At 57.0% G+C, this 123,235-nt stretch overlaps 5 protein-coding genes across 9 annotated transcripts; 3 read left to right on the top strand and 2 right to left on the bottom strand.

Moving 5' to 3' along the window:
* Positions 1 to 4,552: 4,552 nt before the first annotated feature.
* Positions 4,553 to 10,035, bottom strand: C19H20orf204 (chromosome 19 C20orf204 homolog). Its single transcript, XM_068416370.1, has 5 exons — positions 9,962 to 10,035; positions 6,842 to 6,976; positions 6,554 to 6,616; positions 6,296 to 6,448; positions 4,553 to 5,452 (listed from the first exon to the last, which is right to left on the bottom strand). Exons 1-5 carry the CDS (start codon positions 9,962 to 9,964, stop codon positions 5,273 to 5,275), a joined length of 534 nt encoding a protein of 177 aa, XP_068272471.1. The 5' UTR covers positions 9,965 to 10,035; the 3' UTR covers positions 4,553 to 5,272.
* Positions 10,036 to 11,755: 1,720 nt separating this feature from the next.
* On the bottom strand, positions 11,756 to 36,388 carry PRPF6 (pre-mRNA processing factor 6). The gene is made up of 21 exons (XM_068416249.1): positions 36,234 to 36,388; positions 35,162 to 35,330; positions 34,270 to 34,388; positions 33,580 to 33,658; positions 32,743 to 32,919; positions 31,785 to 31,940; positions 31,282 to 31,376; positions 30,401 to 30,557; positions 30,042 to 30,204; positions 26,992 to 27,110; positions 26,136 to 26,354; positions 24,412 to 24,534; positions 23,455 to 23,576; positions 22,229 to 22,367; positions 21,128 to 21,247; positions 19,737 to 19,913; positions 19,055 to 19,188; positions 18,472 to 18,563; positions 15,955 to 16,069; positions 13,834 to 13,960; positions 11,756 to 13,074 (listed from the first exon to the last, which is right to left on the bottom strand). The coding sequence occupies exons 1-21, from the start codon at positions 36,302 to 36,304 to the stop codon at positions 12,922 to 12,924; spliced, it is 2,826 nt and encodes a 941-aa protein (XP_068272350.1). The 5' UTR covers positions 36,305 to 36,388; the 3' UTR covers positions 11,756 to 12,921.
* Positions 36,389 to 46,093: 9,705 nt separating this feature from the next.
* SAMD10 (sterile alpha motif domain containing 10) lies at positions 46,094 to 54,019 on the top strand. The gene is made up of 5 exons (XM_068416390.1): positions 46,094 to 46,163; positions 48,227 to 48,411; positions 51,201 to 51,369; positions 52,740 to 52,880; positions 53,955 to 54,019. Exons 1-5 carry the CDS (start codon positions 46,094 to 46,096, stop codon positions 54,017 to 54,019), a joined length of 630 nt encoding a protein of 209 aa, XP_068272491.1.
* An 8,612-nt stretch (positions 54,020 to 62,631) lies between these two features.
* On the top strand, positions 62,632 to 91,094 carry ZNF512B (zinc finger protein 512B). Of its 3 annotated transcripts, XM_068416401.1 has the most exons (17): positions 62,632 to 62,677; positions 66,878 to 67,000; positions 70,297 to 70,376; positions 71,153 to 71,281; positions 71,594 to 71,766; positions 71,931 to 72,184; positions 72,960 to 73,031; positions 74,108 to 74,242; positions 75,589 to 75,713; positions 78,218 to 78,310; positions 78,494 to 78,592; positions 78,999 to 79,286; positions 79,910 to 80,101; positions 86,415 to 86,516; positions 87,510 to 87,572; positions 89,568 to 89,666; positions 89,989 to 91,094. In XM_068416401.1, exons 2-17 carry the CDS (start codon positions 66,880 to 66,882, stop codon positions 90,280 to 90,282), a joined length of 2,319 nt encoding a protein of 772 aa, XP_068272502.1. In that variant the 5' UTR covers positions 62,632 to 62,677; positions 66,878 to 66,879; the 3' UTR covers positions 90,283 to 91,094. The 3 variants fall into 3 exon arrangements, with proteins under 3 accessions (XP_068272502.1, XP_068272503.1, XP_068272504.1); XM_068416402.1 differs by lacking the exon at positions 78,494 to 78,592; XM_068416403.1 differs by lacking the exons at positions 62,632 to 62,677; positions 66,878 to 67,000 and having other exon boundaries at positions 71,974 to 72,184.
* Positions 91,095 to 95,257: 4,163 nt separating this feature from the next.
* UCKL1 (uridine-cytidine kinase 1 like 1) lies at positions 95,258 to 116,048 on the top strand. 3 transcript variants are annotated; one of them, XM_068416406.1, is made up of 15 exons: positions 95,258 to 95,323; positions 102,602 to 102,795; positions 103,358 to 103,464; positions 103,665 to 103,835; positions 104,075 to 104,146; positions 104,936 to 105,125; positions 105,769 to 105,830; positions 110,311 to 110,330; positions 112,621 to 112,719; positions 113,103 to 113,196; positions 113,523 to 113,585; positions 113,932 to 114,054; positions 114,462 to 114,569; positions 114,937 to 115,093; positions 115,673 to 116,048. In XM_068416406.1, the coding sequence occupies exons 1-15, from the start codon at positions 95,274 to 95,276 to the stop codon at positions 115,747 to 115,749; spliced, it is 1,587 nt and encodes a 528-aa protein (XP_068272507.1). In that variant the 5' UTR covers positions 95,258 to 95,273; the 3' UTR covers positions 115,750 to 116,048. The 3 variants fall into 3 exon arrangements, with proteins under 3 accessions (XP_068272507.1, XP_068272506.1, XP_068272505.1); XM_068416405.1 differs by lacking the exons at positions 95,258 to 95,323; positions 110,311 to 110,330 and adding exons at positions 98,871 to 99,273; positions 107,020 to 107,036; XM_068416404.1 differs by lacking the exon at positions 95,258 to 95,323 and adding an exon at positions 98,872 to 99,273.
* Positions 116,049 to 123,235: the final 7,187 nt, after the last annotated feature.

Genomic DNA, 123,235 nt, shown 5'->3' with positions numbered 1-123,235 from the left:
ATCACCCGCGGTGCCCACCCCGACCCCAGGGAGGTGAGATGAGCTGAGCCACCCCAAGTGAGATATTTTACAGGGATTTGCCAACCTGCGCTGGGCAATCTCCTCTCTGGGACACACTGCAACGGGAGGTGCCAGTTTTATACCACTGTCGCAGCAAGCAGCGATGAGGACGCAGCCTGAGCACAGCGAGGACCCTTGGAGAGAGTCGGGATGCAGGAGGGATCTTTCCCGAAGCTGGGGCCGGCGTCCCAGGGTGCTGGGGGACCCCGAGGAGAAGCAGCAGCCCCGTCCCATCCCGCCCCGGGCAGCGAGCTGCTTCCACTCGGCGGAGGACAAAGCCTGCGGTCCGTGGCTGGGGCCGCATCCTGCCCAGGGAGCACAGGCTGTGATTCACATCCCCCTCCTGAGTCACTGCTGCTGCGACACGACGCTGGCCACGCTCAGGGCTCCTGAGGGGGTCGAGGCAACCAAACCCCCCCCCAGCTCCGGCCGCAGGAGCGGGGGGCTCTCAGCGCGGTTGGGGGTCCCCAGCCCCGAGCGGGAGGGAGCGGGGCTGGATCCCCTCCGCCCGGCGTGGCCCCAGGCGGAGCCGGCACCAAGAGGGAGCGAGCGAGGCTGGGGAATTCGCCCTCCAATAATCACAAACAGGCTCGGGAGCCCAGGCGGGGTTTGGGTAATTGTTAGAATAAAATATCGCCGAGCTCTGACAAAGGAATCCTGCCCCGCAGCCCCGCGCGCCCGAACAATGGGCCCCGGCGCAGGGTGCCGCAGGCCGAGCAGCGGGGCCGGGGGCCGTGGTGGTGGGGGGCAGCGCGGTCCCCCCCGGTCCCCAACCGAGCCCCAGCGGCCCCCCGGCTTCTCAGTAGCCTGGCATGGACGTGCTCCGTGCCAGGAGCCATCGTGCACCCGCTTATGGCATGGAGGGGCAGCAGGGTCCGGGTGGGCGTCGAGAGTCACCGGAGCCAGCACCCGCCTGGGGAGCTGCGAATGTATGCACACACATGTTCACATGCACACACACACACCCATACACACACACACACATGTTCACATGCACACACACACGCATTTTCACATGCACACACCCATACACACACACATGTTCGCATGCACACACCCATGCACACACACATAACGTTCGGGGCCTTGGCAGTGCTGGGTTAACGGTTGGACTTGATCACCTTAAAGGTCCTTTCCAACCAAAACGATTCTATAATCACACACATGCACCCAGACACATATGCACACGCACAAAACCACATGCATGCATCCATGCTCACACACATATATGCACGTACACACACATAATCACGTGCATGCACCCAGATACACATGCCCATACGTGTACATGCATATACATGCATGCACACACACATAATCACACGCACACACGCATGCCCATACATGCACATGCATGCACACACACACATGCATGCACACACACATGCACACGCAGCCCCGAGGCTCCAACCCTCTCGCTGGCGGCAGCAGAGCGGCGCAGAGCAGCTCCCCAGCATCACCCAGCCCTTCCCAGCGAGGACGCAGCCCCCTGCGGCACCCAGCAGGGGAGCGGGCGATGGGAGAGCCCCCGGAGCTGGGCCTGGGCACACCCCGCCTCTCAGCTGGCATGTCCTGGCACGGGCACCCTGGCACGCCGTGCCACAATCTGGTCTGCAGATGCCTCCAAAACCAGCAATGGGACAAGGAATTGGGGGTGTCAGCACTATCCCACTGCCCGGTGGGGCTCAGGCACCCAGCACCCCAGCCAGGGGGGTGCCAGGACCCACCTGGGCTGTAGCACGGCTCGGTCCCCGTCCCCTGGGACCCGCCATCCTCCAGCCGGAGCCGGGCAGCGATGCCCCTGGGTGTGCCGCCGCGCGCCCGGCTCTCCCCGCTCCTCCAAAACCAACCGCTCTCCAAAGGAGGGAGCAGTAAAATATTCAGCAGAGCCCCGAGCGTTTATCACACCGTAAATCTGCGCTTTCAACAGCTTTACGATGCTGCAGGGAGATGGGAGAGAACAAAACGCTGCTCCGCTTCGTCAGACACAGCCTGCGTGTGCCAGTGCCCCCCAGTGCCAGGGCTGCCAGGGGACGGGCCCCCAGCCCCGCTTGCGGGGGGGATGAGGACAAAGCAGGGGGCTTTGGACCTCCGTGGACACCATCGATGGGGGCTGCTGGCACCCCAGGATGGTGCCAGCTCCGCTCGAGCCCAAAGGCAGCTGTATTTCGGTGGGACGGTGACGGTGCGAAGGGGTGAAACGTGCCGCTGGCATCAGCTCTGCGGAAACAGGGCAACCACCATCCCCTGGGCATGGTCCCCTTGGCATGCTGGGGTCTGCTGCTGCCTCCACGCTCAGCCTGCAGCACCATCCCACGCAGGACCACCAGTCCCATCCCCATCTCCTGCCGTGAGCGCAAACTGAGAGGTGGCACACAGGCCAGGGCATGGCGAGGGAGTGCCCCCTGACCCTGCGCATCCCCTCATGCTCTAACACACATGTAGCGTGCCCAAGCGTGCAGATGGCATCCCAGCCCCTGCCTTGCCCGTGGCCCGGGTGGGCTTGTGCAATGCGCGCGTACGCGCGCATTGCACAAGCCCACCCGGGCCACGGGCAAGGCAGGGGCTGGTGGGGGGGTCACAGCAGCAGTGGCAGCTGGAGCCACATCAGAGCATCCCCCCCTCCGTCCCCGAGAGCAGCCGGGAGCATGCGGCGCTGCCCTCGAAGGAAATGCGCTCACTCCCATGTGCTGCGCACTTGGGTTCGCTTTGCTGCTATTTTTATGTGACTTTTTTTTTTTTCAGGGCCCGTTTCCTTTTTCCGGCTGTTTTCGCTGCGATTCCACCAGCGCTTCGACCTTGCTTCCCCCTCCCCTTTTAGCCTCTTCCTTCACTCTTTCCTTCCTTTCCATGCACTCATTCCTTCCCCACCGCACCGGGGTCCCCAGCCCGGGGAGCTTATTGCTCTGGTTTTATCTGGGACGGTGCTGATGGAGAAGGGAGGAGGATTTTGCTCCAGCCTTGACGTAGAAAGAGGCAGTGAGTCACCCTGTCCCAAGCCACCGTGCCCGTGCATAAGCCGCCGGGACCCCCAGTCCCATCCCAGCATCAATAGGGCTATTTTGGGATGCTGGCAGGATGCTGGCGGGGGGGATTGTGGTTATATTTGGGGGTAGCGGTTGGGATGAGGAGGGGGAATAAGGAAATTTGAAGCCCAACCAGTTCAAACCCTCCCTGGAGGCTGCAGAAAGGGCAGGAGGAAAAGAAGGCAGAGTTTGAGCCTGGTCCCCTGCCAGGCACCCCGAGGAGGAGGAGGATGGAGTTGGGAGGAAGGAGTCCAGGGAGGAACGTGGCACCGGTGCAGCTGCGGGAGGTCTCTGGTATCGGGGTGTCCCCAGACGTGCCCCGGTGCCACGCAGATGGCATCTCCCAGGGCCCACGGGCCCGATCCTGCTGAACACCCAGGGGTCCTGGCGGGACCCCACCAGAGCAGCATCCCCAGCCTGCGCCGCCCCTGTTCCCACCCCCAAACCAGGGGCCCCATCAAACCAAGGGGCCCATCCTGCACCCTGCTAAACCCCAGGGGTCCTACTGTGCCCGGCAGGTCCTGGTGTGGCTGGGGGGGTCCCACTGTGCCTGGGGGGGTCCTGGTGTGCCCAAGGGTCCCGCTGTGCCCAGGAGGTCCTGGTGTGCCCAGAGGGTTCTGCTGTGCCCATGGGTCCCACTGTGCCTGGGGGGGGTCCTCTCCTACCCACCCCAGCAATGCAGTCCCCCCACTCTCCAGGCTCCTCTCCCACCCTCCAGAGGCAGGGGGTGGGCAGGGACCCCCGAGCCCCCCCTCCCCTCCCCGCACCCCTCACCCCACCCGGCTGCTTGAACCCCCACAGAAACCCCCGGGGGAAGGTGCCCCCAATCCCCTCCCGGGCGCATGGGGCTGGGGGGTCCCACTCGTGGGCAGCGCCCACTGCTCCCCCGCTGCCTGCAGCCCTGCCCGGACCGGGGGTGGGGACCGAGGGTCCGGTGGGGACGGGGATGGCGGCGTGGCCGTGGGGACACACGCACGCAGCCCGCTGCTGCCACCTCGTGTCCCCGCAGCCGCTCCCGACCCGCACAGCTCCCCCCGCGGGAGAGGGGATGGGGAAACTGAGGCACGGGCCCACGGCAGCCCCCTCCCACCCCACCCCGGCCGCTGCTCCGGCCCTGCCCGCGGCTCGGGGAGGGGAACGGCCTCACAGAGCAGCAGCTCCTGCAGCAGAGCCCCCACCTCCACCCCCATGCACCAGCACGGACGTGCAGGATGGGGCCCCGTGGGCAGAGAGAGGATGGCACGGTGCCCAGCGCCACGGCCAGACCCTGCTCCATGCCCGGACCATGTGCCATGGCCAGCCCCTGCGTCATGCCCAAGCCCTGCACCTTGCCTGGACTCTATGCCATGCTCAGACCCTGCACCATGCCAGCCCCATCCATGGCACAAGAGTCCCTGACTTACCCGATAAAGCACCAAAAGGGCTTCCAGGGAAGGAGAGGTTTTATTTCTGGCTTCCCAGAGACTGTTTGCCACCCACCAGGGGGGTGGGGACCCTCGCCAGGGTGCTGCCAGAGTGTGGTGACAAGGGCAGATGCTCCTCAGCTCACCGAACCCCACGTCCCACTGGGCTCGGCTCACTGGGGGGTGCCGGGGCACCCGCAGTGCTGAGCGGCCACATCCCTCCCTGGTGCTGCCCATCCCAGAGGCCGAGCCTTGGCCTCGAGCCTGGGGTTTATCTGCAGGCACCAGTCCTCACCAGGCTTCCCTGGGCACCCAGCGCTGCACCCCGGCTTCCCCACCCACCACGGGTGCCCGGCTGCTCCCTCTGTCCCAGCAGTGTGACAGGGACACGTGTCCCTCTCCGCAGCCTGGCCACCCACAGAGTGGTGTGGATGCACCCCGGTCCCACCTTGAGCAGAGCCCTCCGAGCCACGGCCCCGCGCGCCCTCCTCCTGCCCCGAAAGGCCACCGTTGTCCCCAGGAAAGCAGCAGGTGACGCTGGGCCAGGAGCAGCGCAGAAATCCAACGCCTCGCCTCCATTTCTCAGCTCTTCCTCTTCTTCTCGCCCACGTTTCGGGTGTCCCAGGTTCCTGCCGCAGCCATCCCCTGGCCAACCACCCTGCCAGCGGCGGGGGGCCGCTCCCCGGGTACCGCTTGAAACAGGAGAACAAAGTCAACGCGGGTTCAACGCAGCTCCACTGACTTCAGGGCTGAATTCATCCCAGGCGCACGCCGAGGGCGTCCCTACGAGTCCCGGGGGGCACGGCGGGGTGCGTGCAGGGCGTAGAGCTTCTCCCAGCAGGTCGCCAGCCTCTCCGCCTTCCTCCCGATCTCCCGCAGCTGCTTCCTCCTGCGCCCGGGTGCCCCGCGCCGGGGCTGTGCCGGGCTCTGCGGGCGACGCGCCGAGGGAGCAGAAACACCCACCTACCACCATGCAGGTGTTAGTCAGGAGGGCGAAAGCCACCGCCCGTGGGGTTTGTCTGGGCAAAGCTGCGGGCTGGGGTGGCCAAAGCGCCCGTGGCCACGGCGAGGACACACTCTCGGGTCCCCAGGGCTCCCAGAGTTGGCCGTACCCCCCAGGCCCGCAGCACTCACCCCACGGCACATCCACGTGCAGGGCAGCAGGTCAGGTTGGGTGTGCAGGCACCTTTCCAGAGCAGAGGCACCTGCAGCCCACGCCAGCAAACCCGGGGCAGGGTCAGCCCCAGCTGAATTCCCCGGGGATGGGGGGGAGCACGGCCCCAGCACCGCGCCAGAGCTGCACCAGGGCTTCCCCACTGGTTAATGAGCTGCTGGCGGCTGCTGTAGGGGATCCTCCCGGACGGCATTTCCCCAGCAGAGCCCCGGGGATGCTGGGGGAGCCCGGACCAGCCCTTTGGGGAGAAATCCCAGTTCCTGCCTATGAGCACCCAGGCGCAAGAGCAGGACTGGGTGCGTCCACCCATCGGGAGAGCATCCCACCGGGACAAGGCTCTGTGTTCCCATCAGCTGTGGCATCTCGGCACTGGTGGACAAACCCACTTGGGAGCTGGTGGTGAAACCCCACCAGCTTGTCCCACGCTGCCACAGCCAGACGTCCCTCCCTGGCCAGCTGAATGCTGCCAGCATCCCCCCGCCACAGCCCAGCACGGACCTTCATGCCCGGGATGCTGCCAGGAATCCTCACGGGCAGCCAAGAGAGCACACAACAGGGCAGGCTCTGCCCGCAGCCCGGATGCTGGGGAACTGGGAACCACTGGGGTGACTGGGAAGGGGCAGGGCTCCCACCTTACTGATTTTCCTGCAGTTCTCCCTGAGCACAAAGTCGGTGTTTCTGGCCACCTTCCACAGCGCCAGCTCCTCGGGGCCGCGCAGGGTGCCGGCTGCCACCTCCCGCAGGGACATGCTGATGTTGTGGATGGACAGCAGGATCTTCTGGTCCTGGAGAGGAGAGAAGCACGTGGCCCCGGGCAGGGAGGGGGCTCGCTGGCTCGGCCCAGGGCAATGCCCACATGATGCCCCAGTCCCAGGTGCCTCGGTGCTCACCTTGTCCGAACGACAAGCTGGGCCGGCCCTTCCGCTCCTGCCCTCCGACCCGCTCAGGCTTCTCTGGAGCAATAAAGCAAGGAGAAGATGAGGCACCCCGAAGCATCCGTGCCCCCCACACAGGGCAGGAATCCCCCATTTAAACACCACACTCTCTCCAGGAACACCGGCAAAGCGGCCAACCCCACGCTGAGCTTTCCAGGCTCATCCCTCCCCACCCGCATCCAGCTCAACATCATCCCCCAGAGTGGGGACCCAGGGCCCCGGGAAGACCCCACCCCGGCTCACCAGGTTCTGGATCTCGTGGAAGATGACGGCGCGGTACTGCCGGAGGATCTTGGCGATGCTGCACCTCTTGCCTCTGCTCAGCACGGCGACGAGCAGGAGGAGCAGAACAGTGCAGGAGAGCGCCCGGGGGAGAATCTGCGCAGGGGAGGGTTCGGCGTCAGCTGGGGACGAAGGGATGCTCCGGGCTCTGCCTTCAGCCCCTCACCGCAAGCCCCCATCAGACCTGTCCCCTGAAGACCCAGCACATGCAGGAGGGGGCTCATCTGTGTCCCTCCCAGAGGACATCCTCCCAGCCGAGCCATCTCCTCTTGGAGCAAAGCCCTTGAGAAACTGCTCCAGCTTCAGCGCAGCCCGGGCACACACTGAGCCCTCTCCGGTGCCAGCAGCCGGGTACTAAGCACAGAGGTGTGCCAGGGACCTTTTAGGTCTGTAGGGTCTGTCCCTAAGCCCTCTGCCCCAACAGGGTCCCCAGTACCTCCCCAGCTTGTGGCATTTCAAGGCCAGGCCCTCAACCACCCAAAATCAAGGGGAGCAGGCAGGGTCCTGCCCTGCTCTTTGGAGAGCACCTCCACATCTCGACACAGAGGGCTTCACACACCCTCGGGAGGATGTTCTCTGCACCCTGCAAACCACACAGCCCCCGTGGCCCAGAGGGGCTGCTGGGATTTTATTCAGCGTTTCTCCCAGCTCCCACACAGCCCCCACTTGCCCCCGGGCTCGGTGCCCTCGCACAAGAGCCAGACAGAAGCAGCACAAGAGCCTGCTCTCATCAGCGTGTCCTGGCTGCCTCCAAACCTTCCCGGCAGCCCCAAACCAGCCCCGGCAGAGCGGGGAAACCCAAGTGCTGACATCTGAGCTGGCGGGAGCACGGGGAGGGGACGGCTGGACCCTCCGAGGGATGAGTCCCTTTGAGTAAAAGCCAGCGCAACCTCAGGTGACCAGGACCGGGGATATTTGAGCAGTCCCACAGCAGCGGGGCGAGGGTGGAAAGCCTGAGACACACACAGCATCTGCCAGGAAAGGAGCCCGACAGCTCTCCACGGCTCCGCGTCGCTGAGAGGTGGCACAGCGCTGCAGCCCTGTCCTGGCATCAGGGCACTTCTATCATCTCCCATTGGCAGGAAAAGCCCCCAAAAAATCCCCCCCTCTCTGGGCGTCAGGTCTGGGCAGGCAGAAAGCAGCTCAGCTCCTTCCAAATATGCAACCACTGCGCCACGGCCAAAGAGCGCGAGGAGGAAGAGGAGGCAGCCCTGCCTGCTGCCGGCAGCTGCCTGCCCCGAGCCCCAGCTCGCATCCCAGCGGGTTCACTGCCATCCCGGCCACGGCTGCCTCTTGGGCTTGGCTTTTTGCTCAGAGAAGCCAGAAGGAAGAATTTCCCTTGCTGAAGTGGGAGCCCAGGCAGACGCCATCCCCATCCTGCCCTTCGGTGGGAACCTGGAGGGTTGGTTTGTACAACCTGCATCTGCTCCGTGCTCCCGGCTCCACAAAGGGCTGGTCCCGACTCCAAAAGAGCAAGGAAACCTTTTCCCACCCTCCTGCTCCTGCAGCTCAGCAGGAGTGACGGCAGCTTAACACAAGGCGAAACCCAACGTGCCACAATTCTGGGAACCCACGGCCACAGGTGTCACCTGGGAGCAGAAGCGCGTGCGAGGAGATGAGCAAATCCACGTGCAACCCGTACAAATCCCACGGGGCTCTTCAGCTGCCGTAACTGCCACGCGCCTTCCATGCAGGGAAGAGCCTCCCCGTGCTGCTGGCGTTGCTCTCTGCACACCCACAGAGATCTCGCCCCAGAGGTGCTTCAGCAGAGAGCCGAGGGTATAATCCCCAGGGACACCCAAGGAGAGCGCTGCTTCCATGAGGACACAGCGTCCAAAGTCTAAGGGTTGCTCTCAGGAAGCCTCCTCCGCCGGGAAGACAAGGCCGTGCGATTTCACCATTAAACTGGGAATGACTTCCCTGAAGTGGCTTATTAAACCTCTGGGACACAATTCCAGGAGAAAGCGCACCATTTACAGCATTTCCAGGCACTAAGCCTGGCACTGGACTCTCAGCCCTCAGGACGGGAGGAAGCGCAGCCTCCAGTTCAAAAAGCTCAGCGAGCAGCGGGCCGGGAGCTTGGAGGGTGCAGGAGGTGCTTCCCACACCCCCACAGAGAGCAGGGAAGCAGCGGTGCCAAGAGAGGGATGCGGGGGAGAGACCGAGCTGGCAAACCCCGGTCCTGGCCATTGCTTCCCACCCTTCAGGACAGAGGAAGGGAAGTTCAGCGGCTGATTTGGGGTTATTCCTTCTCCCCTTGCTCCCATTCCCACGGCAGGCAGGGCAGCTCCGGGGTGAGGCCGGTCCCTTCCCACGGGAGGGCTGGCAGGGAGCGCGGGCGCAGGACAGACCCAGCCTGCTCCACCTGAAGCTAATCTCTTCCTCGGCTCTAATCCTCCAGCAAATACGAGGAGATAAGGGAAATCACCATTATTGATAGAGCAGCTCCTGGTGGCACTCGCGCTAGCCCCAGCCACCCAGGGGCAATGCCTGCCGCCTGCCCGGGAGCCCCACTGGGGTCCCCAGGTCCATCCAGCCAGATGGACCCTGTCCCCAGCACCCTCCTGCCCAAAGGGATCCTGCCACCACCCGCAGCCCCAGCACCTGCCACAGCCCCGGGCAGGGACAGACCCTCCGTTCTCCCCCTTGGGGCCAGCCAGGTCCAAGCCCCGTCCCCAGCCAGGTCCAAGCCCCATCCCGGCCAGGTCCAAGCCCCATCGTGGCCACAGCAGCCTGGTCCCAGCTGGACTAGCCCCTCCCAGCCGGACCGCAGCCCCTTCCCCACCGCCTGCCAGCTCCATCCCACCGCGACCCTCCCAGCCGGCTCCAAGCCCCATCCTGACCCAGCCCAGCCCCGTTCCGACTGGTCCAAGCCCTTTCCCGGCCGGACCGGCCCCTCTCCCGCTGCGTCCAAGCCCCATCCCAGGAGAACCAGCCGCGTCCCGGCGGGTCCCGAGCCCCATCCCGGCTGCTGCGAGTCCCATCCCGGCGGGGGGCTCCGGTCTCCAGGGGGGTCCCGGGAAGCGCAGCCCCCGGGGCGGGGAAGGGGCCGGGAAGGGGCAGCGGCCCCGGCGCACTCACCATGGAGCCCCGCGGGAGCTGGGGGGCCGCCGGCGCGGACCCTGCGGCGGCTCCCGGGGAGCCCGGCCCGGCCCGGCCCCTTCGCCGCGTCCCGCTCCGCCGGGGCCCGCGGTTTGAACTTGGCTCCACGGTGGGAGGGGACGGGCCCGGCCGCGGCGGGGCGGGGGGGGAACAGGACACGGCGGCCACACCGCCGCCGGCCCAGCCCCGGCCCCCGGCATCGCCCCCCCGGGCACCGGCGGCTGCACCCGGGGGAGCGAGGGCGGCGGCGAGAGCGGGGGAGCCCTGGCTGCGGGGACGGGTCCTGCCTGCCAGGGATGGGTCCCGCTCCCCGTGAGCGGCCGTGGCGGGAGGGTCAGGGTCAGAAAGGCTCCCTCCGCCCCGAAGGACCCAAAGGGGCCCCCACAGACAGCACCCCCGGGTCTCACCCACGCAGAGATCCAAACCGACACACGTCCCGACCCCAGAGCAGGGCTGGGGCTGTATTTCGTGCTGCAAAGGTGTGCCAGAGGCCAGGCAGAGCACCCCCAGTTTCGATTTCTGTGAGCGTTTGTGATCGTTCCCACTCTGGATTCCCAGGCTGCTCTGCACGCACAACCCCACGCCGCATACAGCAGTGACTGTCCAGAGCAAGACCTCTAAAATACCCACGTGCACAGTGTCCTCATGCCCTTTTTCCCCGCTCTGAGTTTTGAACAGGCACATAACAACATCAGCATCCCACAAAACTCTGCCCTGAGGCAGTTGCAATCGCTTTTGTAGAGGATGCAACAGAAAAAAAATGAACCGACAGCAACAAGGCTCCGGTGAGGAGTGGAGCGCGTGTGTTTTAGTAAGAGATGAAAAGAAATGGTTGAATAATCCAGCTCTTCTCAGCTTGGCAAGAACGTTCCTCCATGCAAAGTGGGAACCACAGCACACCCAACAACATCCCGCTGAAGACAGGACCCATATAACTTGTTTAGTGAGCTCTATACATAGTTAAAATTTGTAGGTGCCATAATCCATTTAAAAACCACAAAGACATCTACAACCACCAAAAGGCTCTAAGACTGATGATCCTGTTCATCTTAAAAAAACAAACCCAAAAATAAGCAACATAACCCCCCCCAAGGCAGGGGGAAAGGGAAGCTGCAGACATAAAAAGCAGGTGGCAAAAGGAGTTTGGTGCTGCGAGGATGGGGGGACAGCACCCAGGGCAGGTTCTCTTGCCCAGAGCTTCCAGCACATCTCAGCACTGGGAAACCACATCTTTTCTCAGCACCCTCAAGGAGCAGTTTCTGACTTATTCTTGAAATCCTGGTCTAGCCATATCCCCTTCCCACACGTCCACCCTCCTCTTTTCACAACAGACTGGTGTCTCCGTTCTCCTCCCCAAATCCCCCCCTTCCCCTTTGCACAAGCCCATACACAGGAAGGATGCCGATGACGGCGTGACATCCCAGAGCAAGTCTCTCAACTCCCAATGCCTCTCACTCACCTTTGGGAAACTACAACTCCATGGGACATCCATTAACACCTTCCTTAACGAAAATGCAGCTTCACATACTTGCACCAGCTACATAAGAGAAAGCACAAGAGCTTCTGTTATGAACCCAAAGAAAAACAGGCTTTTGCTTCAGGACCAACCACTTTAAGACAGGCTCCTCATCCTTTTTTGGCACATCTTGGTGTAAGCACCGCTGGCAGACACATCCCCGGAGTGGTGGGAGCCTGATAAGTTCAAAGGTTTCTGCTATCAGACCCACTCTTCCCAGTCACAGTCAAAGGGCAAGACCACGTTCAAAGAGAACATGAGGAAACAAACCAACCAAGCTGGATTTTATACATATTGTCCAAACAAGTGATAAGGGCTTTTCTCTTCCAACTAAATACATTAGATAACGCTCACACACCAACCTAGGCACTTCTGCTATATCCTAACACATAAGACATTACAGCTTTTCATTCAATGATCACAAAGTCAGGTTTTTGGGGTCAAAATAATACAGATCACAAATGTAGAAGACAGCTTATAAAGGGTCCCAAACCAAAGCTTTTCCTCTCGTGAATCTGCTTTTTTTCCATCTGCACTTGAAGAGTCATCCCAAACACCCCAGGTGCCACTCTAAAAGCGCACAGTCTCTCAATGGCTCTAAAGAAAGGTTGTTCCTTCAAAAGGGCCTTCAGGGATTGCTGGATTTTGCCTTGCTACTTTAAAATACCCCTGTGCTTAATGAAATCAGACACCTAAAAGGACAAGGTTATACTATATACATTTAAAAAATTGAGGAAAAGGTCTCTAAAAATACGCTCTTGAATTTCACAAAGTGCTCCATCTGCTCAGGGTTTGAGGAACACTTTTGAGTTGTGCTGCAGCTTGCCAGCAGAGGAGACCAAGCTAAACCAGATTGTGGCAAAAAACTAAAGAAGAGGGGCCAGCCCAGCCCTTCCCCGGCTGCTGGCCTTGCCCCAGACCTCCACTTGTCTCCTCCGAGGACATTTCATGTATTCAACCAGCAACAAACCAGACCTGCTGACAAGGAACCAGCATCAGATGGGCCAAACACTACAGACACTGCACAGAGGGGGACAGGACAGGTCAGGAATACATGCTAGGGAAGAAAAGAGGAACTGCTGAAGGTCAGAATCCATACAAGCACTAATTAAAGCTTGTATTTACAGGGGGGGGTCAGGCATCAAAACAAAAATGCCAATGGAGCCTCACAAGACCGCTCATCTCTGCTACGTGACACCAGCGACAACGTTCAGACGTGCTGCGGAAGCTGCCGACCGCGTTGTGTGAGCCAAGAGCACTGGGATGAGAAGGGAGCTGCTTTTCTTTTTGGAAGGAAGATCTTTCACATGGCCACCGACCTCCTGTCCTCTGAAATCTGTGCCACCGTAAGGGGGAACGCACCAAAAGCGGGTAAGCAGGCGAGTCCTACAGAAGTGACTAACACAGCCAAAGCCAGCACACTCTAGAAGGTATTTTTAAGCTTGGCTGACACAAGCACAAGAATCTCTCCGATCTTTTTCTGCCAATTCTGTATGTCCTTGGAGACATCACACCAGAGCTCTCCGTGGCGAGGTTCGGCGTTCTCACAGCGCTTCCTCACCTCTTCTTGTTGTTCCTGTGAGGAAGAGAAACGACAGTTTGCAAGTCAAACATTTAAAAATCCCCTCCCTGATTCAAACACTCTTCCAAAGCCTACGGTGGGGCTTTTGGTTTGTTTTTTTAAAGGCAGTATGGAAGCCCAACTCAAAATTCAGAGGTAGCAACTCTCCTGCCTTGCTGAACAAAGTGGCCAAATTACAGCCAAGCAAGTTTTGGCTACACCAGAGCAACTGCAGCAGAAGCTTCCTTTGCGTTACCACCTGCATGAGACCTGTCAAGTGAGAGGTCTCTCTGAAGTCAGAAGATAAACACTCCCATCATTTCAGTAATATCAGGCAGTAAAAACTGCCCTAAGAGATTAGAACAGACTGTTCCTCTGGCTGTGTTCACGTGCAACCTGTACTTGACACTTGTGAAGAAATGGGACTGGTTATACAAACCCAGCAGCGCAATTAGAGGGAAATCTCCTACGAGAAAGCTTGACTTTACAGCAGAAAGATTGATTTCATCGATTTTTGCATGAACTAGCATGACTGTGGACAGCAAAGCAGCCTGAAAGACAGCTCAGCTAATGACAGAGCCTTTTAAAAACCACCACGCAGGCCTGTTCACGCTCATTCATGACCAGGCGTGATGGCTGTAGCCTCATCCGTGAGCCACACAGGCAGCAGCGTGCTCAGCCCAGCGCTGCAGCAGTCCCCGGGACCGGGTAACCAACCCCAGCCAGGGACTCCTGCTGCCTTCCCCTGCTCCCCAGTCCCAGGCACACACTCACCTCTGTGCCGTGCTGGAGCTCAAATTTGTAAAAGAAAGCCCAGGCATCTCCCAAGTCAGAGTCAATCTTCACCGTTCGGTGGAACCATTCTCGGGCCTTGGTTATTTTACGCTCGCTCCAGAACAGCCTGGTGAGGAAACCAGAAGTGAGTCAAAGAGCCTCTCTTCAGCGGAACCAGCGGAAAGGCTCGATGGATATTTCAGGTTTTTGCTCTCCCAAGAAGGAAACAACAGATTTTGTAGGCATCTGCTGTCCTTCCCTTGGGAAGGAAGACAGGAGAGGACTGAAAAGAACATCTGCCACTCTCCCCGCAGTGAAGCGGGTTAAGTTAGTCCCTGGAAGAGACAGACCCTCCGAGAAGGGAACCATTACTCTGAACTCAACCTTTGCTAACTCAGTTGCTTAATTTTCCTGTTCCAGAGTTGGTCTAGACAGAGACAGGATCACATGCCTACATCTCTCTCCCCTCCTCCAACTTCTTCATACTTTGAGTCAATTTTAGCATGTAACAGTTAACTTCTAAACCCTGAAAACTGTACGCACACTCCTGGAGCCGTGGCTGTGTGTGGTCACACCTTCACATCCACGAAGCGTGGTCTAGCGGAGCAGACCTACCTCGTCAGCTCCACTTCACGAGGAGAGGCGAGCACGTAAGCTCCAGGCTCAAATCCCAGCCTGGCACCCAGCCCTTCTGCTGCCCTTTCATAAAGGTGCTCCTGAATCCTGAAATTTCTCCCCAGTAATTAACCAGCTGAGTCAATAGTTTCTTGGTTTCACTCCTCTGCATTAAAGAGTTCATTTGAGCCAGGAAGGTCTTTATCAAATCTGACAGCCATCCCTCATAAAGAGCTTAGCCAGTCATAAAATTATACAGCTTATGTGATTGTTTTTAAGCCCTATAATACTCTTGATTGTTCCATGTTAAATAAACTGTGATTTAAAAGAGCATGAACAATGATAGCAGAGGCTCAACACCTGCAGGCAGTGGCCATTTTCAGCAACACGTTTAATAAAAGTTTTCCACAGATGTGTGACACTACAGTGTCACTGTACCTACATGCCAGTCGTGACGGGAGGTGGAAGCAGTTTATGTTGGGATTAGCCACTAAACTGTCTGAGGTTGCACCACAAGGGGCCTGGCAGCAGTTTCCATAAAGCAAAAGTTAACATTTTTCTCACTTGCTGCTGAAGCTGAACAAGTCAGCTATCGTGATCTGGCAGAACGCAGCGTTGCAGTCACTGGAGTGTATCCTGCAGTTTGCTTTGGCTTATAAAAAAGAGTTGTGAAAGAATTGGGCAACAGTTTGGGCAAAATGCTTCCTGCATTAACCCCTTCTGGTATTCACAGGGGAAGGAAAGTAAGTTTGTTCCAGTCACGACGGCCGTAGAGCCGTTCGCAGATCAGAAAGGATCTGGCGTGAGTCAATTCTAACAGTGGTTTCTCTTCACTGGAAGCCTCACAACTGGATCTAGATGAGAAGATAATCCCTAGTAGATTATCTTCCCATTTCAGAGAAGCAAACTACAGTATGACTCGTAGTCTGCATTCCAGGAAGGGCCACAACTGAAGAAAACTGACATAGCAGAAATTCAGGAGGGGAGAAGACTACAACAGCACAGAATCTAGCTCAGGATTATAAAAAAAATCTGACAGAATCTAGGACAAAGAAGAGATGAAGAATACACAGCCAGCCCCACAAAAATTGAAAAATAACTGGCAAAAATTATCCCTATGGTCACAAATACTTAAAACTTATCTTAAAAAAATTAATTAAGCCTAGTTCACCTGAAAGCACACTGAAATCCCCTTTCAAAGGACAGAAAGAGAGCAATTTTCAGAGTGCCAATACCCAGCACTGGAAAAGGACTCTGTGCTGTCCTCTGTGCCACAGCCCCAGGCCCAGCAGAACAGCCTGAGGGCAGGCTGACATCCCCTGCTTCTAATCAAGGGAGAGATCTGCACAGTTCCTAGGAGACAGCTTGAGAGCTGTGACTTGCTTTGGGGCTTATTAGAGCTGCGGCAGCCAGAATCACACGGTCGTGCTCGAGTGCAACGTTTCATCATGGATGCAGCCACACACAGAAACGGGTATTTTTACTACATGGAGCGCAGGAACTCACTTGGCCACAGCCAACAGGACATGTGGGTCATGTTCACACTTCTTGAGAGCATCCACACTCTTGGTCTTCCGTTGCGGTCGCGCTTCAAGGAAAATTGCCTCTGACCACAGGATTCCTTAAACAAGTCAAGTAGGAAGATTGTTTAGCGTTATTTCTGAGATTAACCCTCCCCACCCTGTCACCAGGCCAGCGCTCTAATGCAAGCAGCACTGCTGCCCCCACCCTGGTGGTTACCCGTGCCCCACCCTCACCCCAGATCACTCTTTCTGCACGGACACTTCATTCAGCACTCTGAATTTTTAGCTGTCACGTGCACCACGCCAGACCTTCCATTCTGAACGTCTCCGTACCATGACCCTGCTGCAGCTTCAGCGCTCCCTGCGCTGGTGTGCGCTAACCCAGAGCTCATGAGGAACAGGGGAGGGCAAATCAGCATTTCAAAAGCAAAAGATAACCACAGAATCAACCAGGTTGGAAGAGCCCTCTGGGATCATCGAGTCCAACCATTGCCCTGACACCACCATGGCAACTAGACCAGGGCACTAAGTGCCATGTCCAGTCTGTTCTTAAACACCTCCAGAGATGGTGACTCCACCACCTCCCTGGGCAGCCCCTTCCAATGGCTAATGACCCTTGCTGAGAAGAAATGCTTCCTAATGTCCAACCTGAACCTCCCCTGGCGAAGCTTGAGGCTGTGTCCTCTTGTCCTAGCGCTGGTTGCCTGGGAGAAGAGGCCGACTCCCACTGCGCTCCAACCTCCCTTCAGGTAGCTGTAGACTGCACTAAGGTCACCTCTGAGCCTCCTCTTCTCCACTTGTCCGAATGGGAAACTGCCAGGGCAGAAGGTGCCCCAGAAGGTGCAAACTACACCGTTTGGAAGCAGTTTCAAGGGTGCCAGAGAGCACCAGTCTTATTGATGCTGGCTCTCCACATGTGCGATGGACAGAGGAGGTTCAGCAAAGCCAGGTTTAATCCCTAAGCTCCTCTCACTGCCAAAAGCAAGAAAGGAAATACGCTCGGAGGAGCATGAAATCTTCAGTTTCTCCTGTCAGCCAGCCATACCTGCTGATCACTTCAAAGCAAAGCCTGAAAGCTCGTGTCTGCCAGGACTCTATCAAAGCGCTCTCGCTTCCCATAAACTGCAGCACAGGAAGACACACAAGCTCTGAAGACTGCAGTGGCAGACTGGAGCAGAACTCTCCTCTTCTTGCTCTTTATATATAGGGTCAAACCACTTTTTTCAGGCCTCTATTTTCTGGCCTGCTGAGGACACAAACACCATTATATCTCAGTTTTATTCTGTGCAGCCTGCCCACATCAGCCATAAGCAACCAGGAATCAATTTATCCATCGATGGATGCTTACATGACTGTAGGTGTCCCATGAGCTAATCCTGCAGGCTTTTATTCTGGTTTGTAGAGTTTTAAGATACAGTTAGAAGCGATTTTATTTGAACAAAAGCTGAGATCCTACTGCCCAATTTCCACAGCAACAGGCAGACTCTGTAAAAAGGCCTGTGGTGGCAAACACTCGTTAAGCATTAGGTCATTCTCAAAACAAAGTGGGACTTGGGTGGTATTGCTTTGTTGACCCACTCGCATGGTGAGCAGCTTGCAATGAGTTTATCATGTCATAAAAGTCACTTAATTCCCAATTATTTCACTGGGACTTAAGCTGCCAATTAAACACCTTTCAAAACCTAGCCTGAAGGCAAGCTAAAAAGGCTTGCCCTGCAGTAGACTACTACATTTTGTAGTTAGAAACATCTCTCCAAAGATGTCAACATATTGAAATAATTGTCTTCTTGCAATTCTGCCAAAAAATCAGAAGCATTATGCACTTTCTCCTCCCAGCCCAAGAGGCAAATGTTTCCACTGCTGGTTAGAACCAATTGACTTACATTATATGACCTATTAGCCTGTTCTTAAGTGAGTTAAAATAATCAAAAACCAGGACTAAACATTTATGGTACCTGATCCCCTAATCATGACTGCGACTGAAATTTCTTTTCAGCCCAAGTTATTAAGCACACAGTTAGCAGTGCAACCAGTGCAGGCAAAGCAACAACGGGACATCTCCTATGGCCAGCTGTACTCCAATGAGACAGGGAAAAACCCGTTCTTCTTCCACTGAACTTCCTAATTACAAACATTTGAGAGTCCTTCTTCAATTTTAAACCTTGGCAGACTTCTACCAGCTTCAGAGAAAAGCCACCCTTATCCAAGATGCTGTCCCAGGAAACCTGGGAACAAACTGTAGACCACAGACCCAAGAATATACTGGATACTGCAGCAAAATGGAAAGAACACCAACCCGTGACTTTGTGGTGAGAGACAGCACAAAGCAACTGGGATTATTCACAAACACCTTCAACATTTCGTTTGCAGAAGGATGACTGACACCTCTCCAAAACGTAGTATTTTGAGACCTGGCCAGACACGACATCTTGGAAAATGATGTGCCTTTATCAACTGGGCAAAACAACCGTGTTTAAGATAGAAATGAGATCCAGCTCACCTGAACTGGGGCACTCCTGCAAGGCCTTGGCCATCAGAGTATTTGCAATGTTCTTCAACCCAGCTCTGTACTCCAATCGCACAGACTCTAACCTGGTAAGGAAGAGACTCAGTGATGATATTCATGACAACATATGCACTGTGCAGAAGCAAAGAGCAAGTCACATAAAGGTCACTGGAAATTGCAAACATCTACCCAATTTCTGAGTACGTGTAGGTGACTGCCATCTTCCCATTCCTCTCCATCTAAAAATAAACATGACCTCTAGTCTATAATGGCCTAGATCAAAAATGATCTGAAAAAGGGACTACAACAGAAATGAAAGATCCCTGGGGTTTCATGCTCCGTGCACCACAACTATCAGTAAAGAAATAACTAGTCCCCAGCTCCTTAGAGCAGCTACCTACTAGCCAGGATCACCAAAGCATTTCTGGTATTCAGAAAACATTGTTAGTCCAGAAGAAGCTCTAAGATGGGCATGGGCATAAGTCCAGGCTCAAATGGCTGAGAAGGTGTAGAACAGCTGGCCTGAAGAACACATTGGCTTTGTAGCCCAAATTCAGTTCATCTCCACGCAACTCACCAGAGATCTGGATTCTTTGGATTCTTTAGGCGAGACTTTTCCAAGATGGCTCTTGCTCTAGTCAACTGCCCAACTTTCTCTTCCAGCCTGGACAGCAAAAGCCACAGGGGTATGGAATGGGGGCACTTCTTCAACTGTATGAAAAAAAAGTATGGTAATATGTAGATTTTAAAAAAAAAAATCTTATAACCCCTATAGAAAAGAACTTCCCTCCCTACGTCCCTCTGGAGAGTTTAGAAGAAGAGTGACATGGCTGAGGACTTTCAGAAGCATTCATACCCAAGGACACCAATTACCAGTGCTCTGTAGGCCACCTCCTTTTACTGTGTGTATCTAAGAGCTCCTTAGGAGGCTTTGCTTTTAAGAGTTCTGCTTTTAGTCTTTACAGGTCTTAGAGAATTCTTGTGCCATGACTTTTTTCCTACCAGTGAGGAGTCAAGCACACAGCAAACTCTCTCAAGCAAGAAAGTGGATTTTGCACATGGATACTGGGTAAGAGAAATTCTTGCTGCTTATTTTACGGTCCTATTTTTTTTTTTTTTGTTATTGTTTTAACCTATGACAGAGAGAACAGAAATCACCTCTTTGGTTAGTCTGGGACAGAGCCCTCTCCATTTTGATTCAAAGACAGACATCTCCACGCCAGAAGCACAAAGCAAACTTGCAATAACATCCATCTTACCCCTTGATTATAAGCCTCCCGTGCTTTCTCTACCAGCTCCTTTTGTTCCTCGATTTGTCCCTTCATCATCCACAGTTTGGGGAAGTCCTCGTAGTGCTTCAGGGCTTCCTCACAAAGCTCCTGGGCTGCAGCGATGTTCCCAAGCACCCATTCTAACTTCACAGACTTCATGAAGACCTGAGAACAAACCAGAGCTCTTTATCCCTATCAGCCATTGAAAACTTACTCTGTCAGTGCAGCGGGTTCCTGCTTGCATATGTTCATTAGAATGTTATTGATTAGCTACAGTTTAAAGTAAAAAAACCCTAAACACCAGGGTTAAATAATAGCAGGAATAGATAACAATGAGAAAGATAAATGTAAATATTCAAGGAGCTGGAACAGCATGATCAATCTATATCTCACCTATTAGCATAGGGTTGACATTTGTACAGTATCAGTACAAAGAGCACAGCTTTAAGAGCACAACCAATTAATAAATTTGAGCCTGCTTCATCAGCACAATCTGCTCTCCTTAGATCCAAGCTACCAAGACCATCTATTCTTAATTATGGCTTCAAGTTGCAGCTGTTGACCCACTAATTACAAATAGACACACACACTTTTCTGCCCCCAAACACCTTTCTTTTAGCTACACATCGAAGTTACAGCTGCAAGAAATACATTATAGACCAAAAGCTGTTTCCCTACTCTTTGATCCCTGTCCTCCTCATTCTCAAACTCCCCCCAGCAGGACTTTGCAAGAGAGGCATCAAGTCTGAGACCAGAGCTTCAGCCCCAGCTGGAGAGAAGCTCCCTGACTGACAAAGAGGACAGTGTTCTCTAGGATCTAGGATGAAGCACAAATCTAGGGGGCAGGGAGGGAGGCAGAGGGGAAAACAACCTCATTTTTCTTTTACTTGGACAAGTTAAAATGGTTCTGTATGAAGAGCTGAAAATCGACAAAGTTTATCATACCAGAAGTAACTCGAGAGATAAACACACGAGTGTAACTTTAAACAACAAACTCGACCAGCGCTGTCTGTAGCACAGCAAGCACAAGTCTTCTGTGAAAGTATTTTCTCTCTCTTTTCTCCAAGACATGCTTTTATGCAACATGAACATTATACAAACAGCTGTAAACTGGGAATTTCCTGACTTTTGCCATTTGTGTTAAAAAAGCTGAAACCCTTCACTTGATCCTAGCCTTTTTTTCCCGTCATGCCGTGATTTTGTGTCGCAATCCACTGAAGAAGCGCTGCAGCAAAGCGGCCACATGCCTGCGAGAGGCAATGGCAAGGAGCCATCTGGTCAATCACTGAGGCCGCAGAGCTGAAAGAACTCCTCCTTCCGCCTCAACTCCCCCGTGGCCAAGAAAGGTCTCAGCCTCTCCAGCCTTCACACATCCTTACCCTTGCAGTGGGGGCACTGCTGCGAGCTTTTGCCAGCAGCCTCCTTGCTCTTTCATACTCATTGTTTTCTGACTCGAGCTTCACGGCAGCCAGCCAGATCTCCTCGCTGTTGGGGTTGGCCTGCAAGAACATAAAATGACAGACAAATGCATACAGTGAATCAACAGCAGATTTAATCCTTCGTTTGATCCAGATTAAAATTGAAATCAGAGCTTTGTCAATCCACAGTAGGATTTTTTTTCAGTTCAAGCTCCTCCCAATCTTCTTTGACCTTTGAAGTTTATAGAAATTCTCCAAAACAGATGCACAACACAAAGATATATGCCAGTTGAGAAGCTGGATGCTTCTCAGTTGTTGAAAAGCATGAATGCTTGATCTGAACTTCCAGTTTAAATACTGAAAAGATCACAGGGTCTGTCACAATGAGACCCTCATTTTATTATCCCTGAGCAAAAAAAATGAAGCTTGAATTCCCAACTGAGGTCTGTGAAAACTCCTCCAATAAAAGTCATTTCAGTGGCAACCATGTCAAGAAGCCTTCAGGATGGTAACAAAAAGCACCAAGAACACATTTAGGAAGTAAATATCTTTTCCCTTCCATCTCAGGACCTGCCATTTGTTTCTGCTGTCACTCAGTTTTTAAGCCTCATTCCCTGTGTTAGAACCGTACCGCTCTGCCCATCTTTCAGCATCCAGCAGACAATTCCCTGCATTTTGCTATGGATTAATGGGTTTGGCCCAGGCCATAAGTAATGCAGTAACCTCATTAACTAGGACAGATCACTCCCCTTTTTACTGAGGAGATGGGTGACCCAAGAGAAGGGGATTCTGATCCATGACTGGGGTTGGTGGGAGCCACAGGAGTAAAATTAATGGTTTGCGAACTCAGAACCTGGTGTAGTACTACTAAAAGTAGTAATACACTCTTGCTTTCAGCTTGCTGCTATTTTACAGAACATTTTGCCACATAAACCAATCAAAGCACAGCAGAAGCCCCTGTCGTTTTGAAAGGCAGCAGGAACCAGGTGTTGGCAGAAAAAGCCTACTCTCTATTCTTTACCAGTCATACTTAACACCATCACACAAGTCTAACATACCCACCTGGAAAGCCAAGGCCAAAATGCTTCTGGCTGCTGGCACATCTCCCGCCAGCCACTTCGATTTGGCCCCCATGAGCCAGAGCACTTCTGCTTTGGGACAGTGAGCAACAGCTCTCTGCAAAAGAGCCTCCAAGGATTCTCTGAGACAAGAAAGAGCAAGTTACAATCACTCGAAACACTGCCAAAGGCGAGCTCTCACACACCGCTTCCACTATCACTCTGTGTTATAAATATTGTTGCAAAGTCCAACGTTGTAAACCTTGTTTCATAACAAGGAAAGGGTGGGGTCCTTTTTCACCAGGGTTCTGAAATCAGCACTCCACAAACGGCTCATTGTTCAGACACCTTTGTTTGATAGCCTCTGCGGAAAGACTCTGCACACAGACAGCTCATTTGTCTTGGAAAGAGCCATTTCTTCTTAACAAACCTTGGTAGAAGCTGAGACAGGAAGTTTTTCAGAATTATTAGATACAGCTGGCTTGATCTTATTGAATTTTTTTCTTCTCCTCTGGAAAATAGACTTTTCAGGTAGAACAAGGGGCTTAAAAGCCAGCCACCACTGGGAAACACAGGAGAACACACCAAAAGCAAAGACATACTCAGCATCTGCAGCCACTTCCACACTGTAGCCTTGTTGGCTTTAATAAGGATGATTCCATGTGTATAAGGGGTCTAGTGCACAGATTGCTTTATTCTAAACTTTGGGCAGAAAGTTTTAGATATGTAAAGTTATGAATAAACTTAAAAAAAGAGGCCTGAGCTGTGACAGTACAACACCAATCTTAATACAGCCTGTGATACACATCCACAGTATGTTTAACCAGAAAATGCCAGAGATGCTTGGACAACTTCAGTGATGAAGTAGTTTATCTATGAAAATTAAATTAAACACATGTATTTCTAGGTGATTTGTATTCCCACTTTTTTCTAGAAATGCCTTCTCGAAGATGACTGTCCCTACCTTGCCTATTCATAACTATTTTTACCAAGTAATCTCTACTGCTAAAGAACTTTTTATGACTCCATAAAAACCAAAGCTGTTCTGACCACAACCATAACAAAGAAGATCAGAGCTGTAAACAATGCCAGCGAGTTTCCACCAGCTTAACTAACCCTGCACGTGCAACACACCACTTCAGGGCTGATCTTGGAGCTCTCCTTCCTCCCCAGTCTACCACCCTGTAACAAGGATGAACCCCCCACCCAAGGATTATGCAGCACACGTACCTCGTCCCGTGGTTCTTTTCAAAGTACGCCGCTCGCAGCCACACGCTCTTCTTGCTCGGGAAAACTTGCAAGGCATAGGCATAGATTGCTCGGGCACACTCCAGAGCGTTATGAGCCACACACTAGGGAAAAACACGTCAGAACTAAGTCAGTTTAGGGTTGTGCTGAAAACAAGTGCAACAAGGAACGACACATAATTCAACACAGAACTCAGTAACTCAGTGTAATACATGGATTGGGGCATTACATAGAACAGTCACTATCAGCTTTTTAAAAGGAAGCAGGGAGGATATTTTCAAGCGTCCCTCTATCAGAGCACAAGAATCACTGGCCTTTCAGTGGGACTGACATACACAGGCCACCCTGAAACATTAGCAAGGCGTTGTAAAGGCTCTCATGTTTGCACATCAATTTTTTTTACAAGTAAAACCACAAGCGCCCCAGCATACGCTCCCCTACTGCCACAAGCCCAATTCAAGGCCAATGAAGTGGACATTTCTCATGCTGAAATATAATTTCGTTTTTAGTGCACAAACTACTCCCCTAAAGCAAAGAAAGCCTGGTAAAACTTTTAGCCACTCCCCTGTCCAGTCTTACTTAACTCTTGAGCTACAATGCTTATGCCTTGAAACTCAGCTCCCAGTTCCTTTAACCAGACCTCAATCTCTGTTGATGTCACATACAAAAATAAAACAAACAAACATCAAAACCAGCAAACAATCTATCACAATCACCAACTTTTTGCTTAGTCAGAATTCAAATCTGAAAAAAGCTCTACAATACAATAACCTTCCAAAAGGCAGACTGGCCAAGGGCAGGCAGATGTTGTGGGAATCACATCCACTTTCACTGGTAAAAAAAAGGTCATTTCCCAGCCTCCAGATCAAATTCCCCCAATTAAAATAAAAAACAAAACAAAAAAAATAACAAAACAAACAGCTTCACAGCTGGACATACACTGTCTGCATCTTCCATCCAGGTATGTTTCCGATCTTCTTCCTCAATCCCAATCCCAATCACAGCTCGCATGATTGCCTGGCACGTGGCCACACTTCCAGCTTTATCACATTCCTCAGCATCCTGGAAACAAGAGAAAAGCTCTGCTCATTTTGAGAAATCAGTACGTTAGACTCCGCAACAGCAACTCCTCACGTGCAAACACAGAGACACTGTGGGTCACTGCCACTTTAAAAACACCTTATTACTCAAACATATCTTGACACTAACTGGTGAGCCTACACCCACGGAGAAGGTGCTATAGTTGTACACAGAATCAATCAGAAGTTGGTTAGGAAACAAAGCCCAGCGACTGCGTCCACTGGAAAGGAATAAGTGTGACAATGTGTGACCTTTCCAGCCTGAAAAGTCTCCTCTGACAGCTCCCCTGACCGGCCCTGGGCCTGGCCAACAAAAAACTGCAAGAATTTGAGAGGGAAGAATTGTAACATCAAAGCTACTGACCTTCTTTCAGCTTTGGGTTCATTACTAAGTCTCAACAAGGGCTAAGCAATAACTAAATTTAAACGAATACACCCTCAACCACTGTTAAGCTAAAGGTGCAAAGGCTCTTACACCAGAGCATCTATGGAAAAGTGGGGCTTTCTGACATCTGAAGCTTTTGAAAAGCCAAGCGTGTCTTGCTTCAACTTGTTAAAAAGACCTCTGATCGGATAACAGGAACGGAACAGTTCTGTACTGAAAAGGAACTCAAGAAGGCAGTGATGCAGTGGCTGTGGTGGTGGTTTTTTTAAACAGAAGCCGAAATTAACCTTTGTTTTACTGCTGTAAAGATGTTAACAAGGATATCCATTTAATATTAAACACTTTGTTCATTATCAATACTTTTAAGCAGTGTGCCAAGAACATTTTGCTGCCTTGACCCACTGTAAGAGATTTTTGTAGTGAACTGGTTTAAAGACTTTGACTTAAACAAAGCACAGTCCATATTCAGGAGTTAAGAGGTTCTTTTAACCTCAACATCAAGCCATTTAGATGGCAATAGTCTCTGAAGTGTCCTACTAACTCAAGAAACTCAAGCACCACAACTGCCAAATGTGACCCAAAGACTGGAAACCCCGACAACATTTTGCTGCTTTTTTAGTACAGAACATCAAAACCACGACGACCTGGGATGAACCTGCACAGGGGTCATGGTCTGTAAACGCCACTGTACAACACGCTTCCACAAGTCAGCTGTGACTGCTTCACACAGCCTCAGGACTACAAGCCAGTAAAGGACTAACAGAATATTTCCTGCCTGCTGCATATGCAATATTTGTATTGACTTCTTACAACACTATCTGACAAAGACTTCTTTGGCAAACAGGTATCTTTTAAGCCAAAAGAGACACACGGAAAAAATACATAAATCCTTCACCAGGGGCTTAAAGCCTCTGTCCTACTTAACGCAGCAGCTGCTTCAACTTGAAGCTGGTTATCTTCCAAGACAGAAGTAAGCCAGACATTCCTTAGCTCAACACGCGCAATGTTACCCCGGAGTATCACCTAACTATGGCCCTGGCTCTCCTCAGCTTTTCAGTCTCACCTCTTGTATCTTTATGGGGATCTCCACTGATAAGCCTAGTGCAAAATTACTCTATCCTACAACATCTTGCATCAATAGTCTTCAAAACAGAACCCAAAGAGTTCATCTGGGTCTCTAACCGACACCAAGGAAATACCTGTATCCACTGCTCTCGGTTGATTTCCACCCCGTTAGCCCTAAGAGATGTGATGGCTCTGTCAATGATTTTCTCCACCATCTGCGTGTTTCCATTGGCTTCCTCCAGTTTGGCAGCAGTAATCCAGATGTGACGATCCGTTGGAATATTCTCACGGGCTTTGTTAAGGACTTTACGAGCATTCTCATATGTCTCCAGCCTTGCCAGCGCAAGCCACAGCTGCGGAGCAACAAAAGATGTATTTTAGATTAGAACAAGGAGATGACAACAACAGTGTCGGCCTTGAGATAAGCAACTTTATGCTCTTTGCTACCGGTTGGCAATTGTCCTCAGCACTGTAAGCAGGCTGCAGAATATCAATGCAGAAATAGTAGAAACAGAGTCTACTACTGTCCTTAAAGCTCAATCCTAATCATCTCAAGATATCATCTCTGTTTGCTGGGCTGCTGCACTCATATTTTCTGTTCACATCATCTTTTAAACACGCTGGTTCAGCGTTTCAGAAACGAGCTGCTTCGTTTTAGACTCCCCAGGCTACACGTACGCTTGTTTTCACAGTTGTCGAGGCACTAAACGCGAAGGAGAACGTGGCTAATTGGCTACAGCAGGCACAGCAGGCCACTGGCATAACTAACGTAACAATTACACAGGAAAATGAGGCATATAATGACCACCAGACAATTAACTCTGGAGAAAAAAAGCACAGTCCACTACTCAGCACATCCTTCACACTGTGGCATAAAGTGCGTGGTAGAAAACTCACACAGCCCTCACTCTGCCTTTGGTTTTCAAAGCTGTGCTGCCAGCCTGAAGTGGTGTGTAGGGGGTGGCTTTATTCTACTTTTTGAAAGCTTACTTCAACACTAGTTGGACAGCACTCCACAGCCCGACTCAGCATGATCCTGGCATCCTCAGGTTCTTCTAACTCCACAGCTGCCTTCCACAAACGCACCGAATTTGGAACGTGCTCAAGGGCTAGAGAGGCAAAACAGTTATGTCAGTCATGATAAAGTAGTTTACCAAAGAGAACTGTATTTTTTAAAGATTATATATTAAAGGCTTTGTCCTATCACAGATGAAATTTCCTGAAAGAGAGAAGGGAGAACTGTACTTATATTAGCTCTTGCTTCAACAATGAGAACTTAAAAATCAGAAAATAACAAACTTAATTTTAATTGGAAACAGGTTTTGGTGAGCCAAGGGCTTTTCCCCTGTACAAGCTGTAATTGCAACCCCTTGAGTAAAACACCTGGCTGGACACAGCCTCCAGTCTCAGCAAATGAGTGTATAGAGAATCTTCAAAATTGGGTAGCTGAATCATGCTGGGTCTCCCTTTATAAAAAAGGAGCATCTTCAATACTAACTAATAACACAGTCTTGTTCCTTAGATGTTGAAACTGTCCCTTCACAATTTAGTTTTCTCATAGGCATCTCCTGACAGGGTAATGGATCCCAGTTTAGCTTCCGAAAAAGCTACTGGCCTGCTAGGCAAAAATAAAACAGGAGGATGCACAAAAGCTTGAAGGTGTTGCTGACACTAATACCCTAAGAGCCACTGAATCCAAAGCATTTGGCTCCATCTAATTCAGAGTCTTTGAGGCTTCCTTAATCTTGTCCAAGAGTTAGCTACTGCTGGCAGAAAATGCCTTCTCTGCAGACTGTCCTACATGTCCTACAGAAACATTAAAGTCTAAACAACAACTCTTCTCAGCCTGTCTCTTCATAACCTCATATCTTAAAGATACATCAAGAAACTAAAGGGGTTTTTTTAGCCTTTTGTCACAACATACACCACAGATCACAAGTATTAGCTGCACTGCAGTAGCAGTTCACTGCTTCCATGGTGATTGTACACAAACGTGCTATAGTAACAGAGGACTGGGCATATCCTTCTTCAATAAAGCCAATAAAGCCAATAAAGTGGTCCAAGCATAATTGCAGGACCACAGAAAGGGGTGAGAACAGGCACCTTAACCTACTTTCAAACTAGCCAGGCTTCTAGGCAAGGCTGCTCCTTCAAGCATTCCTGCAGAGGCAGAGGCACACTGCTGAGCCCCAGCTTCAGAGCACATCCCAGCTCTACAGAAATACACAGAGCATTTACAAGGAGTGTGCACTGAGGATTCGGGCATTAACCATTTCTCCCTTGAGTCTGCAGCAGCAGGAGATTTTTCTAAAGAATTTAAGTGAATAATATCCGCCTGCAAGAGCTGAAAGCATCACTCAGCAGGACAGAACATGTTTTCATAGGTAGAGCGTTCCATTTTTACACCTCAAGCTGCATTTTAACACTCAGCTTGCTGGCTCTCCAATCAGAGAGAGGCTTTAAAAACTCCAGAGGTTCTGCTGGATAGCAGGAATGCACACAGCCAACGGACGAGAGAAACATTATGAAAGATCACACTTTGGGGACATTACCTGGCAGTCACTCTTTCTTATTTTAGCTGAAATAATGGGTTAAACTGCCACTTATCTTAAGGCTGTATACACAAACAGCTCCAAGCATCATATTACTGATACTCCCTAGGTAGCAGAGGAGCACTGTGAAGCTGGTAACAGGCAGAAACTGGAAAGAGAATGATAAATCATGTTCCATTCCACTAACAGCTTTGTATCAGAGATTAAGTAGGTGGTTCCAAAAACCGAAGCAAGATGTTTTCCTCTTTGCAAACACAGTGTTTAAAGCAAAACTCAGTACTTAACACGTAAGTCATTGCTTTCACACAAGATGCTCTCCTACCCAAGCTGGACCCAGAAATCTCTTTCTGCTCATGTAAAAGTGTTTTTCTGTTCAGCATCTATTATTGTTCTGGAGAAGGACACAGTGTCCCAGGAGCGACACTTCTCAGCATGCTGCACTGCTTACCAAATTAAAATAAAAAAACCCTACTGAATAGTTGATATCTGAACTCTTACAACTTCAAACCCAGGAACCTTTTAAGTGCCTTTCATCCATATGCAGTAAGAGGACATTTCACTGGAGACGTGCAATTTTACATGCAATCATAAGAGGTAGGAGGCAATTTACTTCCTTTGAGGCCAAGCCATTCAATACTGTAGACTGCTCCACAATGCTTTAGTAAATGTATTAAATCCAGACCCTTTTCCCTGTCTAAAAGTCAGGAGATACAATTGATACAATTCAATAGTCATGAAGGATCTAATCTCTACTGATACAGGCCCAGTAACTTAAAAAAATAAAAGAATTAGTACTATGAACTTGTGAGGAAGACTCAGGTTCAGGCCAACCCAACACACTGCTGTTCAAGAGATCGTTGCTTGGAAAAGACAGTAATTGCACAAGAGAGGAAAACCTCCACGTGCAATACAACAGAAGACAGAAGGTTTTAGGTAAGCACCACACAGAGAAGCTGTCTGCCAAGAACACAACTTGCTACACTAAAGCAAACCCCAAGGCCCAGCAGGCCCAATGACATGAGAAACTCGAGGCCTCTAAAGTTCCTCCACCAGAAATCACTGTGGTCAGGTTAGAGACAAGCTGGAACTCAAACACAAAGTCTGGTATTCTCTCCAAAACTTATCACAAGGTGACAGTTAAAACACGCTTTTCTGCTTAGAGCATCATTTTTTAATTGCTTTCACCTCCCTATCTAACGTTGATCACGCTGGAATTGGTTTTGGTAAGTGAAACATCATTTTGCAATTGCTCAGTAACAGCAGCGTTCCGCTGAAGCATGTTTTACAAATACTTCAACAACTCTACTCTTTGACCCAACAGCAGCAAGTTCCACCATTAAGGCACACGTTATTAACTCCTGTATTTCTATCAAGGATGCAAAAAAAACCCAAGCACTTGAACTTATGGACACATCTTGAACAACTTACAATGCACTACAAACAGAGGGAGGCTCAGACCCTGCTCCCTGACCCTGCAGCAGCTCTCACCTTTCCTAAGGACGCGTTTCTTTGCACGGATATCTGTCTCCAGCTCTGCTGCTCGTATATAGATTCGGACAGACTGGGGAAGGTGGCGGACAGCTTGGGCCACAACAGCCTTGGCTGTATCCCCAGGCTGAAGCCGAGCAGCTTCCAACCAAACATCTTCGCTCTGTCAGGAAAAAGAAACAATCAAAACAAGAATTTAAAATTAGAGCTTCTAGCTAAATATGGGTTCTTTTAATACTGCAGACAGTGAAGCTGTATCAGATACTGCCTGATACAAGCTTAACAGAGAGATGGTGCTGCTTGGAACCACCTTTTCCTACTGTCCTGCAAGGATCAGCAGGGACCAAAGCAATTCTGACCTTGGGGCACATCTCTGTTCCTTTCATGATGAGGTTTCGAGCCACTTGGAGTTTGCCAGTGACCTCCTCCAGTCGGGCTGATGCTATCCAGGCTGGTGGATGATGAGGATTGGTCTCTCGTACAGATTTCAGGAGCAAACGGGCTTTCTTGATATCACTAAAGGAGAAAAGACAGGCAGGAAGATTTTCAGCATGCCAGCAACAATTCTCCTGAATCAGGAAGTGCTTCACAGTCAGTTCTTCACAGCCACACTCAGATGCACAGTAACGGCGACCTCAAATGTTTCCATGCTGGTGACTCAAATTACACACTACCAAAACAAGCTTACAAATATAAACTAACACAGCAAGACCACAGTGAAAAACAGTTAAGTATTTAAGTCAGATTTTTAGGAATTACAGCTCAGCATTTGCAGTTGGAAGCTGATAAGCACAAGCATTGATTTAAGTCAGGTATTAGCATCAACATTTGTACATATTGCTTTGACTTAAATGGCAATTCTTTATGAAACAGGTGTCAAACTTCAGGTTAAACAGGTTTTCAGAGGTCATCAATCAAGCCTAAATTAGCAGCACACAGGTACAATTAACAAGGTTATTTCCTGGCTGGCAGGCAGCCACACACTGCTATCACTCTGGCATGTTAGTCCAGGGATAGAATATAAACAATCCCCACAACTGATGCATCCAGGTCAGATGCTAAATCAGTTGAAAGACTATACCAGACCTCATGTTAAAAGAATTCATCCTCAAAAACTCACCTGGCATCTTTTACAAATTAAATGTTAGCTCAAAGCCACCTGCTCAGACAGATTTCCATTTATATGCAGGATCACAGCCATAACTAAGAGGATAAACCAGTTAATCCTTCTTAAACTTACTTGATATCTCCTCCATGTGTGGGAATCATCGAATTCAAGTCTGTCAAATATCCTTTCGGGTCCACTACAGTCTGGCCACTCACAGAGTCCGACACCTGGGAAAGTCAAGTCCAAACGACCATTCACACAAGTCAACAACAATTTAACAGCAGTATTTTTTAGCATTTTGCCCTGCATCCCTACACAGGGTCCAAGAGAGGCTTCCCTTGGTAAAACTACCAGTGCTGTTTGTCTGAAGTCCATCTCTGGTATAACTGGGCAGTCTGCTCTACCGTAATGACCAAGACTACCAGGGACAAACTGTTATTTCTCAAGAAATTCTGTTAGTGTAGAGGACATGAGATTTAATGAGGAGTGCAAAATGATTTCTAGTCACAGCTGAGCTGTTTCTTCTCTCCAGCACCCAAGAGAATGAAAGACTTTTCTACAACCAGGTCCTAAATAGCAGCACAACACCAACCCTGGGTAAACCTGTGACAGATCCTCCCTTTCAGTATCCTTACCTGGCTTAGCCTCATATCCATCAAGGTGTTCCTGGCTTGGCCAATCTTCCTCATATCCAGTTCCCCTGTCCCAGGTGTCATCAAGCCTGGTGTCATTCCTCCTGGGTATGGAGTATTCAAGCCTCCAGGATATGGAGTATTCAATCCACCAAATTGCTAAAAACAAGAGCAAGAGAAATACATTCCTAAAAACTCTTCTGAGACCCATAGGTACTTCTGAAACAGCGGCTTCCCTGAACCACAAGACATTTCTCATACAGGTTTTGCAAATCTGTAGGTAATTACGCAAGTTTAGTCAAATCAGTGAAATATGTAACAAGAAAGTAAGTCAAAAATTTGAGCACAAGTGTCTAAACCTAGCACATTTAAACAAGACTAGCTGCAAAGTCATCCCACGGACATCTGGTGCCAATTCAGAGCCAGTCAGCTTCTCCTGTTACTATATGACCATAGCAGCCTGTGGCCACGTAGCAACAAGTTAAATTACTTAATTTTCAGTTGACAATAAGGCAAATAATTTTTAACACAATTGTTCCAGAGTTCAGCAAACCATTAGGTGAAACTGAACTTTATCTTCTGTTCCATTTTCACAAAATGTTGTTATAACAGAAACGGACGTTGGCTATGCTCACCAAAACTCAGTATCACCATTCTACAGCCAGAGGAAAGGAAAAGAAACACTTTATTCCATTTTTAAGACAAGAACCATGCTCTCCCTGCCTATCCTCAAGTTTTCTCTGGCAACGGGTGTGCACTGAAAGACTCCGGCAAGGACAGGAGTTTCGGCAAGGACAAGAGTTTAACTTCCAGCAACTCCTTTGCCAGACTCACAAACTACACCAGGTTTTTTGGTCAAGTATCTTTTTTTCCCCAACGCCACTAATAAATGCACAGTTTAACCTTGTCTCTAATTATAAAGCACAGATCACACCTTCATCAGGTTTGCTTTCGTACTCACCGTCTGGCGTGGGTCCACAGAAGTGTGATTCTCCCCTGACTGTAAGTGTTTTGCAAAGAAGCTATCGGGTACAGGAGTCAGCTTCTCATAACGAGGATTCCTCTGACGCTTGTTCCTGGCATCACCGACTTCTGGAATACTCAGCCACTCTTCTTCTGTGACCTCCGCGAGCTTCCGCTATTCAAACAGGAGTTGCCATCATTACTTGTAGAATTTTTTCCCTTTAACTGCTCTTACTCCTTAATAATTTGTTTTCTTTCAGATAATTGAAGACTTAAAAGGTCAAAGATCAGATTTTTTTCTAATCCAATGTACAAAAGAATCAGATGCATTTAATTAGAATTTGGTTTTAGTCCAGACTCAGATTTCAAATCAATTTTGTTATTAAAGTCAGTGCTACAAACATTCAGATTTATCTCAGTGCCTGCAGCATTGAGTGGTTTATTACTAATCATTAAACAGAAGCTTAAACGACACATTTTATTTAAAAGAAGATTCAGATCCTGCTCAACTAATATTTCAATGCCAACAAGTTATCAGTCCCTCAAAGACAGAAGTGTACATCAGTTCTTGAGGGTCCTAAAGTCACAATAAAGCACAAAACAAAAGCTTAGTATCATAATTTGCATGAAGTTCACTACCTTGTGTATCCACAAGTGCTCAACAGCAGAATCACTGTATCTCCCATATCCCTGAAAGCAGCTTATGAGCACCCACGGCCACCAACTGCGCGCTTGTTTGCTAACACACAGAATCTGAACAAAGAAATGCAGAACATACATCCCCCTCCCATATGTCACAAAAATAAAAGTCACATTTCAGACATTTTCTCCTTACTTTCAAGTCTGAGAACTGCTGCTGAATTTTGGGTCGTTCCATACGGTATTTTTCTATTTCCTCTTTTTCTCGTTGTTCCCTTAGGAAAAGGATTACTGAGGTTAGGCTCAAAGTAACACTCCGTAAGTCTTTAAACAAAGTGTTGATATTACAGAAAAATGCATTTGATCAGAGCTAAGGCATTAAAAAATTTTTTTTTCCAAGATGCCCTATCAAATAAGACAATATTACAGTGTAAAAGCAGATGTCTCCAACCAAGTGAACTTCAGCCTTTAACATCCTCTTACCTGTAGACCAGGTAGTGACTTGAAGGAGGTAAGTACCACTCACCAGTTTCCAAGACACCTGCATGACATGACTTTTCTAACAATTATGTGATGTGTCAAAACCAGCCACTCAGCCTCTCCCCACATCATCCTAATGAACTGCAGCAAATTGTAATTAACTGCAGTGAAGCAACTCAACCACATCGACTCTCAGAGCAAGCTGTGCAAAATACCCATCGTCCGTAAAACTTGGAGCCACAGGGTCAAAAGTACAGCATTAAACCAAATAAAAACTGCTTAAGCTTCTGAAAACATACCCAGGAGACAAGGACAAAATCTGAACTGGAAAATGGAAGAGGTAGAGGAACACTAAAATACAAACTAACAAGGAAACAGCCCATGCCAAGGGTGTAATTTTTCCTACCTTCTTTCTTTCCTGCGTTCATCCATCCTCTTATCCAAAGCTGCATAAATAGCATCTGCTTCCTCATCATCTTTTTCATAGGGACCGCTGGAGAAGAGGCTCCCAGCATATCCATTGAACTAAGAATTGGAGGGGGGAAGAGGAAAAAAATGTAAAAAAAAGCATCCTCCTCAGTTTAAAGCTCCCATTATGCTCCTGCTACAGTCACCCCAACCAAGGAACACGCACGAGCGGGCTCTTTCTAACAACATTGCATCAGACTAACACATCCCTCAACAAAAGCAGCTTGCTTCTGCCACCCCTGGTGTTTATCCTCCCACACCATTTCAAAAGCAAAACTGCTTCAAAACTGCTTCTCTTTCAAAATTGCTTCTACTAAGCAATAAATGAGATCCCAGTATAGAAAGGCCATTTTCCTCCATTAACTACTTTTTTTTTAAAAAAACTACTAAAAGCAAACAAAAAGAATAACATAACATTTAGTTAACAAAAGTGGGACTTAAACACAAGAGACTACACAGGCCACATAAAGACAAATATATATCAAAGCACAAGAGCTTTGATTCCCTTTGTGCATGAGAATACAAAATACATCCCCCAAAGTACTTAAACTAACATTTATTTATGGATCTCTGCCCAAGACTCTCAGGGCTCTGTATAGATAATTAGACCACAATACATGGACCAAATCCCCAAGGAAAATCTGCAAACACTATGCCATTATGTATAACGAGGTCTCAATTAAAAAAAAATAAAGGAAGTAGCAAACTACAGGAAATTCTGGCCTTGAAACCTCAGCTAACACAGGGTTTCAGAGAAAGGGAGCAGGGAGCTGAAGGAGTCCTCTTCCACTCAGGGAAAAACACCTCCAGGATGACGAAAATCTCATCACCTCATCGTAATTGGTGTCGTTCAAATCTTCATCATCATCATCAGCCGTCTGATTCTTTTTCATTTGATCCCCAACAGTTCTCTTCCCCGGCGGAGCATGACGATCGTCCACGGGGTCGTTGGCATCGCGCGCAGGGCCGATATCGGAGCGGGTGGTGAAACCTGTGGCTCTGTGTTGATAAACCAGGAGCAGCTGTTTAGCACACCGTCACACGGGCAGTCTGTCAAAATTATTACTTCTAACAGACAATAAAAACACCGTTCTTTTGCAAGAATGGCATCAGCCAGTCCCCATCCCTACCGTTCACAAAGCCTGGGGGAAAAAAACTGTCTCTTTATAGGGAGAATTTTATCTATAAAGACACTGCAATCACACGGCTCACTGCTCTGCCGTCCATCTTGCACCCACAGATGCTCTCTCTTCTAAACTCTGCGTCTCTCAGTGGGGCACATTAAAGCTGCTGACCTGGCAGGTTGTAGGGCACGGTGGGCACAGGGACACGGCGACTGGGGCTTGTCACAAACCCCACATCCAACTGGCCCGTATTTCCCAGGGCACAGTCGATGGAATCACCCTGGCGTAAGGGCACCAACAAACCAGCGCAGAACAAACATCACTCGCACCCAGCAAAGGGCAACTCCTGGCACCCACCCGCCCCCAAACCTGCCCCTCACTGTTCCCAGCACAAACGCACCCAGATTTAACGATTCTTAACAGCGCCCCACATATAGACGCGGTTACTAAACCCTCAAAGACACAATCCCCTCCCAGCCAGAGGCGTCTAAAGCACCCAGGAACTTATCCCCGGTACCGGGGCTGTATCTAAATACAATCTGAACAGCAACGCGAACCGTCTCGGGGAAATCGCACTGGAAAAGCCGAGCAGGCCGCGCCGGGCCTCGGCCTGCCCCAAGGGGACGGGGACGGAGGGGGCACGGGCACCCAGCCAGGCACGAAACGGCGCCCGGGGACGCGCTGGGGCCCGGCGAGGAGGGCGGGCGGGCCGTGAGGGGGACCCGGGGCGGGGAGGGCCTAGGCCGGGCCCGCCGGGGGAGCGCGGGCGGTGCCTCACCCGCGGCCCAGCCCCGGCACGTAGCCCAGGGGCGCGGGCATGCCCAGGAACGGCTTCTTCTTCTTGTTCATGGTGCCGGCGGCGGCGAGGCGGGACCGGGGCCGAGGCGGCTGGACGCGACCGGCGAAGGAAGCGGCGGCGGCGGCGACAAGAGGCGGTGCCGGGGGCGGGGCTACCCAGGCGGCCGCGCGGCACTTCCGCTCCCGCGGCGGCGCGGCAGCAGAGCGCCCCCTGGCGGCGCGGCGGACCCAAACCGGGGCGGGTGCGGGGCGGGGGGTGTTATTCTCTAATAACCGAGAACCCACCGGTTATATTAATTATAACTGCGATCCTTCGCCTTCTGCGTTTGCAATTAGCAGAGCAGATGGTGCGCCGTTCACCGACAGCCAGCGGTGCCCCGGTCTGAGGGTGGGGATGGCGAAGCTGCGCTATCACAGCATTTAAAATTTATTATTATTTTTATTATCATTACTATTATTATTATTATTAAACAAGTAGCTACTGGGGATGGCTTAGAACAGCCCCAGGAGTGAGCGTCTCTGCTGGGGAGCAAAGCCAACACCCCGTATTTAGCCACCCCCAGCCAGGTCGGTGGGAAAAAGGGGGGAAAAAGGGGGCAAAAGGGGCCGGGAAGGTCCCAGCAGGGCCCCGAGCGGGGCGAACCCCTTCATCCCTCCCCAGCCCTCCCTCGCAGGGCTGAGCCGTGCTGTCCCCCCGCTCCCCTCCGCTTCCCACCCGCTCCTGCCTCAGTTTCCCCAGCTGGCAGCACCCGGCAGGTTTCTCCCACCCACCCACACTGCGGGTGTCAGGATTAATCAGCTGCTGTTGGCAAAGTCTCCAGGCGACCTGAGATCCAGATGTAACGGGGAACCCAAGGGCCCTTGTCCCTCTGAAGAGGCTCGAGGTCACGGACCACAAGGGCATGGGGGAGCGAGAAGGATGCGAAGGGCGCAGGGTTTGGGGGCTGTCCCCATCCCGCACCCCCCTCCCAGCGCCCAGCCCCTGCCAGAGCAGAAGCCAGCTGCGGGAAGACAAACAGCCCCATTTTGCATGCTAATGGCAACCCAGCCCCCAGCCGCTTCCCATCAATCTATTTTTGGGTTTGGCTGGAGAAGAAAAAAAAAAATAAAATCACTTTTGCCAAACAGTTGGGGTGACAGAGCGGGGAGGGAGGCTGCAGCATCCCAGCTCTTCTGGCCGGGCACGCTGGAGCAAGGGCAAAGCCCATGGGAGCACCCTCAGGGCCAGGGAGGGGTGTGGGACCCCCCCTGCCCCCTGACCCCACAGGGACTACCCCCATCAGCTCCCCATTGCACCACCGGCTTTGCAAAGCCCCCCCATGCAGCCATGCAGCTGGGCACCATTTCCCTACCAGGGCAGGATCTGGCCCCAGGAGAAGGGTCCATCAGCCCTCACCAGCTCTTGCAGCTTCTCTGATGGGGCTAATAAAAGATATTGCTGTCCCAGCAAGCCTGGCCTCCTCTGCATACCCCGAGTGATTTTATGCTGCATCCCTGCTCTAGCACATCCCGCAGCACCGAGCACCAGTGGAAACCCAGCGGGTCTTGGCTGGGGGGTGGATAAATCCCTGTCCCTGCCAGGGGATGGGGACGAAGGGATGGGGAGTGAAGGGAGCCCGGCCTGCCCGAGAGCAGCCACCGGGAACCCCGACCCAAGGAGAGGAGCCGTAACAGGGATGGGGAGAGCAGGGAAGTGCCCCCGGTCTCTGCTGAGGCCGAGGGAGCTGCAGGAATTTCACTTTTGGGGGTATTTCCTGAAAAACAGAGCCGAGGTGAGGGATGGCAGCAGGGTGACCCCAGCACGGGGCTGGTGTTAGGGCTGTGAACCTTCTCTCTATACACAACGCGGGCACAAATCCAGCCTTTCCACACGCAGGAAGGTTCCCCCTCTCCCGCGGCTGGCTTGTGTCCGCAGCACACACGCTCCAGCCAAGGAGAAAACTCAGAATAATTTATAGGCTGAGTAAAATCAATTGTAAATGATTTTTAATCCTCTCTCTGCATGGATCATGGGCTTGTTGTGTACTGGGGAGAGCAGGGGAGAGCCAGCAGCCGGGCACCAGGAGCTCTGGTTTGATCTCCAGTGGTGCTGGAGCGTGGCAGGGATGGATGGTTCAGGATCCGGCCCCTGAGCATCCTCACCAGCCTGGCTCTTGCTCTTTGGAGATGGTTTCTCCCTGGTGCAACAAAATCTGAAGAGGCAAAGGAGTGATGGCACCTGTTAAACATGTAAATATCACCCACACGGACCTGCTGGTGGGTCTGCGTGTGGGCACAGCGTGTCTCACCTCCCCTGGCAGCGTTGCTGTGGGTGGGGAATGAAACCCCGGAGCGATGGAGCCACCAAGGGCAGCTTCTGTCCGTCACGTCTCTCTCCTGGATGCACAGAGTCACCCTGCTTCTGGTTTAGGGCTTTTCAAGCTCAGTTTCTGCACGCCCTGGTAAGAAAAGCAAAGGTGGGCAGGGGATGCTGTGCTCATGGGCATGAAATCACTCGCAAAGTCTTGAAAGTGAAAAATAATCACTTAGATGGGAGTATGGGGCTGAGCTTGTTCATGGTGGATCCCGCTGCGGGCCGGGGGGCTCAGGATTCAGCCCGAAGTCAGGCAAGGAGATGTCCAGCCCGCGGCCGGGGCTGCTGCGGAGGGGTCGCCGCCGGTCCCCTCGCTCACACAAAGCCCCTCTGTGTCCCGGGGAGAGCGGAGGCGGCGGCAGCTTCTCCCAGGACAACGGGAAAACAAACCCCAGGGCTGTCCCGAAGCTGGAAATCCATGTTTTTAAATATCACGTAGCACAGCAAGAATGCGGCCATGGGGCTGGATCAACACAGGGCTCAATCCCGAGCCCTGTTTCCCGGTGTCTGCCTGAAAAATCCCTGCCTGCAAGACCCCTGCCTGCAAAACTCCTGCCTGAAAAACCCCTGCCTGAAAAACTCCTGCCTGAAAAACCTCTGCCTGCAAAACTCCTGCCTGCAAAACTCCTGCCTGCAAAACTCCTGCCTGCAAGCCCGAATCAGAAACCCAGCCCCACCCCAGCATCACCTGCCCGTGTGCCCATGCCAGTACCATGCACAGGGACAGGGCATCCCGGGGGTACCTGGGGGACCGGGGGGTACCCAGGGCAGTGCCAGCTCCTCGGCTGAGCCCTGGGAGGTAAAAGAGACCGAATTCAGCCCCCGCGGAGGTGCCTCTGCCTCGCGCTCCCCAATGGGATGATTACTCGGATTTCAGCCGTGGAAGTGCGAGAAAAGACTAAACCAGGGGCTTGTTTTTAATCCCTTGTCGGCTCAGCAACTAAATTAACACTTTTGGAGCCTGTTCTCACTTGATTATCACCCCGTGCCGTGAAATCCTCTGAAGGCAGGATGTCCTACTTAGCGAAATCAACTCGGCATTAGGTAAATATACTTCCTGAAATTTTAATTAGTCCCATGCAACGATGCGGAGGGGCCCCGAGGACGCGTCTGCAGCGTCTGCTCCCCTCCACGCACCGAGCCGAGCACCGACGCGCGGCAGGGAGCTTCGCCGGAGCCGGCAGCGGGCAGGTGCCGAGCTCCCACCGCAGCCAGGAGGGAGCGAGGGGCCTTTGAACGTCTCCCCCGAAACCATCTCAGATCTCAGAGACAATCAGCAGAGGCTGCTAAAGGGTCTTCAACACGGAGCTCGCACTCTTGGCAGTTGAGAGAGCGGAGCTGGCGTCAGCCGGAGGTTTGCTGGGAATAATCCCCATGAGGGAGAAAGCTCAAGGGCGCGGGGTGCTCGCCAGCAGCATGCTAATGATGCTGCCCAAACGGTGCTCGTTAAAATCACCTTTTAATCTAGGGATGTCTGAAGGCAAGAGCTCTTGGAGATGGACCAACGTTTCCCAAAGTGCCCGGTGATTTGGGTGGGTGGGTGAGGCGGGTGCAGAGGGTCCCCGTGCCGAGGGCAGCGTGCCCGTGGTCCTGCTTACCGGCTCACCGGGCTTGGAGAAAACGAAGAGCTTGAGGCTGCTGAGATGTAACGGGGCCGCGGGACGGTCGTTAACCTGCTCACGCTGGTTAGCAGCGAGATGCTGGAAAACCTTTCCCGGGTGATGGTTTTCACTTGTGCCCATTTGGCCATTGAAAGAACAACCGCAGCGCCAGGGTGATGGTGATGCCCGGCCTGGGGGGGGATCCCTGGTGAGGATGGCAGGATCCGACCTGCTTGGGCTTCAGTTACCTAATGGGGAGCAGATGGAGCTGGATGAAATGATTTTGGTCCAAAAAAATTGCAACAGGATGATGCACAGGCTGCCCCGTGCCCGGCTGCATCTCCACGGTGCTCAGCATCCCTGCACGCGGTGGGACACGGCAGGACCAGCAAAACCTCCCCAGCTGCTAAAATACCCATGAGCATTGAGCAGCTTCTTAAAATATATCTATATTTATTTATTTTTCTCACTGGAAAGAATTAAAATATCGCTTTGCCTTTTGTATTCTTGCTGTGACTTGATTACGAAGCCGGGAAACGTGAATCATGCTGCCTCGCTGTGCCCTTGCAGGTGACGGCATCGCCTGTGTCCTCTCATTGGGTTAAGTTGCAAATTCACAATTTCATTTCTGGGAACAATATTAAAAAAAAAAAAAGCCCTCTGCACTGGGAGAAAGGAGGCGATGAGGTTTGGTGCTTTATTATCAGCGTGAAAATAAATTATTTTCGGGGAGAGATTTTCATAGCACTAAATATTTCCATGCCCAGCCGAGCCGAGCGCCATCCATCACCCCGCGCCAGGCAGGAGGCTCCAGGCACGAAGCTGGGTTCTGTTCGGTCTCCCTGCAAGTGCCTTAACAAATTTTAACGCATTTTAAACTCTCTGCACAAAAATTCGGGGGGGGGAATTGGAAAAACCCCTCCGTGGTGTTTGGCTTGCGAGCGCCGGTCCCCAGCCCATGGGGCTGCGGTGGGGGGGGTCCCTGACACCCACCTGCACCCCCAGCCCCCAGCCCAGTGGGGGGGGCTTTGAGATGGTGACAACCCCATGGGGATGGGACATCCCAGGGCCACTGAAGGCCACCTGCCCGGCCACCGACGGCTGGTGCGGTTCCTCCCCCCTCCCTGGGCGCTCCCGTTTCCTGCTGACGAGCGGTTTTCGTTAACGAGCAGGCAAGCAAAGCAACAGAGAAATTAGCCACTTTTCTGCTCAGACAAATAACTTCCGTCTGGAGGCTTTTTATCTTCTCCCTCTCAGCCTCGCAGGGCTGCGGCGGGAGGAAAGCTGCTGTTTAATTACTTCCTTTATTCTCAGATAAACGAACGCGCTGAATCATCCCCTCCTTGCACCCTCGCCGGAGGCTGGCGGAGGGGGGGACGGGGCCCACGGTGACATTGGTGCTCTCCCTACCCGAATCCATACGCATGTGGAGGGGAAATCTGTAGGTCCGGGGCTTGCTGGAGCTGGTGTGCCCACTCATCCCCTTCCCACCCCATCAATGCGTGGGGGAAAGGGGCCCTTGAGCTTCCCGAGCTGCGTTCCAGGTTTGGGTTCAATGCACAGGCTTTCCCCCCTGTTATTTAGCTCCTGTTTAACTGTGGAAAACCCTCAATCAGACATTAAAAGACCCAAAGACAGACCAAAACCGAGACAGAGGTGCTGAGGCTGGTTGAGAGATGCTCTGGCTTGGGAGGGGTTGAGTTCATAACCCAAGAATGATGCTGGATGATGATGGAGCAGGAGTGTGGGTGCCTGGGGGCACATCGTCTCCTGGACCCTCCCCAGGCAGCCCCAAGGGTCGGGATTTTTCTGGAAATCCTTTGGGATTACAGATGGATGAGCAGCCTGGGCTTCCCCATGCACCCAGACCCCACTGCAGCACCACGGGGCACCCCCAGGATGCTCGGCTGGCGCTGGACCTGTTGGCAGGTGATGAGGAGGAAACAAATTCCCTCCCTCGGACAGAGGAAACCTTTCCTGGAGAAGAGCAAAGGAAAATCAGGGAAAGCAAAGGCTGGGAACGGTGCAGCACTTATTGTTAATAGCAGCTTGGCGTAATCTGCACACATTTTTCAGGCGACATCAGCCTTTTCCTGCCAAGGCCCGTCTGCAGCCGTATTTCTCCCGGAAGATTTTTGCCACGGCTTGAAATCTCTGTGTGTAGAGAGAGACTGAGGGAGAACTGGGAACTTCAGAGTAATGGAAAATAGGTTCATTCTTTATTTGATGGAGTCAGACGCCTGCAATGAGAAGCATCGCCTCTTGCAGCAGGAGGAGGAGGAACGCTAACGCAGGGCTGGGGGGTATTTTAGTAGTAGACTATTTGCAGGCTACACACACGGTTTGTGCCCCAGTGTCCCAGTATGGCAGCCCTGGCCAGCTCATGGCACAGAGCTGAGCCTGGCTGGGGGCTTGAGCCCCATCCAAACAGCTTCTGAGTGAGCATCCAAAATTTTGGAAAGTTCGTATTGATCTGGGAAGCTGAATTTAATTTTTACAAGTGCTGCACACACACAGAAGGCTGGATTCGAGGGGGGTTTATGCCCTGGTGTCCCCAGGACCTGTGCCCCTGGCTGGGGAGGGGTCTGGGGGTGATGCCCAGCAGTTTCTGGGCGGGGATCTGGGGGGGATGGTGCCCACAGCCTCCAGGCAGGGAGCTGGGGGTGATGCCAGGCAGCCACTGGGCAGGGATCCGGGGGGTGATACCAGCTGTCTCCAGGCAGGGGTCTGGGGGGGGATGATGCCCGTAGCCCCCGGGCAGGGATCCGGGCGGGGATGCTCGACGGCCTCCGGGCAGAGATGCGGGGGGTGACACCCGTTGTCTCCGAGCAGGGATCCGGGGGTGATGCCCGCAGCCCCCGGGCAGGGATGCAGAGGGATGCTCGGGCCCCCCCGGGGAAGGCAGCGGGCGGCCGCACGGGGGGCAGGAGCGGGCGGGCTGGCGGCGCGGCGGGCGGAGCGCCCGGGGGTGGCGGAGCGCGGCACCGCCCCCGGCGCGGGCACCGGGGCGGGGCGGGCCGGGAGCGCCCGGTGCCGGCGGCGGCGCGGGGCGGGGGGGGGGGGGCGCGGGGGCTCCATCCCCGCCCGAGCGCGGCCCCGCTGCGCGGAGGATGAGCTGCGGCCGGCCCAAGGACATGGAAGGTACCGGGCGCGGGGGGGTGGGCTCAGGTGCCCCGATCGCGGCGGGCACGGCCCCGGGGGGGCTGCCCCCTCCATCCCGCGGATCTGCCCCCTCCATCCCGGGGATCTGCCCCGTCATCCCGGAGGGCTGCCCGACATCCCCCCCCGGTGCTGCCCCTCCATCCCGGCGATCTGCCCCTCCACAGCCCCCTTTGCTGCCCTCAACACCCCGGGGAGGGTCTGTCCCCGTTCTCCACACCCAGTGTTATGGGGGTACCAGTGAAATGGACTGGGAAATGTGACTGGAGCGAGGGGCTGCGGGTGTGCGGGCAGGGCAGGGGTGCTGGAGCAGGGCAGGACCCCCGGGAAGAGCGTGTCGAGGTGGAGGGGGGCTCGCTGCGGGCAGGGGATGTCCGTGCCTGTGGGCTCCCGTGCCCCCCTCCTGCCCTGCCCACAGCCGCCCCGAGGTCCTGCCTGCTGTCCCTACCCCATGCTCTCTTGGGTGCCCAGCCCTACAGAGATCCCCTGTCCTGGCGTGCTCAGGGACCTCCTGGCAGTGCCCATGGCGGGCTCAGGAGCACCGACACCCCCAAAGACCCGCACAGTCCCCGCCAAAGGCTGAGCCCCAGGGCCCCATCGCAGGGCTGCCCGCCCCTCCGTGCAGGCAGGCAGCACCCACGGGCGCTCCCCTGATATGCACCCAGGGCACCGTGCTGCACGGGGAGGATGGAGGGGGCATCTGCCTTTTGTTCCCTTCTTCCTCCATCCTCGGGAGGCACCAGCGGTGGGCAGCCGCCAGCCTGAGCTCCATCCTGCACGGGCTCCCATCGCACCTCCATGAGCAGAGAATTCAGAGGGGAACGCTGGGGCGATGCTCATCGCAGCCAGGGCCTGGGCCAAGTACGCCCCAGGGGAACCTGGAGAGGCTTGAGGGGGTGTCAGTCCCCTCTCAATGTGGTCTCATCCTCGTCGGGGCCAGCAGGTCTCAGGGAATGGCTCAGGGTGGGATCTGGTCCATAAGGACATCCTATGGGTGTGCATTGGGAGGTCCCAGAGAGCATCACTGTCTCCCCGGGGCCAGTACCAGGGGCTCTGCCCGTGCAAGCAGCAGCTCTGCCCTGCACCAGGGTGAAGCTGTGCGGAAGGGACAGAGGGGACCAGGGCAATGGCAATGCCAGCCAGGCTCGTGGCTCATGCAGATGCCGCTAAAGCAGGATGAGTCCCTCGCAAAGCTGCTCCATGGGCAGGGTGGGTTCCCTGTCCTAGGAGGCTCCGTAGAGCTCTGGGCTCCTCCACCCTTCACCTGCCTGGAGGAACACAAGGGATGAGCAGCTCCCCACAAATCCCTCCCCGACTGTCGGCAAATCTCTTGGCACATTTGGTGCTCGGTGTGTCTTTCCCTCCTGGACACCAGGAGCAGGGCAAACCCACAAAGGGGTTTCATTCCCTGAAAAGCTTGTTCCAAGCTTCTCCCAGGCCCGCTGTTAATCCCGGGAAGCCTGGCTGACCCCCAAGGCAGCTGCCCGCAGCGGGAGGGCAGGTCTGTGGGACACCCAGGCGTGTGACAGCATCAAAGACACAGGGAGGTGTCCAAGGCCACCCTGGGAAGCGGTGGCAGAGGAGGGAGCTGGGTGCAGGTGGTACATCGCCTGCCCAGGCGCTGGGCTCCCCTCTCTGTGCCCCTGCATCTTGGCTGCCTGCGTCCCCCGGGGCAGGTCCCAGACACCAGCTTAGAGCTGGCAGTGCCCGCAGAAAGTCAGCTTGAAGCTGGTTTGTTGGTAGCCATCAGCCCGTGCCCGCCTTGGGACCAACCTGGGGATGCTTCACCGGTGCGTGCTGCCGTGTCCTGCCCCGAGGTCTCCGTCCCCGGGACGTTTCCCGTCCCTCTCCCCAGCAGCGGCTGCTGCTGCTCTGAGCCTCTCCAGCACTCACGTTTCACCAGCCATAAAAGTGTCTGGAGAGGAAGGGCAGGGAGCCGTGGTGTGCGGGCGAGGGGAGGGGGTGGCGTCTGTCCCTGCCGCTGATGCAGACCCCGTCCCAGTGCCCGGGGAAGGTGGCCACTGGTCCCGCTGCAGTGGCCCAGCCCCTGGCCTCCCCCTCCGCCTGTCCTGTGTGGCTGGAGATGCCCAAAATGCATCGAAGAGCCCCCAAGGAAAAGGAGCCGGTGGCGATTCCCCAGCCCGTGAGCAGGCAGTGGGGTGTCCGTCACACGGGGCTGCCAGATGAGCCACAGGGGCCATGGACCAGCTCCTGGGGACCCAGAAAGACAGGGGCACAGTGGCCCTTTGGGGACCAGAGCCAAGCTCTCCCCTCTCTGCTCCAGCTCAGGCTCAGCCAGCCCAAAGGCTCCTGCAGCCCCATTTCAAGGTGCCACAGCCCCATTTCAGGGTGCCACAGCCCCACTCAGCCCCAGGGTGCTTTGATGCCCAGCAGGTCCGGCATCCTCGCAGCAGCCCCCCAGGCTCCCCGTCCATCCCAGTGCCAGCTGGCCCTGCTGTGGGATTAGTCGGGAGCACGCAGGGAAAACACCGAGCATCTCTCCGGATCAAATGCCCACAGGGCAGCGGGGAGGGGGTGTAATTCACCCCCCTCTGCTGCCCGGTGTCGGAGCAGGGGAGAGCGTGCAGCCACCGTTTATTGGCAGCGGGAGGGAGGCGATTCGGGGGAGTCAGTCAGGTGTGGACGAGGTATGAGGGGAGGCAGGGATGGAGCCGTGCTCGTGACAGCCGGTGCCGAGCGCTCGCACGCATCCCTCCTCCCGCCGAGATGCAGCAGGGCCGCCCGTCCCTCTGCTGCGTCTCCGCCGTCCGCAGCTCGCAGGGACCCCCCGAGCCAGGTGAGGGGGGCTGTGGGGCACGACCAGGGGGCTGCAGGGCATGGCTGGGGGCTGTGGGGCATGGCTGGGGGGCTGTGGGGCATAGCTGGGGGCTGTGGGGCATGGCTGGGGGCTGTGGGGCATGGTCAGGGGGCTGTGGGGCATGGCTGGGGGTTGTGGGGCATGGCTGGGGGTTGTGGGGCATGGCTGGGGGCTGCAGGGCATGGCTGGGGGTTGTGGGGCATGGCTGGGGGCTGCAAGGCATGGCTGGGGGCTGTGGAGCATGGCTGGGGGGCTGTGGGGCATGGCTGCGGGCTGCGGGGCATGGCTGGGGGCTGCGGGGTATGGCTGGGGGGCTGCAGGACCAGCAGGGCTGGGGGGAGATGCTGCACGTGCATCCCTAGCCAGCAGACACAGCCCGCGGCTCGGCAGAAGGAGAAGCAGAGGGGATGGAGGGCAGTTGGGAGCTCGTGGCATTGCTGTGGCTGCCCCTGGGCAGGGCGCGGGGAGGAAAGAGCCCCTGTTGGAGGCCACCCCCGTGTCCCTGCGTGGAGCCAGCCCAGGGGCTGCCCTGCCATGGGGCTCCTTTGCCCCCATCCTTCCCTTGCTCCAGAACGCTCCGGCATGCCCTCGGCACCCCCCTGCCCTCACCCATGTCGGGTGCCCCTGGGTGATGGGAAGGATGGGGCCCGCGGGCTGGACTGGAGGAGCAGGGATGCCCACGGGAGCGGGGTGCCCACGTCCTGCTGCTGATGGAAGATGCTCTATAGCCCCCCATGGCTGTAGGTCCTGATGGTGGCCCAGCCCCGTTCCTCTCCGCTCCCCAACCGAGTCCTGGGGAAGCCCTGGCACAGCCGAAGGACACAGCTCTGGCACCAGCCCCTCCAGACCTGCCGGGTCCATATCTACCCCCAGCGCCCAGCGGGATGGGCGGTTTTCAGCTCAGGGGTTGCCCAGCACGGCCATGGCAGGGCTGGGTGCTCAGGGTGCTGGGGGCAGGACAGCTGGGGGCATCTCAGGCATCCTTGGCTGGAGGGAGCACAACCCGCTGTGGTCCTCACCCACCTGGTCTGGGGTGTCTGAGGCTGTACGAAGCCATCGGAGATGTCCCCAATGCCTGAGACAGTCACAAAGGCCACCCCTGCCAGCCCTGCCTCTGCTCGCCACCGAGCCTCTCTGCTGATCTCCCTTCAGTTTTCCATAAAACCCCTCACTTCCCCAGCCGTCGGTCAGGCCCCTGCCTCAGTTTCCCCGTGGTGATGCTTGTCGCTGGGCGTGTTTAAGGAGCAAGGCGGTGTGAGGTGGTCTGGATAACCTGGGGCACACAGACACATCGACAGTGCAGATGTGGTGCTGAGGGACAGGTTTAGTGGTGGACTTGGCTGTGCTGCGTTAACGGTTGGACTTGGTGATCTCAAAGGTCCTTTCCAACCAAAACAATTCGACCTTTCTATGATTCTAAATGTTTCCTGCTCCATTTTAACGTCTTTTGGACAGTTTGCCTCCTCTTGCATGAAGGTGTGCTCAAGAGATCTCTCTGAAACCTCTTAAAACCCACTAATTATGAACATGAGCTGCAGCGGGTTCTCTCCAGCCCTTACTGCAGCCCCAATACCCCCAGTTTATTAAAGCCCAAGGAGTGAGGGACAAAAACCTCTCGTCGTGGGTCGGTGGCTCTTCGTGGGCCATCGTAGCTGGGCTGGTGTGTGTCTGGCCATCACTTGGGTGCCCAGGGTTGTGTGCCTGCGTGGCAGCAGCCGTCCCCAAGCAGCCACGGTCTGTGCTGGAGGGGGGACACTAACCTGTGTCCCCTTCTCCATGGGGCTGCGCGGGGTGGGGTTTATCTGCTTCCCATCCCTCAGTGGTGGCAGTTCGGTGTCAGCCTGGTGAAGGGTCTGGAGGGTCTGACCTACGAGGAACGGCTGAGGGAGCTGGGGGTGTTTAGCCTGAAAAAGAGGAGGCTCAGAGGCGACCTTAGTGCAGTCTACAGATGAATTCGGTGGGTCCCGTGGGGTAGAAGAGGTGTTTTTAGGTGCCCAAGCGCGGGGCACCGTGGCCGGCTCTCACCCCCCTTCCCTCCGCAGCCGCCGCCGCTCACCTCAGCTTCTGCCGCAGCCTCCTGGAGCACACGGTCTCGGCCGAAAACCTCAACTACCGCCTGCAGAGGAACCCGGGCAGCAGCCTCACGTGGCACGACGGCCGGAGCCAGCGGGCCGACGGCGGCCGGGCCGTCAAGCTCCTGCGGCAGCCGGGCACCGAGGGCTCGCAGGTACCCGCCGGGCCCCTCCGCATCCCCCCGCCCCGGGGCTGCCAAGGGCAACGCGGTCCTCGCCTCCCCCCCATCCCATCCGTTCCATGCAGGAGCATCTCCTCTTTCTCTGCAGGATCAGGCCCTCACGTCCCGTTTTGCTGCAATCCCCTGTGATTATTGGGCATTTAATTATAGTAATATATATAAATATAATAATTTAATTATTATCATCAGGCTGGGGGCTGTGCTGAGCTCTGTGCATCACCTCCCCTCCACACCTGGAGCTGGGATTTAATACAATTTCACAATAAATGTGCCAGAACCAAATTCCTTATAAAGCCTTAAAATCCCTGAGTGCTTGGGGATGTCTCGTAGCCAGGTTTGCACCATTCACCTCCTCAAATTCTGAACTTTATTGCATTCACTTTAATTTTGCTATAAGCAAGGAAAAACACCCGAGAGAAGGGAGGGGGGGTGAGTTGCTCCTTGCAGCTCCCAGGGATGGCTCCCACCGCCCCGCTGCCCCCAGCCACCTCCGGCCTCCCCGCGGGAGCAGCCTCCGAGCCCCCCCCCCAACCCGCCCTGCTCCGCGCCGGCGCTCGGTATTCACAGCTGAGAGTTTATCAGAGAGACAGCGCGGCTCAACCAGCTGGAAAATGATTCATTACACCTCCCCTTCGCGCCCGGGGAGAGCAGGGGATCACTCAGGGACCCGCCGAGGGGGATGATGCACCCCGAGCCGGCAGCGCAGGGTTTGGGGATGCTGAGGTGGGTCCCCAGCACGGGGCTGTGTCTGGGTGAAACGCTCGTGGGCACAAGCGTGTGCTCCTGCCCAGGGAGATGGCAGGTTGTTGGTCACCTCCTGCCCAGGGAGACGGCGGGTTGTTGGTCACCTCTTGCCCGGTGCCTCGGAGGGCTGGTTGGGTACCAGCCGCGGGGAGCTGGCCGTTCCTTCCCCCAGCCCCTCCGCTTCTCATCATGGCTCGTTAGTGGATCCCGAGCCCATCGCCGCCGCCTCCCCGCAGCACGCAGCCGAGCGTGAAGGAGCCGAGCAGGCGGGCGCAGGCGGGGGCTGCTCCTGCGGGCAGGCGGCTCCTGGGACGTGTCTGGCCAAGGCGGGCAGATACCAGGGGTGCCCCCAAAGGCGAGGATTTGGTTGGGAAACCCAATTGTGCGCGTTGTCTGTCGCATTTTCTGTCTGCTTTGGAGATTGACTCCTTGGTTATCAACTTACAGCCTCCCGGTTTTGCCTTCTTCCCTCTCGCTCGAATGTCCCCAGCTGCCCCAGGCGAGCCCTCCTTGCGGCACGGTCCCTTTCCAAGCCCAAAGCTCCCTGCCAGGCCGGCCGGGCTCTGCGGGGTGGGCAATGCCCGGCACAGGGCCAGGGGAGATGTCCCGGCCCCTGCTGCCCTCCACCCCCTCCTCTCTGGCATCTCTCAGGGATGTGTCATTAGTTTCAGTAACCGCGGGATGTCTGGAGTCCCTGTCACACTAATTATCTCCGCTCCTCTATTAAGCATGCTTAATTAGCCAACATTCACACACGGAGGTCGACATTGGCAAACCGCCGCCCAAGCGCTGCCGACCTTTCCCACGCTGGTACATCCCCGTATCAGCTGCTGTTTCTGCCATGCCCCCGCCGTGTCCTGGTCACGGGTGAGGATGGTGCTGGCAGGGACCCTGGCAATCCGGTCCCCTCCTGGTACAGGCAGCGGGGTCCCCTTGCCCATCCCCACCTGCCCACGGTCCAGCCCAGGACAGTCCTGGCAGCTCGGGTGCGGGGAGCTGATTTGGAGGAGCGATGTTTGCTGGTGCTGCTCGAGGATGAAGTCTTGGCATCGCTGGCATCACTCACCAGTCTCCCCCAGGTGCTAAAACCAGGAGAAAGTGGATTTCTGCATCCCCCAGGTCCTGGTCCCATCCTGCCACCAGGCAGGTGCCCTCTGGGCACCGAGGCTGGGCAGGCGGCCGCTGACAGAGGAGCTGCCTGCATTCGGGGTGCGGGCAGCCTGGGCAAGGGGTGAGGGTGGGTGGCAGAGGTCCATGGGAGGTGGAGGGTGGCCAGGGCACGGCAGGGTGCTGAGGGCTGTGACTCTGGTTTATCCCGGGTGTCTCCAGGCATGGCAACACCCCAAGAAAGGGCTGTGGGATTCAGAGGTGGCTTTAGATGCCCACGAAGCTGTAGGACCTCATTGTGGCTGGTCAGCTCGCGGTTGAAGGAGGGTGAGCAGGGGAGAAAGGGGGAGTCCCTCCTGCTCCAGGGGACCAGCTGGCTGCTGGCTGCTTCTCTGGGGACTTCTGGTGGGGATGGCTTTGAACTGGTACCGACTTCTGGTGGAGATGGCTTTGCACAGGTACCCACTGCCCCCAGGACCTCGCTGGCTCCATCCCCACTGAGAGCTGCCAGCAAGTGCCCTTCTCTGCCTGGCGAGGGGGGGACCCTGGGGACCCCGGGATGTGTCCCGAGCCCACGCGATGCTCTGCTGGGATGAGAGATGCGCAGGGGAGGGGGCCTGGGGCTCCTGCCTGCAGCAGGAGGGCTGGGGAGCTGCCGGGTGAAGGGTCTGTATAGGGCAGGACCCCCACCTCAGCCCCCCATCCCTGCTCCCCCCACCTCCCTCACTGGTTCCTCTGATGCTGCTGTTTCAGGGTGAGCCCAGAGACTCCAGCGGGTGCCAAGCCGAAGCCTCCCAGCATCGCCGCGGTCCCGTGCCACCAGCCAGCATCTCCCTGTCCCCGTGGGCTGAGGCATTTCCCTCCTCGTGGGGCCGAATCCCACTAACCCCATCCCCTCCCACTCCCCGCAGGGCCGTGCCTGCGACCACTATGGCATCTACCACACCAGCCCCACGCTGGGCAGCCTGGCCAAGCCCGTGGTGCTCTGGACCCAGCAGGATGTGTGCAAATGGCTGAAGAAGCACTGCCCCCACAACTACCTCGTCTACGTCGAGGTGTTCTCCCACCACGCCATCACAGGTACCCCCACTTAACCCCCGGTGCTAATTGCTGTTGGAAATGGCTGTGGGGAGGTTCATGGGTTGGATGCCAGCTGTACCCCTTATTCCTGTCCCCTCTCCCCACGGAGATGCGGCCCCACGGCACCGGGATACCCACCCTGGCTGGGCGGGGGTGTCTGCCGTGGTCATGAGCTCCAGGACAGGCTGGAGGTTCTTTAAAATGAGCATATTGCCTAGGGAAGGTTATGGTTTATAAGATGGGAAGAGTCTTCTCACCGAGATTAATATAATAAGAATATTTTTATAGTTTTTTAAATACTAAAAATTTTTGCAGAAGAGGAAAGATCTCTGCCCAGCCGGAGTCCGGGTTGCCAATGCCTTTGTCCAGGTCTGAATCCAACTCCCAGCCAAGTCCTCGGAGGAGGTTTACCTCCAGGACCCGCTCCCTCTTCACCCCCTGGGGACAGTGGCTTTGACCTCTCCATATCAGCACCGTCCCGGTGCGTGGCCGGGCAGAGCTCTGCCAGGGCCAGGAGAAAGCAGCGGGGAAGGGAGCGCTGGGGCTGCCCGGGAGGGATGAAAACCCTAATGCAAGAGCTCAGCTCGCACGGGAAACAAAGGCGGCGTTGGTAAATGTACGCTGGGAAACAAGGACAAAAGCTGGTTGTGAATCCTTTGTCTGATAGCCCCCGGAGTGGAGCAGAGTGGCTCGCCGGGGACGGTGGCAGCAACGCTAATGCGTTTTGATGGGTACCCCCGTTCCCCCGGGACGGACGGGGACCGCGCTCGGAAAAACATCTCCTGATGCGGGAGGTGGAGCGGAGAAATGGAAAGCTCCTGCCTGCGGGGGCCGGGTTACGTGATTGCTGAAGCCAGGACCCGTCCTGAGGCTGGGGACCTCGAGCTGCCACCCCGGTGCTCTCCCAGAGCGGGGCCACAGAATCACAGAATGAATCAGGTTGGAAGAGCCCTCTGGGATCATCGAGTCCAACCATTGCCCTGACACCACCATGGCAACTAGACCAGGGCACTAAGTGCCATGTCCAGTCTTGTCTTAAACACCTCCAGAGATGGTGACTCTCCACCACCTCCCTGGCTTCTCCAGCCCTGTGGGTCCGTGTGGTAAAGTAGCATTTTAGGATTTCTTCCCTTTCCCCCTAATTCTCGCGTAAGGATGGGCTCCCATTTGAGCTGCACTCACAGAATCACAGAGTGTCAGGGAGTGGAAGGGGCCTCAAAAGATCATCTAGTCCAACGAGCAGGAGCAGGATCACCCAGATCATGTCACACAGGAACACGTCCAGGCGGGTTTTGAATGTCCCCAGAGAAGGAGACCCCACACCCTCCCTGGGCAGCTGTTGCGGGCGCTGAGCGATGCCGTGTCCGCAGGTCGGGCTCTGCTGCGGCTGAACGGGGAGAAGCTGCAGCGCATGGGCATCGCGCACGAGGCGCAGCGGCAGGAGGTCCTGCAGCAGGTCCTGCAGCTCCAGGTGCGCGAGGAGGTCCGAAACCTGCAGCTGCTCAGCCAAGGTAGGGAGGGCGAGCGGGGAGAGAGGCTTCAAAGCCCAACCCCGGGGAGGTTGTGCCTCTCCTGCAGCCGTTCGGGCAAGCAGAGCAGTGGCTGGTGGCTGCCAAAGCCAGAGGCACCCGCTGGCACATCGCTGGTGCAAATGCAGCCTCCGCTGTGGGTGGGATGGGGTGTGGAGCACGGGATGGGGCGCACGGGGAGGGGTTGGGGTGCACAGGGGTGGGCTGTGGTGCACGGGTTTTGGTGCACAGCATCAGGCTGTGGTGCACAGGTTTGAGTGCACAGTGATGAGTTGTGGTGCACAGGAATGGGTTGTGCACAGGGACAGGTTGTGGTGCACAAGGATGAGTTGTGGCACAAGGATGAGTTGTGGCACACAGGGTGTGGAACATAGGGATGGGTTGTGGCACATGGGTTGTGGCACACAGGGTGTGGTGCACAAGGATGGGTTGTGGTGCACAGGCACAGGCTGTGGTGCACAGGGATGGGCTGTGGTGCACAGGGACAGGCTGTGGTGCACAGGTTGTGGTGCACAGGGATGGGTTGTGGCACATGGGTTGTGGCACACGTGTTGTGGTGCACAGGGATGGGTTGTGGTGCACAGGGATGGGTTGTGGTGCACAGGGACAGGCTGTGGTGCACAGGGATGGGCTGTGGTGCACAGGTTGTGGTGCACAGGGATGGGTTGTGGTGCACAGGGATGGGTTGTGGTGCACAGGTTGTGGTGCACAGGGATGGGCTGTGGTGCACAGGGACAGGCTGTGGTGCACAGGTTGTGGTGCACAGGGATGGGTTGTGGCACATGGGTTGTGGCACACGTTGTGGTGCACAGGGACAGGCTGTGGTGCACAGGGGCAGGCTGTGGTGCACAGGGGCAGGCTGTGGTGCACAGGGACAGGCTGTGGTTCACAGCACAAAAGCCATTAGTGACATTTTGCACGGAAGGGATGGGATCCTCTGGGGCTGTCAGTGGCTGAGCTGGAACGCGCCACCCTGCAGGGTGTTTATTCCTTCCTCTCCCACCTTGTTCCAGCTTCTTTTGGAAATGTCTCCTAGCTGATCCGTCTGTTTGGCAGATTGCACCAACACTGTGAACCGAGCGCCTCTGGGATGGGCTGTGCACCGCCGGTACGAGACCTGAACCGCACGCCTGGAATACGGAGAGACAGCTGCCCAGCCAGCCCGGGGCTCCGCTCCTCCTTCTTCTTTCTCTCTCTTTTTTTATGAACACATTCCTGTGCAGAGACGGGAGGTTTCCCCAGCAGACGTGGCTCTTGGCTGGAGGAAAATTACCAACAGAGCCACTGGGACAGATGAACTTTTGCCCACCTGAGCCTGAGGGTTCACAGGGAAAGAGATGGAAAAAAGGAGCCGGCGACAGGCAGGGCACCGGGACAGCGCGGAGCCGGGCACGGGACGGTGAAGCCTGATGCACATGGGCGACATCCCAGCACCCGGAGGCTCGTGTCCGTACCTCGGAGCTTATTTAGGGAGCCTTAGTTTTCTCTTCAGGCTGGGCTGTCTCCCAGCGCCCTAGGAGGTGACGTTAGCTGTAGCAAAGAAGATGACCCAACCAGGCAAAAGCAAATTAAAAGTGGGGCCAAGCCACCAGCACCCATCTCCATTCGGTGGGTTAAACTGGGAGCTGAGTCACTGGAGCTGGAGAATCCAGGAGCAGAGGCAGGGTGGGTGCGCCGGGAGGAAGCTGTGCCAGGAGCTTGTCCTTAGTCCATCCCAGGAGCTCGTCCTTCGTCCGTCCTCGTCTGCAGGCAGACGGGGGAGCGACACAGGGGCCGGGTGGGAGCAGCCGGGGATGCTGCGGGGTGGTGCCCGGGGTGAGGCGGGGGTTCCTGGGTGCTGGGTCTCCCCCAGCCCCACTGCCCAGTCGTGCTCCCTCCCGTGCCCTCCGTGCTCCCAGCAGCTCTGTGCAGAGCTCTGCTCCTCCGGGCGTTTGCAAATGCTCATCCCAACCTCCCGCCCAGGGGCTGGTGATGGTGCCACCAAACCTGGGCACCGTCCTGATGACCCAGCTCGCCATGAAGGTGAAGCAATGTTCACTGTTACACCCCCACCACCACCTGAACCCCCCCGTCCGCAGCCACAGACCGCTCATGTGAGGAACAACGATGCGTAAATCGAGGGATTGGGGCAGGGTAGATGCTGTCACCTCCCTGCGTTCCCCCTCTGGTGACGATGGCAGGGCTGTGGGGCCGGAGGGGGTCCCGAAATGGCAGCACCCCAAAGCCGCTGGGGCATCGGAGCTGGCAGGGATGCGGAGGCAGGTTGCGGCGGCCCCCCCGGCCGGGCGCCCACCCACCACCCGCCTGCTCCTCTGCTGGTAATAAAATCAGAGACTGTTACTTGAACTTGCTGCTCTTCTGACTCTTCCCATGCCTGAACGAGGGTTCAAGCCAGCGCCTGGCTCGGGGCTCGGGGCTCAGGGAAGGACGTGGTGGGACCAGGGCGGGATGCGGGATGCATGGAGCATCCTCGGGCTTCAGCCACAGTGGCTGCGCTGGGTCCCTGGGGGGGAGTTGTCATACAAGGCCCAGGTGATGGAAAGGTGTCAGGAACAAAATCTAGTTCTCAAACCAGTTTGGTTTGGATAATGGATTCACCAGACAGCACTGAGATCGCAGCAGGTGAACGCTCTCTCCTGCACCAGCGTGATTTCCAGGACACCAGCATGGCAAAGGAGGTTATAACTCACACCTGGCACCCTCAGAGGAGGGGTTTGGTGCTGGGCTGAAGGGAAGGACTCCAAAATTCCCAAATCCACATTTCCAAAATCCGAACCAGATTCGGGGCTTTGCTGTGAGCAGCCCCCGGCCCCCCAAGGACACAGAAAGCAGAATTTCCTCCTCTGCCCATACTGACCTTCTCAAAAATGCAGCAAAGTTGTCTCTTCTCACCTCACTAGAATGTCACGAGCAACAAAACTGGGGGATTTTATTGAATTTCAAGAAAAGGAAAGAAAACAACCAGCTAAATAAAGCCCAAGAAAGACAACCCACGGCCAAGAGCCGGGCTGATTCCCCTGCTGCGTGGGTTTAGTTTCTGCCTCAGCGGAGGGGCTGTGGCGGGGGCACAGGGGCTGCGGGGTGGCTGGGGAGCAGGCAGCATCCCCGAGAGCTGGGGGTGGCTGCTGGGTGCGTGGCTGCGGGTGAGGGACATCGTTAGAGGGAGATGCTGAGCTTCTCTGCAGAGCTTCGGAGCTGCACGGGGGAGAAATGGCTCCTCCAGGCTCGGGCTCGGGGCTGGGCTCATGCAGTGAGTTGGTGGTGGTTTGGCTTGAAACGCAGCTGGGGTGCACAGAGTGGGGCTGGGGCTGTCCCTGACCCCCCTGCAAAGGCAGAAGAAGAAATGAGGCACAGAAGAAAGCAGAAACCCCACACTCGGGGGGAGCCCGAAGGATGGCCCTGTTGGCATGTCCCTCTGAGAGCCACCTGGGCTTGGCTGAGACCAGCAGGACGGGGCTGGAGGAGCCGGGTGACACGGCGTTCGTGGGGCAGGTGGGAGGATGCTGTCCTGCCCCCCAGCCCCCTGCCCTGGCGGGGTCTGTGCCAGCTGTGCCTTCATCCCAGCGAGGAAGGTGATGGGGAGAGCGGAGCATCCTTCCAGGCTGGCTCCAGACAACTGCTCCAGCTCTGGACCACTGTCTGGTGCCATCGTCCGAGGGGTACCCAGGGCCAGGGCAGCAGGGACGCACCCGGAGCAGCCCTGAGCACGGCTTTGCCTGCGGTGGCTCTGGGCACGCAGCAAAATCCGTCTGGACGGCGACACCAAGGAAGGACAGTCCTCCCCACGGGCTCCAGAGCCAGCACCTGCGCCGGTGGGTGCTGCACCAGGACCCCCGGGCGCTGGAGGGAGGTGGGTGCTCGGGCTCCTCTCTGCACCGAGGGACAGGTCAGTCGCTCCTCAACTTTTGCCCAGCAAGAAAAATACGTTATATTTGTGTAGCACTTACCTGCCAGTGGTATTTCAGGCATTGCCCTAAGACAAACAGGGCCAGACAATGAAACGCAGCTGGATCGGGCGCAGATTCATGCGATATTAAAACCAGACAACAACTAAAGCCAACAGAAAACACCAGCAAGCACAAATCCACGCCAAGCAGCAGGCAGGAGGGTGCAGGCAGCAGCACCGGGGTGAAGGGGCAGGCAGAGTTGCCAAAGTTGCCAGTGGCAGAGGCAGTTTGCAGATTCTAGCAAGGTTTTCAAGCAGGAAAAATAAAACCCAACACAGCTGCACGCAGAAAACGCGTGCCTAATTTGTCCAAGTATGACTGAGCCCGTCTTGCTGATATAGATACCTCCAGCTCTGAAACGCTGCTGGTCGCGTCCCCGATTCAGGAAACAATCCCTGTGCCCCCAGCACTGGGATTCACACCCAGCTGTGGACACAACCTGGGGAAGGAGACCAGGGTGTGGGTGGTGGGGGGCACAGGAGGCTGGGGGGGGCACAGCAGGCTGGTAGGCTTGCACGGATGCTGGTACAGATCAGAGCATCTCGGGGAGGTGTGAGCTGGGGGAGATGCCAGCGTGGGACAGGGGCACAGCGAAACGGCTGCTCCTGGGATGCCCTGGCACTGGCAACCCTTATCCCGGAGCCCTGGTCCCTGTCCCGGCTGCCCGGGGCCGGGGGACAAGACGGAGCCCGGGGACATGCAGAGTCTGGTGGTGATCTCCGCAGGAGCCTCCTGCCCCAGCGTGTCCTTGCTGCACATCCAGGACTAATCAATCTTGATTCATTGCTAATGAACTTGAGAACAGTGTTGGGATGGCTCAGGTGCCACTCAGGGTGAGATGGATAATACAATTAAGATTTCCTCAAAGGTCCCGTCTTTCTTACCTCGTTAATTAAGCTGATGCGGGGCCCTCCGTGCCGAATGCATAATGAGAGGCTGCCGGGGACAGCGCTGGCTGTCAGTGGGAGGGGATGCTGGGGGGAAACGCTGGCCATGACCACAGGGCTGGGGATCTTGTGGCAACTGTTTGGGGGTTTGGCTCCCCCAGAGTGGCCAGGAGCTGATCTCTGCTGAGAAATCGCCGCGTCCTTTGCACCACAAATTCACTTGGACCGCGCAGGGCAGAGGGCACAGAGATGCAGGTGGAGATGGACGGGCTCATCCCTGCCTGGGACAGGCTGAGCCCCACGGTGGAGCTTACGGCTTCCTAAAGCACCAGCATCGCGTGCAGAAAGGTGTGAGCAGCCCCGGGGCCTCGAGGATCCGCTCTCGTGCGGAGCTGGACCCTGCGGCGCGGGGAGGAGGGGATGCTGCTCCGCTCCCATGGCCCCAGCACATTTTTGGTACTTGCACGCTGATGGTGACTCATGACAATTAATTAATAGCCTCTTAATAAGGGTGACAGTTCCCTTAATTAGAAAGTATCGGAGCACAGATAATTGCTTCATTTCATTCTGTTCCCCTTTATTACTGCCCTCAAGTTCGGGCCCTCCTGCCAGCTCCCGATGCCCGCCGGGGATCACTCCCGGGGCCCGTGGGCACGGTGCGGAGCTGGGAAGGATGGAGAGGGGTGGGCAGAGCTGCCGCTTTCACCGGGGCAGTGCCAGGTTTGCAGTGACACCGGGCGCTGGTGGCACCCGGGCAGGGCTGGAGCAGGTCACACCAGCTCGGTGGCACACGGGACAGCCCGGCATGGGGCCGGGGGGCTGGTGGTGCTGGAGGAAGGGGGAGATGGCAGGCAGTGGGGGCAGCAGCGACCACTTGAAGCTCAGCCCAGGGCAGGCAGCGGGGCTGAGATAAATAATTTGATTTTGATATTATTGATAAATATTTATTACTGATAAATAATTTGTCCCCAAATTAATATCAGGGTTGACCAGCGCTGTTCTCCAGCCTGGATGCACGAGGAGTTTTGCTGCAAAAACAAGCCCTGCAGAAACGTGTTGAAATATTCACAGCGTTTCACTTGGGTTTTTTTGGAAGGGAAAGTTTCAGGCTTGGTTTTGACACAACATTTCCAGGCTGTGTGGTTGCCCGGGCCGTTTGCGGGGGGCTCCAGTGAAAACCTTCAGACCCCCCAAACCAAAATGAGTCACTTTGCTTCCCATCAAGGGATGTTTTTTTTAAAACCAGGGGGGTTTGGGGGGTTTGCAGCCATGCAGCTTCTTCACCAAGCCCTGTCCCACACCCTTGCACTCCGTGGGGCTGTGGGTGCCCCAGGGACCAGCCCCCCCAGCTTGGGACTGATGCCCCCCACTCCGCCATGACCCTGTAAATAATTAACAGCAGCCTCAGGGCTGCTGGGAGCTTCGTTCCTCTCTGTGGGCAGGAGCGTTTCCCCCTCTCCCCATCCCTCTTTGCGCCGCAGCCATTTTGCTCTCTCGCCATATCTAAAATTAAATCTGTTCGGATTTTTCTCTCGCTTTTTTTTTTTTTTTCCCCTTTTGCTTATATTTGCTGAGTGCATTCAAGCACAGGCAAGGGGAAAAAAAAATTATAAAAAAAAAATCCATCAGCATAATTCATGGCTCGCAGAGTCATCGTGGGCTCCGGTTTCCAATCAGAGGCCCCGGGCTGCGGCTGGGGCTGGCCCCGCTGCTGCCGCACAGACCCGCAGCGATGCTCCCTTTGTTCTGGGATCGCTCTGCTTCAGCCACCCCACAGCCCGGCCTGCGGACGCGGGAGCACTGAGCTGGTCCGAGGGGCTTTGTCCCCCCCTGCTCCGAGGATAACAGGGGACGGAGCAGCCCCTGAGGGGCCTGCAGGGTCCAGACACGGCTGCGATCCGTTATCCCAGGATAAAGCCCTGGGAGACGTGGGAGCGCTGGGTCCCCCACCCTGGATCTGGGCATCGCGGTCGTGCCCTTTCCCTCCCTGTCTCTGCGCCTGATGCCCGTGGCCCAGCAGACATGGGCTGAAGTCTGGGCTCCCAGTCCCTCCCAGTCCCTCCCAGTCCCACGCACTGAGCATCCCACCACCCCGCCAGCAGAGATGCTGGTGCTGGCCCTGCACAGCCCCATGCACAGAGCATCTAGCAGGAGTTTTTGAGACGTCTCCAGAGCCTGAGGCTCAGCAAACCCAGCATCCATTTTATCCTAATAGCATGAACGGTTTGAAAGGCGCTGCTGCAGCCGGGCAGGTTAATATGTGTTTTAAAGTTACTCGCTGTGCGAGCGCCCCATCAGCCAGCCCCGATCTGGGCGAGGGGCACAGTCCTGGATTCAGGGATGAACAACCCAGAGTCCAAAATGGTCCTGACATCCCCAGGAGGATCTGCAGCCAGAAAATCGGATTATGTCCTGCCTGCAGCCCCTGCCTGCACCGCTGCCTGCAGCCCCTGCCCTCTGCTCAGCCTGACCTGGGATGCGAAGGAGCAGCCAAACCAAACGAAAGAGCCTCTGCAGGAAGCCTGGTGAGATGGGCTGCACACCAAGGTTTATCTGATCCTGGGTAGATAATTGCTTTTTCCCCCTCTCCTCTTCCTGGGATGTGTATCAATTTAATTTACATGCTCGACGGCTCGCACCGCTTCACCCCCGCTGCCAAGCACCTTCTTGCTGACCCAGGGCCCAGAGCAGCAGGGAATCACCACCCGGGACGCGCGGCCCCGTTCCCCGACAGCATCGTGTCGGTCTGTGAGCTCTCATCCATGATCCACCTCTGCAACGAAGCCACAGTGCAAGAGAAGATGTGATGGTTTCTCGCAAGCACGTGGAGAAAGGCAGCACCACTGCGGCTGCCGCTCTTCCTCCTCATCCTCCTCCTCCTGCCCTTCCCAGCACAGCTCTTCCCCACCGATATAACGCTGCACGTGAAACAAAGCGCTCCTCAGCATCTGCTCCACATTTGCTGCTCTTTTCAAGTCCATTCCTTGGCCCCTCTCCCCTCTGCTCAGCAGGGCCTGAAAATAGCAACTGTGGTTGCCGTTATATCGCGTTATTTCAGAGTTTCTGCACTTCAACCAGCCCGCTGCCAGCCACTCTCCAAGCCTCTGGACAAACCCCTGGCTGGCTGTCCCCCCCTGGCATCTCCCTCTCACCCTCACCCCGCTCCTCGAGGTGAAAAATTGTGCTTTGCAGATGCAGAAAATGAACGCGGTGGCACTTCTGCACCCGCGTGTGCTCACACGCACGCGTGCCCAGGGTGCCCGTCGGGATGCTGCAGGAATGAGCGAAGGCGACTGGGCACCGTTTGCAGCCTTATAGCGAGGAGGAGACTTTGAAGGTGCCGGAGATGCCGCCTGGTCCCGGTGGGCACGTGAAGCCGCCTGAGAGCCCCAGCAGGCAGGTCAGCAGCTCTCCCGGCAGGCAGCTCGCTGGTGGGAAGCGAAGCCGCCTCGGATATGCCTCATTTTATACAAAGAACGTGGGCTGTGCCTGTCCCTCCCACCCCGCTGAGCACCCTCCGCTCCACCGATAATAATACCTAGCAATTACACAAAGCTTTCCCTGCTCTCCGCAGACGTTAATTAAGCTCCTTCCCTGCAGTGGAGACAAAGAGGGGAACCGCGGGGAAACTCCCGACTTGGGTTGGGATTTTTCGCTTTGATTTTGCGTGGCCATGGCATGGGGCCTCCCGATTCATGGCAGCACCACGTGAGCCACGCTGACGGCGACAGTCGCTCTGGGTTTTGCTCTCACGTGGCAAAATTTGTCCGTTTTTCCCTAATCTCTGGGCTGTTGCAGCCCCTCGGATGGCAGTGCTGGATCCCGGCACGGCTGTGCATTCCCGGTGTCGGTAACCGAGGCTGGCTCTGCCATGCGGCACCTTCCTGGGTGCCACCAGCTCTGCCAGGGTGACACCCCGAGGCTGGGAGCTGGGAAAACCGGACCGTCCCATGGGCACCACATGGGCCTCACACCCAGGGTGGCTTTGCAAGGGGACCCACAGCCTCCTTCCAGCTGCCTGCGCCCTGGGGTTAGAGGGGGGATGGACGGGCAGGGCACCCTGCCTGCACCCCAGAGGGGGTGACAACAGGATACCTTACCTGTTGTCCTGCCCTCCAGGGTGTCCTGCCTGCACCCTGGAGGGGAGGATGACAGGCAGGACACCCTGCCTGCACCTTGGTGGGCAGGATAACGGGCAGGGCACCCTGTAGGGCAGGACAGCAGGCAGGACACCCTGCCCGCACCCCAGAGGGCAGGACGATGGGCAGGGCACCCTGCAGGGCAGGACAGCAGGCAGGACACCCTGCCCGCAACCCGGAGGGCAGGACGATGGGCAGGGCACCCTGCAGGGGAGGATGACGGGCAGGACACCCTGCCTGCACCTTGGTGGGCAGGATAACGGGCAGGGCGCCCTGCAGGGCAGTATGACGGGCAGGACACCCTGCCCGCAGCCCGGACAGGCAGAGCAGCCCTGCCTGCCCCTTGGCGGGGTGGGGGGTGCAGACGGGAGGGCTGCGCTGCCCGGCCCGGCCCTGCCCGGTCCTGACCGCACCGGGGCCGCGCAGCCCCGCCCGCACCTGCCCGGGCCGGGCCGGGAGGCGCTGCCCGCACCCGCCCTCCCGGGGCCGGCGCCCCCGCCTCAGCCGCAGCCCCAGCCCCGGCCCCGGCCCGGTCGGCGGAGCCACGCGAGATCGACGGGGCCGGCGGCGGCGGCGGCGGCGGCGGGGCGGGCCGGACCGGGCGGGGCGGGCCGGGGAGCGCGCATGAGCCGCGGCGGCGGCGGCGGGCGGGAGCGCGGCAGCGGAGCGCGGCGCCGCCGCGGGTGTGGGCGCGCCGGGGAGCCCCGCACGGCGGCCCGCAGCCGGGGGCGGCGGGCGGCAGCGCCTCGCCGGCCGGGGGGGCGCCCGGCCCTGCGCGCCCCGCACCGCGGCCCGCCGCCGCCGAGGTAAGCACCGAGCTGCGGCCCGGCCCCCCCCACCCCCGGCCCGCCGCGGCGGGGACCCCCCGCGCCCCGCTCCGCTCCGCCCGCCGCCGCGTCGCCATTTTGCCGCTCGCTCTTCCCCTCCCGGCGGCGCGGCCGGGCCGGGCCCTCCCCGCCGGCCCTGGCTGGGCCCCGGCCCGAGGGGGTGAGCCCCGGCCGTCGCCCGGGGAGGGGGCGGCCGGGCCCGGGGAGGCGGCAGGCCGCGGGGCGGCCCGGCTGGCTGACAGGCGGCGAGGCGGCCCCTGCTGCGGCCCGAGGAGGTGACAGGCCCGGGGCGGCCCTGCCTGCACGGTGATGGGCGGGTGGCAGCAGGGTTGACAGCCAGGTGGGACGGACGAGGGGACAGGGGAGGTGAGGGCACAGCCAGCCCCGGGGAGGGGACAGCAGGACCAGGCACAGGAGCCCGTGTCCCCTGCTCGGGGATGCCCAGGCAGAGGACGCCTTGGTCCCCACCTTGGCACTGCGAGGTCTCCTCACCTACCAGGCAGTTTTCGTGTGCTTTTCCCCTTTGCTTTTGTGCCTGGGGATGGGTGAGGAGGGAGGGACTGGCTCATGTGCTTCAAACAGAAACTTTACACCATCAAAAAGCCTCACCCGCGCCCAGGGAGAGCTGCTCGGTAGGAGTGGGGCGGCCGCACGGCGCGGGGTGAGTTGTTCCCTCCAGGAGAGCCTGGCCGGGGACAGCCACCAGCCGCCGGCTCTGCTCGGCGTGGGTGGCAGCGAGGGGCTGCACCGCTTTCCTCCCGAGCTGCCCGGGCACCGACCGTGCCCGGGGAGGCAGGAGCTTGCAGGGCTTCACCCGCCACGTGGTTCCCTCTTGGGAAGCCTCCGCGAGGGCGATTCCGCTCCCTCCCGAGGAAGCCTCTCCCGCCGCTTTCTCGTCTTTATTCCCAGGAAGTTTTCGCCCAGCACGTGGCCGCAGCTGCGGTTCAGCCTCGAGTTCGTGGGAGGGGGCACAGCTCTTCCAGTAGCGACCGTGATGGCGTGTGTGTGGAGTTGTTTCCCCTTTTCCAGTTTGTGCCCAGTTTCCAGGCTGTGCCCGGTCCGCAGAGCCTGACAGCTCCGCAGGAGGAGTCTGTCACAGAGGGGAAGAGGCTGATGGGGTGGTGAGTGGCTGGGACATTGCTGTCCCTTGACAAACCTGGTGGAGGAGCGTGTGGCCGGCCAGGCGGGGCTGCTGGTGGCTTGGGAGCGGTGCCTTTGGCACGGCGGGTTCCCAGGCTTTGCTTCCCACTTCCTATGGCCACCAGCTTCCTCCTCACCCCCACTCTTGGTACCGCCGACTCGGCCTCCACTCATCCCTCGCTGGCTCTCGTGTTGGCGTGGACTTTTTTTTTTCCCGGAGCTGGAGTGGGAAGCTTCGAAATTGCTGCTGCCACCAGCTTCTAAAAGGTACCTAAAACTGAGCTGGAGGCTTCATCGGCAAAGACGCCGCCAGACCTGACCATCTCACACCACATCCTAGCCCTGCTCGCAGGCAGGACCTTCTGATATCTTCTCCCGTTGCCGGTTGCAAAAGGGTTTTCACCAAAAACAACCAAATTTCGCTTGGAAGGGCGCAGGCTGTCGCCCGCTTTCAGGGTGTGTTACTCAAAAACGAGTGAAGAGTTTGGACATTACAAAAAAAATACAATGGGCTGATTTCTGCTCTCTGGCTCTGGGGCAATTCCTTTGGGATCCCTGGGGTTGTGTCGGTGGCCAGGGAGGGGAGTTTGGCTCTCGCTAAGTGGTTTATGGGATTTTTATTTTTCTTTTAGCCAAAAAATAAGAAGGGGAAAAAAATTCAAAGTAGTATTTGGTGTGGAAAAACAAAAGACATTCAAAACCTCCTAAGCTGGCCAGAAATGATCCCTTTGAGGGGACAGATGTGTTAAGGGGAACAAGCAGCATCTGGCTGTGCAAGCAGGGCTGAGCTGGGCACCTCGAACGCGGCGGTGGCTTTGGGAAGGGAGCGTTGAGGGGTGATGCTCAGCACTGCGCCAGCTCCCCTGGTTTGGTGTATGCTGCCGTGGGGCGTTCAGGGCACAGGAGGTGGCACCGATGGGGTCTGCCGCACGTGTCACCCTTTGCGAGTCGTCCTTGAGCTGCCCAGCGAGGCAGACATGGAGGTTTCATGGTCTGCGCCGCGGGGTCTCGGGGTGTGAGCGTGCCGGTGGGCACCGTTCATCGCAGGGGTCCTGCTCAGCCTTCGCCCTGGTGAGGGTTCTCGCTCCCCTCTCCCGCTGGGATGTGTGCCCGGATCGCTCAGAGGAGCAGAGGTGCCACGAGGCAGCACAGGAAGGAGGGGGACAGGCACGTTCATCCCCAGAGGGTTGGGGACAGTTGCAGTGCCCACGTGGGTGAGAGTGGAGCCATGATTTGGGAAGCGGCCGCAGGTACCCCTCTCTGTGCCCGCTCCAGAGACCAGCGGTCCCCCAGAAAGAGCCACTGGCAGGCAGGCTGCAGCTCCCACCCAGGTCTCCCACTGAAAGAACCCAAATTAGCTGAATAAATGATGCCTGTGTTCAGCACCAGAGAACCTCTTGCCAGGGCTGGAATTTCTCACTTGATCCGATTAACCTTTGTGTCCCTGCAAACAACCACAAATGTGTCACCAGCCGAACACGTGCCGGAAGCTTTTGCCAGGTCTTCTCAGAGCATCTGGGCTGCACACGATGCGCGGTGCCCGCTCCTATGTGGGAAGTCCCCAGGGACACCTCAGGAAGGATGGTTGGACCCTCGTGCCCGTGTGTTGGTGGCATTGCCGGCGATCTGGGCACAAAGGAGATGCTCCCCCGACCTCCACCATCCCTCTGGGCACAAAGATGGGTGGGATGAGTCTGGATGCTCAGGGCATCAACTCCGTTGAGTTAAACGATGCTAAACGTGATCTCGTGGGAGGAATTGGGGGTGATGAGTCAAATCTGTGTTTTAAAAACCCGTGTGTGTGGGAGAGAAATGTTGAGCAAAGGTGAAGAAGGCGCCGGGTAGCACTTCCCTTGGTCACGCTGCCGGTGCCCGGCCGAGCATCAGCATCGTGTCCCGATCGAGGTCTCAAGGCTGGATGCAGCCGCAGTGGTCTGGGGAATCACCTCTCAAGGGCTCGTTGCTCTCGTGGAGGCTTGGAGGGCTCCTTTAGCCTGGAGAAGAGGAGGCTCAGAGGTGACCTTAGTGCAGTCTACAACTACCTGAAGGGAGGTTGTAGTGGGGTGGGCGTCGGCCTCTTCTCCCAGGCAACCAGCGATAGGACAAGAGGACACAGCCTCAAGCTTTGCCAGGGGAGGTTCAGGTTGGACATTAGGAAGCATTTCTTCTCAGCAAGGGTCATTAGACACTGGAAGGGGCTGGAAGGGAGGTGGTGGAGTCACCATCTCCGGAGGGGTTTAAGAAAAGACTGGCCATGGCACTTAGTGCCCTGGTCTAGTTGCCATGGTGGTGTCAGGGCAATGGTTGAACTCGATGAGCCCAGAGGGCTCTTCCAACCTGATTGATTCTGTGATTCCCCCCGGGGCCGTAGGCGGCAGCTCTCGATGCAGCCCCCATCCGCAGACATGTCTTTGCTTCTGCTGTGGAGAAGGGAGGAAGGGACTCGAAACCAGCCGCGCCGTGGCCTTCGTCCTGGCCCCGCCGACGTGGAGGGGTGTCCTTCCGTTGGGAGCGAGACTGGGCCCTCCGCGATAATTCCTGATGTTCATTATTTATAGAGAAGCCAAATTGAATTATTAATACGGAAAATTCAGATAACATTAACAATTCTCAGTTCATAACAGTTTCCCATTAATAAGGAAAATTGGAAATTTATCACTACATCTGTTCATTAAAACTCACTATTTTTTTTTTCTTTTGGTGTCTTAAATAAAAGCAGAGAAATAAACGAAGAGGAAAAGCCATTTATTCCCTACTTCTCTGGGCAAAGTCAGCCCATAATTTTTGATAAAGTCTTTGCTGTTATATGTGAAGGGGAAACCAGCCTGTAATGAAAGCAGCTTGTCAGCCACGTCTTGGTGTTGCTCAGCCGTAGAACAACTACTTGGAAACACGTCCCCTCTCTTCTCTTTGTGGGACCCTTTAAGCTGTGTGATAGATGTCTCCTTTCCCTCCCCCCCCAGCGGCTCTCCTTGCTTTCAGCATGTGTTGCTCCTGGCTCCGAGGAGTGAATTTTAACGCCTCCCCTGCTTCTTTCAGAGATGGCGGATTCCTGTACCTGTAAAGGTGGAAGGAAAACTGCAGGCTCGAACAAACCCGCTGCCAGCAAAGAAAGCAGGACAGAGACGAGGATCAACCCGCCGGCAGAGCTGCCCAGGCTCGGTAAGGAACAGGATTTTTCTTTCCGCGGAGGTGGATGGGGCAGAGGGGACAAGCCCGGGGTTGGGGGGCAGCTGCCACAGCAAGGGGGTGCGAGTGCATGGGGGCTCGGTGTGCCTTGGCTCCTCGCCTCGACCCACCGGCGAGGGCTGTGTTGGGCTAAAAAAGCCCCGGAGCCTCAGAGCTGCAGAGAGCTGGGAACGGGAGGGAGGGATGGAGACGGCCTCTCCCTGTGGAGGGGCGTGCGTCTGGCTTAACGAGATGGGTGTCTCGCCGCCTGTTTATCGTGTTGGTAGCTAAGTGTTCCATCAAAGGATGGCAAGGCTTAAATGAGTTCAGACCATCTGCTGCCTCCCGTGTCGCTGCCCCCGGGGTGGAGGCTTGCGAGCGTACGAGCCCCGGGGGACCTGCTTGCTAAGGGCTGTCACTCTGATGGATAGCTGATTTCTCCGTCCAGGAATCTCCAGGCCCAAGGAGATTTTTCTCCTGTCTGCTTATGCTGGGCAGATCCCCTCTGCGGATGCAGAGAGGCTCTTGCTGCCTTTACTTTGCTAACAGCAGCCCTGGACACCGAGGGGTGCCTGCACCCAGGGCAAGGGTCAGACCCCAGAGATGTGCCTCAGACCAGGCACCCGAAATCAGCGGCCTCACGGGGAAACGTGTGTGCCCTAAATGTTTCCCAAATGTTCTTCCCTTGAGGTATTTGAAGCCATAATTACTAACAGAGGGGTGTAAGTTATTGCTAAGGGCAATGAGCTCCAGCTGTCCGCGGTACGAACATACCTGTGTTCGGGAGAGCGTTTTTTCCCTGCACCACATCTTATCAGCACCCTAAAAGCCCTTTTTTTCAGCCCTTCCTTCTGGTGTAGGTGGACTGAAAGCAATGAAGCGGAGTGAAGGACACTCTGTGATGGAGATATTTTGTTGCTCTGCCTGGGAAAGTGCTGGAGGTGGAAATGTCTGCCAGGGTTTGCTTTGTTGAGGTGAATTAGGCTTGGTGCAGACTGGGGAGGCAGGGGCATCTCCTGCAGTCGCTTTGCTGACCCCCCTCGGATGCAGGAGTCTGGTTGGTGCGGGGAGCATCCTTTCCAAGCCAGGTCTTGGTCCAGAGAAGCCTCAAGTCCATTGGCAAGTCCCCATTTCTAAAGAGCGTGATGTTTCCACCACTCAGCCCCAAACCACGGTAACCAGCTGCAGGACACGCAGCCACGGTGCCAGCCCTAACACCAAGCACCGTCGGGTTCGTGTCTCTGGCAAGCGCCTGTAAAGTCCAGGGTTTAGCAGAGCTGGCGAGTGGTAGCTGGGAGTGGGATGTTGGAAGAGGGGTCATGATTTCTGCTCCTCCCGTCCCTGTCCTTGCTGTCCCCAGCTGGCAGATGGTCAGTAAGGGCATTGATCGGGCGGGGCTGGGTGCTCTTGTGCACTTGTTTGGCATGAAATGTCCCCGAAAGTTTTGAAACTTGTGCGAGTTGTGAAAGGAGAGGAGAGCTGTCACCAAGCATCTGCACAAGCCGCAGCCCTGGACGCGTTGGGCTCCTGGGGAGAGATGCCCGGAGGGACAGGGACGTGCTGCTATGGGAGATTTCACATTTGGAATATTTTGAAGAGTTGATGAGCGAAAACAGAAAACGGGGAGAGCAATAAGCAGATAACTGCAGTTTTGTGAGCTTTTGCTGCAAATCCTGTATAATTTGGTGGTTTTTCATAAACTCCCAGCTCATGGAGCCCCATGGTGTGCAAGAAACGTAGCTCCCTTCCACGTGCAGGTTGAGGAGTTCCACGTGGAGGAAAAGCCTGAGCACGTGGTCTAAGAGCAGTGGAAGAATTACCAAATGCAGTGGCAATACGTGGATGTCCTGCACGGGCCCTGTGAGAGTCCTGAATGAACCCTGCACAGTTGCTCCAGAACTAGCCCGGTTTGGGGCCAAGCTTGCAAAATCTTCCCCTCTCCTTAGGGCCAAGAGCTGTTTTGAGGTAGGAGTCCCAACCCAACGGGGTGTTCTCGGGACAGCTTAGAGGCTGCCTCTCGGTGAGGGGCAGGCAAGTGGCTTTTTAGGGTCTTTTACTTATAGTCCATAAAGGTCACCATCTCCTGCAGACGAGGCCTTCTGGGCTAGAGGGATTCCCAAAGGATGCTACATCACCAAGAGATGCTTTTACAGGTATCAAAGTGGAGCAAACCAGCTGGCGTGACTTCAGGGGACTGGAAATAAATGAGTCAACTCTCTTGTTTGCTATCTTACCCCTGGCTGCTGGGGCAGAAGGCATGAAAAGGGAGAGTGTGTGTGGTTTTGGCAGTGCTTTTGTAGGTAACTCGTTGGCTTTCTGTTTGATCTCTCTCCCTTGTTCCAAAAAAAACCTGGATTGGTTTCTGAGTACAGCCAGTGCCAGGCTTGGAGCTGAGCTCTGGTTTCTCAGGAGCTGGAGGGGTTGCTGGCTTGGCTTCCAGCCTCTTCTTTTTACCTGATTTTCAGCAGAGAAGGGTGTTTTACAGGTTGAGTTTAGTTTTAAGTTATCCTCAGTTCTGGGGTTTCCTTCTCAGGGATGCTTCTTGGCTTGTTTCCATTCTTGTAGCAAATGGCTTTTATTCCCAGTCCCGTTGATTAAGCCCTTCCCAGATCTCAGCCTGAGTTTTCTGTACACAGAGCGTTCAGCCCACGCTCAGGATGCCACAAGAGTCTGCTCTGAGCACACGTAGAGCTGTGACCCCTCACGAAGGTATCCCCAGGGCTTCCCTTCCTCCCTCAAGCACTGCCTTGCCCTGTCCTCACCCCCCCGCCATCCCCATCCCTGCTGCTCCCCGTGCGCTCATCTCATCCCCTGGGCCAGTGTCCTGCGGCCCTGGGGCTGCCCAGCCACACCGACCATGCCAAGGGGACGGGGCATTTCTGCCCTCGACAGCCTGCCCAGGGCCCAGCGTGCTGACCCAGACGCAGATTTCTTTTGCTAAGGAGCACAGTTGTTGAAGGATTTCTTCCAACCCGAATGGAAGAACAGTTTTCCAAAGCAAGCCCCAGCTGTGCGGAAACTGCTCTGTGTAAATGAGAGGAGAGGGGTCGGCAAACCCCTGGGGAAGCAGCCGTCTCCCGTGCAGGTATCTGCAGGTGGAGGGGCTGTGAGCTGGCGTTGCCTTCCAAAGGGGAATCTCCATCCTTGCCAGGGCCAGGGCACGGCAGCCCAGAGCCGAGGTGGACCCACGCAGAGCAAGGGAGCCGGGCAAGCAGCAGGATTGCCTGGACAGCAGCTCCTCTGGCACGGCTGGCCGGGCAGCAGGTGACGTGCACTGTGTCTGTTTGCAGGAAATGCAACCAGTGACAAAACCGAAGGCAGGAAGAAAGGACGACCCAAGGCCGAGAACCAGGCGCTGAAAGACATCCCCGTAAGACCCCGCACGCTTTGATCCCCGATGCCCTCCCTGCCCTCTGCCTCTTGCTGCACCATGAGCTCCAGCCAACCCCGCTCCGGGGTTAAACCTGCCTTCCCAGTGGCTTAATCTCCAGAGCAGCCTTGTCTTAGACTCGGCAAGATCTTGGCCTCTGAATCGCCCATGCCAGCACCCAGCATCCTCCAAAACCCCGGTGGGGAACAGTACTCCCCCTCCAGCCTCCCCATCCTGGGGCCTTTCCCAGATGAGCTGGATTCCCTCACAGCCCCATCAGGTTTGGCTAATGACCTGGCAGCACCAGCAAGGTGCAAGGGTGATTTATTCCCCGCAGAGTTGTGCAGTTTAATTCCAGCACGGTAGCGTGGGCAACACACAGAGCAGTTTGTCATGAGAGCATGGGCACGGGGTGATTTACTGACTAGATGAAATGTGGGGTAGTTAAATCACCCGGGTGACTTCTGGCCTGATTTATTGCCCAGCCTGGCCGGGAGCGTGCGTGCGCTCTGGGAGGCACAGCAAGGTAAATTCTCAGGAGGAAGCATTATCCTGTAGAGCCTGCAGCTCCATCCCAGCACCCCTCACTGGAGGGAGCACCACTGCACTGAAACACAGCCCTGGGGTCTACTTTGCAGCTGCGTGGTGGGAAGGGGTGAGCAGGAACGATCAGAGGTCCCATGTGCCCCCCCCCGGCCCCCTCGGGATGCACCGGCACGCACACGGGCACGCGATGCTCTTCACTTAGCTGTGTCTCTCGTTTCTCTTGTTCCCAGCTCCCCCTGATGAACCAGTGGAAGGACGAATTCAAAGCCCACTCCAGGGTGAAATGTCCCAATTCAGGCTGCTGGCTGGAGTTCCCCAGCATTTATGGCTTGAAGTACCACTATCAGCGCTGCCAAGGGGTAAGGAGACCGGAGGGCTGTGTGTCCTTTCCAGTGGCCAGCTCTTATATTGCCATCTACGAGGCAAAGCCCCTCTCGGGTCTTAGACCCCAGGAGATTAAAATGGGGAGGGCACTGATGGGCCAGGAGCAGTTTGTGAGGGACTGGGGTCCCTCCAGTATGAGGTCTGGCCTGGCGGGATCATGGACCGTTGGTAACTGGAGGGGGCAGAAGGGTATTACACACGATTTGTGTTCGTGCCTGCATCAGAAAAAGCCTGTCCCTTTTGTGGTCTAACGTCCATGCCTGCCTGTCTCTCCCTGCTCCGCACAGGGTGCGATCTCAGAGAAGCTGACGTACTCGTGCTCGTACTGCGAAGCTGCCTTCACCTCCAAAACCCAGCTAGAAAAGCATCGGCTCTGGAATCACTTGGACCGGCCAGTGCCAACCAGCAAAGCAGAAAACAAAGTGCCCAAGGCCATTGGGAAGAGCAGTGGCAAGAAAAGGTACCAGGCTGTGACTGGGCTGCGTGGTGGTGGCGTAGGGACGGCTGGGAGAAGGGGAACGTGCCCGCCTCCATTCCCATGATCTGGGCTGGCGAGGGGGGAGAGGTGTCAGGACATTTGTCTAACAACCCCTCTTTAAACAAGCCCTCTGTGCTTTGCCCTAGAGCTGCTGAGAGTTCAGCTTGCCCCACCATCCATCCCAAACAGGCAAAGACGGAAAAAGCCGTGGCCCAGGACCACGCTGAGAACGGCGAGTGCCTGGCGGAGAGCCGGGAGAGCAAGGAGTTTCAGATCGCCGCAGCCGAGGCGATGGCAGCCGCCACCCCCACGGCCAAGTCCTCGAGCGGCAAGGATGCCGTGCAGCAGGGGGGCAGCCAGGCCTCGCTGCAGGAGGAAGACCCCGAGAGGATGAAGCACAGTAAGATTAGAGCCCGGGGCTACGCTGGTTCAGGAGCCCGGAGAGGGGTGTCCCGTGGGAAGGGAAGGGGCTCTGCTCCAGTGTCTCTCTGGACGTACCCAAGCCTTTTTTCAACACCCTGATAATTTCCCCCTGGTTTCTTGCAGCAGGGAGTTCCACTGAGGGTTCAAACCAGGTTGCAGCTGTGGTAGAGATATTTCTATAGGAGCTATAGGATTGGAAATGGATTGAATTCCCTGCAGCATAGCAAGCTGCCGTGTCAGCCCGCCCGTCCTCACTGAGTGTGGCAGTTCAAGCCAGGCTCTGTCTGGCAAATGTTTTCCTCAAGTATTGGGACAGGCTAAGGAGGCTCACTCTGTTACTGCCACGGGGCTGGCAGGCAGGGCCATGGTTGTCCCCATCATAGCACGGGCATGGGTTTACACCGCTTGCAGCTCCAAAGTGAACCACCACCAGCCATCTCAGCTGCTGAGGCTGTGGAAACCAGGTGGCTTTTGGAGCTAGACAGAGCCACGACTTCCACTGCTTGAACTGGCCTTGGGTAGCATTATTTCTCCTGGTTTTGTGGGGTGGGAAGCAGCGTCCTGTTACTGTTTGGTGGGGTGGCTGCTTCATTCAACAGCCCTGTATTTCACGGGGGTAAAGGCTTCCTCAAGGCGATCCACTCCTGACATAGAGTGTGTGCCCCCCCGCCTTGCCTTAGGACTGCTGAAGCCCCCCTGGCAGGACAGTTATTTGACCAAATCTCTCTCTCTGTTTCTCTCTTTTGAGTCAGGAAGGAAACAGAAAACTCCTAAGAAATTTACGGGGGAGCAGCCATCCATCTCGGGGACGTTTGGACTGAAAGGTAATACAGGGATGACTCTGGTCAGCTGTAGGGTTGTAGCTTCTCCCTGGGGCATTTCAGGGAAGCCCCTTCTCCCAGAGCCCTTTCTGTGGTGGAGATACATGACAACCACCTGGAGCCTGGGGACACTGTGCTGGAGGAGGTGGTGCCTTTTACCATAAGAGTGTCGGAATGAGAGGCAGCAGCAGAGCTGGCACTGATAACAGCCCTGCCTGCTCTGCTTGGGAGCCTGTCGCTGGGAAATGAGGGAAGAGAGGAAAGGATCTGGGTATGTCCAGCTGTAACACAAGAGTAACGAGCTGCTGACACAAGCGAGACATGAAAAACATCATCTCATCATCATCCCACTGTCCTGGGATGTCACGGTATTTCCAATGGCGTCAAGAAGGGTTTCTGCTGCGTAGAAAGGCTGGGTGACACATCCATCCCTCAGACGTTGTCTCGGATGCTGGTCACCCACGTTCAAGAAAAGGAATTCAACAGGGAAGAGACGTGTTACCGGGATGTTTTCTGGCAAAGCAAGGGCGAGTGGGACTGTGGTCGTGCTCCATAAATACACCCAGCTGGGTACAAAGGAGAGAGGAACCCTGGAGTATCTCTGGCACAAGAGCAACTGGATTCAGCCTGGCTGTGAAAGACGTTCAGTCAGGGAAATACAAAGTGGGTTTCCAGGCACTGCAGGAGGCAGCACCTTCCAGTACAAGAGGCACTCGGGGGAGAGGCACTAATGGCTTTGAAGGAATTGAACACTTACCAAAGAGCAGGCTGGATGTGGTCTGGGCAATTTCTTGTTCCCTGGCTCCTGGGAAGTCTGGGGTTGTTTCCCTTAACTTCCCCACAGAGGCTTTGCCATAGACTGAGGTGTCTGCTGTGGGTTCCTCAAGAATAAGCTGATGCCCCTGGGTGACCTGCTGCCTCACATGGAGGGTGAGACAAGGCAGGGGTTTGCCTACATCTCCCAGGTTCATCTACCCAGCCCATCCCTGGGCTAGAGGTAGAGATTTTTTACCTGCTAAATGCAAGTTGGTCTGAGGATATTAAGGCAAGTAATGAATAAAAATCCTCTCTCTCGCCAGGTCTCGTCAAAGCAGAGGACAAGGCGAAAGCCCATCGAGCTAAGAAGTTGGAGGGGAGCACCAACACAGAGGAGCTGAAAAAGAAACCTCCAGGAGCTGGTGCGAAGAAGGAAACGGCTGTGCATCTACCAGCAGGTGAGGCTGGTAGCTGTGCAGCTTAGCTGCTTGCCATCTTAGTCCTGTGCTCTGCTCCAAGCCACCATGGTCCCCACCTTCACCCGCAGCTCGTGGGCCCCGCAGCCCTCCTGGCCCAGCGGGCTGTTTGCTGGGTGAGTTTTCTAGCAGGTTTGCGAGCAGAAGCAGCACAAAATCAGAAGTAGGAGCATGCAGCTCCTGCCTTTTTGAGGTGTAGCACAGATGTGGGGCAGCCACTGCTCCTAAAATATTGGTGCAGCCACAAGTGACATCCCAAAAGGGTTTCTCTACCTTCGCTTCACTGCCAGGACAGACTGCTGCAAGCATTGGGGGTTGATAGCCAAATCTTGGTTCTACCTGGCTTGAGTGTGACCACAATTTGGGTCAGTGTCTGGGATAATGGCATTTTTCTAACATCATCTCCGTGAATGATGCCAGTGCATAACTCTGGGCATGATTATGTCTTCCCCGAGCCTCCGAGGTGCAGCCTACACCCTGTTGCAGGTTGCTGACTTTCCCTGCGAGCTCTGACAGCAGGAGGAACGCAGGATGTGCAAGATAAACACAGCTGCGGTGCCTTGCACTGCTTGCAAATTCAAATAAATGACTCTCTGATCTCACAGCCGTGCAAAAGCATCCAAATAAACACACTTGGCGGATTTTATTCAGACCAGGCTTCCCTTGCTGGAAGCCCAGCGCAGTTCTGCTGAGAAAGCAGCATGAACTCTGGACCTGGGAGCAGGTTTTGGCCCCACGTATCTCTTATTTTGGGTGTTTTTTAAGCCAGTCACAGCTATTCAAATAAACACATGCCTGGAAGCTAGCACTCCCCCAGCTGCCTGTGTGTCTGCCGGGAAGAAGAGTGCCAGGGAAGCTTTCCAGGCACACGTCCGGATTGAGCTGAGGTACTCACCTTTTCACTCCCACTAATTGTTTTCGTTTGGCAGGGGGAAGTTATTCCACACAGGGCAAGTTGAGGTGACCAAGAGCATCATCATGTTTTGACTCACAGTATGCAGGCTACCATCAGAGGTGGAAAGGTGGAAACCTCCTTTTCCCCATGAGATGCAGGCAGGTCAGGTAACTCCATGTCAAGTGGCCCAGTGACCTGGTTTGCTCAGGCAGCTGCAGGAGGTGTGGGACAGGTAGAGCTGCATGGTTTGTGCCTGGCTTGGCCCGTGCCTGGGAGAGTATTTCTCTTTTTTTAACATCAGGGACTTTTCCTAATTCAATGGTTTTCAACGTAGCAAACCAAGGCTTACAACAGCGCTGTCCTCTGCTGAGTAGCCCAGGCAGGTTGTGGTCTCTGCAGCTGCCTGTAACACCTCTCTCTTCTCCCTCCCCAGCAAACCCTGAGGACCTGTGGCAGCGGGAGATCAGCGAGAAGGGAGAAGTCTCCTGTCCAACCTGCAGTGTTATAACCAGGAAAACTATTGTGGGGCTCAAAAAGCACATGGACGTCTGCCAGAAAGTAAGGACTTGCTTTATTCACTCCTGCACATAGGGATTTTGGAGGGGAGTGGACGTGTACAAGTGCCACTCATAAATACACGTTGGTGTTCCTAAAACCTGTTCTGGGCTGTGTTTGACAGAGCACTTGCTAGTCACCTTCAGAGAGCTGGCTGCCTCGCATCGATGCAGAGGGATTTGGACACCTAATTCTCAGCGATTCTGAATCCCTTAGTGGTCTGGGCCCCTTGCCCCAGTGTGTCCAGCAGAGTCGGGTATTTCTAGTAGCTAAATGAATAGTTTTAAGGCTGAAGAGATTGTTGGGATTGTCTCTAATGTGGCCTCCTCCAGAGTCCTGGCTGTGGGATTTCACTGCATGCCATGCCTTGCATCAGGCCAGATAAATTGTGGTTGAATGAGAGCACGTCTCGGGGAGACACCGAGCTTGGATCTGCTCGGGCAGGCTGTCAAGACGCAGCAGTTCAGTAATGGTGCAGTGAAAAATTGTCTCTCTGCCACACCACCATCCATCAGAGCACAGATTACGTCTCCATCCGTCACCTGGCACGGTGCAGAGCCATCACTGCAGAAAGCCAACGTGGGATCGATGCCTCCCACTTCGAAAATATGTGGCTCGGCTTTGATTCCACATTCATTTTCTGTAAATGCCTCCTCAGCCTTTGCCTCACTATTTATACAGCAGTGGGAGGCTGCCCTCCCTTTCAGACCTCGTACTGCATCGATGCTGGGCAGAATTCTGCCTCCTCTGACATCCTCCTGGCTTCAGTGGAGTGGGGATCTTGGCCATCACTGCTCATATCTCCTGTGCTTTGGAGCACCTCCCAAGCCAGGCAGGCTCCACGCGGGCTGCCCGGCCAGCCGGCCTGCTGAGCGGGGCTCTGCCAGAGCATCAGGCCTGTCTTCCCCACTATAAATAGGCCAGTGGGTGTTCAGCCAAGGAACTGGGGCTCCAGCCCAAGGAGCGGGTGTTTTGTCACCCTTCCCCATGAGGCACGGGCCTTGCTGGGGCTGGCTGTGCTGCTCTGGGAGCTGGGGTGCTTTGCAGCATCTCTGCCAAAGCAGCCTGTGGCCCAGGGATGACAGTCCCCGAGCTCCGGGTGCATGACCACAGGTCCAGCTCTCAGCATTTCATCTCTGAGATGAACCTGTGGCACGTCCTTAGCGAGGCCCCGCTGCTGGGGGCCCAGGGTATCCCCATCAGAAGTGACCCTGGAGCGCATGCACCCTCTCAGCTTGCTCTCTGCTTTAATGATTGAAGTATTTCTTAGCTGGACAATGGGAAAAGGATGTGCAGGCTCCCAAAACTCTTGTAAAACAAAGGAAATAATTGGTTTCACCATTCCGTGCCTGTCACTAAGCAGTCTGCCCTGTTTCCTTTGGTTTTACAAAGGAAATAAGGGATGGGGATGGTTGCAACACGCTTGGGCCTGAAGGACATGAGGGCAGGTGTGTCCTCCCAGCGTCCCAGGTGGGAGGGCTTGTTAGAACATGGACATGGCATGTTCTGTGGTGTTGACTGGAAGATTAACCCCCAAACTGGCTGGCATTGACATCTGATGAGTCAAGGAGCTTTTAGCATCCACCTTGTTAGGACCCAGTGCTTGGGTCTGGAACAAGATGAACCGATGGGAGCACAGGTACAAGTGAGTCATTCCCAGCTGGCTGCAGTGAGTTTATTCTTCGTTTCCCCAGAGCTCCAGGATGAGGAGGGATTTGCAGCTCCATTTTCATTCCCTCTCCAGCTTCTAGTCCAGGCTTGATTGAAGGGGAAATGGTGAAGGTGGAACATCAGCCAGGCAGGAGGAGCAGGAACTGCCACAGCCATCCAGGCACTGGCTCCCTGTCGAGGCATCTCTTGGTACCCAGAGTTCACCTCCTGAGTCAATAAATTCTGGTACCTGCCTCAGCAAAAGTCATGACCTGCTTACTGACTTTACAAGTTCCCCTTGTACCGACGTGTGTGCATTTAATACATCTCCCCAGTCACTCAGGAGGCCAAGTCGGGTCAAACAGCAGAGCAGTATGAGGTGGGAAGTATTCTGCTGTGATCATGTCCAGCAGCATCTTAATTTCAAACAGCCCAGGTGCCCAGAAAGCGTGTTGTATGCCAGCATGTGTCATAGGTAATAGGGCTGCAGAGCACAGTCCACTAACATGCTGGCAGATCAAAGCTGCTTCTCTTGCCTAACCCTTTAACAGGAAGACTAAGACACCAGGTCCAGATGTTTCCAGCCAGTGGGGCTTTAAATCTACATCCAAAATGGAACGTTTTCCAAAAATTTGGGCATGTGGGTTTGATAACAGTATCCAGGACAACAGAGGGGAAACTCAGAGCTGCAGGCTGGGTTGGGATGGGGGACAGGGACGCTGCGTTGCTCACCAGGTCGCACCGCTGGGTACTGCTGCAGCAACAGCCACCCTTGGGCCTGACTGATGAGCAGCAGCAGCCCTTGGAAAACCGAACGGGCCGTGACCTCCGTGGTGACTTCCCTCTAATTCCTACAGCTGCAGGATGCCTTGAAGTGTCAGCACTGCAAAAAGCAGTTCAAGTCCAAAGCTGGGCTGAATTACCACACCATGGCTGAACACGTCAGCAAGGTAAGAGACCTGGGCTGCCCGCGTGGGCATGTAACAAAGGAGTGGGAGATCCAGCTCTTCTCACGAGGGGTTCCCCACAGCCAAGGGCAGCTCCTGTGAGGCAGGGGTTTACCACCCACTCCTGGCACAGAGGACATGAGTAAATGGTTGACTCTGTCGCTTCTGTTACTTCCTTGTTTCCAGCCTGTTCCTGTGGAAATCGCTGGACTTGGCGAACAGGAAGAGAGGGAAAGGCTGAGGAAAGTGCTAAAGCAGATGGGAAAACTGAAATGCCCCAATGAGGTACGAGAACGATTCCTGTTTCTCGTTCTGTGAAAAGGTGGAAGGAGTGAGTCCCGCTGCAGAGGAGGACACGTGCTCTCCAGGCATCCCTTGGCACGTGCTTGACTTTTCTGCCTTAGCCGTGCATCTGGTCGTAGAGCTCTGTCAGTGTTGGGGTGGGTAGCGCTGGGTATGGGGCCGCTCCCTCCGTCCCTCCGTGGCACTGTCCTGCCTGTGTGCCCATTCAGGGGAGAGGGGCCAGCTGGTGATCCCCCATCGCTCGGAGGGGACGGGCTGGCAGAGCTGCTCTGCGGAGAGGGCTCCTCGAGACATGTCACTCCCTGGAGCAACGGCACCCCGACCATTTTGACACGGGCACATGAAGCCCCAGCCCTCCTTAACCCTCCCCTTCTCCCCGTCTCCACAGGGCTGCGTGGCCAACTTCTCCAGCCTGATGGGCTACCAGTACCACCAGAAGCGGTGTGGGAAGCAGCTCGCCGAGGCCGACAAGCCTGTCTTCAGCTGTCCCCACTGCGGCAAGAAGTACAAATCCAAGGCCGGCCACGACTACCATGTGCGGTCAGAACACACGGCCTCCGTGAGCCCCCCGGATGCCTCCACAGCCCGAGGAGCGGGGCCACCCCCCCCCGGGGGTGACGGCAGAGCTGCAGAGGCTGCGGGCAGGACAGAGCCGGGCAGGGCCGGGCCAGGCAAGGCAGGTGCAGACGTCGGACCGATGTTGTTTTCTCCCTCACATCACCACACGCGTGTGTTGTACCATGTTGGGGTGAACGGGCTACAGCCCCCTCCGAAAAAGCAGGATGCTGCGTTCATGGGAGTGGAGCGGTCGGCAGCAGTCCCCTCCCCTGGTGCCTGCAGGGCTGTGCTCCAGCCCACCCTGCATCTGTGCTCTGCAGGTTAAAAAAACAGAGCTCAGGCCGCTCCGTCAGCAACGAGCCAGTGCCGGCTGCTTGCCAGCGCTGAGGTGGCAGGATCCATCCCTGGGGAGCATCCTTCTCTGTTCCCTTCATCCCTACTGACAGTGCATCCGTGCTAATAACTCCCTAACTCTAATAAATGGAGACTTTTATACACGTGGGAGTGTGAAAGGACGCCATCAGTCTAACACATGGTTGTCTGCTGGGCTGGGGGAGGTGGGGGGGCTCCCCTTGTTCCCATGCTGGGGTGCAGAGGCACACCGATGTCTCTGCAGCCCCACCACCTGCGCAAAGCAGGCCTGGAAACACACGGCCCAAACCCCAACATCCCCATCCCGGGGCCGGAGAGCTCGCTGCTTTGCCCCTCACCATGCCCGTCCTGACTCTGTCTCTGTTGCAGCCTCCCGACGAGCCAGAGGTGAAGCCAGAGCCCAGCCCCACAGAAGATTTTGAAAGGACCCCAAGCGGCCGCATCCGTCGGACGTCGGCCCAGGTAGCCGTCTTCCACCTTCAGGAGATAGCGGAGGACGAGCTTGCCAAGGATTGGACCAAGCGGAGGATGAAGGACGACCTGGTGCCTGAAACCAAGCGGGTGAGAAGCCTTTATTTCTCCTTTTTTTTTTTTTGTTGCACTAGATGTACACAGAGATCCTGGGATGCTGGTGTGGCCCCAGCTGGCTGAGGGCTCATGCATCTCCTTTTCTGTGCCCTAAATCAATTAGCTGTGATGGCAAATTTACTGCTCAAGAGCCCACCCAGCACAGGCTGAGCCGCAGTGGTCTGGAGGCTCTGTACAAGCCTGGCAGGAGGGCAGCTTTGCCCTTGACTCTGCCAGCACCCAAATCTAAATGGAGCAAAAGGTGGTGCTTGGTGGGCAGCGGAGGGATCAGCGTCCGGCCCGGAGGACTTCGTGGAGGGAGGTTGGTTCTGGTCTGTGGTCAGCGGTGGGGTGGGGGCTGGCAGCCAAGAGGAGGACGTGGAGAGAGCAGAGGTCGGATCTGGACCAATCTCCTTTGCGCTGTCAGAGAGCAAAGATGCCCCAGGTGGAATTTCTTCCCTTCTGTGTCTCTTCCTTAATTTCTGGGAGTTGCTCCCCTGGAGGCCCTGCGAACAGAGGGAATGTCCCACAGCTGAAATTCCCTCCAGGAAAGCTCCTTCTGGACTGTAAAAGGAATGAAGCAGCAGCAAATCCTAAACCTTTTCAGTGTAAAGGGGGAAAAAAGAGACGGAGTCGGAGTTTCCTAATCCTGGGGTCGATACTTTTTGGCCAGCGCCGGGACTCAACGCAGAGCCATCCTGCAAGTCTCTGCACAAGCTGCAGCCTGTTTCCTGAGCCGGTGACTCTGCAGGTCGGTGCCAGGTCTTTTCCTTGCTCTGAGCAGTTGGGCATTTCTTGTCCAGTGCTCCCAAATTCACCCTGGGCACAATATGGGGCACGTTGCAAAGAGGGGAGTGAGGGACAGAGGTTAAAGCTTTGCCACAGCAGGAGAGTGTGGAGGTGCCTCTGCTGTCAGCATGCAGAGTGCAGGACATCACCAGCGCCGAGGACCTGCCTCCAGCCAGGAAAACAGCCCGAGTCCCAGAGCCAGCCTGGAGAAGTGATGCAGCTCACCCCAGAAAAATGGGTGGCACAGCAGCAGAGCTTCAGCCAAAGCACCTTCCTGCTGCCACAGCCTGTCCCGCGCCATCCTGGCACGTGTGTGCTCTCAGCAGAAGTGCTGCCCTGGTCCTGCAGAGCCCTGGAGGAGCTCAGCCTGACTCTGCTCCCAGTCTGCACACGGTGGGCAGGGGAAAAACCAGCACGCAAATAAGCCAGCGTCCTCTTGACCCGCCCTGGAGCAGAGCTGGGGGTTTTAGGGCCAGATCAGGTGGAAAACTTTTTATTTCCCCAATCCTTGGTGGTGTTATTGTTGGTTTCCAGATGACTTCAGCTGCAATGCGTTTGTAACGTAAAAAAAATCGAGCCCAAAGTAGCTGTTTCATTTCAAACACTGTGGGAGGAGAGGTGTGGTGCTCTCTTCTCCCCTCGCCAGCCTCAGCACTTCCATTCCTTTCTTTCCTCCTTGAATTGCTTCCCTTACTCTTGACTTTGGGTATTTCTGTTTGAATTGAAGGAGCAGCCGGGAGTCCCAGGCCTGGACAAGGGGCCCATGCTCAAGCTGACATACAAAGGTCTCAGCCACTGGCACAATTGCTCCGTGAAATGCTGTTTGTGGTGGCGTTTTTTTCTTTTTGAGACATTTTTTGTGTTCAGAGTCTAATTGTTTAAGTTTAATTGAGCCCCATCTCAGCGCTAAAAAACAGAGAGAATTGCTGTGAGGTTGGTGGAGGCAGGTTTGCGTTGAAGATGAGCAAGGAGGGAGTTGGAGCAGCTCCCAGGTGGTGAAACAAGACCCTTGGGCTGGAGGGTGGGGACCGTGGCCCTGCACGGGCTGCTCCCCCCGGCTGTGCTGGCTGCGTGTCGCACAGATGGATTTCAGAGGAGGTCGGTGCCGGGGGCAAACACGTGTGTAGCTGTGAGTGTGCCTGCGGGTGCGTCTTGCGGTGGCTGTCACGTTCCCTTGACAACACTCTAAAATATAATCTGTTCAGTCTACGATGTTTTTTCTCGATGAGCGATGCTGGGAGGAGGTGGGAGGAAAGTTCAGCCCGAGGAGGCTGGTGGGAGCTTGCTGACTTCAGCACGCTTCGTGCTGCGCTGCTGAGCAGCGTCTTGTCTCGCTCAGGACTGGTCTACGTTTACAGCTTGCTTCAGTTCAGGGTGTGGGACAAACCTCCCAGCTGCGAGCAACTCGGACACACCAGCAAGTGCCCAGTTTGACCCTGTTCCAGCCCCAAAAATAGCCCTTCCCTCAGAACTGCTTCAGCCATGCTGGCAGGACAGCTCTGTGGCGGGTCCAGCCCCACGTCCCCATGCCACCACCCCGCTGAGCGTGCGTGGTGGCCGTCCCTCCGAGGGAGCCACTGGAGCGGCACAAACACCAGTTAACTGGGACCAGGGCGGTGGGACTGATGGTTCCCAGAAGAGCCACCATGCCACCGCTGCTTCTTCCATGGGCTGTGTCCAGCGGTTGGGGAACGCTGCCGGGCCCACAGACCCCCTCGCTGGCTCGGGCCTGGGGAAAGGTGGGCTGTCAGGAGTTGGTGGCAGTTTTCAACTGCTCCTGCACCATCTCAGCAAGACCTGGGGATGTCCTGGAGGGACGGACACTTCCCAGCTCCAGTCTGTGACCAGTGATGGCTGAATGCACGCGGACTCGCTGCAGCGCAGGACCTGCTCCATCCCTGAGCTCTCCAGTTGCCCGCCACGGTCCAAGCAGCCAACGTGGATTTCAAGGGAGCTGATGAAGGAGCCACCCCTCCTCTCCATCCCTTTTCCAGACAGCAAAGCTTGTCCCCAGGGGAAGGCAAGCAGCTCCTCAGCAAGCCGATGAGACATGGGGGCTCGCAGCCTCCAGCCCCGCTGCACCCCCTGCGCCGTGGCCTGCCCTCGTGGCCACGTGGCACCCTGTCCCGGCCGGGGAGAGGGACGTTGGGTTTGGATCCCGTTGGTGGCCCGTGGTGGGACGCGTTCGCCTTGCCCCAGGAGGACGGATTCCTTCGCACCAAAGCGATGGCATTAGAATAAACGCTTGCTGCTCGGTCCCAGGCCCTGCGCTGCCTTCCTTCTGCACTAACCAGATCCAGCATTTCTAAATATACACTGGAGCCTTATTTTCTCGCTCCGATCTTTATTTGCCTCTGGATAAGCTGAAACAGATGGGGTGTTTCACAACGGCCGCTTGCTGGGGCTGTCAGATGGGGAAGGGCACACCCCTGCTGCTTTTCTGGGAAAAATCCCCTTTCCAGAAGCTCCGTGAAGACGATGCTGATCCTCCGACCCTCCTCTGGCCTTCGCTGGGGCCGGTGCCTGCCCGTGAGCAGTCTCGGGGCTGCCGCAGGAGCGAGGAGCCAGCAGGTTCCCAGCTTGGTGGTGGGCGCTGGGATCTGGTGGGGGATGACGCCCTTACCTGTTTTTGGAGGCCAGACTGAGAGAAGCAGCCTCCTTGAGCAGAGGGAAGAGGCATCTCAGAGGCAAGACAGGAGGAAAATGCCGTGGAAATCCCACAGTTTCATAGTGTGATGCTTCCCCTGCAGAGCTTGAGGTGGGGTTGCTTGTTTCGAGGTGCCGTGAGCTTTGTGCCGGAGGTGGTGGTGGGCTCCCGCAGCCCAGGCAGCCGCCGTGCCACGCAGGGAGGGATGCAGAGCTCCTCCGTGGGGTGCCAGGGTGTTGCTGCAGGGCTGGGGGCAGCCACTGAGGCTGCACGACCCCGTGGAGCCTGGGTGCTGCGTGGTGGGGTGATGGGGTCTGGAGCGAAGGGCTGCCGTAGGCTGGTCGTAAAGCTAAAGGGGAAAAGTCATCTCCAGGTTTGATTTTTTAAGTAAAGCCCCTCCTGGAACGAGGATAAATGCCAGAGCAGAAGAGCCTGGCTTGGGTTTGTTCCCCGAAACAATGGCCCTGCGATCCAGGCTGAGCCCCGCGGACTCGTGTCACTGGTGGGCCAAACCGCGTCCCAGCTCCGGCTGCGGACCCAGAGCTCGGCGGGGCTGACTCCGTCCTTCCTCCCCTTGCTCCCAGCGCCGGTGTGGTGTGACCACGTGTGGGACCCGGCTGCTGGCCGGCACCCCCGGGCGTGTTTTGGCTTCGCCTCCCGGACGGCATCAGCCGCAGTTCCGTGCTGGGCACCTCAGTGAGGCTTCCAGGGGAGTTTGTTGGCCAGGACCGAGGCAGCCGGTGTGGTTCTCATTTACTGCGATTTATTTTGGGGAAGGGGAGAGCTGTCTAGGGAGCGGAGAGGATTGAAATATGAAAGTTGAATTAAATAAAACCGTCAGTCAAAGAAAACAAGCCTTCCCCACCCCAGCATCCTTCGACTGTTCAGAAGAGATGGGCTGCGGCCAAAACCAGTTGTAGTCGTTTAATGATTTGGCCATGAAGGTTTTCACTTACGGGCTGTTTGAGGAAAATAAATGGAAAAAAAAAAAAATATAAAATATTCCATGCCTGGGGCTGCCTCTTAATAGAGACATAAAGATGACTTTGACATTCCCAGAACCGCAGCGCCCCGGGAAGACATGGGATTTGCATGTTATTGTGCAGTGCTGCTGGAGGAGAGCGGGGAGGGATGTTTCTCCGGAGTGGGAAGCCAGAGCAGCATCTCTGAACATCCCCCCTCATCTCCTCCCCGGGGATGCGCGGAGGGAGAGGTTGTTGCCGGGGCTGCGTGCGGTTACCCTTCGTGTTTGCTCATTCATGGGATTGATTGGGTTTTAATTAAGGAGGCTGTTTGGCATCCTGGCTCTTGGTATCGATGACAAAAAGGGACTCCTGTGTTCTCCCCCGGAGGTGGCATTGCCTTCCCCAGGCGGGGGCCCAAGCGGTTGGTAGATGCACCATCCTGGCGCTTCAGAGCGCTCTGCTGGCATCTCCCCCCGCCGCAGAGCGTGGCAGAGTAGCAGCACGCTGAGGCTTGGGGGGGTTTTTTTCCACATCCGTCCTTAGAGCACTGTTTTGCAAGGCCCTTTGCCCCTGTGCCCTGCGTGGAGCTCCGCTCTTCTCCAGCCGTGCTCGCTGTGTGCCAAGGTGGGGGCTGCGGGGGCTTGGGCATCGCCTAAATTTGGGTGGAAACAAGCGGTTGCTGCCTGAGCCCTCCGCATCGCCAGCCCTCGGTGGGAGCTCTGCTCTGCAGGGTGGTTTGGGGCAGCTGGACAAAGGCAAATTCGCAGCTTTATCAGCACGCTCAGGAAAAGGCACAGCTGGAAAAGAAATCCAGGCAGCTGCCTCCCCGCCGCGTTGGAAACGAGAGCTCTGCATCCTCGGAGCACGTTTCCAAACCAGGGCCTGGGTTTGTACCTCTCTGCAAGCGCCGTTTGTCTGTGCATCCTCCCCGGCCAGCTCGGACGCAGCGATGCAGCCGTGCCCCACGCTCAGGGTGCCCACGGGGAGCAGCATGTGGTGGGTACCTGCGCCCGTAGGGTGCCATGTGCGAGCTCGCCCAGCCCTGCTCTGACTTGGGGCTTGGGATCCGAGCGACATCCCTTTGGTCCTGGCAGAGCTCGCTAGGTCGGGCTGGGAGCTGTGCTGACGTGGTCGTGCAGCAGGCAGGCAGCTCGGAGCACAGGCAGAGCAGCCCCGTGTCGCCTGCGGACGGTGGCACGGTGGCAGGCAGAGGCCAGCCCCGCAGGTAGGGCCAAGCGCAGCGGGCAGGAGGCACAGAGATGCTGCAGCTGCCTTGGCTTGTGCTGAACACGCAGAAATGGAGTTGGGAAGGCCGGTCCGCTCTGGTAAACCTCAAAGTTGCTAATAAAGCGGTAATTAAAAGCACTTGGCAAGAGCAGCCCTGCCAGAAGGAGAGGCAGAGCCACAAGGGCCTTTCATTGTTTAACGGGTTGTGCCCATTCATGGATGGAAGGCAGCCACGGAGGCTCTTGGCGCCCGTCCCCTCTGCCCAGCGTTGCTTATTCTCCCGGTTATGAAACGCGGCAGAGGGGCTGTGCCAACGCCACGCACCGAAAACGCCGGGTCCGGGCCTGGCCCTGCGGCGGGGCACGGCCCTGGGAGCAGGAGCCGCCCCTCTCCCGCTCACCGGCGCCGCAGGGAGGTGGCTGCAGCACCGGGGGCTCCAGCCCTGCTCCTCGCCCGCAGCCACCCCCCAGCCCGGCTGCCACCTCGCCGGTGGCAGGGCCACCCCCCTGCTGCGCCGTGCCGGGGGCGAGGTGACATCTCCAGGGGGGAAGCCTCCAAAGCAGTTTTCAGCCCCGATTCACTTCTCCAGGGTGGGGCAAGACCCATGTGAAGAGGGAGGACTCCACCAAGGCCCGCACTGGTGTGTGCCGCTCTGCTAATCATCTCCTATTGTTTGCAGCTCAATTACACCCGGCCGGGGCTTCCAAAGCTCAATCCGAGGCTGCTGGAAAACTGGAAGAACGAAGTGAAGGAGAAGGGCCACATCAACTGTCCCAACAACGTAAGGACCCTCTCTGCTCTCCTTGGGCCAGCTGGTCTCCGTCTGCAGGAGGAAGGGGGGAGTTTTTGGGGCAGAAACCAACCCAAGCCGGGTTCTTGTTGGGCCCCAGATGAAGCTGGCGGTGATGCTCAGACCCTCGTTTCACCTCCTCTCCTTGGGGTTGCTGCCATGCCTGGTTGAAGCGTGTCCCACCTTTGGGACCCTCCTGGTGTGCTCGAGCCACCGGGCTTGGGGACCGGACCACCTTCTCCCCAGGTGCCCTTGGGCTGACAGTTCAGCGTTGCCCGGGCTCTGGAGCTGCCTTTGGGGAGCTCCCGAGATCTGGACGGGGCGAAGGCTGCACGCTCTGTGCTCCAGAGAACCTTCTTCTCCCAGAGTGAAGCCGGGACTGGTTTTAAGCCATTCTTTTTAAAGCCCTGGGCTGGGCAAAGCCCTCGGGGACACGGCGCATGTGCTTCATCTAGGCCCGAGCTGGCGAGGAGGTGAGCTCCACCCTCACGCTGGGCCTTGATTTATCATCTGAAACAAAGCCTCGCTGATGGGCCTTTTGAGCGGGGCTCTTACCGCAGGGCCGGGGGAGCGGCGCTGGCTAATTAATGTCATACACAGGCACTTTGAAAAGACGTTGCTCAGAAAATGGTCACGCTGCTGTTCCCTGGGTGATTTCGCTTCTCCGTTAAGTGTCTGCTGTGGCTCCGGGAACTCCTGTAGCCCAGCAGGGCCTCCCGACTGCTCACAAATGTACGTTTGCCACGGAGACGTTGAGGGGAGACATTTTTCAGCCCGTTGCAGGGGGATGTGGCCACATGACTCCCATTAGCACTAATGGGAAACGTGTGGCCAGAGCCCTCCGCGTCTCGCAGAGCATTAACCTCACGCTGCTCAGCCTGGACCGGTGGCCTTCCCGGCGCGGTGGGCTCCTGGCCTCGGCACGGAGGAGGGCACGGAGACGAGGGAGGGTTGTGACAAACCTTGCTTTGTTTCTTCCCGCAGTGCTGTGAAGCCATTTACTCCAGCGTCTCAGGGCTGAAAGCTCACCTGGCCAACTGCACCAAGGTAGGTCCCTTCTTTGGCAGCCTTGGCCCAGAGGTGAGCTCGGGTTTGGCTTTTCTCTCCCCTCCGGCTCATTTGGAAGCAACAGGCCAAGGGACAACAGCACAGGTTAAAGGCTCAGGACCACTGGGAGGGCTGGCTGAGCAATGCCCATCGAGTTGTCCCTGCTCAGCCCGTTGTTGCACCATCCTAGTTCGGCCACTTACCCTCAGCACCATCCTCCTGGGCAGGATCAAACCCACAGCCACAGGCAGAGAGGCTCAAGCTGGGCAGATGTGACAGAGGGGATTTAGTTGGAGGAGAGGTCTTGCAACACAGTTATCTCACCCAAGGGCCCCGATCTCCCACACACTGAGTGCCTCAGAGTTGGGGCAGCAGGAGCCAGCCCGCCTGACTCGCATCCTCCTGCCTCGATGTCCCCGGCCCGCAGCAGCCCCTGCCCAGCTTGGTTCCTGTAGCCCCGGAGTCATTCACGAGCCCTTGGCTACCAACATGGCCAGCACCTCGCACACAGCCACGCGTCGACCACAGCAGCTCAGAGCGAGGGAGCTCCAGTGCCCTGCAGCCGCCACGGGGGAGGGATGGGGAGCTCAGCGTAGGTCCCTCAAATTGGAGCTGAGTAAGAGCTGGTAAAGCTTTATACCCTGAAACGTTTCCAGCTGCAGCTTCCATTGAATGGAGCTTCCAGGAGGCAGCTCCAATACATACCCTGTGGTTATTAAAAACACAAACTCCCAAGCTCCTCCAGCGCTGGCTGGAACATCAACCTCTAATGAGGTCGTTTAGAAAATGGGCTGCAGAGATCCGGGCAGAAGAAGCTGTATTTATGCAGGATAAAAGTGCAAACACGGGAGACCAGGGCAGTTCCTTTGCCAGCCTGCAGCAGCGGGCAGCCCACCAGCAAACGGCCTCCGAGAGAAAACGGAGCCATTTCCCAGCTGGTTCTGTGCACAGAAAGCAGCCGGGAGCTCGCACGAGCGTTTTCTTTGACCACAGGAGCTGCACCCTCCGGGTCTGGCGAGCCCAGCGTAGCCAGGGCCGGGTGCTGGGGGTCAGCGCTGGGGGAGGTCGCTGCTTTGTGTCCCCCCCGCGCTGCCGTCAGCAGGACTCTTGCCCTTACAGAGGATTTAGTTTGGCAACGGATCCGTGTGCCACAAAATCAGGCGTAAATCACAGCCCCTCCTGAGCTGGCCCCTCATTTCTGCTGTAAAACCCCAACGAATTGGTTGAAATACATCAAACCTTCCAGAGAGCAGAGGATGCTCCCGGGCAGCGCCTCGTCCTCGGCAGGGATTGATGCACCGGGGTGGTTTTTGCATGAGTATTTCTGAAGCCAGCGTCCTGCCTGGCCCTGAAAGGCAAGAGCTGTCTGACTCCAGATTTACAGCCCGGAGCCAGCTAGGGAGGAATTCCCAGGGAGCACATATATCGCCTGGAGGGGCCCATCCATAAACCCCTCGTCAATAGAAAGCACATTATCTCCCCCGTGCCATGAACTGTGGCAAAGCCGGGAGATCAGTCATCCCCGCAAGGGCTGTAATGACAGAAATCCTGCAGCCGCTGCGTCTCTGACAGCGTAAAAGGAAAATTAGGTGAGTCTGTTGGCCATAAATTAGACGGCGGTTCAGTCCCAGGAGGTCACAGATCTGCTGACAGTGAGGAAATGGCCACACACGGTGTCGGTGATAATGGAACAGCCGGTGCTGGGGATGCACAGGCAGCAAAACCCCCCACTCGCTGCCCTCCAGGCTCGTAGGAGCTTTGGTGCCTGGTGCCGGTGTTGTGACGGCCAGCACAGGCTGAAATTCAGAGCAGAAGATGCAGTTGTGAGCTCCTGGCCTGGGACCGAGGGCTGGCAGAGATCTGGTGGTTTAGAAATGAGCATTGATTTTCCTGTTGCTTCGAGGTTCAAGCACAACCTCCCTTCACAGGAGGTGAAACCCCTCCGGGGTGTTTTCAGCTCTGCTTGGGGCTGCAGGAGGCTGCTCTGTCTTGCAGGGGGACCATTCGGTGGGCAAGTACCGCTGCCTCCTGTGCCAGAAGGAGTTCAGCTCCGAGAGCGGGGTCAAGTACCACATCATCAAGGCTCACTCGGAGGTAAGGAGGGTGCTGGGGCTGATCTGGGCTCATCCCTGCTCTAACGCACCCATCCTCGGGCTGCCCCACTCCGTCCGTGTCTGCCCAGAGCAGAGCACAGCAGCAATGGGGTGGGAGGGGACCTCCCTGTCCCCCTTTGGGTCCCCAACACCCCTAGGCCAGTTGGAGCTGCTCAGTGGTGAGCAGCATGTCCTTGGGGAGGTGATGGCAGTGGGGAGTGGGGCGGTCCAGGCTCGGGCAGGTGAGGCAGGGGTTGTGCGTGCCGGTGCCGGTGCCTGGCCCTGGGCTGGTCACTAACCCCCGTGTCACCCCACGGACACAGAACTGGTTCCGAACCTCCGCAGAGGCCAGCCGGAAAAAGAAAAGCAGGGAACAGCTTTCTTCCAGCAAAGAGGAGAAAAAGAAAAGCACAAACGGGAAGAAAAGGGGGAGGAAACCCAAGGAGAGGCCTCCAGAAACGTCCCTGAAGGGCAGAGAGAGCGTGGCAGCAAAGACTAATCACAAGAAAACGCCCGAGCACTGGGAAGGCTCCCGAGGCAGCGCCGACGGGGACGAGCGCGTCCCCAAGCCCCCGAGCCAGCGCAAGGCGGGAGCCAGTAAGATGCCTGAGAAATGAGCAGCTCAGAGACTCGTCTCCGAGGATTCGTTTACAGCCCAGGGTAACAGGGTGGGGGTTTCTCCCGGTTTTCTGTCCCCCCTGTCCCCCCTCCTCCCCCCCCACCCTCCACTCACCCCCTTTTTACAAAAAAAAAAGAAAAAAAATCAAAAAAAAAAGAGACAGAAAATACCAATTAACCACTTTAAACAAGTCACGGACCTTGTTTCACACTGGAAAACAAGCAGGATCAAGCAAGCTGGACCGTTCTCCCCACCCCTGCCCATGTACATACCCCTGTGCCCGCCGGGACCCTGCTGCCTTCCCCCCGCCCTGCCCCTCACTGCCCTCCTCACCCCCTGCGCCAAACTGGTGACGCTTGAGCGAAAGAAAAGTGCAATAGCAGTGGGGTGCCCTTGGTCGGGGTCTGTCCGGGCAGCCCCCGTGGGCTGCAGCCTCCCCGTGCAGGCAGCGCCCACGTCCCTGCTCCCAGGATGGTGTTTCCAAAGATGTTTGTCAGGGGCAGGGGGGCAGCGGGGCGACAGCAGGGTCTGGCAGCGGATGCTGTGGGGCATCTGGTGGTGCTTTCCCTGCAGCCAAGAGGGGACATGCTGTGGCAGGGACTGGCACCGTGGTGGTTGTGGCCAGCTCGGTGCGGGGGGTTTGTCTTGGCGATGCGAGGCACAGGCAGAGGAGCGAGCAGCAAGCGTGGCACGGGGCGGGCAGCATCGCCCTGAGGCAGCGGGGCTGGCTGCGGCGGCCGGAGGGGGTGCGGGAGGTGTGAGCCCCCTGGGAGGCGATGGCAGAGGGGGCTGCGGTGGGGTGAGTCAGGCTGGAGGGTCAGAGGGGGCTGCTGTGGGGTGGGTCAGGCTGGAGGGTCAGAGGGGGCTGCTGTGGGGTGGGTCAGGCTGGAGGGTTTAACGGGAAGTTGTGGGATTGCAGTGAGACCGTGGGGTGGCTGGGGGCCATGGGGGTTGCTGCGCCCCGGTGCTCAGGTTGTCTTTGCAAACGTAGCCAGCCACGAGCGCTGCAGTGGGGCTGGCAGCACGGCCATGGCAGCGCCGGGGTCAGGGTGAGCTGGAGGTTCAGGGTCCCCTTCGTGCCCCGTCCCGAAGGTGCTGGTTGCCCAGGAAGAAGGAACGGGGTTTGGGTCACCCAGCTGCGGTGTGTGACGGGAACGGGGGGGGCAGCACCAAGTGACAATCATGGGTCCTGCTTGTGGGGGTGTTGCACTCGCTGTGTCCCTTCAGGCTGGGACCTGCCACGGGGTGAGTCTTGGCTCCCCCGAGGTGCGTCCAAGCCCCCGACCGTGTCCCTCGGGGCCGGGCTGCCCCTCGCTTGTTCTCTCCCCGGGCGTTTCTTTGCGTCTGTGCTGATACCCCTGTAACACCTCGCTTCGGCCCCGAGGGACCTGTCCCCGGGCCAGGATGCGTCCGTCTCCAGACACAAACCAGGCTACCTCTGTCCTTGGGAAACGGGCACGTTTTCTCTCAGTAACAGAAAACCTTAATTCGATTTTGTTTTTCCCCTGTGCAGAGCCGGGAAGGTGGCGTCGGGGTGGGGAGAGCTTCTGCTTTTCCTTCAATCAGTTAAAACCTCAACCCTCGCTTTCCTTCACTGCTCTTCACCACTCGCCAGCGGCTCAGGATCGTTCCCCTGCTCCGAGGAGCCGCTCAGTGATAATTAACATCCTTCTCCGCCGGCAGGTTATTAGGGCCGCGGCGGCAGGGAGGGGACGGCGGTGTCTGAAGCCGGGGCGGCTTCTTGGGGGAGCCGGTGCTCCGGCTGCGGTCCCCAGCAGCTGGTTGCCACCATCTGCATCGCCCATGGGCGAGGGAGCCGGCCTGAGCTCTGTGGCTTGTGCCAGGCTTCAAAGCAATTAGTGAGAAAGCTTAATTAGTCGCTACGGCTCAGCCTGTTGGCTGCGCTTCATCCCTGTTTGTTTTGATGGTGGTGTTGTTACCGGTCCTGCCTCCCCGGGAAGGGGGGAGAGCTCTGGAGCTGCAGGACCCGCGCCCTCGGAGCCGTGTCAGTCTTTGTCAGGACACGGGGACGTGGGGACACTGTCCTGGGCGCTGGCACTTTGCTGTGCTGAGCCAAGGGACGGTGCTGGCGGCTCGCAGAGCTCCGTGCCTGCTGGCTGGGCGAAGAGGGACCCCCCGCACCCAGGGCGGGTGCTCGGGGGGTGCTTGGGGGCACGCAGAGCTGGGGACTGGCACGGAGCCTGGCACTGAAATCTCTGCCAAGGGGCAGAGGGAGCCGCTGGATCCTGAAATCTCATCCCACCGTGGGGGAAAGTCCCCAGCAAAGCTTCTGGCCCGAGGAGGGGGGACGTGGGTGGCTCTGGCTGCTGGTTTGGACGTTCACCTTGTAATCCCCACTGCCTCCCCTTGGGGACAGCATGGGGCTCGATTCTCATTACCATGCAATTAATTGGCTTCTCATTAATTAAATTGACAGGCAGCACTGTGCTGGGGGTGGGCCCCGGTGCCGCAGCTCAGCCGAGAGCTGCTCAAGGTGGGGGAGACCTGGGGAAGGGCTGGCTTGGGGGGGTCGTTGTGGGGTCCGGCCTGTGACAGCAGCGCCTTGATCCGGTGGGAATTGTTCTGAGCGAGTGAAATCTTCAGGGTTTTCTGTTTCCCCTTAAGGTTTTTTTTCCCCCACTAGTCATTGCTCAAGAGGAGCGTGTTCTCCCACCGCCGCCTTCTCCATGAGACATCCTGCCCCGTGGCCGGCGGGCTGGCGGGGACGAGCCGCGGTGGCAGCGAGGGGTGTGCCCATCGGGGTGTGCCCATCGGGGTGTGCCCATCATGGTGCTCCTGAACCCGAAGAGTCGGGCAGAGGCTGTGGGGCGAGACAGGGGACAAGCACAGGGGACAAGCGCGTCCTCTTCCCTTCCATCCCCTCACCCGCGGGGGGTTGGAGACCCTCGGGTCTGGCAGCGCGGGATCCCCCGGCCTGACCCCCCCAGTCCTCTGTGCACTGGCCAGGGGCCGGAGCCCCAGGGTCGTCCCCTGCATCAGCAGGGAGTAACTGACAGTTGGTGTAAAGCCCCGTGAAGGGGAGCGGGGCTGGGGAGCGGGGTCACCCCCATAGTGCCCGGGTTGTTTTGGGGGGGGGGACTCAGAGCACAGCGGGGGCTGCGGGGCGGCTCCTCCGCTGCAGAGCCCCCATCCCACTGCCTGCACCCCCCCCAGCCCTGAGGAAGGGGCTAAACCCCCGTGGGGTTGGGGATGGGTGGGAAAAACTCATCGAGCTGTTCCCAAAAGCTTCTCTCACGGGGGGGCTGCGGCAGACAGGAGACCCTCACCACGGTCACGCTGCGGATGGGAGCGAGGGCTGAGCGTCCCCGACCCCGAGCATCGCTTGTGCCCATGAACGTTGGGAGCGTTTTTGTTCTTTTCTTTCTCACCCGGTGCCACCCGTCCCACGGCATTCCCCGATGTTCCTCGTCGATGCCAGTTATTAGTGCATAAGTGTATTTTGGGGAAAAAAAAAAAAAGAAAATGGAAAAAAAAAAAAAAAGAATTTTCAATTTATCACTTGTAACCATATATATAAATATATAAATATATATATTAAAAAGTGTTTATTTGCAAAAAATAAAATTGTTTTAACAGTAAACTATCTTATAATAAACTCCCGATTTGTGACGATCTGTTCTTTTGTTAATCATTGACAAATCCTCAGTTGGAGAGTACTGTAACAGCCGCTCTTACCAGCCCCGCCGCCGAGCACCGCGGAGGGGCCATGCCATGTACTGTATGTATGAAAAACAGCTGTATCGAATAAATGTTTATTGATTTTTTATTATTACTGTTCTCGTCGTTATTTGATTGGGAGGGTTTGATGCGGGACGGGCTGGGTTTGTCCTTCCTCCGTGGGCGGCTGGTGGGGGCCCAGGAAATCTCCCGGAGATGGAGCTCGTAGGCTTCACCCCAGCGGTGCCCCCAAACCCGGGCACAGCCAGCCCCGGTGCCAGGAGCATCCCCGCTGCCCACAGCCCCACTCCCACGGCAAAAATCCCCCCCCAAAGCTGCCCCCTGTCCCCCTGTTAGCAGCACCCAGCGTCTCCCAGCGCATCCCAGCACGGCAGCTCTGCTCCCCAGTGCCCCACAGCACCCACCCATGCCCACATCACCCCCCCTGCACCCCACAGCACCCACCCATGCTGACAGCACCTGCCTACACCCCATGGCACCCACTCATGCTCACAGTACCCACCTGCACCCCACAGCACTCACTCATGCCCACACCACCCCCCCCGCACCCCGCAGCACCCACCCATGCCCTTAGCACCCCCCTACACCCCCCTACACACCACAGCACCCACCTGCACCCCACAGCACCCACCCATGCCCTTAGCACCCCCCTACACCCCACACCACCCCATGCACCCCACAGCACCCACCCATGCCCACATCACCCCCCTGCACCCCACAGCACCCATCCGCCCCATACAGCACCCACCCATGCTGACAGCACCCACAGCACCCACCTCCACCCCACAGCACCCACCCACACCCTTAGCAGCCCCCTACATCCCACAGCACCCACCCATGCCCACACCACCCCCCACACCCACCCATGCCCACATCACCCCCCTGCACCCCACAGCACCCATCTGCCCCATACAGCACCCACCCATGCTGACAGCACCCACAGCACCCCCCTCCACCCCACAGCACCCACCCACACCCTTAGCAGCCCCCTACACCCCACAGCACCCCCCTATGCCCCACATCACCCCATGCACCCCACATCACCCCCCTGCACCCCACAGCACCCATCCGCCCCATACAGCACCCACCCATGCTGACAGCACCTACATCACCCCCCTGCACCCTACAGCACCCACCCACACCCTTAGCAGCCCCCTCCACCCCCCAGCCCCCCCCTCCCTCCCTTCCCCAGCCCCGCACTACAAGTCCCGGGCAGCCCCGCGGCAGCACCGCCCCGTCCCCGCCCCATCCCCGCCCGCTCCTTCGCTCCTGCCTCTCCCCGGTACCACCATGGCCGCGGCCCCGGTGGCCGAGGGGGCTCCGGAGGAGCCACACGACAGGTAAGGACCCGGTATAAACCCACCCGGGACGGGACCGGGATCGCAACGCCCCGGAGCCGCCGGTCCCGGCGGCTCCGGGGCGTTGCGATCCCCGTCCCGTCCCCACGCTGCCACTTCCGCGAGTGGGGCCTCCCTGATCGCTCCTTCCCCTAAAAAAACCCTTTTGCCTTTTCCCATCTCAGCAACCGACGCCACCGGCACCGGTGGAGCGGGAAAAATGCCATTTTCTCCCCCAAAATCCCCACGCAGGATGGTTTTGGGTTGGTTGTTTTCTTTTTTCCCCCAATATTTTCCACGCAATCCTCCGGCACCAAACGCTAAATACCCCAAAATTGGCTCTGGAGCATCACCAGAGCGGAGGCAAAGTGGGTTGAAGGGATGCGGGCATCCCCGGTGCTTGGGTACCGGCACCCCGTGGCACCCACCGAGCCCCCGTGGCACCCACCGAGCCCGACTCCGGCTGAGCCAACGCCGAACCATCCGGTGTGTTTCGGTGCCCCGTGACGGCGGTGGCTTTGCCCTTCTTGTGAGTCAGCGGCCGAGGATGAGGAGGGGAGGAAGGAGCCGCCTCGAGTAACGGGAGATGAGTAACGGGGTTGTATAAGCGAGCGCCTGCCACCGCGGAGCGAGCCCGCGCGCCGTATAAATAGCAGCGAGATAATTGGGTTTGAAGAGGGAAATGTTTGTCCTGTTGTCGTTGGGAATCCGAAGTCCTTAAGCATGTGGGTGCTGAGCTGGCCCCGGGGTGGCTCTGGCCAAGGCAGGGCGGCGGCAGAGCTCGGTGCGAGGCTGGGGGAAGGTGGGTGTGGTGGGCGGCGGGTTTGCAGGAGGGGCACGGTACGGGCACGGCATGGCAGGGCTGCTGGGCATCGCGGCACCCCTGGAGCCGCTGGCAGTGGGGTGGCAGGCGGGTCCCTCCATCCCTTGGGCTGTCCCTCCATCCCTTGGGCTGGTCCTTCCATCCCTTGGGCAGGTCCCTGCATCCCTTGGGCTTGTCCCTCCATCCCTAGGACAGGTCCTTCGATCCCTTGGGCAGGTTCCTCCATCCCTTGGACAGATTCCTCCATCCTTTGGGCTGGTCTCTCCATCCCTTGGGCTGGTCTCTCCGTCCCTTGGGCTGGTCCTTCCATCCTTTGGGCTGGTCTCTCCATCCCTTAGGCTGGTCTCTTCATCCCTTGGGCTGGTCCCTCCATCCCTTGGACAGGTTCCTCCATCCCTTGGGCAGGTCTCTCCATCCCTTGGGCTGGTCTCTTCATCCCTTGGGCTAGTCTCTCCATCCCTTGAGCAAGTCCCTCTATCCCTTGGGCAGGTCCCTCCATCCCTTGGGCAGGTCCCTCCATCCCTTGGGCAGGTCCCTCCATCCCTTGGGCAGGTCCCTCCATCCCTTGGGCTGGTCTCTCCATCCTTTGGGCTGGTCTCTCCATTTCTTGGGCTGGTCTCTTCATCCTTTGGGCAGGTTCCTCCATCCCTTGGGCTGGTTCCTCCATACCGACGCTTAGGGCTTCTTGGAGCCTTTCCTTGTGCGTTTCCCGCATGAAACACATCCTCCGGCCTGGCCGGCTCGCAGGGTGGTGGGGCTCAGCCCTGTCTCACCCTGGTCCCTGGTTGTGGGGTTCCTTGTGCTGGTCCCCGGGGTTTTGCACCGGTTTGTTGCAGCACAACCGCTTTTGGCTTAAGCAAAAGATGCTCTAGGACACGAAAGACCCAGCTCAGGGCTGGCCCGCGTGGGTCTGCCCCAGCAAAGACCGCGCTCCATGATGGAGGGAAGCAGGTTTGGCCTCCACGCACCCACGGGTGCTGCTGGCAGGGGTGGGAGCTGGGAGAGGAGGGGGTTTGCGGAGGAACGTGTGCCGGGTCGCTGCCGGGGTTCGGGGCCGGTGCCGGTGATCCCCGTCCCGAGCTGCTCCCGTCGCTTGGACGTTTCAAACAAAGGCAGGAAAAAAGGCACCGGGGAGGGAGCGATGAGGAACAATGTGGCCTGGGCGAGGGCTCCTCGCCGCCGAGTTCCTCGTCCCTTTTCTTTTTTTGCTTCTTTAATGAGAAAGGATAGAAATCGCGGCGGAAGAGGGGTTTATTTTTAAACTTCTGAAAGAGCTTTGACAGAGAAAGGGGCGTCCGGGCCGAGCTCACAGGGTGGAGAAGGTGCCTTTGATCGTCGCTCGCTTCACCGGCGCCGCTGGGGCAGCAGCCACGGCTCCGGCTGGGGACAGGTCACCCCTGAAACCCCCCCTGTCCCCGTCCCACTCCTCCTGCACCCCCCGGTCGGGAGGGGGACACTGGTTGGGTGCCAGAGCCGTGTCCCCTCTCTCCAGCAGTGTTGTGTCACCGAGACATGTTTCAGGGTGCTGCTGTCCCCTGCGGGTCCCGTTGCTGGACAGGAGCAGGCAGGGGCCGATGCGGCCGTGCCCGGTGCCCCCCCGTGCTCAGCGGGGCTTTGCTGAGGATGCCGGCATGCAGCATGTGTCCCCCCTCTGGGATAGCCCCGGTGCTTGGGGAGGAGGAGGAAGGGCTCTTCTCCCTGGCCCTGGGCCCATCCCCAGGCGCTCAGCCCTGCTCCATGCCAAGCACCGCCATCCCCTCGGCGGTGGGCGCGCCGAAGCCCAGCTCTCGTCTCGCCGTGCCAGGGCGGGCTGGGGGCTCGCTCGGTGGCTGCAGGACCTTGTTGTGACAAGCCGTGACCCTGGCAGAGCCCGCTGCTGCTGCCTGCCTGGCGTCGGGGTGTCACCTCTGCCACCTCGCCCAGCGCTGCCTGGTGGGTGCTGCTCTGCCCCAGACCCCTGTGCCGCGGTGCCCGGCCGTCCCCCAGCCCTTGCTGGCCGTCCTGCCCTTCAGCTGCTGCCCAGCTTCCCCCCGAGGGCTGCCCGGCGCGGGGTGCCGGGGCTCCCTGCCCTCCCTGGGGCGGCTGGCACCGGGAGAGGAGCTGAGATGGCCGGGGGGGCAGCGGGCAGCTGGCGGGGGGAGGCTGGCGGAGCGCCTTGCCAGGCCTGAGCAGCAGCGGGACGTTATTCTTAGCCACCCGCAGCCCCGGGGTGTTGAGTTTCACCCACTTGTTTACTCCAGGACCGAGGGGACGGCGAGGGGCAGCTTGTCCCCAGGGAGCTGAGAACCGGGGGGGCTCACAGCCGGACCTCCTGCCACCGGGAGCTACGGGAGGGGGACAAATCCTGCACCGACAGCCCCGGCACAGCCAGCAGCACCCCGGCCCCGAGCCCCAGCCGGCTCCATCAGCCGCCAGTGGGGTGCTGGCTGGGTGCCCCCTCCATCGCTGCCCCACGGCCGGCCCCTCTTCCCCCCCTGCAGCCTCCTCACCGGGAGCTCACCGTGGCCGCACACTTACCAAGCTGCCGTCCCCGGCGAGCCCCCAGCGTCCCGGGCAGCGGAGCGAGCCCCGGTCCCCGGGGCAGAGGCGCAGGGTGGGGGGGACGGTGTTTATTGCCTGTGCAGGGGGGCGGTGAGGGGAGGTGTCACTTCGCCCCCCCGACCCCCCCGCTTTTTCTCTAATCAAGCCAGTGCTATTAATATCAGGTAATGAACGTAATCTCTGGGTTAAGCTATCCTCTTAGGCGCGCTGACCGCTCTGCAGCTCCCAGCAAGAGACACTCCCCCGCCAGCGCTCTCCTCTCCTTCCTCCATCTTCCCATCCCAGTTCTGCTGGGGGGGTCCGTGTCGCCCCAGCCCCTTGGGACCCTGCGGTGCTGGGGGTGGGACACGCTCCTGTGCATGGCTCCTGGCACCAGGGTTCGCCCCGCTGGCACAGCCGCCCTCTCGCCGCGGTAGCGCAGGAGGTGGGGGGACAGGAGCCGAAGTGGGGCAGGGACGGGGGGCTGAGCACCTCGAGCACCCTCGGCCCGGCATCGCCTCGTGCTCCGCGGCGCGGGGGAGATGAGCAGCCCCCCGGCCTTCGCCAGCGTCCGCATCTCGGGCTGCTGGGCCCTCGGCCCGGACGGTGGGTGAGTTCCTGCTTTGCTTCGCTCTTGGGTGGGTTTGTGCTGGTTTTTTCACCCGTTGGCTTTCCCTCCCAGTCCCTCGGTCCCAGTCCCCGGCTCCCGGTGGGCTGAGGGCTGCGAAAGCGCAGGCAGCAGCTGGGGGGAAGATCAGCTTCCCTCCGGAGGTGGGATGGAGCCAGCCCGGCCGCGGGGGGCTCGGCGGGAGGGTTTGGAGGGCTGGGCACTCGGTCAGCGCGTTGTTTGTGGGGTGCAGGGCTGAGGACGAGCTCTCCTCTTTGCTGGTTCAGGTTTGGGGCTTTGCCAGCGTTCCTTGCTGGCTGTGAGGGCTGTTTGGTCCTGCTGCCTTTCCCCTTCCAGCCCAGCACGGATCCGGGGTGGTCGGGAGTCTCGGAGGGCAGCGGGATGCAGAGGGCACAGGGATGGGGGCAGCAGCGGGGAAGGGAGAGGGGGGCTCTTCTCACCCCCATAAATCTGTGCTTGGGTTAAGCGGGAGCAAAACGCTTCCTTCGTTTGTGCCAGCACATCTGCAGGGCCGGAGGGTGCTTTCGGGGAGCAGAGGGGCACGGGCAGGCTCCAGCGAGGATGCACCAGCTACAGGGAAAGGAAAGTGTCCCGAAAAGCTGGGGACAGACTGCGGAGGGTTGGTGATGGCAGACTCCTCCGGGCAGGCTTTGCCGGAGGGGGGTTACCAAGCCCAGGGCGATGTTTCCCTTCGTATTTGCCTTGTTATGGCATCAAGTCACTGAAACATGCGGGGCTCTGCTGGGGCAGGCTGGGGAGGGTCCGCGGGGGACAAGGACCGTCCTCTGGTTACAGCAGTGGCATTAAGTGCAGCTATGGATAGCGAGTCCCCTTCGCCTGGGTGCGTTACCTGGCGGGCAGGGGCATGGCCCGGGCTGGGTCGCTGCTGCAGGGAGGTTTTAAACAGCGATAGGAACGGCGAGAGGAGATGGGAGCAAGATGGCTGGGATGAGCCTTTGGAGGGGAGGGGAGTCCCCTCCTGGCAAGGGCAGCTGTGGAAAACAGCTACAAAACTTGAAGTGTAACATTAGGAGAAAAAGTGTGACCTTTGCAGAGCTCCAGGACGGTTCCCGAGCCCTCCCCACACTGCGCTTGGCTGAGATAAATCACGGGAAACGTTGATTTAAGAGGTGAAGAATATGTACCTCCTGTATGGCTACTGACGGTACAGACGGGGATCTGTAGGGACAGCATCTGGGTGCAAGTCCAGAGGTGTTTGGATGAGGAGAGGCAGAGCAGGGTCATAGTGCTGCACCCCGGAGTGGCCCCGGGTGTGCAGGGGGAGGATGGCTCCATGTCTCGCCGAGGGCTGTCCCCGCGCTATCCCGTCCGTGTCCCTGCATCCCGCGGCGATGCCATGGTGTGGAGCTGCTGGTGGGTCCCCTCTGTGCCGGCACCCTTGGTGTGCTGCGGGCACCCCGGGGAGCAGAGGGGTGACACACGGGGACGTGGGGTGTCACCTGTGGCTGCAGCCTGTGACTCCTGGAGCTGTCGGGGTCCGAACCTCCTCATCCCTGCCAGGAGCTGGGTCCTGCCGATGCTGATGGACAGCACCGGTAGCAGACCTTGCAGGGGTCAGCCTCTCACTCGGGCTCCAAAAACCAGAGTTTTACCCAACTCGGAGTCTCTTTGGGTCTCAGGGCCTCGGTCAGCGTCGCAGCGTGCGGATCTGCAGGCTGGGCTTGGGGCTGCCTTACACCGCAGAGCAGAGCGTCCCGAAACGCTCGCCCGTTGGCTCCCAGGAGAGGGGCTGGGACACAGATGAGAGGAACCGTTTTATTTTCTGGTAAACAACTGCGTCTTTGTCATCTCTTGCTTTTATCAAGCCAAAATGACTTTGTTTATACCCCGGCATCGTCGGCTGATGTCAGCCCCGCGCTGGGAATAGCGCGCGGTGGCTGGTGGGAGAGGAGGCAGAGATACCCCGGCTGGGTTTGCTTCTCCTGCCTCACAAGGAGCTGTCTTTGCACAGAAGGAAACCCCAGAAGGTCCCGGCGGGTCTCACCTCCTCACATCCCTTTTTAGAAGCGTCCTTGGGGTGTTTACAGCTCCTGGGCGAGCCAGAGGCCGGCGGTGCTCGGTGCTGGCCGATGGGCTCGTGCGTGGGACGGGGTGTCGGTGGCTTGAGGCTCTGGCGGGGGGACTCTGCGGGTGCACACTCGTAGGGTCGGCGTCGGTGTGTGGCGCAGGAGCGGGAGCTTTTATCCTTGTTTAATTTTTATCTTTATCTAAAAGTGTTCTAAAAAGAGCTGGGGGAGGGAAGGAAATTAATCTTCATACCAAAACAGCTTATAATCAACCCCAAATCTGTAAAGCCCTGCAGTTTAAGCCCTTTCAAGAGCAAAAAATAACAGAGAGGCAGCAAAGCGCCATCGGCTCGGCCAGGCTGTACCAAACCGTGCCGGGTTTGGCACGTTCGGTGCCCGGGGCTCTCTGACCTTGCGGAGGTTTCGTTTCCAGCCCAGTCACGGCTGGGGAGAAGAGCAGGCGTGAGCAGGCAGAGCGCTTTGCACCTCCCCAGGGAGGAGGTTTCCCTGCCGAGGCGGCGAAGCGGCGCGTGGGGAGGAGCGGGAGCTGGTATAAATAATCCTCCCCATCCCGCTGCCCGGCTGCAGCTTATCTCCTGGCCAGGGGCCACTTATCGCCTCCCAGCCGCTGCTCTCCCGCTGCCAAGCTTGAAAGGGCTCTGGAGAGTGGGTTGTTCCTCTCCCTTCCCCGGCCGCGGCGGGAGGGGGGATAAGAGAGAGGCATTTAGCAGCTCCAGGGCTCCGGCCGTGCTCGGGGCTCGCTCAGCCTGCATGGCGAACGGCTTGGCAGCCCCGCTGCCCGGCTCGCAGGCTGGTCCCCAGGGGCTTCAGCCCTAAACGGTGGGAGATGGAGAGGGCTGGGCAGGAGGGGAGTGCTCAGAGTGGGGAGGGGAAAGGTGTTGTGCATGGAGGGGATGAGGACGGTTGAGCTGTAGCCCCTGTGTTCAGCCTCCATCCCCCAGAAGGGTCCCTCAGCACATCAGGGCAGGTTGTTGCCCTCTAACACCACCCCGCAGTGCTTACTGGAGCGTTTATTTAACGCCGGCGTTCCCCAGGCAGTCGGGCTGTGGGGAGCGATGCTTGTGCTGCACCTTTTCCAGGTTAAAACCGGTCCTGTGTGAGAGCTTCTTGGGGTTGGCCACGGCCTGCAGCAGGGCTGTGGTGGCCTGTCCCCCTCCTCCATCACATCCCTCACCCGCACAGCGTGGGATCCCCCCAAGACCCCTCTCCCACGGCCCTTCCCCACCGCCGGTAACCCAGCTCCGTCCTCTCCCCATCCCCAGCAACAGCAGTGCCGAATCCTTGGACCGGCTGTACCCCGCGGTGGGCTCCACCAAGCCGCCCCGCAAGCGGACCACGAGCCAGTGCAAGTCTGAGCCCCCCCTGCTGCGGACCAGCAAGAGGACCATCTACACAGCTGGCCGGCCACCATGGTACAACGAGCATGGGACACAGTCCAAAGAGGCCTTCGTGATAGGTAGGCGAAGGCAGCGTGTCTCCGGGCTCTGTCCCACCTCTGCGCGTCAGCCGGTGCAGGCTAACTCGCCTGGTGACTCTCTAGGGGATCTTGGGGGGATTCTTGCCCCACAACCTCCTTGGAAGCTTGAGGTTGGCTCCAGACTCCAGGCTGTGAGCTGCTCAGGAGCAGGGAGAGTCCCCGTGGTTAGCCCAGCATTGACTGGGTAAGCCGTGGGATTGGGCAGAAGCCGAGAGCTTGCAGATGGGGTGGTGGGTTGTAGCAGGCGCTGGGCAGACCACAGTCTTTGCTTGTTGTTCCCTCAGCTCTCTGGGTTGTCACGAGTTCCCAGGGATTTAGTCTAGGCTGGTTCTCCTGCCAGCTCTCCCCTTGTTACACAACCACCTAACGAAGGGTTTCCCAGCTTTGCTGTGCACGTTGCTGGCAGTTACAGCACGGCCATTTCGCTCTCCCTCTTTGGAAGTTCCTCCAGCTTAGCGTGACAGAGCAGGACCTGGGGTCTAGCCCGTGGCTGGAAAGGCAGGCTGGGGAGTTGGTGGCTTCATCCCCTTTTCCCTGGCAGGCCTGGGAGGAGGCAGCGCCTCTGGGAAGACCACGGTGGCCACCATGATCATTGAGGCTCTTGATGTCCCTTGGGTGGTTCTGCTGTCCATGGACTCCTTCTACAAGGTGAGGCTGCGTGTCGGTCCTGACCAGGCTCCCAGGCTGCCGTGGCCCTTGGCACAACCCCCTGAGGGGGAAACGCAGGGTGGGTTTAGTGACAGCCTCATGGCTTCCCCTTCAGATGGTTCTTGGGGCAGGGGGAGCTGTGGGGAGGGAGGGCTGCCGGTGGGGACGGCCACGTGCACCAACCTCTCCTCCGTGGGCAGGTGCTGACCAAGCAGCAGCAGGAGCAGGCAGCCAGCAATGACTTCAACTTTGACCACCCCGATGCCTTCGACTTTGACCTCATCATCGCCACCCTGAAGAAGCTGAAGCAAGGCAAGAGCGTGAAGATCCCCATCTACGACTTCACCACCCACAGCCGGAAGAAGGAATGGGTAGGGGACACCGAGGCGGGTGGGACAAGGTGGGGGGACTGCCAGGGCAGGAGAGGGGGTGCCGCTTGGACCCCTCCAGCCCCTGCCTTTTGCTCTCAGACTCATGCAGTCGCCCTGTGCTCTGTGGCTGGCTCAGATGAGCAGTGCTGCTCTCGCAGTCTCCAACAACCCAGAGATACACCCGGGACCAGGTGGCTCTGACCATGTTCTGTCTGACCACGTCCATTTTGACTCCACAGAAAACCCTGTACGGCGCCAATGTGATTATCTTTGAAGGCATCATGGCATTCGCAGACAAGGAGCTCCTGAAGGTGAGGAAGGGATGATGCCCTCAGCCAAGGGGTGACCCGGTCCCTGGCAGTGCTGCTGTGTAAACAGGATTAGAAACAGCCCACGTCCACGCTGCAGCTGGCCCAGCCAGAAGCAAGGCCTGCTGTTCCTGCGCTGGGCTCATCCAGCGCTTCAGGCTTTGCTGGGAATTTTTTGGAGACATGAAAAAATGCTGTGGGAGGGAGTGAGCCGTGCACAGGCGTAGCCAAACTCAGTCTAGAAAGTTTCCTTCCCTGACAAGCAAGTGGTTGGGCTACACTTTGCTGGAGCAATGATGACCTCCAGTGGAGAGCGGGGTGAATCCCCCGGGAGCCTCCTCCGAGCACCCTGCTCTTGTCCCTCGCCGCCCAGGGCAGTGCCATGAGCTGACCTGCTGCGCTTGGCTCCCCTCCAGCACTCCCGAGTGCTCCTGGGTCATGGCCATGAACTTCTCTCGTCTCCTCCTCGCTCTTAAATAACATCCAGCAAAGTGCTGGGGCTGCTTAGAAGTGGAGACAGGGTTTGGAGCAGGACGGGTCTCGGGGGGCATGAGGGTAAGGGGCAGGTGGCAGCAAGGGGCTCACTGCAGCATCTGCACTGCCAGCCAGGGTCGAGTGCACGGGCTGCAGAGGCAAAGCTCCCTCCAGGCCGGAGCAGAGCTGAGCCGAGCTCTGTTAAACTGGTGTTGTGCTGCGCACAGGGCTCAGCCTGCTGCTTGCGGCTGGTGGAGAAGGTCGGTCCGAGGTACACACTTAACCTGGTGGGGTTTGTCCCCTCCCCTCCCATTGCAGCTTCTCGATCTGAAGATATTTGTGGACACGGACTCAGACATCCGCTTGGTGCGTCGCCTGCGCAGGGACATCAGCGAGCGCGGCCGTGACATCGAGGGGGTCATCAAGCAGTACAATAAGTTTGTCAAGCCCGCCTTCGACCAGTACATCCAGCCCACCATGCGGCTGGCCGACATCGTTGTGCCCCGAGGTACCTGCCCGGGGCTGCCCCGAGCTGCCGCCTGGCTCAGTCCTGAGTGGGACATGAGAGAGCCCGTCCCTCTGCCCCCAGCTCTGCTGGCTGGTCCCACCACCCTCGGGCTGGCGAGGAACGGGCTGCCCAGGGAGGTGGTGGAGTCACCATCTCTGGAGGGGTTTAAGAAAAGCCTGGACATGGCACTTAGTGCCCTGGTCTAGTTGCCATGGTGGTGTCAGGGCAACGGTTGGACTCGATGAGCCCAGAGGGCTCTTCCAACCTCATTGATTCTGTGATTCTGGGACGGAAGAGTGGCTGTCTCATGCCAAAGCAAAGGTCCCTCCAGCCCAGTGTCTCCAAACACTGGCCAACAGCAGGTTCCTGGGGGAAAGTCTGCACTGCTCCCTCACCCAGTCTCCTGCCCTACCAGCTCCTGCAGCTTAGCGATTTAAAAGCTGGAGGTGACTTCTAGGTATTCAGTAATAGATTAGTAAATAAGAATTTAATAATAGGAGTGTCTCCTGCTGGACGGTGCTTTGCTAGGGAAGGGCAAGCAGGGGCACGGGGGGGTTTGAACATAGTGGGGAGCTTGGGGAAGAAACGTGTTGGGGGCACTGCAGTCCTGACCAGGCTGCCTCTTGCTTTTGGTTCACTCCAGGGAGCGGCAACACAGTGGCTATCGACCTGATTGTCCAGCACGTCCACAGCCAGCTGGAAGAGGTAAGAGCTGCCCGCTCCCCAGCTGTTAGTGGTGGGGTGGACCTTGCCTGGGCAGCGGTGGCATGGCAGGGAGCAGCGCTCTGGGTGCCCAGGTGGGGCTGGCCCGGCTTCCCTCCGTGCTCCAGGCGTGCGAGCCACGGGGCTGTGCCCATGAACTCCTCCCAGCCCTGCTCCCTCCGCTTTGGCGGAGGAAATGCCTCATCCCTGCGCTCTGGTTAGTGCAAGGCTCCTCGGCAAGCTGTGGTCCAGCAGCAGCTTCCTTCCCTCCCCAGGAGAGCAGGTCAGCTGGGGACAGACCAACCGTCCTCGGTGATCTGAGAGGTGTGCCCTCCCTGCCTGCAGCCCTCCCGCGGCCAGCATCACCCCAAACCCTGCAGTACTTCAGCTCGCTGGCTCTGCCTTCTCCTCCTCCCCCCCCTGCAGACACCACTGCACCATCTGCCCAGTCCAGAGCCCACTTCCCCACGTCTACGTTGGGTGCAGCCCATGGGTCTCAAAACCCAAAGCCTTGCCATGTTTTACGCCCAGCCTGAGCGCTGATTCAGGCACATGCTCCATCACTTCCCCATCACTGGCTTTAGCAAGTCTTCTGTGTGTCCTGGGCCAGCCCTGACCAGGGGTTTGAGCCTGGGACCCTTTGATCAAGTGACCCTGTCGTGTGCCGCTGTTCCCTGAGCAGCGCAGCCTCCTCCCGCCCCACCTTGGTAGTGTTGATGTTTAGGTTGTGGAGATGCTCAGAGTGATGCCCTGGGAGGTGGAAGGAGCGTGACCTGGAGATGGATGTGCTTGGAAGTGAAGGGCTCTGGCAGGTCAGGAAGTCGGTTTCTAAGCCCTAGGTCAGAGGAGCGAGGATCAGAGCCCTGGCCTCGTCAGCGCCGGGCTGAGGAGGGCACACGGCTGTGGGTGCAGGCCAGGAGCGGGGAAGTGGCTCTTTCTCCCAGCCCCCAGGACCTGGCTGGGAAAGCTCGAGGCTGGAGCAAACACCAGCTCCTCCCCAGGGCACTGGTGCGAGCCAGGCGAGGGGTTGGCTTGGGGGGCTTTCATTTACCTGGGGAGGGGAAGAAGGGGAAAAGGCTACATGTGAATGCAGGAAAATATTCCTATTTTTCCTTTTCTTTTATCTTGAAACGACCCTGGTGTTGACAATGCTTAATACCGGTTGCATTGTGTCTTTGTGTTGCTGCCGCAGCGTGAACTCAGTGTCAGGTAAGAGCCCCTAACCCTGTCCTGTCTGTGCAGCCCGAGGCATTTCCAATGCCAGGCACTGCTTGGCCTAACCCCGACCTGCAGGCGGGACCGACAGCTCATGTAAAGCGTGGCCTACGAGAGGCTGCCTTGTCCTTGTCCTTGTCCTTGGCTCTGGGAGCGGCAGGGCCAGCGCTGCTCCCCGGGGAGCGTTCGTCCAGCTTGGGCGCAGACCCCTGCGGCTGGGGACCCCCGATCTCGGCAGGAGGGGGAGGCTTTGCATCCTGGGCTTCTCTCTTATTTCCCTTCATCCACTAAGACGAATGGTTGTTCAGAGCCACTCTCCATCCCTGATGATTAAACATCATTAACCATCAGTTGTTAGGCGAAGCTGAGCGGCTCGAGGGCGGTGGGAGCCCTGCATCCCTCGCCGCACGTGGAGGCTTTGGCGTGGTGAGAGCTTCCCACTTTCCCGGAGTATCTAAAGACCACGCAGCAACTACGTGGGGACTGGGAAAATACTCATGCCCCAGCCCAGCAGGATTTCAGCTCTCTCAGTGTCTGCGGGTGGATGCTGTAGAGCACACGCTGATTTACTGAACCTCCCCAGCGCGTGGGGCCGGGTGGGCCGTTGCTCCCTTCCTTCCATTAAGCAGCCAGCGAAGTTTCCAGGTGTTTTTGTAGGAAGCAGAGGGGCTGCATCACTGCAGATGCGTTTCCATTTAGATCTCCACCATTGCGTGGAGACACTTAACTCAAGTAACCCTAAAATTTACATCTGGCGTACAACAAGCTTTTAAAATACCTGAGCTGGACAGGAAAAAGTCTCTGCTTTGCTTATTTCTGCTTAAGCCATTCATTTCCTAGAGCAGCCAGCTGGGTGGTTTATTTTATTTCTGTTTGCGTGTTTAACACCAAGGGGCCTGACATTTCCGTACAGACAGTGTACGCTTCCCTGCGTGTCTGGAGGCCCAGGTGGGAAGGTGCTTTTCAGCGTGGAGAGACGTCAGTTGCTTTAAAATATTGCAGGAATGACATTAGAGAGTGGAGTAATGTGTGTGTGTATGTAGGTATCTGTGTATGCCCATGGGGATGTATATGCACACACATATAAAATTTCCTTTCTCTCCAGTGATTCTCCTCTTTAATCGAAGTGGCACTCAGTACACTGATCGTTTTGTGCACCTTAAAAATCAGATATTTGATAATGTGTCAAGAAAGCGTTAGTAGTTTTATGATAGCAAGTTCGGAAAGGTAACTCTGACCTCCAGAAGTAACTCTGAGGTAACCACAGCCACAGACATTTTTATGATGTTCTCCTTAAGGCTCGTGGATTCCATTTATGCCTTTGCCAGGAAGTCTGGAAAAAATTTCCTGGCAAAAAAAAAATCAGTTTGCCCTCCTGGAGTCCCGGTGCTTTTACTGCTGCTGTGGTTTCCCGTCGGCTCCTCTGTGGCTCCGCGCTCGGAGCGGGGTGAATGGAGAGACGCGTGTCAGCGAGATGCGCTGGGCAAACAGGGCTGTTCATCTTAAACAATTCCCCCTCCTCCTGTCTTGAATGGCTTCATCTAAATGTCACCGTTGTTGTTGTGATGTCACCGGCTTTTGGCAGCCGTGGGGACGCAGCGAGGTCTTTGGAGCTGGGAGAATAAAACCTGGGTGCTTAGATCTGGCCCCGGTCCGAGGGACTCCTCTGGTCCTCGTGCTCCAGGCTGGCCCTGGGCAGGGGTGGCCGGGATGGGCAGGGAGAGCCTCTCCCCAACTCTCAGCTGATCAAATGGGTGAATTCTGAGGAGTTTAAAGAAAGTGGTGCCATTCCCTGGCCCTGCAAAGCTTTGTTTTCCTCCTGCAACTGCCGGCTGCTGAGGAGCATCGTCGCCTTCCTCCGTGCTCCCTGGGAGCGCAGGTCAGACCTTCGCGTCCTTGCAGTCGGGATGTTTCTTGCCCAGCTTCCCACATGTTTAACCGTGCATGTGCTGGCAACGCAGCCTGGTTTGGGTCCCCTCTGCCACTCTAGTCCAGCAGCCGGCCCGGCTCTCGGAGCCAGAGCTCTTTTCAGCTGAATTCCCCTCGCCAATCAATATCCCCCCACCACCAAGGTCTCGATCAGCTTGGCATGCCCTTTGCCAATTGTGTCTTTAAATATCAACCCGTGGCGCGGTTTAACAGCCCTTGTTTGAAATGTCAGCCCTGAAAGCCAGCCGCTGTACGTGTTTGAAATGCCTGGACTGCATTAGCCCCTTTGTAGCTGGATGTCTCTCGTCTGCTTCCTGCTTGATAGCATGCCCAACAAAGAGCTGAGGATGTTCCCTGAAGCCTTCCTGAGAGATGGTCACCCCTTTCTCGCTCTCTTTCTTTCTTTCTTCCTTCTTCTTTTTTTTTTTCTTTGTTTCCTTTAAAGTTTTTGTTTTAGGGGGAAAAAATAAGTTTCCAAAGTAAGACGCTTTCTTGACGTGAATTTTCCGTCGCGGCCCTGCGTGGCTGGGGCAGGGACAGGAGGCATTGCTCTTGCAGGAGGGCTGCCTACAGGTCCCGGTGGCAGGGACCCGCTCCTGGTGTCCCTCCCGGCAGGGCTGGGCAGGAGCTCGCACCGCTGGGGACACGGCTGGAGCGGGGCTGAGCTGTTCCCCCTGCCTGCAGCCCCTCTCCAAGGGATGGCGATCCCAGGGCAGCTCGGGGGAAGGAAGGTCTTCTCCGTGGGCAGTGATGTTCAGTTCAGAGCCGGGGTTCTCCCCACGTTCCCGGTGCTCTCGGCTTTCCAGGCTCTCCGAGGCTTGAGCAGATCGTGTCTGCAGCGTGCAGGGAGGTGGGCACCCCGTGAGCCCCCAGTTTGCAGGGGTGCGGGGCAGGTTGGATGAAGGTTTTGCAGGCTTGGCCTTGAGCGCCGGCGCTGGCTCTGGGATTGCAGCAGAGCCCCGGGTGAGGGCTGGGCATTTCCCTTCAGGAGCTGCAGCTGGTGCTGCAGAGTGGTGGCACCTGGGATGGAGAGGGGACAGTGTCCCTGCCCTGACTCTGGAGCGGTGAGAGCGGATGGAGCTTTCCTCCTCATGGAGCCGGTGCCGTGGGGAGCAGCTGTGACGTGGCTTGGTCACCGAGGGAGGAGTGCTGGGGTCTGTACGGTGATGGCCGCTGCACCGGGCAGGTCCAAGAGCCATAGATAATTAGGGCTTTTTTCCCCCCTTTGACTACTGACGATGCTTTTTCCTTTGTTTCATGTTGTGTTTCTCCCTCTCCCCTTAAACTCTCGTGTTTCCTGTCCTGTCTCCCCTGAACATCCCTCCCGCCTGGTGACCAGAGGAAGCTGCGCTGGGATATGTGAGGAGACGACCGCTAACGGCCGTGTTTTGGTTGTGACACTAACGCCGGGGAACGGGGGCGAAGGGCTGCGCAGCGTGAGCCGCCTCACTAACCCGGGCAGCCAGCCCCCAGGGTCCTGCTTTGCTGGGGCTGTGCAGGGCAAACCGGGCTGGGGGGGCTTGAGAGACCCATCTTTATCCTGACCCCAAAGATGGGACCTGCTGCTGTCCCCCTGGAAAGCGCCGTGGGGACCCCCACAGCCCTGGGCTGTCGGGGACAGGGACCCGAGCGGGGTTGCATCCAGATCTCCCCGTCTCCGCACCGAGCACCAGCCCCTGCGCGGGTGTCACGGGAAGGTGCAGAAAGCTCGGTGACAAAACGGTGACAGCGTTTCCCTGGGGCTGTTGACAGCTCGGGGTGCAGGGGGGGGTGTTCACAGGCACACGGGGCTGCTCTCGGGGGTAGGAGCACCCGCTGGCATCTGCGGCAGTGAGCAGGAGCCGGGTCACGCTGCATGTCACCTGCAGCACCACAGAGAGCGGGGCAGGAGAGGGGCTGCCCGTCTGACAGTGGGATGCTGCGACGTGGCCCTGGCAGTGACGGAGGGGAGAGGTGCCCGTGGCAAGCTCAGGCGTGTGCCCCTGGCTGGGCTGCGGTGGGTGGGAGATGGTCCTGTGGGCTACGACCCCTACAGCTCCTCTGGTTTGGGGGACAGCGGTTTGTCACCTTGGCAAGCCCTGCTGGGGCCGTGAGTTGGTGAATGGCTGTGTTGGGGGGCTGGTCTCCCCCCCCCAGAAGCAGGCAAGCAGCAGCCCATGCGCAGGCACCAGCGTCCGCCGAAGGCAGGGCTCAGGTCCTCGCCCGCCGTGGGTCTGCACCCCCGGGCCAGGAAGGGTTTGGGCAGGGCTGGATGGCAACTGTGCCCCCAGGATGTGTCCAGGAGGCAGGAGGGGGATCTGCGGGGGCAGAGCTGCTGGGTGCTGCCCGCGGCACGGCCCTGGCATGGGAGCATCTCCCGGGGCAGCTAACCCGAGTTGTGGTGACTAACAGTGAGCTTCCACCAATGGTGGGGCCGGGGTCTTGAGGGCTGCTCCACAAGCAGGCGGTGGGGTCTGCGGGCAGTGGGCAAGCTGGGAGCCCGGCGCGGCTCTCGGGAGCATCCCCTGCGTAGGGGCTGTTCACTGCTACGCAGGACCAGGGCTGGCAAAAGCAAGGAGGAGCCCTTAAGCACCCGCAGGCCTTGGGAATGTCTCGTTTGGTGTTGGTCGGCCAAGACCAGGAGATGACTATGTGGGTGGAGGCCTCAAGTCATCCAGCCCTGCCCTCCTTCATTCCTACCCAGTCATCTTCTTTGTCTTCTTCTCCGCTTGCGTGCCTCTGTGTGTGTGTGTGTATGTGCAATTAATCCAGGTTTCTGCTTGATTTGAAATCTTAATCACCTGGTGCTTTCGTTTGTTTGCTCTCTTCTCCTCCGCAACATCTCTCTGACCGGGATGCAGCCGCTGGCACGTGTGTGATCTGACGTGTGGCTTTCGGACCCCAGCCCTCCTCCCAGACAAAGTCGCTTGTCCATCCTGCCCAGCCTTGTGGAAGCCAAATAGATGTGACCTTCATCTCGTTACTGCCGCTCGCAAAGAGCGAGGTGACTAACGGGGCTCCATTGTGCGCTCCCCCGTGAATGGTGTTCCCTTGATCCAAGAATAGCTCCCAGACCTATTAGTTGTGTGCAGATGAGTCACACAAAGCCAGTCCTGTCCAGCCGTAAAGTCTTGAAGCTGTTCCCAGTTTGGTGTCGATCTGACTGTCCTTGACTGGGCCAGGCGCTCTCTGAAATGGTCTCATTGCAGCCTGGCTCCGCACTGAGCCGTGTGCCAGCGCCGCGGGCCTGGCTGCCTGCCCCGTTCCTGGTGACATCTGGCACTTGTAGGACAGAGACAACCACGGCAGCTCCTCCTCACCCCGTGAGTTCAGGATCCACCACCAGATAACACTCTTGATAAGGTCTTGATTTTATTTTCCACTTTCTTCCCAACCAGTGGAAACCAAGACGGGCTGACCACGGGTCAGCTGCCCAGCAGGATGGGCAGGGCCTGGGGCTGCAGGACCCCACTGGCTCCACTAGCCATGCACCCCCTGCCCCATTCATGCAAGCAGGTCCCTTTGCCATCGCAGGGGCCCGGGCAGGGCTGGCCTTGGTGTGCGTTTGCAGGGTGAGATGACATCTGGGAGGATGGCTCCGGCCGTGTGCTGTGCACAGCCTTCGGGCAGCCGTGCCCGGACACCTTCTGACCGTGTGTTTGGTTTTCAGGGCCGCCCTGGCCTCTGCCCACCAGTGCCACCCCCTTCCTCAGACCCTCAGCGTGCTGAAGAGCACCCCTCAGGTGAGGGGCATGCACACCATCATCAGGTAAAGCCCCCGCCGCTGCGGCCCCCCGGGGTGGGATGGGGCTTGGCTGCTGCCAGGGGTGGGCTCCGCTTGCTTTGACCTCTCAGATCCCACTTGTGCCCCGTCCTCACGACTTGGGGACACAGGACAGGATAGACGGTGGTGGACCCTGCATACAGGGGCTGTGCTGTGGGTGCTCCATGGTCTTGCCAACAATTTTTCTGCCTTTTACCTTAAAACTGCCACCGCAATTCCAGGCTCAGTCGGGGGATCCTGTGCAAGCAAGATGCTGACGGCTGGACAGGGCTGGGGCTGCCCCCCCTCCTCGCAGCCTCTGACTTCTGTCAGCATCTCCCGGGGCACGTTTTGGTCCACAGCTGACACTGCCTTTCCCTCCCCTCTAGAAACAAGGAGACCAGCAGGGACGAGTTCATTTTCTACTCCAAGAGGCTGATGCGGCTGCTGATCGAGCACGCGCTCTCCTTGCTCCCGTTCCAGGTGGGTTCGGGGCTGGAGCTGGGAGGGTCGGCAAGAGGCACTGTGTTTCCTCTCTGATTCCTAACCCGTAACTGCCAGGGAGCTGGGACAGTCCTGGCACTGCTCCTCTGACCTTCTCCACATATCAGCCCTTTCCTCCCAGATTAAAAAGGGACAGGGCTCCCCTAGGCCGTGGAGCAACGGCGTGGCCCTGGGGGACAACTCTTTGCCCAGCCTTGGTTTCCAAGGGTCCAGACCAGCCCGCAGCTGGCTGGCTCCCCGGTACCAGGGCTCCTCCAAGAGCCACCTCAGAGCCCCTGGTGATGCTTCTCTCATGGTTTTTGTAGAGTTGCACAGTCCAGACCCCTCAGGGACAGGACTACGAAGGGAGGACGTACAGCGGGAAGCAAGTAAGTGGAAGCAAAAGGTACTGTACAGCTACGTTGAAAGCCCGGTGGATGCAGGGGAAGGACAGCCCTGGCTTCTCAGGGCTTCCCTCAGGCCTGGGTTTGGTGCCTGCTGTCATGAATACTGTACCCTGTACCATCGGGACGGGTGGCAGGTCGGTGGCCATCAGCAATGTCACTGTGCCACTGTTGCCCTCCCATTGAGGGAGGCAGCCTGAACCGGGAGCGGCACAAGACCCTTCTGGAAGGGATATGCTTCGGGGTTGCCCATTAGAAGCCCAGTGCCACGCTGGGGTGGTGTGTGCCTCCCACACCGTGCCTTCCCCTCGGCCCTCGCTGTGTGCTGCAGATCACGGGGGTCTCCATCCTGCGAGCGGGCGAGACCATGGAGCCAGCGCTGCGCGCGGTGTGCAAGGACGTCCGCATCGGGACCATCCTCATCCAGACCAACTGCAACACGGGCGAGCCGGAGGTAAAGCTGGGGTCCCTGGGCTGCCGGGGGCATCTCCTGGCGTTAGCCTGCGTGCTGGGGCTGGCGCGGGTGTCTGATGGTGATGAGGGGTCTGATGGTGATGAGGGTGATGAGGGTGATGACCCCTCAGGGCTCACCAGTGATCCAAGAGTTGATAATCTTGGGTTGAGTGCTCAGCTTTGAAAGCTTCTCAAGGGGGCTTTGCCAGCAGAGGGGCTGGTTTGCTGTCCCGGTGTTTGCACCCACTCCAAGCTGAGAGCTGGGGTCGCAGAGATAGAGGTGCACGAAGGGTCCTTCACCCCGCTAAGAGAAGGGCGCGTGTTGCTCCGTTCGGCACGTCGGGAGAGACCCTTGTGTGACGCCGTGACCCGGCAGCCTCTAAGCTGATCTCTCTTCCCCCTGCCCAGCTCCACTATCTGCGGCTGCCGAAGGACATCAGCGAAGACCACGTCATCCTGATGGACTGCACGGTCTCCACGGGCGCAGCGGCCATGATGGCAGTGCGGGTGCTGCTGGTACGGGGGATGCTGGGCACGGCGCCGAGGGAGGGTGGTTCACGCCCAAATAACGTGCAAAGCGCCAGCTGCAGCCGTGCTGAGGGGCCTTGTGCTGGCACCGGAGGGTGTCATGGGAGACAGCACAAGCTGGGGTGACCCTGTAACCAGGCACCACCAAAGTCACCCCTTCCTTGGGGAGTTGCAGCCTGGATTTAGTTGGTTTCTTGGTCCTGTGCCCAGTAAGCCCAGCTGGCCACGGAGAGGGGAGGAGAGAAGGTGGCTCCAGGAGGGCCCTTGAGTGCTCAGGGTGCTGCTCCATGGAGGCATGGGCCATAACGTGCCTTAGATACCCTTACCCCGAGCTGCCTCTGTGCCTTTCCTGTAGGATCATGATGTCCCAGAAGACAAGATCTTCCTTCTCTCCCTGCTTATGGCAGAGATGGGTGTCCACTCAGTCGCCTATGCTTTCCCCCGGGTGAAGATCATCACCACAGCAGTGGACAAGAAGGTGAATGACCTTTTCCGGATAATCCCCGGCATCGGTGAGTGTCTGGGTGGGAATGAAATCGGGGGGGATTTTCGGTGCTTCTGGCCCACTCACCAGGGGAGGTGAAGCCCTGGTTGTCAGCAGCAGCTCAGGCCTGGCCTTGTTTTACCCAGGGACCCACTGCCTGTCCGGGGTCCTGCTGCCACGTGGGTGTTGGGATCGACACGCACGCTCAGAGCTGGTGGGCAGCCAAACCCTTGTTGGCAGAAGGAGCCGTTCCACGTGCCGTGAGCCTCCTCCAGCCCGGGGGGACAAGCCAGGCTGGGACAGCAGGACCAGACCTGCGCCCACCTCGCTCCCCAAGCTGCCACCTTAACCGAGCTCATCCCAGCCAGGCTCGCTGCGTTCTGCTGTCCTCACCTCTGCTGTGCCAGGAGACGCCCCTGCCACGGGGTGCTAAAACAGCCTCCGGGCTGCTCCAGTTTTGCTGCTACACGAGTTCTAGTGCCGCTCAAGCTGTTGGATAAACCTGCTTTTGTTTCCTTGCCTGCGGGGACGAGGGCAGGCTGGAGGACGGTCCCAGGGCTCCCTGCAGAGCTGCACCACCATCACATCTCATTCTTTGTCCCCACAGGGAACTTCGGCGATCGGTACTTCGGGACAGATGCTCCTCCTGACTGGAGTGATGATGAAGATGCTCTTAGCACTTAGCTGGATGTGGAGATGCCAGCGGCGACCGGCAGCTTCAGCACCGCACCTTAACCCCTCTGTCCATTGCAGATTTCTCCTTCCCCCTCACCAAGCATAGATATTTTTTTCAAATCTTACATTGGAGATCTAGGGCATATTTTTTCAAAGAAACACAAATCCTAGTTTGTCTTTGTGGACAGTCGCGTGTCCCGGCATAGAGCGGAGTTAATTTATTTTAATTTAAATATTTGCCTATGATGTAACTTATTGGAGATATTTTATAAAGAAAAATAATAAATTTTTTCTCTGGTTTTCTTGAATGGAGCCATTCTTTGTCATGGCCTGCCTGTGTGCTGGTGGCAGGCAGCTGCTCGGTGTTTCTCTTCGGTGAACACAGAAGCTCTTCCACCCCAGGCAGAGCCTGCCCCATGGGATGTGCTCCCTCCTCTTGCTGCCTTGCACCGGGGAGGAAGGACCATGCTCTAGACCCCAGTGAAGGGTTGGTACCAGAGGAGAGGCAGGTCTTCACCTGCACGGAAGCTGAAGTTCAGCTCGGATCACATCACGCTTTAGCTGAAGGAGCACCAAGCCGCTGTTTCAGTTCAGCAGCCGAAGCGAAACACAGCTCACCCCAACACCAGCTTGCTCTCGCTGAATCAGAGCTGCTGAAGACGTGGTGAGGAGCAGGTCTCATACGGGTCTCCAGGAAGCTGTTAGCAGGCCAGAGTAACCTCAGCGGGAGAGGAGCCGGCCAGCCCCACGAGGTAGATTTAGGCAGAGGAGGTTGTGACCCATGTGGCTGAACACACAGCATCTTCCTTCCCTGCGTGATTCAAAGTACCAACACACCATCTTTGTGCTGGAGATAAATGGGCCAAGAGGAGCAAACCTACCCCTGGGGTGGGTATCCCTGGCTCGGAGCTGGCTCCTGAGGGGTGAGGCGAGGCAGGCTGCCGGCAGCAAGGAGAGCGGGGCCGGGAGGGGGATGTTCTGCCAGGCCCCTGCCGAAATGGAGAGTCACCTGGTGAAAGCTCAGCGTGGGCTCAGGTGTGATGAGCCCGAAATAACTGCCACCGCTCTGCGGCACGTTGTATAAATTCTCAACTAAATTTAAAAAGAAAAACACGCGCCCGAGTTCCTGCAAGCGCTCGGCGAAAGCATGCGCCCTCGGCTTGAAAGCCACGCTCAGAGCCAGCAGTGACACTTGATTAGTGTCTGCTAAAAATAGCTCCTTGCGTAGGTGGAAGGAGAGCTCGTAAGCACAAACACAGGAGGATAGGCAGACACAGGGCTTTTTGGCTGGGGCACCAGGTGAGCAGCGGTGGGACAAGGGACAGCAGGATCACTAGGTCTGTGGAGGAGCATGTCTGCACCCAGAGTCCTTCCTCTGGGCTGCAGCCACCAGCGCAGGAGCTCAGTGCTGGAGGAGCCTGGTGTCTTCTTTCTAGACCATGCTTAACCCCATGAATGAATGCCACCATCACCTTTCATGCATAAAGCTCCAGCAGACCTTGTTTGAGCAGTGTCATTGGCCCCCTTGAGGGACACAAGACAATGTGTGGGTCTTGAGCAGCGTTTGCTCCCAAGGTCCACCATGGGGCTGAAGATCCCACAATACTTCCTTGCAGGGGGAGGCAAAGCACTTCTTCTCCCCCAACATCCTAATCCACACACCCAACCTCCTTGAAACATCATGGATGCAGCCTCTCTGTACCCCTGATAACAGCCCTTGATGGGTAACGTAGGAAGTGGCCCAGGGAGGTGCATGGATGGAAAAGAACTGGGTGCAATGGGGCTGTGACCAACCATGTAGAGCATCAGAAGGTGTCCTGCACCCATGGTCCATCCCATGGCCCCAATGAGCCTGTGAGGGGCATAGACAGCAGCAGTAGGATGCTCAGCCATGGGAAGGGCAGACAAAAATTTGGGTGTGAAGGGTGTGGGGAGGAGGAGGCACCACCAGAGACTCAGACTGCCACGTCTTGCTTTGCAGCACTTCCAGGCTGCTGAATGCCACCCACGCACCCAGGCAGTCCCCAGCAACCATGGCCGGTGGCTGGCGCACCCATGATGGAACAGCACAGCATGGCACGGCCCCCCTTGCCACCGCATTGAGGTCCAAGTGATTCATATCCTGCCCCATGGGCATGGCCACAGAGACCACACAGCCCAAAGGTCCCCGGGACCTTCCTCCATGCATGGAGGTCCCGGAGACCTTTGCATCCAGGGTGATTCTTTCTTTCAAATCAATACATCCATAATTTTCTTCAGAACATCTCCATTTTTCCTTGGAGATCCACATTTTTCCTCAGGTCCACGTTTTTCCTCAGATCCACATTTTTCCTCAGCAGATCTGCACCTTTCCCTGGTAGATCCTTATTTTGCCTCGGAAGATCTGCACTTCCCTCAGCAGATCCACGTTTTTCCTCATTAGGTCCACATTTTTCCTCAGATCTGCACTTCTTCAGCAGATGTGCATTTTTCCTTTAGTGGATCCCTATTTTGCCTCAGAAGATCTGCACTTTCCCTCAGCAGATCTGCATTTTTCCTCAGATCTCCACTTTACCTCAGTAGATCCATGTTTTCCCTCAGCAGATCTACATTTTCCCTCAGCAGATCCACTTTTTCCCTCGGCACGTCCACATTTCACCCCGCCAAACCCACCTTTTGCCACCACACAGCCATATTTTACCTCAGCAAACCAACCATGGGCCCACACCAACGCTTCCCCCAGGGCGGGCCGCTCCCGCCACTTGAGAACATGGCGCCTTCCCCTCCCCTCCTTCTCTGCGCCCTGCTTGAGGTGGCCATGGCGAATTTAGCAGCAAATGCTGTGGCTGGTGGCCTCAACCCCAGGAGGCCTCGTCACCGCCGCCATTGCCACGGGCCGCGGCGCCATCTTGGGTGCCCCCAGCCTCCCGTGGCCGTGCTCCGCAGAGTCCGCCAGGCCCCTCTCCCCCACCCCGCCGTTACCAGCGCTACAAGATTTAATTTCTTTTGTTTGTGACAAACACGCCACGTCGGAAACACTGCGTGGGAGGCGGGCGGCTCCCCTCCCCGCCTCTGCCTCGCTGTCCTCTCGGCACGCGTGCTCCCAGCGCCGGCCATGCTGGCCGCTCGCAGGCTGGGGCCGTGAGAGCGAGAACAAAAAAAGAAAAATCACTCTTTTTTTGCCAAGATATCGATCTAAGGCTTTCTAACACAGCCCCAGACATGAGGCTGCATCACAGCGGGGCGACCGGTGCTGCCCACGCCACTGCTGCAGCCCGCTCTCCTCACCACCCAAAATGGGGGTCACGCCATTTTTTATTTTAAGTGGAAAAAAGAGCAAACATGGTGGTTTGTTGAGCCGTAGCGCAGTGCCCGGCTGCCACGGCTGCAACACTCCAGCTCCATCTTGCTGCTGCTGTTGACCAGCCCGGCCAGGACCGTGCAGCACATGGGGACGCCTTGCAGGACAGCCACCCCTGGGGCAGCCACAGCCGCCCTCCCCACGGCCTCCTCCCGAAACATGGGGGCTCTGGAGAAAGGGAGGGGGAAAAAAAAAATCCCTTTTTTCTCATTACACACTCAGGCAATGCCACGCTTCCATCTCCCCCATTAAAAAACCTCCCAAAGGCACTTGATTCGTTGCTGTCTCAAAGTGCCCGTGGGCTTGGCTGCAGCCCACCACCATAGTCGGGGTCCCACCGCCGCGGGACCCCCGGTCTCGGCAGCGCCTGCAGACCTGGTACAAGGCCAGGACAGTCTTTGCTTGGCTTCCAGAGCGACCCAAACCACAGCTGAGCTGACCAGCGGCACAGCCTCTTGAACACCATCCCCTCGGCACTAAAAATAGAGCGGAGCGGTTAAAAAAAAAAAGCACAAAAAAATGAGAACAATATCTGCTTGACCATCAAAGAGAAAACACTCATTTCGAGGCAGAAGCACCTGAGAGAACTTTCAGGTTGTATTTTCTCTTTCTGCAGCAGATGGGCTCAGTTTTCTTTGAAATAGATGAAATATGATTTCTATATCTCATTGCTGCCAGCCAGAGGTAACTGCCTGAGGCATCCCCAGTGCTGGCGCTGCCCCGTTCGTGGGCTTGGTGGGGCTGGAAGCGACCCAGTGATCAACCAGGTCAGAACAAAGGACTCATTTTCCTTTCGGGCTTGCTACCCACTTGTTTCCTATTTGTACAGAAATAGGGAGAACTTGTGGGCTGAAACCCGCGCGCTCACCCCACTGCTCATCTGAGAACTTGGCAATTCGTTGCAGGAGTGGGCTGTGCCAACGAGCACGAGCAGCAGCCTCGCTGCTGCCTCTGGGCACAGCTGGACCTGGCAGCTCCATCCTACAGCCCTGCAGGGCACAACCTTGGCCAATTGCAAAAAAAAAAATGCTTAATTTCTGAGTATAATAAATGAGGAAATTTGTTGCAAACAACCGCTGTCAGGACTTGCGTTGAAAACACCGCTCTGCTCACAGAGGCGGTTTTCAGAAGTCAGTATCAAAAGAGCAATGGAAAATGGGGTATTTTTAAGCTGTTGTACAAGGAGTATTTGAGACGGCGATCAGCCGATACACCCGACACGTTACACACCAACGTGTTTACCTGGTGCCGCTGGAAACTTCTTCACCACCACCTTGAGTTAAATTCACACCATCTCTTGCTGAAAGCAATCCTTGATCAAGCTCACTCATCACAGAGACGTTTATAAAAGTCAAAAAGACATTTAAAAGACTTTATTTGACCTCAACAAACGTACGCTGAAGGTTCGTTTGACCCCATTGACCGGTAGACTGAATAATTGCAACGAGAAAGGAAAGAGTTCAATAAAATGACCCAAAGCACAGCAGAAACCACAGCAGTGTCTGTGGCTCAAGCTTCCAGCATTTGGGATATGATTCGATGATTCTATGAATTTCTGCCGTGGCCAAGCCACCACGGTGCCTCTGTACCAACCGCTGCTCCACATGTCCCGCGTCAGCGGGGTCTGGGGTGCAGGAGGTTGGTTAACGGCTGTCGCAGAGTTTTGCACGCACGCGGTCGGTAGCTTTCAGCAGCCAGTCCAAGCTCATCTGGCTTTCTTTGCTAAGCCTTATCCCTCGTGTGTTATATGGGTCGTTAGCCAGTAAAATTATAATGTGCCTTGAAACTCGGTACGACGCCCCCGAAACGTGGCAGCAAGGGCTTCAGGAGGTTTCAGATGCTGTTTCATTTCCCAGTGCACAGCAAATGTGTTTGCAAAATTGGGCTCTGTCACCTGCCTGCCTTGCTGCCACAATTGGAGTGGGTCCAGAGGAGGGCGACCGAGCTGGTGAAGGGTCTGGAGGGTCTGACCTATGAGGAACGGCTGAGGGAGCTGGGGGTGTTGAGCCTGGAGAAGAGGAGGCTCAGAGGTGACCTTAGTGCAGTCTACAACTACCTGAAGGGAGGTTGTAGTGAGGTGGGAGTCGGCTTCTTCTCCCGGGCAACTAACAGTAGGACAAGAGGACACAGCCTCAAGATTTGCCAGGGGAGGTTCAGGTTGGAGATGAGGAAGCATTTCTTCTCAGCAAGGGTCATTAGCCATTGGAAGGGGCTGCCCAGGGAGGTGGTGGAGTCACCATCTCTGGAGGGGTTTAAGAAAAGACTGGACATGGCACTTAGTGCCCTGGTCTAGTTGCCATGGTGGTGTCAGGGCAATGGTTGGACTTGATGACCCCAGAGGGCTCTTCCAACCTCATTGATTCTGGGATTCTGTGATTCTATGGGACTCGGCTGGCTAAGGAGACCCTGACAATGGCCAGCACCGACCGCTGGTGCTGGTACGGCGGCATTTCCAGCGCCTATCGCTGCCTTCGCTGGTGCAGAGGGACCCGCACGCTGTGTGCTGCAGCTGAGGAGGTTTTGTGGATGGTTCCCACTACGGGGATCCCACACAGATACATCTGCCAGGGCCACAGCAAACTCCCAGTGTTGTGGCTTTGCCCAGGGATAACACGCAGAGCTGGGGAAGAGCTGGACTGCAGCTCTGCAACCCCTCTGCCGTCGTGCGGGGTCCCCTGGAAAGGGGATGGAGCTTTGCCTTGTGCTCTGAGAGGCAGCATTTAGCAAACACACTTTTTATGTGGTGAGTGGGGTGGAAATGAGGGTCTTCTGCTTGTTGAACTGAGGAACGGGCACCTCTCCACCCCCTCAGGGACAGGGAGGGTGGGACCCAGAGTAGTTTGTGCCCAGGCTGGAGCCGGGCACTGGAGGATGCTCTGCAGCTCCTGCACCCAGGGCATCCCTCCTCACCTCCCTCGCTATCTCAGCAGTCGGGCACTTTCTCATTTTCAAATGAGTCGAGAGAACCACTAAAACACAGAGCTGGGTTGGGGTTTGTTTTTTTTTTTGCCTCACTTCTCTTTGCCGCCCCGTCTGTCCAGCGTGTAATGGAAATTTTACCACAGACGCTCGCGATGAACAAACAGGAAGCCAGCAGAGAGTGTGGCAACGCGCTGCAGCCCGGCTCAACTCAGCCGGGTGACGAGAGAGGCCATAAAAGCCGGCGTGGGGGTGGCAGGGTGGAGGAGAGCAGGCGAGAGGGGCCGGAGCTGGTCCCTGCATCACCTTCCCGGGGACAACGCGGGCCCGCAGGTAAGGCAGGAGCTGCCCTGCACCTTCTTCTTCTCCTCACTTCTGCATAAGCGTTTTCTAATTATTCTTCTAATTACTCTTAGCAGCCCTCCCCGCGTGTCTGCTCGGCTCCTTGCAAAGGGGGAGGTTGCGAGGGGTCTGCTGCTACCTCAGTGCTCTCTCCCAAACTTACTGAAACTTAACCTTGCTCAGAGGAACTAATTCTGTTTGGCTTTTTCTCTTTTTTTTTTGGTCTTTGCGAAGCTTAAAACCCCCAAAAGCCACTCACAGATTTCCAACTGAGGTATTTGAGGAGCTAAAGCTCTGCTGTGGCTCTGCCATCCCCTTAGTTCCCACCTGAAAGATTTTTTTGCCCGGGGCAAATCCAGAGTTGCTCCGTTGAAATAGTCTTGGCTGCGTGTGGGGTACTAGAGGTGCATGAGGCTCCGTCCACACCATACACGTGGGATTGTGTTAGGGCCCAAATGAAGCAAAAAATCCAGAAAGGGGCTGAAAACGGATCACAGATTCCTCTGTGCCTTTTTCTGGTGGCTTTCTAGGTGTCTCACATGGAGCTGGTTGGTGCCGAACTTGAAAACTCCTTCCCTTTGATGTGGTAGTTAGTTCACTCATTCAATCGATGAGCTTTTAACATTCATTTTTCCACACTTACGGCAAATCCCTCTGCCATGAGGCTGCCCAAAAAAGCAGCCAGAGATCCCCTTCCCTGGAGAAGCGAGCCCCCAGCCAAGGGGCTGCTGCTCTGCTGTCTCTTCCAAATCCCTCAAAGGTTGGGGGGTCTGGGCGAGCACGTGGCGTGAGGCATGAGCCGTGGGGCACAGGGCACGGGGTTCGGCGGCTGCCCAAGCGAGGGGCACCTCGAGGACTGTCTAACCTGAGAATGGTGAAACATAAGGGTCAATC

The sequence above is a fragment of the Nyctibius grandis genome, chromosome 19 (genome assembly GCF_013368605.1).
Source record: "Nyctibius grandis isolate bNycGra1 chromosome 19, bNycGra1.pri, whole genome shotgun sequence".
NCBI lineage: Eukaryota > Metazoa > Chordata > Aves > Nyctibiiformes > Nyctibiidae > Nyctibius > Nyctibius grandis.
This window is presented reverse-complemented; position numbering and strand designations above follow the sequence as displayed.

Bases quoted from the DNA above. Each gene is read 5' to 3' on its own strand.
- C19H20orf204 (XM_068416370.1), bottom strand. The intron at 6,617-6,841 runs GTGAGCCGGGGT...TTATTGCTCCAG, and splicing joins TCCACGAGATCCAGAACCTG to AGAAGCCTGAGCGGGTCGGA. The intron at 6,449-6,553 runs GTGAGCACCGAG...TCTCCTCTCCAG, and splicing joins CAGCTTGTCGTTCGGACAAG to GACCAGAAGATCCTGCTGTC.
- PRPF6 (XM_068416249.1), bottom strand. From the start codon at position 36,304: ATGAACAAGAAGAAGAAGCCGTTCCTGGGCATGCCCGCGCCCCTGGGC. The intron at 33,659-34,269 runs GTAGGAAAAATT...CCTTTTCCTAAG, and splicing joins GAACGCAGGAAAGAAAGAAG to GGAACAACGAGAAAAAGAGG. The intron at 26,355-26,991 runs GTAAGCTTTCAA...GTTGCTCCGCAG, and splicing joins GCTGTCCAACTAGTGTTGAA to CTGTGGCTTGCGCTGGCAAG.
- SAMD10 (XM_068416390.1), top strand. From the start codon at position 46,094: ATGCAGCAGGGCCGCCCGTCCCTCTGCTGCGTCTCCGCCGTCCGCAGC. The intron at 46,164-48,226 runs GTGAGGGGGGCT...TTCCCTCCGCAG, and splicing joins GCAGGGACCCCCCGAGCCAG to CCGCCGCCGCTCACCTCAGC. The intron at 51,370-52,739 runs GTACCCCCACTT...CCGTGTCCGCAG, and splicing joins CTCCCACCACGCCATCACAG to GTCGGGCTCTGCTGCGGCTG.
- ZNF512B (XM_068416401.1), top strand. From the start codon at position 66,880: ATGGCGGATTCCTGTACCTGTAAAGGTGGAAGGAAAACTGCAGGCTCG. The intron at 72,185-72,959 runs GTAAGATTAGAG...CTTTTGAGTCAG, and splicing joins CCCCGAGAGGATGAAGCACA to GAAGGAAACAGAAAACTCCT. The intron at 87,573-89,567 runs GTAGGTCCCTTC...TCTGTCTTGCAG, and splicing joins ACCTGGCCAACTGCACCAAG to GGGGACCATTCGGTGGGCAA.
- UCKL1 (XM_068416404.1), top strand. From the start codon at position 99,206: ATGAGCAGCCCCCCGGCCTTCGCCAGCGTCCGCATCTCGGGCTGCTGG. The intron at 103,836-104,074 runs GTAGGGGACACC...TTGACTCCACAG, and splicing joins ACAGCCGGAAGAAGGAATGG to AAAACCCTGTACGGCGCCAA. The intron at 112,720-113,102 runs GTAAAGCCCCCG...CCTCCCCTCTAG, and splicing joins GGCATGCACACCATCATCAG to AAACAAGGAGACCAGCAGGG.